The sequence below is a fragment of the Podarcis muralis genome, chromosome 16 (genome assembly GCF_964188315.1).
Source record: "Podarcis muralis chromosome 16, rPodMur119.hap1.1, whole genome shotgun sequence".
Classification (NCBI taxonomy): Eukaryota; Metazoa; Chordata; class Lepidosauria; order Squamata; family Lacertidae; genus Podarcis; species Podarcis muralis.
This window is the reverse complement of record NC_135670.1, coordinates 18,000,444-18,102,979: the sequence shown is the minus strand read 5'-3', so window position 1 is coordinate 18,102,979 and position 102,536 is coordinate 18,000,444. Positions and strand designations below refer to the sequence as shown.

The 102,536-nt window shown below is 45.9% G+C and overlaps 6 protein-coding genes and 1 pseudogene across 10 annotated transcripts; 4 read left to right on the top strand and 3 right to left on the bottom strand.

Moving 5' to 3' along the window:
- Positions 1–366: 366 nt before the first annotated feature.
- Positions 367–22,385, bottom strand: LOC114586418 (ras-related protein Rab-11A-like). 2 transcript variants are annotated; one of them, XM_028709845.2, is made up of 6 exons: positions 22,279–22,378; positions 14,080–14,428; positions 6,675–6,870; positions 3,502–3,695; positions 2,357–2,437; positions 367–2,048 (listed from the first exon to the last, which is right to left on the bottom strand). In XM_028709845.2, the coding sequence occupies exons 2-6, from the start codon at positions 14,117–14,119 to the stop codon at positions 1,906–1,908; spliced, it is 654 nt and encodes a 217-aa protein (XP_028565678.1). In that variant the 5' UTR covers positions 14,120–14,428; positions 22,279–22,378; the 3' UTR covers positions 367–1,905. The 2 variants fall into 2 exon arrangements, with proteins under 2 accessions (XP_028565678.1, XP_028565681.1); XM_028709848.2 differs by lacking the exon at positions 14,080–14,428 and having other exon boundaries at positions 22,279–22,385.
- LOC114586420 (uncharacterized) lies at positions 20,698–27,495 on the top strand. 3 transcript variants are annotated; one of them, XM_077920378.1, is made up of 6 exons: positions 20,698–21,907; positions 22,305–22,336; positions 23,143–23,268; positions 24,741–25,082; positions 25,186–25,272; positions 25,510–27,495. In XM_077920378.1, the coding sequence occupies exons 1-6, from the start codon at positions 21,898–21,900 to the stop codon at positions 25,606–25,608; spliced, it is 696 nt and encodes a 231-aa protein (XP_077776504.1). In that variant the 5' UTR covers positions 20,698–21,897; the 3' UTR covers positions 25,609–27,495. The 3 variants fall into 3 exon arrangements, with proteins under 3 accessions (XP_077776504.1, XP_077776506.1, XP_077776505.1); XM_077920380.1 differs by lacking the exon at positions 25,510–27,495 and having other exon boundaries at positions 24,741–24,857; positions 25,004–25,082; positions 25,186–25,243; XM_077920379.1 differs by lacking the exon at positions 23,143–23,268.
- Positions 27,496–29,198: 1,703 nt separating this feature from the next.
- On the bottom strand, positions 29,199–43,228 carry RAB25 (RAB25, member RAS oncogene family). The gene is made up of 5 exons (XM_028710562.2): positions 42,857–43,228; positions 36,352–36,547; positions 33,311–33,504; positions 32,347–32,427; positions 29,199–31,517 (listed from the first exon to the last, which is right to left on the bottom strand). The coding sequence occupies exons 1-5, from the start codon at positions 42,894–42,896 to the stop codon at positions 31,381–31,383; spliced, it is 648 nt and encodes a 215-aa protein (XP_028566395.1). The 5' UTR covers positions 42,897–43,228; the 3' UTR covers positions 29,199–31,380.
- A 5,104-nt stretch (positions 43,229–48,332) lies between these two features.
- LAMTOR2 (late endosomal/lysosomal adaptor, MAPK and MTOR activator 2) lies at positions 48,333–53,107 on the bottom strand. The gene is made up of 4 exons (XM_028709498.2): positions 52,946–53,107; positions 51,657–51,819; positions 49,935–50,024; positions 48,333–48,594 (listed from the first exon to the last, which is right to left on the bottom strand). The coding sequence occupies exons 1-4, from the start codon at positions 53,011–53,013 to the stop codon at positions 48,538–48,540; spliced, it is 378 nt and encodes a 125-aa protein (XP_028565331.1). The 5' UTR covers positions 53,014–53,107; the 3' UTR covers positions 48,333–48,537.
- Positions 53,108–53,560: 453 nt separating this feature from the next.
- UBQLN4 (ubiquilin 4) lies at positions 53,561–65,579 on the top strand. The gene is made up of 11 exons (XM_028709497.2): positions 53,561–53,868; positions 55,360–55,511; positions 56,288–56,529; positions 57,516–57,778; positions 57,945–58,103; positions 58,931–59,153; positions 60,356–60,495; positions 61,203–61,286; positions 63,313–63,428; positions 64,152–64,329; positions 65,050–65,579. Exons 1-11 carry the CDS (start codon positions 53,686–53,688, stop codon positions 65,200–65,202), a joined length of 1,893 nt encoding a protein of 630 aa, XP_028565330.2. The 5' UTR covers positions 53,561–53,685; the 3' UTR covers positions 65,203–65,579.
- Positions 65,580–66,489: 910 nt separating this feature from the next.
- On the top strand, positions 66,490–80,899 carry LOC114587084 (arylacetamide deacetylase-like 4). The gene is made up of 4 exons (XM_077920381.1): positions 66,490–72,957; positions 76,507–76,723; positions 78,270–78,333; positions 79,848–80,899. The coding sequence occupies exons 1-4, from the start codon at positions 72,775–72,777 to the stop codon at positions 80,620–80,622; spliced, it is 1,239 nt and encodes a 412-aa protein (XP_077776507.1). The 5' UTR covers positions 66,490–72,774; the 3' UTR covers positions 80,623–80,899.
- An 8,539-nt stretch (positions 80,900–89,438) lies between these two features.
- On the top strand, positions 89,439–101,522 carry LOC114586866 (arylacetamide deacetylase-like 4; annotated as a pseudogene). Its single transcript, XR_013390985.1, has 3 exons — positions 89,439–90,620; positions 96,780–96,843; positions 98,567–101,522. The product of XR_013390985.1 is annotated as an arylacetamide deacetylase-like 4 (transcript).
- Positions 101,523–102,536: the final 1,014 nt, after the last annotated feature.

Sequence of the window (102,536 nt, the reverse complement as noted above, 5' to 3'; positions counted from 1 at the left end):
TTGCACACCACCCTGGTTTAGAAGTGCTTTAGGTCCATCCAGTTTTCCATGCCTCACTCTGTGTGTGCTATAGTAACGCCAGGAAACTGTTTTGAGCGCAAGTGCTGCAGGTTCAAATACCACTCATACTGCAAAAATGTCATTATTAGAGCCAGTATGATGTCACACTTCAGAGTGCAGGACTAGGACCTGGGAGACCAGAGTTCAATACCCAAATCGGCCATGAATCTCAGCATATCTGAGCCTAGCCCACCTCACAGGGTTGTTGTGAGGGTAAAATGGATGGGTGGAGAGAGAGAGAGAGAACCTCAATCTCCTAGGAGAGAAAAGGGTAGGATAAAAGTGTAGTAAATAAGCACAATACAATAAAACAAATAGCTTTTATTTAAACACGTAGCACACACAGAAGTCAAGACCCCACAAAAAACAAAACACAAGTTCCAAAGCAAATGAAAGGAAGGCAATTTCACACATTAAAATACCCCCCCTCCCAATAGCCTACTATTTACACAAAAGTTGCAGTTGGGAGCAAAACCAAGAGAAAGCCACGAGAATCTAACCATCAGCATACTCTCATCTTTACAGGTTGATCACTCCAGAAAAGGTAGCAAAGTCAAAGCAGGGAGGGGAGGGGGAAAACAACTCCGACCAACTTCTTCTTCCTTCCCCATCCTGAGGGTCAGCCATTTTCTCCAAGCCTGAGAAAGGATGCAAACTCCAGCTCCACTCGTGGTCCCCAAAAGGCTACTTATTGCTGCTTTGGGCTTCCCATTTCCCAAACTTGCTTTGTGAGGCCTCGTGAGACATGAAGCTGATGGGAACCTGGGTCTTTAAAACAGCACAAGGGGCAGCAGGGAAATATACCAATTTGCTGGATTAGAATCTGCAGGAAGCTGTCACCCAATGCGATGAGCCAACATAGGGTGTGATCAAACCAGGCCGGGAGGCTTTTCTGCTGCTATGGTGAAGGTGGAGGTGACAGACGCCCTCACAAATGCAACCTGACTGGCAAGTTGTGCTTTACAGCCATCTGGCATGCCCAGAACAGTCACCACTCAGAAGCAACTCCTATTTGCTTGTTGATACAAAGCCATTTTGCTGCCAAGCCACAGGACGGCTAAAGTTCACTTCTAAGCGAGGCAGGCCTCGGGCCTTGCCTCAATTTCTGGGCTTCTTTACACAGGCTGAGGCTTACTCAACAGCCTGGCTTTTGTACCTCAGCGGAGCCCCCCCAATTTTTTTGGGTGGGGAGGGCATGTCTGTATGACAGAACCAACTTGGGGGGGGGGACCAGGCTTAATTCACCATGGCTTCCCTCAAAGAGGAGTTGTAATTAGGAGGGAGCAAAGGAGTTGTTGTTTTTATTTAACATTCAGCAACTTAAAAACCCCCCGAAAACCACAGTCCATGAAGCCATGATAGTGAGTCCACTCTACCTTTGGTTTAGAAGTGGGCTGCCCAACCAGCTTAACCCCTTTTCATTCCAGACAGTGTTGAATGCCATGACCCCCTATGTTAGCAAAGGGCTCTACTTAAACCATGCTAGTCAGGAAAATAGTTTCGGCAAGAAATTCAAAGGGGTGTGGGAAGCGCCATCCCTGTGACCCACCAATCTCCTCATGCCAGCAGCCACCTCTCAGCGAAGAAGGCTGTGGAATTGGGATGGGGTGTCTCTCAGGTGGTCCGAAAAGCACCCATTGACACCAAGGTTTCCCCACATCTAAAGACGAACACGATCCGTTATGTGTTTCTGACCTACATGAAGCAGAGTAGCACGGTGGATGTTGGGTACCAGAAGAAGAAAAAGAGGAGTTTGCCTGGAGCATCACTTTCCCCCTTGGAGGTACCGGAGACTATTTGGCCTTCCTTGTTTCCCTTTCACTTCCTCGTTGCAGTCTTTGCAGGCTAGATGTTCTGGCAGCAAGGGGCTTGCCGGCCCTCCTGGTGGGTAGGCAGGACCTTGATCGGCTCGATGGTGCTGCTGGCGCTGAACTCCGTCTCCGGCTGCCCACCAGCAATCTGCCTCTGGGACACGATCCGGTAGATTTCTGGAGAGCAAAAAGATGAAGTTGTGGAGACAGATGAAGCTAGCGCAGTGATGGGGGACGGTGTGTTTTGGAGCAGAAGAACAGCTTATTTCTTAGGTAAGAAGCAATAGGTCGCTGTTGTAGGTCCATTTAAAAAAACCAAAAAACACCTGCAAATATCCCCAGCTGGTGTAATACCTTTGCTGGGATCAGCCCAAACGTCACAGAAGTATGTAAAGTTTTCAAGTGCTCCAGAATTCTCCACCAGGCAAGCAGTTGCACGAAGCCAGTTTATCTGTGAGTTCACCCTGCCCCACGTAACGGCTTACCTGTTAGGATGTTGTGAAAGGCCGTCTCCACATTGGTGGAATCCAGAGCTGATGTCTCTATGAATGACAAGCCATTCTTTTCTGTGGGAACATAAGAACATGAGAAAGGCCAGCTGGATCAGGCCAATGGCCTATCTAGTCCAGCATCCTGTACTCACAGTGGCCAACCAGATACCTGTGGGAAGCCCACAAGCAGGATCCGAGCACAAGAGCATTCTCCCCTTCTGTGGTTTATGGCAAATGGCATTTAAAAGCATTGCTGCCTCTGAACATGGAGGCAGAGCATAGCCATTGTGGCTAGTAGCCACCAATAGTCATACTGTCCTCCATGAATTTGTCCAATCCTCTTTTAAAGCCATCCAAGTTGGTGGCCATCACTGCCTCCTGTGGGAGGGCATTCCACAGTCGTGTGAAGGAGGACTTCCTTTTTTTCTGTCCTGAATCTTCCAGGTGCAAAGATGAACAGACCTCTGACTCTGACAGCCTTGTCAGAAGCAGAGGTACCAAGAGCCAAACCAGTTTGAAGCTATGAGTTGGAATTCCTTTCCCACTAGCCAAGGTGCATTGTTGGGGTTGGCCAACTAGGATGGAAATGCATTCTGCACATCCCAACAATAGACATTTTGAGGCTTCACATTAGCAAGCAGGTCCAGGGCTCGGCTCCCCAGAATATCCAGATGTACGAAGACAGAGGGATTGTCACTATAGCAGCTGCCTCTTGAGGAAATCAAGACTGTTGCTCTGTTGACAACGCGTAACCACAACAACCCATATCTACCCTTCATTTCTTTATAATGAGGGCTACTTGGGTTCCACAATGCCACACAGGCACAGCAAAAGTTTGAAATTTAGAATCTGGTTCAGAAGTGGCATCCCAAGAATTAAATGCAAGGTTCTAGTGGGGTTCTACATGGGGAACATGTAGCCCTCCAGATATTTTTGGAAACAACGCTGGGGCTGGTGGGAGCTTGAGTCCAACGATCCCTGGAGGGCACCAGGTTGGTGAAAGCCATTATGCACAAAACAGAAACGAATAAAAACATATACACAGTGCCTTGTGCAGAGTCTAGGGAGATGGCCCTGGAGACCCTCCCTCACCAGGGCAAGTAAAAGGAGGAGGCAGGAGGAATGGGGCAGAGGGGTACCTGCAAAGCTCTTGGCCTCATCAGTGGGCACTGCCCGCAGATGCCGCAGGTCGCTCTTGTTGCCCACCAGCATGATGACGATGTTGGCATCAGCGTGGTCCTGCAGCTCCTTGAGCCAGCGCTCTGCATTCTCATAGGTCAGGTACTTGGCGATGTCGTAAACAAGAAGTGCCCCAACTGCCCCCCGGTAGTAACTGCAGTGGGATCAGAAGGTGGAAGGGGAAGGGGGAGGTAAACACTAAACTTGCTGCACAACACTGAATGCCACCCCACCCCCCGTCGTAAAAAATAACCATCCATTACCAATTTCACTCTCCGAATAACTGCATAGCCCATTAAATACATTTTATTTCTTTATTTCGTAACGTTTATATACCGCTTGACTGTAGGAAAGAAAACCTCCAAGCGGTTTACAAAAAGAACAGGACAGTAAAATTATCAATACGAACAGTTAAAAGCAGCTATTCAAAGAACAATTAAAACCAGTGACGTACTGAAAAGAGATTAAAACGCACGTGTTCTGCATTTCTGGATAGGCCGGCCTAAACAAAAATGTTTTAGCAGGTGCAGAAAAAAGAACAGCAAAGGTGGTTGCAGTGAGTTTCAAAGTGAGATTTCTTACAAATGTGGAATGAGTTTTATGTTTTAGACTACAACTCACATCATCTCCAGCCAGCCAAGTCATGATGGGAGTTGTTCTCAAACATCCAGAGGGAACCACATTGGCAAAGGCTGTTCTAGAAACTTTCACCAAGCCCAAGACTTTTCGTGCTTGATTTAATGTCCACTAACAGCTGGCACCAGAAACTGTGCAGCTGACAGTTGTTTTAAGCTTGGAAGCTTTTGCCTACTTGTAATAAAACACCTTCCTTAAGTAAATGAGGATTGCCTTTTTGTCCCTGCAAAACCTCTGCCCTTCTCACAATCACGGAAGCCAAAGAGAAATCTTTTCAGAACAAGGAAGGTGATCTTGAAAAACCCATTCCAAACTTAGAATTGTCTTGGCAACTGACAATCTCATGATGGTGGGGAAACACTCTGATCTGCTACTGGGATATCATGGGTTGGCAATGAATAAAGTTCATCCATGCTGTCTAATACCCACATGAAACCACTGGGAGGAGTCACAGGACTGAGAATATACTGAGAAAATCTAGCTCTGACTTTCCTTTCTATCAGACCCTGATGGTGGCTTTGGATTACTTGGAACAGGTGTCTGGAGTTTAAAAAGGGCTAATAAATTGAAGTTTTGTCCAGACAAAACTAAGGAGCATTTGCCAAACTGTTGATCAATTGCGGGATGGGGAGTCTTGCATCCAACCTTTACTGCATGGGGTTGGAATCTTTTTTAACCTACTTTTTATCTACCTTAAGAACTAAGTTCACAGCACCTTCAGAGACCTCACACGGTGTGCACAAGGATCCCCACACCCCTCTGTGGAAGTTCACCCTTGATCACAATGCATGTCCGCAACACACGACCCCATTTCCCACTCCCATTCCGATTGGACAACAGTATTGTCTGCACACAGCCCCCACCCCACAATTCCTTTTTGATTGGATGCCAGCTGACTGCCCTTGAAAACAACCAAGAAATTGCAAGTAGTTCCAAACCTGGTGGTGACCAGATTGCCAACTAGAACTGGCTTCCTCAGACATGGGGCAGCTAAGTAAATTTATCCCCTAGATGGAGAGATAGATAGAGATAGATAGAGATAGAGATAGAGATAGAGATAGAGATAGAGATAGAGATAGAGATAGAGATAGAGAGATATCTGGGTGGCCCTTTGGGAATGTCTTCTGGACAGAGATGACTTAGCCACTGTACTCCATGCTCTGGTAACTTTCAGGTTAGACTGTTACAAAGAGGTCTATGTGGGACTGCCCTTGAAGACAGATTGTGGTCCAAAATGCAGCAGCCAGATTAGCGGCTGGGGTTCCATTTAGATCCCAGCTGCTTTAAAACAGCTGCACTGGTTGCCAGTTCATTTCCAGGCCCAATACAAGATGTTCAGGCCCCAAATGACTGAGATAGTCTCCATCCCTACAGACCCTCCAGGGTGCTAAGACCAGTAGACGAGGTCTTCTTGTAGTTCCACTGTAGTTCCACCTCAGAAGTTTGGGATGGTGGAGGCCCGGGACAGGGTCTTCTCTGTGGCAGCTCTTAAGCTGTGGAACTCCCTTCATGCAGGAGAATCGGCCTGGCACCTTCAGCATTTGCCAGAAGCTATGCGGTGAAGATGCAACTCTTCACCCTGGCCCTTGGCACCTGAGATGTGCATTTTAAGGACCGGTCCTATTTCTGTGATTCTAAGTTGTTAAATTTAAACTGTTTCCAACATTATAATTGTCATAACCTGCCCTGGGACCTTAGGGTTAAGGGCAGGTAAACAATAACAGCAGCAACAGCAGCAGCAGCAGCAGCAACAACCTCCTTAGCTGTCTCACTGCTAGTATATTAAGAGCCACACTAACCTACATCCAAGGGCCAGTTTAAGGTCTTTGCCTGGCTGCAGAGGTAACAAAAGGACCCCTTTCTCCCACATGAGCCTGCCTGCTTATTAGGGGATGCTCTGGGTGCCACCCACAGTTTATCAGGGGTCTACTGTCGGAGGGGGGGGGAGTATTTTTTGGAGGGGGAGCTGCACTCAGTGAACTCCTTCCTGCTCACCAGGCATGTTCACTACTGTCTTTTAGGCGCCTGGTGAAATCCACCTTGTTCTCATGAGCTTTTAATGGCACAATTCATTGCTTTTATGACTTCTGATTTCCCTTGCCGAATTAGTTATTTAATCTTCCAAGCCATTTTCAGCTGGGGGGTTTTTTCAAAAGAGAAATTGGGTTTTTCCATTTAGCCACCTTGAGGTGGCAGCATTAAAGCAGGACAGAATTTTAGAAATCAATAAAGTAAGTATAGTTTAGCTTTTCCTGGCCTACTTTCCCCTGCCCATTATCAGAATTCCCCTAGTCCACAACTGTATTTACAAAGCAAAGAACAGCAGCCTTGGAATCTCTTTAACAGTGGTCTGACTAGGACCCCAAAGTTGTAATGTCTGCATTGGTCCAAACTGCATTTCTCTTGAATAGCCTGAGAAGCGTGGCTATGGGATTTGCCAGGAAGACTGCACTTTGGGGTTTCCCACTGCAACATGAGAAGGCAAGGCAGTACTTACGCAGAAGTAATGGCACGGTAACGCTCCTGCCCGGCGGTATCCCAGATCTGGGCCTTCACTGTCTTGTTATCCACTTGGATGCTTCGTGTGGCAAATTCCACCCCAATGGTGCTTTTGCTCTCCAGGTTGAACTCATTCCGGGTGAACCGAGAAAGGAGGTTGCTTTTTCCTACTCCTGAGTCTCCGATGAGGACAACTACAAAGAAGCAACAAGGTAACAAATAGGGAGAAGACAATTAAGCATCAGAATGCTAATGGCAGAGGGAAGGGAAATGGCAAAATGTTGTTCCAAAGGTTCAAGGCTAGAAACGGAAGGATAAGGCAAAAGGTTTGACACTCGGTTCTGCAGAATGTGTAGAAGTCTTTCCTGGACTGTACTATTTTGGGTTACTGGGGAGGGGGTGCGTTACATGCTTGGCTGCTCCCACATCTAATATACTGCTTTGAACATTTGTGGGGTGGAGGAAGCAACCAGCATATTTCGCAGAACTCTTTCTCTCAAACATGCAAAACAGTTATTATCAATTTACGATGGGGTGGAAGGTTCACAGGCTATGAAGGACTTGCTCATAAATTTATTGACAGTTGCACAAATTATGATAGCTAGGAAGTGGAAGGGGCAAGCAGAATATAAAATGGACGCATGGTATAAAGAGGTGTGAGATATAGCTATTAATGATAAACTAACATGTGCCATTAAAGTAAGACGGGGAATATGCAGGAGTAATGATTTTGAGGAGATATGGAGGGTGTTTGTAGAATTTGTGCTGTTAAAACAGAAAGGGGTCAAACCATCGCAAGAGGTGTTGAAATTTTGGGAGGTTGGATAGCTAGAACAGTGGGTGTGGTGCACATTTTTATTCTTAATTATTTGTGATTATTATTTTGTCAACAAACAAACATGCAAAACAGAATCACAAAGTGTAACTCAAAGCCTCTTTTAAGTCCAACCCGCAGGAACCCCAGGATTGTCAGTCAACAGGAAATGGTAGCACACAACCCCAAATCTCCTAACCACAAACTTCTTCCTAATCACCAACATAATTAGGCAGTGATGCACTGGAAAGAGTTTCTGATTAAGGCTTCCTGTCCTCAAAGTTGGCAGCACCTAGGCTTGCTATATGTCCTATTTTTTAAAAATGGTGTAAAAATTGTGTCGGGGATTTTGCTGAATCGGCAAAATGTCAGGAAAAACCTGAATGTATGGCAACGCAATGGAAAAAGCAGTGGAAACAGCTCCAAAAGTTTAAAATCACTATCAACAACTTTGTGGGTGTCAGGATTATTACCTTTTGAAATATGGCAACCCTAGCAGCACTACAACACCACGAAGAAGATAGACTCAAAAGGGTCCTAGTTCTCAGTGAGGTTGCAAACCCAACGGTGGTCACATCCACACCATACATTTGAAGCACTTTAAACACTCACGGCTTTCCCCCAAAGAATTATGGAAGCTGTAGTTTGTTAGGCTGCTGAGGGTTGTTAGGAAACCCCTATCCCCCTCACGGAGCTACAGTTTCCAGAATGATTGTAACAATAATTCCCTCTTCCCACCTAATGTCCACACATCCCCCAGTTTATTTGTTGTTCTGTGATGCTTTCTGAATGATACCGCATTGTTGTTGTCTGGAGAGGCACTCTTGTACTGTAGTGCACAACAGAAGTAGGACCAAAAAAACCCCCAACACTATAGCATTTCTTAAGGAAATCAGCCCTGAGTGCTCACTGGAAGGACAGATCCTGAAGCTGAGGCTCCAATACTTTGGCCACCTCATGAGAAGAGAAGACTCCCTGGAAAAGACCCTGATGTTGGGAAAGATGGAGGGCACAAGGAGAAGGGGACGACAGAGGACGAGATGGTTGGATAGTGTTCTTGAAGCTACCAGCATGAGTTTGATCAAACTGCGGGAGGCAGTGGAAGACAGGAGTGCCTGGCGTGCTCTGGTCCATGGGGTCATGAAGAGTCGGGACACGACTAAACAACAACAACATAGCATTTGTGCTTAGAAAAGTTATGACTCCCTTCTGAAGAAAAGCTGCAAAATTTGGGACTTCTTGGTTTAGGGAAAAGGTGAGTTAAGAGGCGGCCTAACAGAATTATAAACAATTGCTCATTGCATGGAGAAAGTGGATGAAGTTTTTCTCCCTCTCTCATATACATGAAGCCGTATGTTGGAAGATTTAGGGCAGATAAAAGAAAGCTCTTTGTGCACTGACGGAGGAAGGCGGGTGCGGGGGGTGCGGTGCGCACCGGGTGTCAGTCCTGAGGGCAGGTGGCATTGTTGCGCCCCCCTTGCTGTGCAGGCGACACCCCCGGACACTCGCTGCATGGTTGGCGGACCGCTAGGGATGACGCTGCCGCGGTCGGCTAGCGGCGCCCCCCCCACGCTCGTTGCACTGGTGCTGGGGCAGGTAGCTCCGCGCCTGTTTTTATGCAGCATGTTGTTAAACCATGGAACTCCCTCCCACAGGAGGGAGTGGTGGCCACCAACCTGAGATGGCTTTAAAAGACGATTGAGCAAATTCATGGAAGAGAGAGCTCTTGGAAGCCACTAGCCATGATGGCTGTGCTGAGTGTCCCACAGCTGGAGGCAATGATGCTTCTGAATACCAGTTGCTGGAAAGGACAGGAGGGGAGAGGGCTCTGTGCTTGGGTCTTGCTTGCTGGATTCCCACAGGCATCTAGTTGGCCACTGTGAGAACAGGGGGTTGGACTAGATGGGCCATTGGCCTGATCCAGCAGGCTCTTCTTATGATTTCAGCAGGACATGTAGTGACTGGAAATCAAACAGTTCGTGTCTGCCTCAAAACGTTTGCAGGTGCAAACCGTGTTAGTAGTGGGATGGCCTATATAACAACCCCAATGAGCACAAGCAGGATAAAATGGACATCATTCTGGATGGGTTCTTTAGGCCCAGAGAACCAAGGCCTACCTTGGCGGAGAATGAAGCACACCTGCTTTCCCCTGAGCTGAAATGCTGCTTCACAAGCCCATCCAGGTAAAAATGTTACGAAACAGGAATGACTGGATTCCTGTCCCCCCCACCCCACCCGCCCTCCACGCAAAGTGAGCCAACCCAGGGAGAAACCAGGCAGTCAATGCCTCCCCTTCACATACCTGATCTGGAAGCCCTTCCTGTCCCACTGCCAACCACCAGCTACCTATCCCTGTTCCTCAGAATACAAAAGGACTGTTTGTGAACCCATCTCTGGGTGTGGAACATGAGCAAGTGAAGGTGAAAGGGTTTTTTTAATTGTTTTTTTTTTTTTTTTTAAAGAGGTGTGTAGCAACACAAGCCGTCATTCCGGCTTTTTCAAAGAAAAGGAAGCAGAGTCATCAGAAGCGAAATCCAGTGACTTCAGTCCATGAGCAATCGTTGACTCATTTGGATGAAATTCCTCTTCCGACAAGAGCTTCAAGGCTAGCAGCGAGATGTAAGCAGGGAGTGCCTCAGCTGCTCAGCCTACAAGTGGTCTTGGGTCTGGCTTCACCCTCAGAGACCCTCCAGAATTGTGGTACCCCGCTCCCCCTGGGTGCTTACATTCTGCAACATGTCATTGATGCAATACTAGAGTGCTGGTGGTTTATTTATCCTCAATCATCCACACATCATTGTGAACTATTCTGGGAATTGTAGCTCTGGGAGGGGGCAGTGTTAGATATATTAGCTAATTACCAAATGGCACCTTAAACCTAGGTTATGGTCACCCCCCCCCATGTTTCATATTTATTATTTTTCATTTCATTTCATTTCTATACTACTTTATATTTCAGAGAAATATCTCAAAGCGGTTTACAACACATTAAAACATCAAATAAAACAATCCAGAATAAAATAGTGACAAGATCAGCTGGCCGGCGCACAGCAGCGTCTTTTGAAGCTGGGGCGCGCAGGGGTGCGTGCAACTGCAGAAAACATTGCTGCAGAACAGCCAGATGCTGGAGATGTCAGTCACCAAACCTGGTGGCATTGCATCTTCACTTGGTTGCAGTGGAACCCGCGCAGGCTGCAAAACGCGCTAGGCACGTGGGGAATTTCGATCATTGGGAAGAGAATCAGGGGTCCCCTACAACTCTCAGCACCCTTAACAAACTACACCTCCTAGAATTATAGTGCTTTAAATGTATAATACAGATGGGGCCTTAAAAGGTAAAGGGACCCCTGACCATTAGGTCCAGTCGCGGGCGACTCTGGGGTTGCAGTGCTCATCTCGCTTTATTGGCCGAGGGAGCCGGCGTACAGCTTCTGGGTCATGTGGCCAGCATGACTAAGCCGCTTCTGGCGAACCAGAGGAGCGCAAGGAAATGGCCTTAGTCTGCTCCAAAACAGTATTAGAAGCAGAACTGCGTATGAATACACAATAAAATGGATATCTGGATGGGCTATCAGTATTTGGATCTAAAAGCATCCTAACAGGATGACATTGGTTAAGGTAGCCTTACTCATCAACCCCCAACGAGCACCATTTTGAATACAGCATCCACCAGCCCCAGGTCTAATGTGAGTCTGTAGTTCAAAACATTTGGCTGGCGAAGGCTGGTTTTAGAGCACTGCATTTGAGGTGAACATAATCAAGCGACGCAGGAATTTCTCCTGTAAACTTGATGGCTCAGAGTGATATACTGATGTTTTCAAAGAACAAACCAATTTACACACACAGGTCAGAGTGCCAGCCTGTCTTTGGCTAGCCTGCAAAGCTCACTGGCTGACCTTGGGCCAGTCATGCCTTTCAGCTTAACCAACCTCACAGGGTTGTTGTGAGGATGACAAAGAGAGGTGAACAGCAATATCCTGCTTGGGAGAAAGGGAGGATATTAAAAGTGGGAAACTAAGTAAAACCAATGGAAGTCGCTTTAGACTGCAACCATTTGAACCAAATTTAATTTAAAAAACACTAAAAAAACCGAAGTAGGGCTGCTCAAGGGTCCAGGCAACCTCCTTCCCCCATATTCCTTGTGTAGCTCCATTCAGGGCTGGCCCTACCATTAGACAGGGAGGGACAATTGCCTCAGGCGGTAGATCCAGGGGAGGCAGTGGTAGCAAAAACAAACAAAAACAAAACCCATGCCATTCTTCCTGAACCTCTTGCTATTCCCCTTTGTTGGAGATCAAAGCCATAGTGCCACAGCTGCTAAAATAGCTTGCTGACTCCAGGTGAGCTAGATCAGTCATTGCCAATTAGCTAAGTGCTGCAGACCTCCTGTTTTTCAAAAGTCAAGCCATGGACTTTTGGGGAAAAAATGATATCTCTATGATAGTTTGGGTTATGTGAATGGTGCCATGGACCCCCAAATTGGGAACCACTGCTCTAGAAGACTTCAGTGTTGAAGTAAGAACCAAATGAGGGGACACCATATTGTCCTCTGCCTCAGGTAACAAGTCTTGAGTCAGCCCAAACTCCAGGAACATCCCTCACTCTCTGTCCCCCCTTCTTCAGATAACCTCATTTCCAACACCCAAGAGTTACTAAGGAACCTGCCTCTGGAAGAATGGCTCTCATAATACAAAGCAAAGGGACATGTATTGTTATTCAGACATCTGTAAAGTGGCATTTCTGAGCTTCTGGGTTTAATATTGATGATGCTCGGCTTGTGCAGCAGAGGGGGCTGGAAGCATTTCATCATTGGTCCCTCCCTAATCTTTACAACAGCCCTATAAAGTAGGACAGTACAGTTATTCCAAGTTTGCAGATGGAGGAGGATGCAGCAGGGTTGGCCCAGTTTTAAACTGCTTTGAGTGTGTTTTTTCTCACAGTCCACAACATATAAAAATATTTTTATGAAATATTTTTCTGCCTGAAGCAAACTATAGGACCCCCACACCTCCCTGACACACACATATGATGTACAGAATCTGACAGGACTGAGGTTCAATCTTATTTCAGCAATGGTCCTGTGCTACACCTCAGGGCGGCAGGGGCCACAGTGCTTGTTAACTTAGGAGACTCAGGAGGAATGGGAGCAGGGAGTGAGGGGCTTCTGCCAGGCCCCTCCCTGCTCTCTGCATCACTTGCCTGAGACACCTTGCCTCATTTTGCCTAATGGTAGAGCTGGCCCCTCGGAGGAGGAGGGAGAGTTGAAGGTCAAGGCAATGTAAAATTAAACAAACCAGCTTTCAAAGGCGGCTTGCCAGGCAGGGCTATCTAGCAGCAAGGCCAGAGAAACTTTCCAAACTTGTTTCAAAAAATAAGACTTAGACAAACCAATAAAGTACAGTTCTATGGGTCAATTTGGTTTTTCAGTTTCATTAGACACCCCTGCAACCCTCAGTTCAAATTCCTGGCTTTTTAAAACCCAGGGAAGAGAGATCTCAGGTGTTTTGTTGAGACTCATAGACACAGCACAAGCCTTGCCAAACCTGAATTTCACCACGTCCTGCCATTTCCCCAGACGTGTGTCAGGTCCCTTTTGCATCATTCAAAAAAAAAGAACACTTAAGCTACAGTTTTAGCATCAATTTTAAAGGGCGGGGAGCAGAATGCAACTCAGGCCCTTAGTTCCCCCCCAGTGTTACATTTCCTCAATATTTGGCTAAGCTGCCACCCCGGGCTCCTTTAGGAGGAAGGGCAGAATAGGAAGATGAAAAACAAAAAGCAAAGTTCTCCCCAATTTCTTCAAACAAAATGTACCACAAATGATTGCTCAAAACGTCTGGAGGGCCTAAATTATCAGCAGAGAACACCTGGCCCCAAAACAGAGTCCCATTAACACCTTGGGACATTATTCCTAAATTAAGTTAAATAATAAAATTTAGAACAGGGAGCAGCAGAGAGACCCACAGTTGGGGCAAAGAATTGTCAGCTGTTGTATGAATCCTGGTTGCAGGGAGGGGAGGAAAGAAAGTGGGCTGGAATATGGAACAGCCACCTTTGTTTCTTCCCCACAGCCGTGCAGGGTAGACCCACAAAAGCCCAATCTTTTCCCATTTTTACTGAGGTCCATTTAAACTTGATGTCTCTCAGACACCCAAGTTTAGATGGGTGTAAATAAAAAAATGAGGAAACACTGGATGATTGTGAGGCCACGGCACAGGGCTTATGGGGGGGGGGGGGGGAATCAGAGGTGGCTGGAGTTACCCAACAACTTTTCATGAATGGGGCAGAGTTTTACATAGGTTCTACATGACTGTATGTGAGACATTTCATAGGCAAGTTGTGGGGTCTGCTCTCTCTTAGGGTAAATACATAAAATCTGCCTTTTAAGTACAAAATACAATTTTTAAAAGGAGAAGAGTGGAGCAATGTAAGAATTTTAAAACAGCACACATCAGCAGCTAAGTAATGATGGTGTTTGGACAGAAGCTTTTCTCCTATTAACACCCCCCACGCCCTAAAAAGCAAAAGAATAAGAGTTTGCAACTATTAGGAAGGCCAGGAAATTGAAAAAAAGAGGGGGGAAACTTACTTTTGAAGAGGTAATCATATTCATCATCCTTGGCCCGCATAGTGACTTCAAGCTCCTCAGGAGTTCAGGTACCCCACAAGAAAGCAGGTGAGGACACACCTGTGCCTCTTTCCTCTGGGTCCAAAAGAAGCAGGTGATCTCACTACTCTGCGATTTCCTGGGTTTAACCAGCTTCAGGTACAGCAGTCAGGTAGCACAGCCTTAGGAAGCCATTCCCACTCTGCCATTGGTTGCTCTGCTGCTCTCTCCCTTCGTTCTGATTGGCCCAGTTTGGGGTTTGGATATGTACTCACTATGGACTGGCTGTCAAGGAGTTCACCTGGCCCAGGTAGGTGGGTGGGGCATAGATCTTTAACCAGAAAAAAAATTTAAAGGGCTAGAACACATTTCCAATTTAGAAAAGCCAAAAACCACGGGTGGAGCTTAAAACGTTAATTTCTGCCAATTTGTAACCTGAATGCTCTGCTTCCTGGCTGACCCCACCCAGGCAAGGTGAGCAAGCGAGTGTGTGTTGGTGGTTTTCAACAAACAGGATGATTCATCTTAATTTGAATATATTGCACAGGCATCAGGGGGAAAAGTTTTTTTGTTTTAACCCCAACTATGCTGCCTCAAAACCCAGATTCTATCAACTGGCTGAATCATGCAAATGAAAAGCACTTATTTGCAAACCTACTTCTGTTAAATGGGAGTTGTGAAAGGTGAAGGGAAGGACTTATTTGAAAGGCTAAAGCCATAAATCAGCTTCTCTCCCTGCTTTCCCCTCCACACCCTGCCATAAGAGCAAAAAGAGCTGGCTGGATCACACCATTGGCCACCATGTTCTCCCTGCATGTGCTGAAATTTGCAAGCAGGGAGAGTTGTGTTCAGGTTCTGCTTATGGGCTTCCCAGTAAAGGCATTGGGTTGGCCACTTTGAAGACAGAGTGCTGAACTAGATAGGCCAGTGGTTTTCAACTAGTGTGCTGTGGCACCCTCGGGTGCCTTGAATGATAGGGGTGCTGCGGGCAACACTGGCCTCTGTCCCTCTTTCCTCCCCTCCCTCCTCTGATCCCCTCTTGGGTCTCTGCCTCCCAAAAGCTTGCACAGCTGTTTGTTGCAGCAGGACTGGCTACAAGCTCCGCAGGCGAATGGTGCCTTTGGGGCTGGCCAGGGGGTGCTTCCCAGGCCCCTGTGGGGCAGTGTAAGGAGGCACCTCTCTATGGGGTGGATGGGGCAGTTCAGAGACCAGGGGCTGCGGCTGCCCGAGGATTTGCAAGGAGAGGGGAGGCGGCTGAGGTCAAAAACCTCTGAGATACATTATTTGTTTGATCCTGTAGGGCTTTTCTTACATTCTCCCCCCCCCCATACATTTTTATTAGTTTTCAAGCCATTTAACCAATTCAACTCAATTTTAATACAATGTTCCCTTAATATTTTGACTTTCCATCCTTCCTTCCATGATGCTTCTATTCAAATCCTTCATCTACTGCCATTAATGTAATATTTCATTAAAACACACATTGCTTTATCAATCTCATTCCTTTCAAGTCCTGCCTGCTATTTCATTTGACTATAATATTTTCTCAGATAATCCGAAAAGGATCTCCATTCTTCTACAAGCATTTCTTCATTTTGGTCTCTTATTTTGCTGTTATTTTTCCGTAGTCCAATAGTTTTGGACTCTTTGCCATAGTCCAGTAATTTCAAAGTCCACTCCTCTTTTGTTGGAACTTCTTTTTCCTTCCATTTCTGTGCATACATAATTCTGTCTGCAGTAGTAGCAAACATAAACAGTTTTAACCAACTATTTGGGGGGACACCTGTCCCTTTTATTTCCAAAACAAATGCTTCAGGCTTTTGGGAGAAGACTATTCTAAACATCCTTTCTTACCCATTTATTACAGAGGCCAACCAAATGCCTTTGGGAAGCCCTAAAACTAAGGTTACCTGATGTCCCCGTTTCCCAGGGACAATCCCTGGATTTACAGATCAGTCCCCATACAAAATCCATTGAAGTTGAAAAGTGTCCCCGGATTCATTGAAAAAAATCTGGTAACTTTACCTAAAACAGAACCTGAGTGTGACAGTGCTCTCACTACCTGCACATCCCAGCAGGTGATATTCAGAAGCATTACTGCCTACAGCTGTAGGTCAGCAGCCATTGGTAGCCTTATCTCTGCAGCCATAGAAACTTTAAAATTGGTATTGCTGGATTGGACCAAAGATCCTGCTAACCTTGCACTCTCTCCCCAACCAGCCAGATGTTTTTGGGAAGCCCACTTGACAAGGCTTGGAGGCAGTAGCCATTCTTTGTTGTTTGTCTCCAGCATCTGCTAACCAGGGGTAGACTGCTCCTGAACAGTTAGGTTCTACACGCAGCTCTCATGGCTCATCACAATTGGGAGACCAGTCCTCACAAGATTTGCCTATTCCCCACCAAAGACATACAGTTTAGTGACCCTATTATCTCCTCTCTTGTTTTTATCAAAGGCAGGCCAACATGCTGGATTCCTTCCCCAAGGCAAACTCCACACTTGTGCATTGCAATCTGTGATGCACAAAAATGCACACACACAACCTATTTATTTGCAGAGTGGGGAAAGGGGACTGGAGAATGCCTGTCTTGGGAAGAACTTTGTATGCAGTCTTTTCCAACCTGGTGCCCTCCGGATGTTTTGGACTGTAACTGGCATCATCTCCAGCCAGCACGGCCATTTGAGACTGCAGGTTCCGTCAGCGCAGGCATCATACATGTGGGATATGTATCAGTCACTTTAATAATACAGTGGTACCTTGGCTTACGAACTTAATCCGTTCTGGAAGTCCATTCTTAAACCAAAGCGTTCTTAAACCAAGGTGTGCTTTCCCATAGCAGCAAGGGACTCAATTTACACTCAACAGGAAGTAGAACATGTTATGCTTCCAAGGCAAAGTTCACAAACCAAAACACCTACTTCCGGGTTTGCAGCGTTCTTAATCCAAGTTGTTTTGTTCTTAAACCAAGGGACCACTGTACAGTCTTGCTGGCCGTGGCTGGTGGGAGTTGTAATCCCAACACATCTGAAGGGCACCAGGTTGGGGAGGGCTACTTGTATGGTTTGCTAATTTTGTTGTGGGAGGGGAGTTGATTGTATTGTATTTCACAGTTCTTGTTTATAAGAACACTTGCAGGGAAAGGGAGAATACATCTTTTAAATAAAGTTTAACATATACGCTTTTGGAAGCTCTTGCAGAGAAGATCTGCTTTCAAGATCTCTCTGGCCTGTCCCAAGCCTCTTATCAGGTGGGATCAATGTAACAACACCCTGACCTAGCATATATCTTCTGTCCACTAATTTAAGATGTCCAGGACTAGCTGGACCTGTTTGCTCCATGATCAGCCAAACATTCCTCTTGCCCTGGATTCCAGGTAGTCTCTAGATTCCACTGAGGGAGCTTGAGAAACCTGCACTCTATATCTACAGCCCTCTATGTTATTGATCCACATCTCCCATTATCCCCAACCTTGCTGTTTTCTTTTTTTTTTTTTTTAAATAAATTTTTATTAGTTTTCCATAAGACAAAACAAAAACATAAGCATAAACAAACAAAAACACGACTTCCCCATACCACCCCTTTTCTGCATTCTTGTTTCAAGATTTTTCAGCAACCCTCTGATCATAACTTAAATATATTTCATGTATTTAACTTCAGTTAGTTATTAATACAACTGTAGTTCTTTATCTCTTATAACTCTGAGCCCCTAATTTTCCAAATTACAGCAGTTTTTAAGATAAACTTTAAATTTATTCCAATCTTCATCCACCGCCTCTTTCCCCCGGTCTCGAACTCTGCCAGTCATCTCTGCCAGTCCCATATAGTCGATCACCTTCGTCTGCCATTCTTCCAACGTGGGTAAATCTTGCGTCTTCCAATACTTTGCTAGAAGAATTCTTGCTGCTGTAGTGGCATACATAAAAAATGTCCTATCCTTCTTTGGCACCATTTGGCCCACCATACCCAAGAGAAAGGCCTCTGGTTTTTTAACAAACGTTCTCTTCAGAACTTTTTTTATTTCATTGTAGATCATTTCCCAGAAAGCCTTAATCTTCGGGCAGGTCCACCAAAGGTGATAGAAGGTTCCCTCCGTTTCACTGCACTTCCAACACTTGTTGTTGGGCAAGTGATAGATCTTTGCTAACTTAGCAGGAGTCATGTACCACCTGTAGATCATTTTCATAATGTTTTCTTTTAAGGCATTGCATGCCGTAAATTTAACACCAGTGGTCCATAACTGCTCCCAGTCAGCAAGTTCAATGTCATGCCCAATATCCTGTGCCCATTTAATCATATTAGATTTCACCATTTCATCTTGAGTATTCCATTTCAACAGCAAGTTGTACATTCTTGACAAATTTTTCGTATTGGGTTCTAACAGTTCTATTTCTAATTTTGACTTTTCCACTTGGAAGCCTTTCTTTCTGTCCTGCTTGAATACTTCATTTATCTGTCGATAATGCAACCAATCTCTCACCTTAAACTTCAGTTTCTCAAAACTCTGCAATTTTACATTTTCGCCATCTTGTTCTATAATTTCACAATATTTAGGCCAATTAGAACCCATATTCAATTTTTTCACCTCTTTTGCTTCCATTGGTGACAACCACCTGGGGGTTCTACTTTCAAACAAGTCTTTATACTTAATCCAAACATTATACAGAGCTTTCCTCACGATATGGTTCTTAAAACCTTTGTGCAATTTTACCTTGTCATACCATATATATGCATGCCAACCAAATCTGTTATCAAATCCTTCCAGATCCAAAATGTCTGTATTCTCGAGGAGCAGCCAATCTTTCAACCAGCAAAACGCTGCTGATTCGTAGTAGAGTCTTAAGTCCGGCAGGGCAAAACCCCCTCTATCTTTCGCATCTGTTAATGTCTTAAATTTTATTCTTGGCTTTTTGCCCTGCCAAACAAATTTCGATATGTCTTTCTGCCACCTCTTGAAACAGTCCATCTTGTCTAATATTTGTAATGTCTGAAACAGAAATAACATTCTAGGCAATACATTCATTTTGATAACAGCAATTCTGCCTAACAAGGAAAGTTTCAGCCTTGACCATATGTCTAAATCTTTCTTAACTTCTGTCCAACATTTATCATAATTGTCTTTAAAAAGATTCACATTTTTCGATGTCAAATTTACCCCCAGGTACTTCACTTTTTTTGCTATCTCCAAACCTGTTTCATTCTGGAATGTCTCTTTTTCTTCATTTGTTAAGTTTTTTTCCAAGACTTTAGTTTTTTGTTTGTTCAACTTAAATCCTGCAACTTGACCAAATATCTCGATCAGTTCTAAAACTCTTTTTGTACTAGTGATTGGCTGTTGCAAAGTCAAAACTAGGTCATCTGCAAATGCCCTTAATTTATACTCTCTCACTCCGACCTGAATTCCTTTAACCAACTGGTCCTTTCTGATCATGTTTAGCAAAACCTCCAGAACCAGTATAAAAAGCAGGGGAGAAATAGGGCATCCCTGTCGTGTTCCTTTCTCTATAGCTATCTCTTCCGTTACCACATTATTCACAATTAGCTTTGCCTTCTGCTCAGAATAAATTGCACCTATACCATTTTCAAAACCTTGGCCTACCCCCATCCCTTGGACATTCTTTTTCATAAAACTCCAACTAATATTGTCAAAGGCTTTCTCCGCGTCCACAAAAATCAAAACCGCTTTTCTGTTAATGTTCATCTCCAACAGTTCCACAATGTCTATTATGTTCCTCACATTGTCAGACATGTGTCTTCCCGGGAGAAAGCCAGATTGATCTTTATGAATCTCGCCTGTCAATACTTTCTTCAGTCTTTTTGCTAAAATGTCTGCAAAAATTTTGTAATCCACATTTAATAATGATATCGGGCGGTAGTTCTTAACCTGGTTCTTTTCAGTCTCAGTCTTTGGTATAAGTGAGATAAAGGCCTCTTTCCACGTTTCAGGTGCCTTTTTCCCCTCCAATATTTCATTGCAAACTTCTTTCAGTGGTTGCGCTAAACCTTCTTTCAAAGCTTTATAATATCTAGCCGTCAGTCCATCTGGTCCTGGAGACTTTCCCAGTTGTGCCTTTTGAATGGCCTCCTCTATTTCCTGTTCTGTTATTTTCTCATTCAAAATCAACTTGCCCTGTTCTGGAATTTTCGGTAGTCCATAATTTTTAAGAAATTCTTCTATTTCTTGTTCGTTTACTGGCCCTTGTGTGTATAATTTCCTGAAAAAACTTTGAAAACAGTTACTTATCTCATTTGGCTTATGAACATTCTTTCCCTACCAACCTTGCTGTTTTCAGCTGGTGGGACTTGAGAGTCCAGCAACATCTTGGGGGGGGGGGTGATGGATTAAACCCTGTGGAGGCCCCTTGGCAGTCAAAATCTGGGCGGTGGCAGGCTTTGTGCACACACTGGAATAATATTGAACTAAGGAAGCTTGATTGTTGTTTTCTTTCAAGATCAGATCAATATTATTTTGATCCATTGTTGTGGGACCCCTAAAAAGTGTGGGGCCTATAGGCCAGTGCCTACTCTGCCTATTTGGTAATCCAGCCCGGTCCCTTTGGCTGCAAGAGAGAGAAGAAACAGAAGCTGAGGGACGCCTCCTGATGCGCTGCATCTGTTCCCCACAATGAAATGGAAGGCTCAACATTTGTCAGGAACTTTTGGATGCTCAGCAGCCCTGTGTGGTTACAACAACCCTGTAAAGTAGGCCAGTGCTATGCACTCCCCAAATTGCAGCTGAATCCCTCGCAGATTGGCATCCAACCTCTGCTTCAAAGCCTCCAAGGAAAGAGAGTCCACCACCGCCCAGAGAGTCTTACCATCAGAAAGTTCTTCCTAACGTTTAGTCCGAATCTCCTCTCCTGCCCTCCTCTCTGGAGCAGCAGAAAACAAGCTTGCTCCCTCTTGCAGCCCACAGATATTGAAAGATGGCTCTCCTCTCTCCTCTCAGTCTCCTCTTCTCCAGGCTAAACATACCCAGCTGCCTCAACTGTTCCTCATCAGGCTTGGTTTTCAGCTCCTCCACACTCTTTCCCTGCCTTCCCCTTTTCTCTCCCCTCTCATCATTTACATTTACTGGGACATTCATAGACCACTTTCCTCCCAGGAGCTCAAGGTGGCCTTCATGGTTCTCCCTGCCACCAATTGTTATCTTCACAGCAGCCCTGCAAAGTAGGCTAGGCTGGCCCAAGGTCCACCAGGGAGCTTCATGGCTGAGTGGGGATTCGAACCCTGCTCTCCCAGGTCCTCCTAGTCCAGCCCTCCAACTGCTACACCTCTGCCTGGCTCCATTTTGCCTCTCTCCAACGGCCCTACGACATCGGACTTCTCCCCCTTCCTGGGGGTCTCTCTGGCTCCATGGAAGATTCCAACACCTTCCTCATGTCCTGCTCCTCTTCTGGGACACCTTGATGCTTGGAGGACCCTCCTATGGGTCTCCTCCCTCTCCAGGAAGGGCAGGGCTGTCCTAAGACGAGGCAGAGCAGCCCTTTTAACAGTTGGCAATGCTTGTCTTTCCATTGGGCTGGAGCTCTTGAACCCATAGCACTTGGGGCCTCCTTTGTCTCTCTGCCAGCCCTTCATGCTCTGGGCTGCCTCTTTCCCGCTCTGGCGATGCCCTTTCAGGTCACTAAACTGCAGAGAGATGGAAAGAATTGGGCCAGACGCCCCTCCTCACACACAAACGCCCCCCAAGAATTGGGGCTGCCACCTTCTGAGTTGCTCTCTCTGCTCCTCTCTTCTAAGTTAAGGTGTTCAAGATGCCTGATCAGCCGCAGCAACAGCCCTGCAAGGTCCAGAGCAGCCCATGGTGTCAGGTGAGCAAGTGGTCCTCCTTTTTGGGACAGAGGAGGGCAGGAATGGGCTAGGGGGGCAGCTAGTCAAAAGATGCACAGAGCCAGACGGCTGGATCCAACCCAAGGTCCATCTGAGCCAGTGTCTGGAAACCCAACTCTGCCAGCGACCACCCGTTTTGTGGGGTCCAATGGAGGAAGCAGGGGGGGCTGCGGGGCAAGGCGGGGGGGGCAGTTGTCAGCGGGAGGGGCACCTTCCCTGGGGAGCCATGTTCTGGGGGCAGGAGGCCAGGATTGGCCCCCAAGGCCTGGGGTGTCCCTCCCCTGTAGTAGGACTTGGAATCCAGGAGAAAACTCTTGGAATAGCCTTGCCAGGGGCTCAGGGACGAACTCACCTGTCCCCATGTCCTTCTCTTTGCAGGTGTGCTGGGGTTCCACATCCCTTCTGTAGCGGTGAGTATTGGATAAAACAAGAGCAGGGAGTGGATCCCTCAGACTTCCCCCCCCCCCCCCCGCTCAGTGCTGGATTTATGTATAGGCTAAGTAGTCTGAAGCCTAGGGCCTCTAAATCTAGGGGGCCTCACCAGGCCTTCTTTGTCCTGGCCAGGCCTTCTTCATCCTGACCAGGCCTTCTACGTCCTGGCCTGGCCTTCTTCGTCCTGACCAGGCCTTCTTCGTCCTGACCAGGCCTTCTACGTCCTGGCCTGGCCTTCTTCGTCCTGACCAGGCCTTCAGCATCCAGACCAGGCCTTCTACATCCTGGCCAGGCCTTCTTTGTCCTGACCAGGCTTTCGGTGTCCAGACCAGGCCTTCTTTGTCTTGGCCGGACCATCGGCGTCCTGGCCAGGCCTGCGTCCTTCTCTTATCAACTGCCAGTCCTAAGGGTGGGGGAGTTGGCACTGGGCTATGCTCATCTTGTCTGGCAGTTAACTCTCTTTCTTCCTGGCTACTTCCTTCACTGGGAGCTGCCTGCAAACCTTCCCTGGCGGCTGGCTCATTCATGACACGGGGCAAGTTGATGAACTTGGGTAACCTCACGACTCCCCTCCTTCCTGGTGACATGATGTATCAGTGATGTCTCAATGATGGTTCTGGACATGTATTCTGGTAGGGAGGGAAGGTTTTCAAAGAGCTTGTAACCCATGTTTGGGGTTCTTACTCTGTGTGGGGACCTGTTGCACAACAATAAAGATTGTGGTCTATTGACCCCTGTTTTGCTCCTGTATTTGGCTGGAACTTCCTTCTTCTGCTAACCGCAGAGACCCGCAGGGACTTGCACCCCGACGAGCTGGGCTGTTGAGTGTCCTCGCCCCCCAGAATTTTCCATCTCAGAATCCAGAGCCCGTAGGCCCAGAGTCAGCAACCTTCCCCAGCTCAAGGGTCAGGTCAGTAGTGGTACGTGCTGCACTTTAATCAGTGGGAGAGTACGAGTGGGGGGCCAGCTGAGGCAGATAGACCAGGCAAGCAAGCTCTATCTTTCACACTTCACAGAGCCCTGTTGGTACCTGCAACATGCACTGCAGGTTGCCCACAGGCAGAGAGAGGCCTTGGGGATCAGGGAAGCCAGCAGTGGGAAGGGATCCTCAGAGGGATCCAGAACTACCTGTAGAAGGCAGGAGGCTAGGCTGCAGGTTGGTAACTGGACCTCATCCAGAGGGAAAATAAGTATAGGGTTGGAGGAACTGCGTTTTGTCCTATTTTATTTGTGCCCGGTGGTGTTTTCCTTTTCTATGGTTAATTTAAAGGGCCTTTTGTGTTTAAAATCCTGCTACTTGCAGATAGTCAAGAAAATATTTGTTCTTTGTTTAAAAGCCCAGTCTGGTGCTGTGACCACAGAGTCTCCCCCGCTCTGCCCGCTACCAGTGCCTTAAGAAGGGTCCTGGGAGGGAAAAAGCCCCAAAATGTGCAGGTGCCAACCCTCCAGGAGAAACCCAAAGTTAGGGGTTTTCATCTCCAAACCCCAGGAGTCAGCCAGAGGGGTCTCTCTGCCCCTCAAGAAAGACATAGGGAAGTCAGCAAGTGGTGGCAGCTACTGAAGAGTGACAGAAGCCCAAGTTTATCCAGTTGAAGAGTAATTTTTATTTTTGTTTTTTAGATTCTAATCTAAGCATGAGTAAGAGATTTGAAAGTGGTGCTAGCAAGCACAAGAGACAGAGTCTCAAAAATGCTATGATAATGAAGTTAAGACCAGTCACTGCTTTCATGCATCAACCAGCCGGCAGGTCACTATAAATCTGGTGGGTCGTTCAGCTGTGGATTGCTGCCTTGATGCAGTGAACTGTTTTGGCACTATCAACGAAATTTATTCCTTCTTTTCATCCTCCACAAAGAGATGGGCAGTTCTTAAAATCATTTTTGCCACCACAGTCTAATGTGCCTAAATATTTGTCAGACAGATATTTGTGGGACACACAGCACATTCAAAAGCCACGAAAGCTGTTTTGAAAAGTTATAGTGCTATCACTGATACCCTCAGTCATTTGTACTCTGATGTTAATGGGAAGGGGGAACCAGGCTCCAAGCTAACAATCTTTTGCAGAAAATGGAAGAACTGGAATTTGTGTTTATGCTGCATTTTTTGACCCATCCTCTAGGTCATTTTCACAAGGTCAGCAAAACCCTTCAGAAATCAGAACTTTATTGAGTTCTTGTGCAAGTTGGTACAGTTCACTCTGAATTTTTTCTTTTAGTTGTGAGGGTGGGGGGTTGGCTGGGGCCTCACAAGTGGAGTAGCCTAGGGCCTCTCTTCATCTAAATGTGGCCCTGCCCACGCTGCCTGGGCTCTTTGCCCCCCACTCTGCATTCTCGGATGCAGAGGAGCCCTCAAGGAAGTGACAGCCTGACTTTTGCATTTCAGCTGCTGGAGGAGGATCAGCTATACCTCCTGGAGGTCATCCAGAACTGCCAGGCAGCTTGGCTCAGGGGGCTCCGAACCCTGAAGTGCTCCAAGCAGGAGACGGCCAAAGCCATTATGGTGAGTGAGGGGTGGCGTGAGGGACCCCCATGGGGAGGGAGGGGCAGAGAGGGGCTTTGGGGAGGCAAGAGCAGGCAGAAGGGGGTAAGGGAGGAGGCAGCGTCTAACCCCTCTCCTTTCTCCACCTTCATGAGACCCCATTTCAGCTGCGATATGGTCAGTGCTATCCTGCATAGGACAATGGAGGCTGTTCTTGGGGGCGCAGAAAAGGAGGAGGACAAAGAGGTATGTCCTCTGCTTTGACTTCCCTTTGCACATCTCTGTCTTCTTCTCACACCCTTCCAAGATTTAACCCAGCACTCAACCTCTCTTCTCACTTTTCTCGCAGGAATGGAAGAGGCACTTCCTGAACCTACTGGGGGGGGGTCTCCTTCTGGAGGCCCCCAATGCTGGCACCCTCCTCCAGCTGCTCACTGTAAGTGTCCTGATGGCATCAGGAGTGGGTTTAGGGTTGCCCCCCATCCCTTACCCAACAGAATGTTTCATTTCTGGGGCACAGAGTCCCCTGTCCCGTTTGGCCCCCAATTTGGCCCAAGACCAAAAGGGGCAACCCTCATGGTTCGGGAGTGCCAGGGACATTGTGATGAGGGCAGCGGAGGGCCGCTTTGGCCCAGACTGGCCCCTGAGTCTGAGACGCCCTTTCCTCCCACAGGACCTCCGATTTTACGCCCTTTGGGGAAGTGAGGCGGAAAGGAAACTAGCAGCCAGCAGCATTTCTCTGCTGCTAGCTGTTTCCCCCACCTCAGAGTAAGTATCTTGCCTTCCTGTATTCATTTCTTTGGTTGCTTCCATCCCCCCAAGAGCACATCTCCCAGCGACTTTTAATGCAGAAGATGTGGTGTGTGTCCCTGGGAGCCAGAATGAGGCCAGAGGGTATTTCTGCCCCCTTTCCTGGTGCTGCCCTTCCACCTCTGCCTAGGAGGCTGTGGGGTCCAAGGAGGTCCTCTGGGGCAAGAGATTGGGCCCAAGCCATAGTGAGACCCATCCTTCCTGGCATGGGGCTGCTTCTGTGCTCTTTTGCACCCATCCAGGGTGGGGACCCAGATTTTTCTTTTCTCTGCAAAACATAGTAATTCACCCAGAGCTGGCTTGTTTCTGGCAAAATCTGAAAGAAGATAAGCCCCACACCTTGGGGACAGCAAATTCCCTTGTCCCTTGTTTGCCCAAGACACATCTCCCAGGTCTTCCTGCTGGGAGTCCTGCAGGACCTGCTCCCTGCCTGGCAAGCCTTTCCTATCTTGTCATAGCCTGTGTCAGCTCATTGAAAGTGCATGCCTCTATGTCCCTGGGTGCCACCAGATCTTCCAGTAGAGTGATGGCAGAACTTCCCAGCACCGTCAGTAGCACATCCACCTTGTCTGCCTCCCTAGTGAAGCCTTGTAGTCGGACATAGCTCCTTATTCGGCGGAGCCACTGCGGCCATTCTGCAGGATGGCTCATATCCAAGTCCGGTGGCGGCCGACTATGACTGGCGGCCATCCTTGGACCTGGAGCAGTTGCTTGTGTGATTGTGGGTGGTTGCGAAGATGCAGCAGGCGCAGTCTCGTTTCTGGGACTGTTTGCTAAGTCCAGCGTGGCGGTGAGGTCGCGCTTACTGCGAGGCAGCAGGCGGCGGGAGTTCATCAACCCCATCCTTGTCACCAGTGTTCGGGAAAAGTCAGAAGCCCAAGGCAGTATAAGTTCCTCGACTATGTTTATTCAACATTTGTCAGTGACAACAGCTCACTCATAGGAAAACAAGAACTGAACTGACTGGACAACAGAATAATAATGCCGAGCATGAACTGACAGTTGACAGTTGAAAGTCCATGCGCTTACTTGCCATTAGAACGTTCGTCTACCAGCGCTTATATGATTGGTTAGAACGCACCTTGTGTTAAACCCAATACATAACATCTACCAGCCAAATGATGACATCATCAAAGAGTTATGATTTTCCTCCCTGAAGGAATTGCTGGCTCTATTTGGACATCCCAATTGGCCAAAGATTGGCAGAAGAAGAGGCACCGAGAATCAGGAGGGGGGGTAGATGATTTAACCAGCCATGAAATATGGACTGAGATTGGGCAGAACAAGGAAGGAAGGAAGGAAGGATCCATGACAGATGGTCATCTAATATCTGCTTTAAAACATGCAAGGAAGGAGAGTCCATCACCTTCCAGGGGAGTCCATTCCTCTGTTGAACAATGTTTAGTTGGAATCTCCTTTGTTGTTTCTGAAGCCATTGGTTCGAGTCCTACCATCCAGAGCAGGAGAAAAAAGCTTGCTGCATCTTCCATGTGAGAGCCCTTGAGTTACAGTGGTACCTCTGGTTACGAATTTAATTTGTTTCGGGGTGCTGTGTGCACCCTGAAAAATCCATAACTAGAGGCGCCACTTCTGCACACATGCGCAGCGTGATAGAGTGCTTCTGCGCATGCGTGCGGCGAAACCTGGAAGTATAAACTTCTGGGTTTGCTACAGCCGTAACCTGAAGATTCCATAACCTGAAGGTTATGCAACACGAGGTACCACTGTATTTGAAAATGGCTCTCTCTGGTGTCACTGGCTCAAGCTGGTCGATTTTCTTGCATTACTTAAACTAAATAGTTTTTAATGGATTTTGAATAAACATGCAATAAATTGTTACTGTTTTGAATTTCATTGTGTTATTGTCTTCCATTGATCTGGACACTTTTCTGTTGTTGAAGCCTAAAACAGCATTAGCATTTTTTGCTGCTGCATCACTCTCAGGTTGACTCATGTTAAGCTTGTGGTCCACTAAGACCCCTAGATCCTTTTCCCATGTACTACTAGCAAACCAGGTATCCCTCATGTTATATTGGTGCAGCTGGTTCTTTCTGCCGATCTGCAAAACCTAAGATTAGTCCCTATTGAATTTATTTTATTTTTTTGTCATTTATGATTAAGTTATTAGAAAAAAATGGAATTAGGAGTCATATTCATAAAAGGGATTAAGGCAGTTTATACAGATCAAACTGCAAACCTGATTGTATGCCATTACAGGAATAATGCCATTACAGGAAAAATGTAAGAAAGAGAAGGGGACGAGGCAAGGATGCCCCCTATGTCATGGCTGAAGCTGCATTTGAAGGAGAAACTTCCTTAATATTGTTATTTTAAATCACTTGGCTATACCAGATCGGAAAACAACAGATCTCTGCCTGCAAGGTTCTTACTAAGTAAGTGTGTCAACATTAAGAGATGTGGGGGAGAAATTAGGAAAGCCGTGGTTCAAATCTCGCTCTACCATGAACAGCCCAAGTTGCATGAAGCAAGGAGCTCAAGTGACATATGTAGCTCTCCTCCTCCCCATTTTATCCTCACAACAACCCTGTGCAGAATTCCTGTGCATGGTTGGATATGACTGACTGACTGATTGATTGATTGATTGATTGATTGATTGTGTGCATCGTACCTTTGTGTATTTATTTCATATTCACATGGATTCATGTGGATCACACTTTGAGGGGCTTTGGGTGGTGTATAAATAAAAAAACATGCCATATCATGGTAGAGCAGAGATGTTGCTGTGTGCATAGGATATGTTGCTGTATGCTGCTGTGCATGTTAGCACGGGGTGCTCCTCGGGAGGTTGTGGACTCTTTGGAGGTTTTTAAGCAAAGGTTGGATGGCTGTCAGTCAGTGACTCTAGTTAAGATTCCTGCATTGCAGGGGGTTGAGACTAATGGCCCTTGGGATCCCTTCCAACTCTACAGTTCTGATTCTAAATGATTTAGACCCACTATAGAAACCATCTCTCCTCTCCCGTACTCCATTCAAATCACAGAGATCTGTTGGAGACTCACCAAAGCCCAACCCTGAGCACATTTCTAACAGGAAGAGATTTGTGGTTAAGAGATTTGAGGTTGCGAGCAACTGCTTCCTGTTGACTGAGAATCCAGACTGCTGACCCATCTAATCCAGTACTGTTGACGGTGACTGGCAGTGGCTACCCAGGGTTTGAGATATGGAGTCTTAGTCCAGCCCTAACTAGAGATGCCGGCAGGGATTGAACCTGTGACCTTCTGAATGCAAAGGTGGTGCTCCCCTCCATTGCCCCCCCCCCATGAAAAAGAATTATGCTCTGTGTCAAATCCCCAAATGCAACCAAAGTTTAAGTAGGGCTGCATTCACAACATTAATCCGCTATGATACCACTTTAAACCATCATGGCTTCCCCCAAAGAATTCTGGGAACTGTAGTTTGTTCAGGATGCACAACAGGAATCTTAGGTGTCTCTGAAATAAGCAGTTTGCTTCTTTTATGTATGGAATGTTTCCCAATGTACACACCCCTACTTGTTTCGCTACATTAAGCACAGTAATAAATTTAAAAATGCCCAGTCCATAGCGATTTATTTACAAAATATATTCTTTGTGTCTCTTGCTATATATACACACACAATACATATATGTATAAATGTACACACACAATATACTGACGAATTTCCAATTCCACAAAGGTCTGGCTGTGTCTTTTGGATGGGGTAAATTTTGAAGGATCTCAGCTTGGTGATCCAGACATTCAAGTTTCGGTATGGAGGCTGAACACAAAAGGAGTCACAGCCACAGAAAGAAGTCTAAGCAGGGAGTCCAAGTGCATTGTGAATGTGTAACAAAAGAAATAACAAGAGTGGGGGGGGGGGACCTAAATTCCCTACTAGGGCAGTGCCCTTATTAGGCCAACCAAAATGTCACAAAATAATGTGCAAGTTTTTAAGTTTCACAGAACTCTTCATCGAGCCAGATGAAGAGATAAGGAGAACTCAAAAACTTGCATACTATTCCATGATATTTTGCTTTGTCTAATGAAGGTATTGAGCTGACAGGGACTTTGGAATATAACATAAGAATCTAAAAAGACCCCCATCAGGGATCCTTGCAGCCTCCTTGACACGCTAGCCAAGCTAGAAGCCACCCCACCCCCCAAATCAGGTCTTCCTCCTGCTTCTTCCCCCCAGCAACCTGTATTGACAGGTGGATTGCCTCTGCCTATGGAGGATCAATTTAGCCACTGATAATAGCCACTGATGGAGTTCTCCTCCATGAAGTTGTATAACCCCTTCTTCAAGCCATCACCCATCACCTCCTCCTTTTGGCTTCCAGTTCTGTCAGTTAATCACTTCTGTTGGGGGATTTCTGGTATTAGGAGACTAGGAAGTGTCAGGGGAGTCTTCATAATAACCGAATTCCCTGCCCTGCAAAACGCCCTTCTTCCTACCTACCTAGTCATTCAGCCACATTGGCACCATGCCCAGGGCATTGTGTGGAAATTCTGGCACAGATTTATTGGCCCTACAAGAGCAGCAGCAAGCCTTGTCAATCTGGCACCCTCTGGCTGTTTTGGGCTACAATTCCTGTCAGATCCAGCCAGCATATGAGGAAGGCTGAGCTCTATAGCAGCCTCTCTCAACCTGGCGCCCTCTGGGAGTTTTAGACTACAACTCCCAGTTATGGCCATAGCCCAAAACATCTGGAGGGCACCATGTTGGCAATGGCTGAGACAGAGAGTTGTAGTTTGATGAGGGAAACTCAAGCTCATCCACAAATGAGCACTGACCTTGTCTCCTTAGAGGGAGGTTGTGGGGATAGAAGTGTAATTTTTTTTAAAGTTTGAAGCAGCAGATATCACATGCAGCGAAGCCCTGTTACCATGAAGTAAAAGCCACTGAATTCAACAGGGATTACTCCTGCGTACACATGCTAAGCCTCACAGAAAGCCAACAGGATTTAAGTTAGCACATGTTAACACCATACATTTAAAGTGCAATGGCACCACTTTAAATGGTTGTGACTTTCCCTCCCCAAAGAATTCTGTCAGCTGTAGTTTGTTAAAGGTGCTGAGATTTGTTAGGGTACACCTCTTTCCCCCCCAGAGCTACAATTCCCAAAGTTCCTTGTGAAGGGAATTGTAGCTCTGTGAGGGGAATAGGGGCCTCCTAACAACTGTCAGCAAGCTTAATAAACTACAGCTTCCAGAATCCTTTTGGGGAAGCTGTGACTGTTTAAAGTGCTATCAAATGTATGGTGCGATTGTGGCCTTAGTCACAATAACCTGCAATGGAACTTGCACTGTGATCCTAGGCCTATTTGGATGAAGAAGCCCTACCAGAGTTCAAAGGACTTCACTCCCAGCTAAGAGGGTACAGGACGGCTAGTTGTGATTAACTTTGGCAGGATTGTGGCTACTGTTGCATTCACTATAGATTCGTATCTGTATTGGAAGACAAGGCAGGGAGATTGCAGGGTTACGGGTGGTTCTTTTGTACAAGTACTGACCCACAAACACGGAATTCTTGATTCAAGATGCTTTGTCACCCCCAAACACGCTATTGTGCTCCCTAGATTTAGGTAGGCGAGCCTGATCCAAAAAGTTTCCATAACTACCCCCCAGACCACAGAGGCTACAGTGAGACGGACATCTCGGCCATAAATCATCATCCAGAGTGTGGAATCCTCTCCCACCCACCAAATGTTGGCTTCCTCAACACGGCTGATGTTCCTCATGTGTGACTCTCACTTCAGAGGTTCAAGCAACAAGCTCGCTTCCCTTCCACAGCTTGAGAGGTGGAGGCTGCATCAGTGTGTTCGGCAGAGAGCGAAACGGTGTTGTCCAGGGGGCTTTTCTGCTTCTGTTTCTGCACTTTGTTGAAAATGTCTAGGAGACAGGAAGGAATAAATAAAGATGATTATGCACCACCCGAATCTCCAAGCAGCGAGAGATTCCAGGAGTGCCCCAGGGGCTCACTTTCATTGGAATGAAGGTGTCTTTAGGACAGATGGTTTTATTTGTACAGGTAACTCACAATGTACACACATTTAGCTTGTGCAAATCCAGCTTTACACACTTGGCAATTAAATTAAAAAAATAAAAAGGGGGCAAAAATGGAGAGGATGTCCAGGAAAAAAACCTTTGCCGATCCCACCCACCATTGCACCATAGTGCTAATGTGTGCATTATCAGCACCAATAAGCTACCATCTGGGAAAAACCTGAATTTTATGTTTTTCCAGACTGCATGATTTACCTTTTATCTCCATGCGTAAAAAGGCTAAAGGTTTCTGGGTACACACAAACACGTGTGTGTGTGTGTGTGTGTGTGTGTGTGTGTGTGTATGAGAGAATGGGAAGTGGGGGCTTAAAACAAACCCTTCTCCATAGGCTGCAGCCCCTTACTGGAGTAAAGAACAAGTGACAGCAAGGAAGATCACCCTCCTTCTCAACCCTGGCTAGGCCACTGCAAGTTTGGGCACCACCTGCTGCTGGAGGAAGTGGACTGCTCTTGGCACCATTATTCTGGTAGGGTGCCATCGAGGTGGGCCCCCCTGGACACACGCCACGTGCCAGGTGCCACGCCTCCACAGGCGGCGCATCACGCCCCCGGAATGGGTGCCATGCCCCTGTGGGTGGCGTGCCATGCCCCCAGATGCGCATCATGCCCCCGGAGCATGCAGCTTCGCCACTGGTACCACCAACTGATGACTTACCTCTCAAGATAGTTTCAAAAGCCAATTCAACATTTGTGGAGTCCAGCGCAGAGGTTTCCATAAAGAGCAGGCCGTTGTTTTCTGCAAGAAGAGAGAAGCAGTGAGACCCTATCAGACCTCCATTAATAGATAAGATCGGATCAGGTCCCCAATTTAAAACTGGGATTGGTAGTCATTCTGTCTTTTTTTATTTCATAATTTATAAAATGCATTCAGAGAATACTGAAACAGTGGACAGAAAGAGAATATAACAGTGGTACCTTGGTTCCTGAACGGCTTAGCTGATGAACAAATTGGCTCCCTAATGCTTCAAACCTGGAAGTGCCAGTTTGTGAACGTTTTTCGGAAGCCGAAAGTCCGTTTTGGCTGTCGGCATTGTTTCCGGGGCCAATCAGCCAACCAGAAACCACACCTTGGTTTGCAAACGTTTTGGAAGCTGAACGGACTTCCAGAACGGATTGAGTTTGAGAACCAAGGTACCACTGTACAAACAATAACACTGTTTGTAGCCGATTTAATCCAGTGGATTAATCAATTGTTAAAAGTGTCTGTGATTGATCAGGCTGTAGATTTCATTTTTATATAGTGGCATTGCTCGTTTAGTAATAAAACACATTATAAAAGTGTGCCAGTACAGATGGCAGGAACTATTTTAAAAGAGGCACTCCGTCTTAAAGCTTCTAACTCTTCACACAAGTGCTGAGAAGGTACATGGGATGCTGCCATATACTGAGTCAGACCATTGGCCCATCTAGCTCAGTTACTGTCCGCACAGATTTGCAGAGGCTCTCCAGGGTTTAAGGCAGGAGACACTCCCAGCCCCAGCTGGAGACACTGGGGGGTTGAACCTGGGACATTCTGCATGCAAGGCAGATGCTCTACCATTGAGCCACAGTCCTTCCCTGTGGTGGAGCACAAATCCTTCTCGGAGCCCGATGCGCGAAGCCACAGAGCTGTCCCCTACCTGCATACATCTTGGCTTCCTCCGTTGGGACCTCCCGGGCTTGGGTCAGATCTGTTTTGTTGCCCACCAACATCACAATGATGGTGGCTTCTGCATGGTCATACAGCTCCTTCAGCCAGCGCTCCACCACGTCGTACGTCTGGTGCTTAGTGATGTCAAAAACCAAGAGGGCTCCCACTGCGCCTCTGTAATAACTGAGAGATCAGGACAGGGTTAAGAGAAGGGCATATGAAGAACTAACAGCAGTAACAACAACAACAAGGAAGCATGGGTGTCCCACGATTCCTTCTCTTCTCTTTGGAAGTCTCAACATTATTTCTTAAACGAGGCCTTTGATTAAAACATACATTTAAAGCGGTACAGTGTCACTTTAAACAGCCGTGGCTTCTTCTGCCCCAAAGAATGCTGGGAGCTGCAGTTTGCTAAGGGTACTGAGTGTTGTGACTACAACTCCCAGAGTTCCCTGGGAAGAGGGATCGACTACTGAACCACTTTGAGAATTGTAGGTCTGTGGATGGGGCCTCCTACCAACGTACAGTGCCCTGTGCAAACTACAGCTCCCAGAATTCTTTGGGGGAAGCCATGACTGTTTAAAGGGGTATCACAGTGCTTTAAATAGTGTGAAGGTGGCCTATGTTGGTTCTTCTTTGCGGATCTTCCACCTTCCAGATCTTCCACCTTAGATCTCACTTTTCAAATCACAGTATTAATTAATTTGCACCCAACATAAGGTGACCAGTTATGCATTGCCAAAAAAAAGGAAAAGAAATAAGATGAAAGAAGTCAACAATTTGCATAAAAACTGTATGTGGGCATTTATATCTATGGATGAAAGCTTACAAATAATTGCTATACTTTAAACAGAGATACAGAACACCTCCCTATAGCGGGGAGGACGGAGGGTGAGTGGTGGGTTTGCCTAGTCTGCTAACCACTGAAAAGTAATTCAAAGCTCCTGCCTCCTTTTCTTATGGTCTCTTATTATTTAAGCCAGCCTTGGACTGGACAGCCAGGCAAGAACACGAGGAAGGTGATGAGCCGGGCTGGTGAGGGTCCCAAGGGCCAAACAGAGGTGCCTGGAGGGCCACATAGAAACTCAAAATCACAGAGTTCGAAGGGACCGTGAGGTCCATAGACTCACAGAGCTCAAAGGGACTACAAGGATCATCTAGTCCAACCCCCTGCAATGCAGGAATCATCAGAAAGGCCTTGTTCACAAGTCCTATTGAAATGTCTTTACTTCAGAGCTGCATTGACATGCACACCCTACCCTTCCTCCACAGAGGTAAGAACAGACTCTCATGCAGGCAGGAAGGCTCCTGTTCACTGCTGGCTGCACTCAGATTTTGTTTGCTACCTAGAAGTAGTTTGGACGTCCTCCAAGCATTATTCTCAGTTTACCGCAGCAACAGATTGCTGTTGACAAAGGGAGGCGGACATCCATAGCAGAACAGGAGGAGGCCATAGGGTCTAGAAACTTGAGCGGCCTCACTCAACGCTGCAAAGTCATGAGCTTAGCTTTCTAACCCGATTAGAGAATCTCTGCAGTCTACTAATTAAAAAGAAAAAAAGAAAACATGCAGAGAGTTCAAATAAGTAATAATGCTTAGCAATTATGACTTCCAAGGGTGTAGCCATGTTCATTGTCTTCATTTCAACACACTAATCCTGTATTACCTTGGCATCTTAAGAGGCTGATCACTTTTAAGAGTTGCTCTTCCAGAGCACACTTTCGTCAGCTGCATCTGATGACACAGGGCTGGGTCCGTGACCGCTTGGCTCACATTGATCTTATTATCTTCAGGGTGGCACAAGTCCTTTGTGTGGTTTTTAGCATTTTAATACAGCGGCGTTGCACTGCATTCATATTCATATATTTAAAAAGCTTCTGTGCTTGCCCTTCATCAAAACAGGTTGCAGGGTGGGGTGCAACAATATAGATAATATTTTGGGTGTGTCAGGAGCTGCCCTGTCCTTCTGGTCTGGACATGGTCACCAGCCCCGATCTGGGGAGTGGGTGGAGAGAAGAGCGCTTCCAGTGATAGTAAAAAACACAGAAAATGCCACTGATGTCACATGTAACTTAAGCTTGCTTTTTCCTCCTCCCTCCCAGTCCTTTTTCCTCTTTTTACGTGTGTGTGTGTGTGAGAGAGAGAGAGAGAAAGAGAGAGAGAGAGAGAGAGAGAGAGAGAGAGAGAGAGAGAGAGGTGTGGCAAAACTCACTACAGCCTTGTGGCCCCTGGAGGGTTGGCTCAGAGGACGTGGTGGGGCCTACAATAGCCCAGTGAGAAATGTCTGAGAAGCATTTTGAGGATAAAATCACTTGCATCCACCAGGACCTCAACTCTGCTATTATAGCAGACAAATCTCAAGAGGTTTCCTCTTGGGTGTTTTAATACGGTGCTGTGCTTGTGTGTTTAGGAACTGTTGCTCCTGTGGTACCTGTGTTATGTTCACAAGTATTTTTTACAAATTATATGTATCTCAAGAGGAACATCATTTGGGGATACTTTTATATATTTTTAGATGAGCACTAGGTCTTCTTTCATTGCCGTTTTAATGCTTCTTGTTTCTTAACCTGTTTTTAGCCTGTTGTCGTTTTAACTTTTTGAAGTATTGTTCATTTTTCTTATTGAAAATATTATTGATTAAACTGCTTTGAAGTTTTGTTTTTTATTTTACAATTACACGGTGTATCCACTTAATAAAATTAATAGAATTAATTTATATATTTATTCTGTAAAATATTGGAGATGCTTTGGTGTAAAAAGCAACTAACAACGTCAACCCCTGCTTTAGCTTAAACATGCACAGGATCAGGGGCTGAATGAGCATGCAAAGCACTTCCCTTTACAACGGTCCTGCAAGATGACCCAATGTTAATATCCCAATACTGCAGAGGGGAGAGCTGAGGCTTGTTCAAGGCTGCAGATCAGGTCAGTGTGGATGTGGCGAGATGCTAAGGGAGAAGGGGGTGCTTCCCGGTCCGCAGCCGAATCCCTCCCAATAACTTCTGCCCCACCAGCCCCACCTGTACTTACGCCGAAGTAATGGCCCGGTAGCGCTCCAGGCCAGCCGTGTCCCAGATCTGTGCTTTCACCAAGGCATCTCCCACCAGGATGGTACGAGTGGAGAACTCCACCCCAATTGTGGTGCGGCTGTCGTGGTTGAACTCATTGCGGGTGAACCGGGAGAGCAGGTTGGTCTTCCCGACTCCTGATTCTCCAATCAGGACCACTAAGAGAGATGGAAGGAAGGAGTGAATGCATTAAAAAGTCTAGGTGCAAATGCATTTATTTACTTTATGAATCGCTTCCTATTAAAAACAACAACACACGATCAAATCGATGTAGCAATAAACATCACCAACAAAAAAAATCTGTGAAGCCAGTGCTTTTCTTCTGGTGGTGCTCAAGAGTACGCAGTACCGGCACCTTTTTTTCTAGAAGAAAAGCTATTTCATATATAATAAATTCAAAGCCAGTATGGACACAGAACAGGATTAAAATCTTGACGTAAACAGCTGGCCCAAGGCAGTTTGGCACCAGAGGTAAAACACAAAATGGCACACCGCTCCCCCCCCCCCCACTAGGGAAGAAAGAGTGAGTGAAGATCTATCCCAAACAAGTGGGGAGTAAAGATCTACAGTGCCTCCCCTGCCGTCTGAGGCGACCACCTCACCTTGCCTCATGTGTGGGCCGGTCCATGATCTAGCCCAGCATCCTATTCTCACAGTGGCTAACCAGGTGCCTGAGGGAAAACGGCAAGCAGGATTCAATCGCAAGAGGACTCTTCACTCCTGTGGTTTCCAGCAACCAGTATCCACACCATACATTCAAAGCACTATGCTGTACCACTTTAAACAGCCATAGCTTCTTCCCCCAAAGAATCCCGGGAGCTGTAGTTTGTTAAGGGTGCTGAGAGTAGTTTGGAGACCCCCTGTTCCCCTCACAGAGCTACAATGCCTCTTCACCGGGAACTCTGGGAATTTTAGTTCTGTGAGGTGAATGGAGGAGGGTCTTCAAACAACTCTCAGCACCCAAATGAACTACAGCTCCCATGATTCTTTGGGGGAAGCCATGACTGTTTAAGATGGTACCACAGTGTTTAGATGTATGGTGTGAATGTGACCATAGAGCCGAGCCTTTTGCAATGCATCATGGGATGGAGTGGCTCTGGAACTGGGGCTCTGCAAAGGTGCCCTTCTTTGCCTGAGAGGGTCCCATGCCTTGCCCTTCAGTAGTGATGTGATGCTCTCCTGGCCACTGGCCACTCACCCAATTCACTTGCATTATTTTGAAGGCTGCTGCCAGGAACACCAGTGTGTCTGTTCCTTCCTCCCCCTGCCAAGTGCTCCTGAATCCCTTTATTTATAGCTGTGATTTCATGCCCCGAAGACTTTGCAGCAATTAACACGGCACATTTCCGATCGCTACAGGAAGGGCAAATACAACAGGCCATAATTCACGCAAGGTACAGGGTCCTGCAGCTCCACCAGGAAACCCAAACCTGGTAGGTGTCGCTGCCTTTGAAGGCTGGGGAAAGCTAGCTTCGACAAGTGTAGAATAACTATGTTTGGCTTCTCAGAATGTGATCTGTGGGCTGCCGGTGGCCTGAAACCTCCATTCAGAGGGACGTGGAAAGGTTGCCGGACTACCTGCACTTGTCCCTGTGCTGTTCATTTGTTTGTTAGGATGATGACGGCGATTTGAGATCCTCCCGATCAGGGCCTGATTTATTTATTTCTTCATTACATTTATATTCCGCCTTTCTTCCAAGGAGCTCAAGGTGGCGTACCTAGTTCCTCCTTTTTCCCATTTTATTTTATCCTTACAACAACCCTATGAGGTTGGCTCAGCTGAGAGCCCAAGGTCACCCAAGGCTGAATGGGGATTTGAACCCTGGTCTCCCAGGTCCTAATCCAACCCTCTAACCGCTACACCACACTGCCTCTCAATTTATCAGGCTTATCAGACAGGCTAACATGTACTGTGGCAGCCATAATATGTGCTAGAAAAGCCAGCAGGTATCTTTACTATGGAATTATTTTTCCGTGTTGCTAAACAGCTGGGCCTGAATGACTCTTCTGCCAGTTGCATGGGATGGATCAGAGAGTCTGGCTGTTAACCAGAAGGTTGGTGGCTTGAGCCCTCCGAGGTGCAGCAGTGGGCAGGATTCCTGCATTGCAGGGGGTTGGACCAGATGACCCTTGGGGTCCCTCCAACTCTACAGTTCTATGATTCCCATTTAACACTTTGCTGTCTGTGTCAGCTCTTCGGAAACCTCAAATCACAGCTCCTATGAGCAAGAATCCCAAATGATTCTCCCCAACCGAGGCAATACTACAGAGGTCCCTTTTCTACTTTTGCATGTACTGTATTTTTCTGTCTATAAGACGCCCCCGTGTATAAGATGCCCCCTATTTTGGGGGGCTCAAAATTAAGAAAATGCACTATGTACTATCCGTGTATAAGATGACCCCTTATTTAAAACTTCAAAAATTTAGGAAAAAATATAGTCTTATACACGGAAAAATGCGGTAGTTTTTCACATGGATTCCTCTGCACCTCAGAGCCTATCATGGGCAGGGGACAGGAACTCAGGCCTGAATGTGGCCCCCCAACTCTGTCTGGCCCTCTGAACTCTCCTCCAGACCACACGCCTCACTGGTCTTGCTTCACACCCTCCTAGACTGTTTTCTTCTGGCTGGAATGTGTCCTTGAACTGTGATAATGACTCATTTGCCTGGGTGGAGGACGGAGAAGGGTGGGTGAATGTAAGGAAACTTGCCAGTGCTATTTTTCTAGAAAAAGAGGTGCCAGAAGTCACCATGAAGTTAGCAAAGATCTATCATTTGCCCAACAATAAGTGTTGGAAATGCAATGAAACGGAGGGAACCTTCTACCACCTTTGGTGGACCTGCCCGAAGATTAAGGCTTTCTGGGAAATGATCTATAATGAAATTAAAAAAGTTCTGAAGAGAACCTTTATTAAAAAACCAGAAGCCTTTCTCTTGGGTATGGTGGGCCAAATGGTGCCAAAGAAGGATAGGACATTTTTTATGTATGCCACAACAGCAGCAAGAATTCTTCTAGCAAAGTATTGGAAGACGCAAGATTTACCCACGTTGGAAGAATGGCAGACGAAGGTGATTGATTATATGGGACTGGCAGAGATGACTGGCAGAATTCGAGACCGAGGGAAAGAGGCGGTGGATGAAGATTGGAACAAATTCAAAGATTATCTTAAAAATTGTTGTAATTTGGAAAATTAGGGGCTCAGGGTAATAAGAGATAAAGAGCTACAGTTGTATTAATAATTTATAGAAGTTAAATTTATGAAATATAAATAAGTTTATTATGAAAGGGTTGCTGAAAAATCTTGAAACAAGAATGCAGAAAAGGGGTGGTATGGGGAAGTCGATTTTGTGTTTGCTTATGTTTTTGCTTTGTTTCTTTTTTGCTTATGGAAAACTAATAAAAATTTATTCAAAAAAAACAAAAAAAAAACAGAAGTCACCATGAACGGCGCCCTTGTTCTCTTATAATGGCAATGGCGCCCACCTGAGAGGTGCCCAAACTGAGTTCTGGCGAGTTCTTGCTGAAAAAAAGCCCTGGATCCTCAGAGTTTCCTGGGAAGAGGGATAGTCTGTTAAACAGGCTTCTTTGGAGGGGAAGCCATGACTATTTAAAGTGGTATCGTAACGCTTTAAATGCATGGTGTGAATTGAGCCTTCTGCAGACAGAGATGGGGTCTGAGGCTGGAGAAAAGGGGGCGAGTTATTTATCTGCCAAGTACCACTGAATCTGTGTCCTCCAAGCTGGAATTTGAACGCCACCGTCTCAGGGATCATGTTTGCTCCTTTACTGAGAGGTGCAGGTTTATGAAGGCCAAATATTTGTTTTGGTTTCTGAGAAAACCGCCATCCCTTATGCTGTTGTCTGTTTGTTTTTACTGCCTAGATGGGAGTTGTTAGAGAGCTAGAAACTTGACAGTTGGCTTCACTCTGCTTGCTTTTCCTAATGCATGCAGCTCTGATGCTTCAGAGTCCAGATTAGCACAAACAGTGATCAGATCAGGGCTGGTTTCTGGCTTGTGGATGCCCAGAACACCAAATTGGTGTGTTGTTGTCCCTCAAAAACGCTCCAGGCACTAGGGGAAAATATCTGGCACGAGGAAGCTAGGTAGTTAGCGGGAACTGTTATATCAGGGACAAGGAATACTTTTCAGCCTTGAAGGCAACATTCTCTTCTTGTCAACCTTATGATGACCACATGCCAATGGTGGGCAGGGCCAGAGGCAAAAGTGGGTGTGGCAACAAATGCAAATTCTACCTTTGCAAAGTAGGCTAGTTTCAGGGCTTCTTTTCCCAGCCGGAACTCAGTTCCAGCACATTCGCACATTCATGCATGTTCTTGCTAAATTCCAGCACCTAATTTTCTAGAAAAATAGCACTGCATACAACCTGCAGGTGAACTCTTGCAAAGCTCAGCTTGCAAAGCGGCCGAACTCTTGCAAGATGCTCCTGCCTCACTGAGCAGGCGAGCTATGACAAGGCTTCTATTGAAAGGGGTGCATGGCTTTGCAACTTAGGTAACTCAGCTCTCCTCCTGTGGTTGATGGGGAAAGCAAAGAGTCACATGCTTTGAAGTACCAGGAAACAAGGAAAGAGAAAAGCAAATAATCAAGCTGCAGGGAGGAAACTGATCCTATCACTACCAACAATAGTCACTAGGAACGCAAAGTTTGGCCAGCTGATGAGTTGCATTAAAATGAATACAAACCTCAAGCTGGTGGCCCAACCTCCTAGCAATTTTACATGCTTAAATTATTTAGGGTTAGGGTGTGCAGCGACTGCCATCTTAGAAGACGCATTCCTGCTTCTCTTACACAATGAGGTAGTTGCATACATGCTATACCTTCAAAGCACATTCTTTCCCTCAAAGAATTCTGGGCACTGTAGTTTATCCCTCATGGAGTTACAATTCCCAGCAATGTTTAACAAACTACAGTGTCCAGAATTCTTTGAGGCACTGTATGGTGTGCTTTAGAGCTATATAATGTGCACCATCCTTCGGAACTGCTTTCAAACACAAATATTTTGCAAATCTGTTCAGGATAATCTGTCTGATATGTTAGGATCTCATATACCCTTAGAAGTTAGAACCTAAAATATTTCTACTTGGTAAAGCACCAAGAGATAGTGTTCCATCTTATAACTGCTGCTATGATTGTGACAGCTAAAAAATGGGGGGGGGGGGGAGTACATGCAAATATATTGGAAAAAAATCATAGTAACAGAAGATTAAGTTAACTTCTTATAAAAGAATACATACAAATCAGCCTAACAGATTTCTGGAAAAATTTGTAATTTTTGTAAAGTTTTGGAACATTTACTCTAATGATAATGTTCAACTTTACGCTGCCTTCAACCTGTTGTAACATTATGAGTATCACTTTACAGATGTTGAATTTAAATTTTAAAAAGCAAAAAAGGTAGTGTGTGTACACAACTGCGCATTTTGTCTTTCGGTTTATTAAGCTTTAAATGTGTGCAAAATTTAAACAACTAACGCAGACAGACTTAATCAGCCTTGATTCTTTAAGACAGGCACTCTTCAAGTGCCATATGGGTGCTTGACAAAGGATACTCAGCTGCAGCCCAAAGGTGTGAGCCTATTTGTCCACTATTGTCTGCACTGACTGGGGGAGGGGCTGTGGCTCAGCGGGAGAGGCAGGCACCTGTTTGCATGCAATAAGTCCCAAGTTCAGTCCCTGCTGGGATCCCCAGGTAGGACTGAAAATATCCCGTCTGAAACCCCAGAGAGCTGCTGCCAGCCAGTGTCAGCAGTACTGAGCTGGACCAGTGGTTTCTCACCATCACCCCTGATCCTTTCCTAGCTGCAGGTGGCAAGGCTGGAAGAAGAGAGCAAAGAAAGGGCTTGACCGCAGAGCTACAGCCCCTTCAAGTCATTGCCCCACCTTAGGAATTTAGAGTGGACTTCAAATACCTGAAGGGGTGTCACATGGAAGATGGAGCAAGCGTGTTTTGCTGCTGCTCCAGAGGGTAGGACCCGAATCATAGAAGAGTAGAGTTCGAAAGGACCACGTGGGTCATCTAGCCCAACCCCCCTGCAATGGAGGAATCTTTTGCTCAGTGTGGGACTCGAACCCACAACCCCGAGATTAAGAGCCTCATGCTCTGCCGGCTGAGCTATCCTAGTGTATTAACCGGTAGATTCCATTTAAAAGAAAGCACATTCAGACTCAACATCAGGAAGAACTCTCCGACGGTGAGAGCGGTTGGACGGTAGGACGGACTTCACTGGGATCCCTGCAATTCAGGGGGTTGGACTAGATGACCGTTGGGGTCCCTTCCAGCGTTACACTTGTACAATTCTATAAATCCTCCCATGGCTTTAAAAAAAAGGGGCATCTTGGGTCAACACACAGCTTTCAGGGCAGTCCTGAAAACCCAGCCAACAGCTTTGAAGATAAAGAATTGGGAGGTGGGGAGAGAGAAAGAGGCAAAAACAAGACACTCACCTTTAAAGACGAAGTTATAATCTTCCTCTGAGGTCCCCATGGCTTGCTGCCCTCCTGGGCCCACTTCAGCTGGAGAAAAGGGGTCCCTTCTCTGCCCTTCTCCAACAAACCAGGAAGGAGGGAAAGGCTAGGTTGCTGGGTTTTTTCTTTTGCAGAGAAACCCCAAGTTTAAAGCAGAAAGAGCGTAGGGGAGAGGAGGGAGGGAGGGGCGGAAAGGAGCGAGGTCCACCTGTGCAAAGAGAGGCTCTTGTTTGGAATGAGGGCGGATGGGTGGGGGACCCTTTGAACAAGGGGGTGGCAGGCGGGAGGGGGAGGGAGAAACCGTGCCACCCAGTCAGGGCAGGTTAAAGGTGCAGCTTCGCCTGACTCAGTGGGGCGTGGACTCTCTGCCGCCGCGCAGGTTGAACAGGTAAGGGCTGAGCCCAGCCCCTCCGCGGCACCTCACCTGGGCGGGTGTCACCTGAGCGGAGGGACTCCTCGCCCGCTTCACCTGGGCTCGCGGTAAGGTCAGGGGGAGGGAGAAGGGAAGGGGTTAGGAGGGGCCACTGCCTGTTTCCCCAGACAGGCGCTTGGGCCTTTAGCCGAGGCATCCATCCATAGACCATATTTTCTCTTCCAGTTGAGGAAAGCGATGGCAAGACAGCTTCTAAACTGACACTTATTTACTGGTTTCTGAAATCAAGCGCAGTGATAAACCTGTGTTTGATGCCTGCCAAATAAAAGGGGGGGAAAAGCTTTGCTTAGGCAAATGACCCAGATATGTTTTGTTTTTTGCATGTTTGTTTATCAAACAGTTGGGACTTACTATCACTTGGCAACCCATGCCCGAGAGAGTCGTACAGACCAGGAAATTAACTGCTTTTCTATCGGCCTTTATTACATGCACAATGTGGTTATAGGGCTCTGAGAAAACGTGGCAACTTGTGGAATGAAATGACTCATTAAATAGGCATTTGGTGCTGGGGGGCAGTGACTGTAAAAAAAGTAGTTGTTTATGAATCACTGTTTTTTATTATTAATGTTTTATTAGAAGAGTTTCATTTGTAAAAAGATACGACTGAGAAAAAAAGGGAAAAAGTGAGTGAGAATGAAAAAAAGGAAAAATACGGTTACATTACCATACTGTACATTAATATTCAGGTGTGTGTATTCTTATTATCCTGATACACATATACTTGTCAATAACCTAATATAGTCTGTGTAAACTCATTCCAAATATCGTTGTATTTATCCGAAGAAAGTCTGTGTCTGTAAGCTGTCTGTTCTTATGTTGCCAATGTTGTCAAGCTATTGATTAAGAGGAATTCTTCCAGTTCATCAGTATCAGTCTCTTGGTCACCATTAGAGCATGTGGAATCCATTTTTGCTGTCCTGTTGTCAATTTCCATACAGTGGGTATATAGTTCAAGAGCAGGTTCACCTCTGAAAATCTTAATTTTTTCCTCATAGTTTCTTGTTTATATAGTCCAGCACTTTCTCCCAAAACTTAGTGAGTGTGGGACACAGTAAAAGCATACGTTTCAAAGAAGCATTTATGAATCACTGTTTATGACTGACATATATTGCAAATAAAGGGAGGGGCTCTCATTTGCAGTCAACAGACCATTTAAACATTTTATAACAATTGACAGTAACATTAATGAAAAACGCACACTGATACAACTTGAAAACCACAGAATTATAATGCTTAACAGTGTATGTGTGTCTCTGGCCTACGTGATTTAATACAGATCGCCGTATTCAAAAACTCTGCGACTCTAATGGACTTGCCGCAAGACTTCAATGGCTTACTTCAAGTATGATTAACACTGTACATCACGCTAACACTTAAGAGTTTCATTGAGGGTCAAAATTAACAAAAACTGCTGATGTGCCCTCAGGCATTTCCTCACAATCTTGAGAGCTAGCAACTTGGTTCCTCATTCCAATAATAGGGAAGTAGCAACTGCTGGGGACGAGAAGCCTGCATGTTGTCAGATTCAGGTAGATAGCCGAGTTGGTCTGACGCAGTCGAAATAAAAATAAATAAATAAAATATTGTCCAGTAGCACCTTATAGACCAACTAAGTTTGTTCCGGTATAAGCTTTTGTGTGCATGCACACTTCTTCAGATACACCAGTGTATCTGTTGTTGTCAGCTATGCAGCCGTAGTTGGGCTTCATTCCTAGCCTCCCCATCATAAACCTGAAAAACTAATCCTGTTAGACCAGACCAGAAGGGTGGAATGTTGAAGAGGGAGAAGCCTAAGATATGTAAAGAGTTGGAATTATAACCTGAGGGGAGGTGAGGAGTGGTAAAACTGAGGTCCAGAAGGCTCAATACTTCATGTTTACAGGCTTCTGGGGTGGGGTGGGGCGGGGGGGGGGAGAAGCCTCCACCTCAGAGAATTTACGATTTCAAAAAGTTTCCAGATAACGTTATTTGCAACTGAAAAATAAACCACATCCAAACCAGAAAAACAGAATGGTCACAGGACGAGCAGTTGGCTTTCTTGGTGATGATGAATGTTAAAAGGTCCTGGCAGTAACTTTTCCAGAATCAGAATTCAGAGAAAGTTGCCCATTCCGGACTGAACCAAATGCAAACAAGAGTCAGACCATGGAGCCCAAGCCTGGTCTACAGAGATGAACAGGAACTTCATTAACTCCGAACCCCAAAGTTTGGGATCCTCTCCAAACCTTTGTCAAAGTCTTGCAGCATTTTGCAGTGACAACCCTGCGTTTTGCAGCTCCCCTCCCCCAATCTGAGTAATTGACACATCAAACACAACACTGAACACTGCAAAACTTTGACACAGGTTTGGAGGAGACCCCAAATTTCAGGGTTTGTAGTTAGTGAAGCTATGGGCAGGATCTCTCCAGGCAGCTGTTTCTCCATCCTACCTGGAGAGTGACCCCACACTGCTTTCTAATGCCCCTGCAAAAACCGGTTTTTTCACAGCCTCAGCTGACCCTTGGAGCAGCATGAAAAAGGTTGGGGGCAGAGGGACTCCTTTGCAAAAGCCCACTTTGCCAAATAGTTTTGAGGAAAGCAGGTTCAAACCATGCTTCAGATGTGGCTCCTCTGAATTGTGGATTCAAGAGCCTAAGGATGTCAGTGACATTTAAGTTAAGAACACAAGAAGAACCTGCTAGATCTGGCCAATGGCACATCAAGTCTAGCATCCTGTTCTCACAGGGACCAAACAGATGCCCGTGGGAAACTGGCATGTGGGACCTGTTCACAAGAGCACTCTTCTTCCCTGTGTCTTCCAGCAACTGGGATTCAGAAGCATTAATTGCCTCTGACCGTGGAGGCAGAGCATAGCCATCATGGCTAGTAGCCTTTGACAGCCTTCTCCTCCATGAATATGCCCAATCCTCTTTTAAAGCCACCCAGGTTGGTGGCCATCACCGTCTCCTGTGGCAGAGAGTTCCATAGTTCAACTATGCACTGCATGAAGAAGTGCCGCCTTCTTTTTCTGTCCTGAAAGTTTTATAAAATTATTTTTTGTCACCTCTTATTTAAACTAAAAACTCCCAACCGGTGTGAACGTTCCTCATAAGGGAGTCCCATAAGTTTCTCTTGTTTTAATAGATATATATTTTAACCCCCTAGTCCAGAATCAGGATTTTGAGTGACAAGTTACCAGAAAGGCAATAAAATGTGACAAAGCAACATTTTTAAATCACTGAAGGTTCCAGCTTTGCACATCAAAAATGCATTGCTTTGGTTATTTGTATCACATCAAGCTTAGATCCCCTTTGGCTGGGCCCCTGAACTCTCATCTAGCCATGTAATAGCCACCTCCAGATCTGTTTTAGGTTCGGGCAGCAAGCAGCAGCACGAATGGGGGGGAAAGCAGATTATTCCACATTGTGAAATGAAACAGTGTCGTAAAGCTTAAGTTGATAACCACACGGACAGGAAGGAGACACCAGCTCAGGAATAAATTGTTCCAGAAATTCTCCTGGCGTTTGGGAAGGTAGTCACCCAAATCCCTCTTTCCACGCGGTTAAAAAGATTCATTCTGGATAGGTTGAGAAGATGCAAAATGAAACAGCTAGGAGATTAGCACAAAACCACACACGCAGGCTGCTGCAATCTGCGGGGGAAACACTCAGCAAGGCTGAAAATTGCTCTTGTTCAAAAGTTAACTAAGCTTTGGGGCAAGACACTTGGAGCATACAGCTGCCAGGAACAAGGGCACCTCTTCCCCTTTTGATGGAAGACTGACCAGACCAGTTCATCTCTGATAGTTCCATCTGTAAAAGGAATTCCATAAAGTAGTCTTCACCAACCTGGCCACTAGGATCAGCCCCACAGAGTTCAAGGGGGCTCTTTACCAAGTATGCACCTTTGCAGTCCTGATGTACAAGGTGACAAAATGGAAGAGGGCGCAGAAGCAAGCACGCTGGCCAGCTGTGTTAGGCTGGAAGCATCTTTGGTACACTAAGTATCCGAAAGACAAATCGGCTTCTCCTGGTGCACACGTAAGAGACAGAGTTGACAAAGGACTGGCTCATTTGGGACCCTGCCCAGACAGGCAGGCAGGATGCATGTTCCCAGGAGATCTGCACAGACAAGTATCACTTTAGTGTGCAATTATGACCAAAATGTTGATGTGAAAGGGTGGACAGGAGGAGACAGAAAATATAGTTTTGGGGAGTGTGTGTGAGGTTACTTTTACTCTCTCACACACACACACACAAAGCGCTGTATCCAACTAATATGTCCCATCAGTGCAAGAATTTACGCTTGTGCAATGGACCTGCTTCCCTGGTGCGCCCCTGCATCCACTCTGGAGGGTTGGGGGAAACCCCAGGACAGACTTAGGGGTGTACAGGGTGGGATGGAAAGAGAGAGGAATTTATTTATTTTTTGCAAAGTCATTAGTGCTGCATTGGTTACAACCCCTACTGAATGATTTCCCCCATCTGTCAACTTAGCCCTAAGCAAGAAATGAGTCCACCTTTCTGTTTTAAGAGAACTAACACTTCTAGGAAGAGTTAAAGGAAGGCACGCACCCCACCCAGCTACCAAGTCTTTCAACACCACCTGTCTCCTCTCAAGAGCATTAGCACAGCAAAGGCAGGCTTAGGAAGGTGTCACTGGCCTTGAAGCTAACCCAGCACCAGCTGTGGAAAGGGATTACTGGAATTGGCCAATTAAAAGTAAAATATGAAAGGAATGGAAATGTCTTTTGCTCCTCTGCTGCCACCAGGTGGTTCCCCTTCAGTACTGAATCCCCTTGCTTAACAGCAGGAAAATGCTTCCAGAAAGCCTGGGTCCAGATCAGTTCTTCTCCAAACTTTTCAGGTTCAGAGCCTGGAACACTTGAGCAGCTGTGTGGGTTAATTTGTAAGCGAGCCCCACTGCGTTCTACGGGATTTATTTCCAGGTCAAATATGTTCAGGATGGTAGGCGGATGTTTCTGCCAATGCAGAGGAGGAACTTCCCCCTCTTTCCTCAAAAGAGAGACCGGACTCAAATGGCTAAGAACACGCTTTTTTATTTCCCCCTCCCACTGCCATTTCCCTTTTCCTGAAACACACTCAAGTGCCCGCGCCCAGCGCACATCAAGGCTGCAGAGAAGCAAGAGTCCACAGGGTCACCTTGGTGCAAGAGCTTGTTCTGAAACTCGCTCCCGACAGGAGATGGGTGCAGCAGGTCGGCCTTGCCTTTGGGCTCCATCACCTGCTCAGGAGGCAGCCACCTGGGTGAGCGGGTCTTCGAGGTACTGGACCAGAGCTTGAGCCTGGGAAAACACAAGGACAGGCGGGTTAGGAACTTGGGAGGCTGCCTTATATACAGAGTCAGCCCAATGGTCCACCGAGCTCAGTATTACCTACACTGATTGACAGAGGCTCGGCAGGGTTCTCTCCCAGCACTACCTGCAGATGCCGGGGATCACTGAGCTACAGCCCTCCCCATAGGGTTGAAAGAACTGGTTGGCTGTGTGCCCACCTCCTCTGCAGAATTCAGGTAAAGCAGACTTGGGCACTGGCTCAGGCATCGCCCTCAACAAGAGTACAGTGGTACCTCGAGTTACAAACGCCTCAGGTTACAAACTCCGCTAACCTGGAAGAGTTACCTCGAGTTGAGAACTTTGCCCCAGGATGAGAACGGAAATCGTGTGCCAGCAGTGCAGCAGCAGCAAGAGGCCCCATTAGCAATAGCACACCTCTAGTTAAGAACAGTTTCAGGTTAAGAACGGACATCTGGAACGAATTAAGTTCATAACTAGAGGTACCACTGTAGTTGTTGAATAGCAGAAGCTTCCTAACTCCTTGTAGCCATGTGCTGGCTGGGGAGGGGGCAGAAAGGATCCACACAGCGGCGTAGCGTGGGTCCTCAGCACCCGGGGCAAGGCAAGTAATTTGTGCCCCCTAACCCGTGGATTTGCCCTAACCCCAGATGTTGCGCCCGGTGCGGCCGGCCCCCCCTGCACCCCCCACGCTACGCCACTGGATCCACAAGCCCAAATCTCAACACTTCACATACTCGTAACACTGGTTTGGGGTACTTAAAAACGAGGCCGTTCTCTCTCATGACATCAGCTGCGGAGCTTTTCAACAGGATGAGCTGAGGTGACTCAGTTGCTAATCGTAGCTCAAGTCGGTAGAGCATGAGACTCAATCTCAGGGCTGTGGGTTCAAGCCCCACGTTGGGCAAAAGATTCATGCATTGCAGGGGGCTGGACTAGATGGCTCTCGTGGTCCCTTCCCACTCTACAATTCTACGAACAGTATAGTAACCAAATGTTGTACAGACATGTGTGCACTGTACCTAAGTGTATAGAAATCAAATGTAAAAAAGTCAAATGGTGTATGTGTATGAATTAGACCCCAGAGACCTTAATGCCTGCAATAAAATGCTATGAGTGGGATGGGGGAAGAGAAGAGTCCCCAATAAGCTGCCTTGAGGAAGCACCAAAGGTTCTTGGCTGGATGTGTTGCTGCACCTCTAACAGGGAGACACTCTGGAAGTAGTTATTTGAGTCACCTCCCACAACCTCATTTTACTTGTGTCACCTTCCAAGATGGGCTGCCCCACAAGAATAAAAGTAATAAAACCAGGAACATGTTGACCCCTTACCTTGGCTTTCAGCATGCCAAATCCCACCGTCTCTTTTGCGTACATGCACAGGAGCAGATTGGCAACGCGGGTGATGGCAACACGGCCCTCCTTGGGTCATTTTATGCATTGTGCAGGGCAGGGTAGAGAGAATAGAGAATATGAGTGCACAATATTCACAGACTGCAGGGCATTCAGGTTTCTCACCCTACAGAGGTGTTGCCCTATTCAAATTCAGACAAGCTTTCTGCCACTTTTAATACGGGGACAGCACACCTTTTCCGGGCCAAGGGCCACGTTCATCCTCTGGGGGCCGCGTGGCAAACTGGTCATGGCCAATGTGCAGAAAAATGGGAGTGGCGAAAACCACTCCTCTCAAGGTTGCCTTCCAGAAGGCTTGCCCACCAGCTCTTCTACACTACTGAAATAGTAATAATAATTCATTGCTAATCCTCTAAAATAATAATTAATTTTTAAAAGGCGGACTTGGGGGCACAAAGCCATTTGGGAGTGCTAGATATAGCCTATGGGCAAGCCCCCCCCCCCACAAGAGCTCTGAAGCAAGTGTCCCACAACACAGGGAGATTCTCTACCCCCTACCTTCCTCTACCAGTGAGGTTGTAGTGGACTGGGGCTCTTGTCACCACTCAGCCGTGAAGCTCCTGGGTGACCTTGGACCAGTCACTGCCTCTCAGCCAAATCTACCTCCCTGGTCTGTTGTGAGGATAAAATGGGAAGAGGAAGTATTATGTATGCCGCCTTGAGCTCCTTGCAAGAAAGCTGGGATATCAGTGTAATAAATGAATTCCTTCAAGCAGAAGCCCCGTCCCAGAAGTGTGTGTGTCCCCATCACAGGCCTCCTCTGGTGCCTGCTGGAGCAGCTCCAGGCTGCATGATGCCTACAGGGCTTGCTTCACCATCACGAGATGAATACATCCAACCTATTGTGGCTGTTGGCTGATGCACAGCCCAACTACACGTCGCACTCACCAGGTAGCAATTTGGGCAGCTGAGGACCTCAAGTGGCCCCCTCAGCAGACATGCAGACTCAATTCCCTGTATTGCAGGAGGTTGGACTCCAGGACCATTGGGTCTCTTCCAACTCTACAATTCTATGAATTAAGTCACCATGCAAAACAGTGGCTGGCAAGTTTGCCTCCTGGTTGCCATGACATCCAGAAGGGCAAACCCCACAGGGGCTGATCAGCAACACCTGCAAATCCCTGGGCAAAACTCTGTGCAGAGGGCTTTGCATGTGCCATTAAATCAGCAGATTGCCAGGGCTTCAGTGCACAGCATGGGCCGACTTTCCCACCTCCACCCTCCAAGCTTTTCTCTGTAGGTTGGTGGAAAAGCTGCTGGAAACCTCTCCAGGCAAGTGCTCCCTTGTAGTGGAGCCACTCTTAAGCCAGAAAATGTGGTTATGAAGCCACGTTCTGCCTCCAGCTGTATCTTCTAACCTCTTGCCGATCTCCAGCCCAACGCTAACAGAGGTCGGGCTGTATATAGGGTATCCCACAATCACCATGTTCCATCCTTCCAATATCACTCCTCAAAGATTTCCAGATGTGCCATTTCATCGTGCATGGAAAAACGTGCTGCCACAAAGGTGTGCCTCCAGCCAGACCTGGGGATTTGAGGTTTCGTCCTATCCCTGAAATGGATGTTCCCAGTGCCTGAGGCATCCCAGTGAACCAGCAGCAGCAGAGGTCGCCAGGATATGCAACACCTCATGATACGTACCATACAGTCCATTAGGATGAACTTCAAGTTATCCTCGTTGAACGCTTGGTGCCCATTCTTGTCATAAGCCACCCAGATATTGCTGGCGATGGCAGCTGTGACTCTGGCATCTGTGTCTCCATAACCAGAATATGCAAGGAGAGAGCCCTCATTGTTCAGAAGGCTAGATAGGAACAGCAAAGAGGATTAAATAGTCCTAGAGAATTGTGTCTATGTCTAAAAGTGATTCTGAAAAAGATTAAGAGATACTTTATTTTATTTGTAGCCTGATGGGTGCTCATAGGAGGGTAATGTCCATGCAGCAAACTAAAACAGCATGCGCAATCGACATTTTGCACAGTTGTTTACAGACCTGCACCTAACTATTTGTAACGTACTGCTTTAATTCAGCCTCTGCAGCCTGAAGTGTAGCAGCCCAGTACACACACATAAACACACTGAAAGTATGATTTGCTACCAAAAGGAACTGAAATGCTATATAAAATTATATATGCACAGCTACACACACAGAAAGAGACCAAAAACACACTCTCTTGACCAATTCAAGCCTGAAGTTCTAGAGTAGTGAAACCATGATTTACAACATTTATGCTACTGAAGAAAAGACTACAAGGCTGAAATGAATACGGCAGCTGCAATTGTACTGGTGTTTGCATGGATCAGTCTCAATCTTTGTTTGGCATAAACGATACCCTCAAATGGCATGTTAAAAGCTTCATGCGTTTTAGAGTACTGTATTCTGTTTTTGTAAGGGACGCGGGTGGCACTGTGGGTTAAACCACAGAGCCTAGGACTTGCCAATCAGAAGGTCGGCGGTTCAAATCCCCGCAATGGGGTGAGCTTCCGTTGTTCGGTCCCTAGTAGTTCGAAAGCCCGTCAAAGTGCAAGTAGATAAATAGGTACCGCTCCGGCGGGAAGGTAAATGGCGTTTCCGTGCACTGCTCTAGTTCACCAGAAGCGGCTTAGTCATGCTGGCCACATGACCTGGAAGCTGTACGCTGGCTCCCTCGGCCAATAAAGCGAGATGAGCGCTGCAACCCCAGAGTCGTTCGTGACTAGAACTAATGGTCAGGGGTCCCTTTACCTTTATTCTGCTTTTGCTAGCCTTTTCAAATGCTTCATTATGTGCAGCAATATAAAGCTCCCCTCCTAGATTCCCTCTAAGTGTTTATTATTATTAAAGCTAGCCAAATACACCTTGAGGCAGTGAGTTCCGTAAGTTGCAGTGCAACCCTCTGCACTGCCACTCGCGAGTAAGCCCCACCAACTCTGCTTGCCCAAGTACTCACAGGGTGCTCTGGACTCCTCCCGTGTTCGCCTGGCTCAGCACCTGCGTGAGGGCCTTGGGGCGCAGCATCACAACCTTCCAGCCAGACGCTCCCCTCGCAAAGCAGGGCGAAGCCTCGCATCAGCTGACCCAACAAGGAAATAACTCCGGCGCATGTTGGGAATTGTAGTCTTCCCCATCTCAACATCACTTCCGGTTCCCACCCCCGGTGGAGAGGCTCACCAACTTGTCGCTAGGAGGTACGTTGCGGAGGGCCGCTCTATCCGCCCTCTCTCGTCTCCTCCTGCTGAATTCTCCCTTCGGAGAATAACAGCCAAGGCCAGAGATCCCTTTAAAAACCCAAAAGTGGCCGCCTGTGTGTGACTCTCAACTTTTCCTATCTCTGTTAGCCCACGAACGTGAAGAGCGGTTTCCCTATCGCGCACTTCCGGTGACACTAGGGAGGGCCGTTTCCACCACGAAGATGGCAAATGCGGCGCCGCGTCCGATCGTCCACGACACCTGTGAGAGAGTCGCAGAATGGCGGCGGCGGCCTTTCCCACGGAGGCGCCGAGTTCCTACCCGTATTTTGTACGGCTCTTCAATCCTAATCCTGAGTCGAGTTTGGGGGGGGGGGATTGCTTCGCCGGAAGTGCTCTTCAAAGTAACCGGAAATGATGGCTTCCGCGTCTCTATGGTAGCAGCAGGCAGCGGCGCCTCTCTGGCCCTACCTCCTCGGTGGCAGGTGGGCGGTCGGCCAAGATGGCGGAGCTGAGCGGCGGCGGGCCCGGCTCGGCCGGTGGCGGCGGAGGCGGCGGCGACAGCGGAGAAGGCGGGGGCGGCGGCCCCGAGTCGGGCCCGGGGGGGCTCCTCATCCGCGTGACGGTGAAGACCCCGAAAGACAAGGAGGAGATCCTCACCGGCGAGCGCGTCTCCGTCAAGGAGGTCAGCCGGGGGCGGGGAAGCTCTCGCCGGGACCCCTCAGCCTCTGCGGGCGGAGGTCAGGGGATCTGCGGGAGGCGGCGGGGAGTGTCGTTGTCTGCCCCCCCTTCCCCTTTTCGTTACTGTCCGGCGGCGGCGAGGAACAAAGGGGCGAGGCGGGCTCTGAGGCGCTGGAAGGATTGGGGGGAGGGGACCCCCCACCTCTCAGCCCGCGCGGCACGGAGTCACGTGGTGGAGCGCCCACCCACCCCTCCCGGAGCTGAAGTGAGGGATGGGCTGTTTTGGGGGAGGGTCCGCGGTCGCCCCCCGCAACAGAAAAGGCGCCGATGGGTGGGATTTGGGGAAGGAGCCGCTTGGGGCTGCCTGCATACAAGGATGCTTCGCGCGCGGAACAGCATCCGCAGCTGCACCATCTACAGGGCAGGAGGGTCGCAGGGAAGCTTAGCGCGAGGAGTGGGTTCGGGAGGCCCCCTGGCCTCGCCGGGCAAAGGAAGCCAGAGACTCCCGTTTCCTCCCCGCTTCCTCCGCCAAGACATGCCGGGCTCAGGACAAGGCGGTCGAATGGGTTCCTGAAGAGAAGCAGGTTGAAGAGGAGCAGAGATTTGGGTGGTGGTGAATGGGGTCGATCAGAGTGAAAGGAAATGAGGGTGGGTTGGGCAAGGCAAAGTGTTTGGGCAAGGAAGCAAGCGGACTTTTCTTTCCTGCAACATAGAGGGAGAAATAGTGATGAAGCAGATCAGGCTTGAGGATTTGTCTGAGAGGGGAGAGAATGGGGAAAGGAAGAATGGGTAAAGCCTGGAGAAGAGAATGTGAACAATCTGGAGTGGTTGAGGCGGGATAATGAGAGGAGAAAGAGAAGAAATGAAGATGAGAGTGCCACCTTGTGGGGAAGATAGACAACAGCTGCGTGGATCCAGGAGTTTGTTGCAGATCTCTCTGGGGTGTATGATGCATTGAAAGGGGGGGGAAATTTCAAATGAGTTCCCTTCTCTGGGGCTTGGAGAGGCGGTGGCAGAGAGTAATAAAAACATTCTGGTACCCTAGGGATGTTTTGTACTGCAGACATCTGCAGGATACCTGGTTGGACAATGCTGATTTATGTAATAACTTCGCTGAATGTTTGAAGCTCTTCACATAATCCTGATGGGAAGGGCAGTATTAGTTTCCCCATACTGCAGGGTGGGAGGGGGGCTAAGAGACCGAGTAACTAGAGGAGCTTATGTGTTCATAGCGGGGGTGAGACTTGACCTGTGGAGCTCCTGCATCACAGGAATCTGCCTGGATGTAGGTGGAGGTCAGGTTAGGATGAAAAGGGAAAGGGCGGAGAAAGCAGACAGAGTGTGTGGATGAAGAAACAGTGTTTGGTAAGGTGAAGCCAGGAGGCGGGAAGACTAAATAGACCAGCAAGGGATAAGGGTTGCCGCCGCTTGGCCTTCTTGACCACAGCAAGAATGTCTGTGGAAAGCCTAACCTTCTAAAATGTCTTTTTTCCAGTTTAAAGAAGAGATTTCCCGCCGGTTTAAAGCCAAACAGGATCAGCTGGTTCTGATCTTTGCCGGGAAGATTCTGAAAGACGGGGATACCTTGAATCAGCACGGGATCAAAGATGGACTGACGGTGCATCTGGTGATCAAAACTCCACAGAAGTAAGAGCTTCCCTCTGAAAAGCAGGCCCATTCAGTCAGCTTTAGTTTATATTGCAGATATGCCACTTAGTAAGTAACAGCTTCCCCACACCCCTCAAAAGACTGGTTCAAATCCTTCTGAATAAATAGCTCCTCTTTGTTTATATACACAAACTGAAATATGCAAAACACAGATAAAAACACCATATTGAATTCATAGTAAAAGAGAACAACGTAGTGTGGCTTTAGTAGATGACAAGCAGATTTAAATAACAAACATAAATATCCAGGGGAAAACATGGAATGCTATGGTGGTGTCAGCCAGAAGTACTTTCAAAAGTAAATTACATGTTCTCCTATTTCAGGACCTATGTATCCTGCTGTCTCCCCTGTGAAGCTGCCCACTGAATAAGATCTTCATTCCTCTGGGTGCCCCTGCATTTGGTGGTTAGCTGGGTGGCTACTGGAGTGTGTGTGTGTAGTAGTAGTTCATAGTAGTTAAGAGCCCTTTTATTGGCCTTTGTTGTTTTATCTGTGGGTTCTTCTGTTTTTACCTTACTGGTGGCTTTTTTTAAGGATGAGAAGGAAGAGTAGCCACCCCCACCTGCCATAGACCTAACTGTGTGTGGCTTGGGCTTCCCCATTGCAAAATTCAGGGTTCTAAGAGTTGCTGAGCACACACACTAAATTACTCTAATGTACTTTGTAGGGAGATAGTAGCTTCCTTTTAAATTCAAGGAGAGCTATATGTTCACATAACAGTTGTGTCGTCACCTGTCACTTTCCTTTATTTGCAGGACTCAAGACCCTTCAGTGGCGCCTGCTGCTTCCCCTCCTCCTGCTGCTGCTGCTACTGCTACTTCTGTTGCTGCTGCTACTCCCTCGGCAGCCCCTGCTTCCCCTGCAGCCCCACCTCAGCCTTCAACATCCAGCAACACGCTCTCTGATGTAGGGAGCAGCAGCCGGAGGAGCAGCGGATTGGGAGCCACGCCAGGCCCGGCATCAGATGGGACCCCTGGCGGAGCCACCTCCATCTTGTGTGAGCGTTGTTGAGTTTCTTCTGCTCGGGTTAGCCTTTGGCTTTCCTGTCTTCTTGGGCACCAGTGGGACATTTTGGGTCTTTGCTCCCACTCCAGCAGGCGTGAGAGCAGAGTTCCAGGGTCTGAGGATCTCAAGGCAGGCAGTTCTGCTTTATTGATTTGTTAACAAAACAAACAAAAGTGTGAACATGTCAGAAAGAAAACTGAAGAATAAAAAAATGGGGTGGCTTGTGTGCTCCAGATGGATTAGTGGGTTTATAAGTGGATTCTTGAGTTTTAATAGCTTAAGAGAAATACTGAAGGGAAAACCCTCTTAATCACATGATGCATGTGAAAATTGGCCACTTGCAGGAGCCCCAGCTTTGTCTATTCACACTTGTATCCAGGGGTCAGCAAACTTTTTCAGTAGGGGGCTGGTCCACTGTCCCTCAGTCTTTGTGGGGGGCTGGACTATATTTTCCAGGGGGAAATGAACAAATTCCTATGCCCCACAAATAACCCAGAGATGCATTTTAAATAAAAGGACACATTCTACTCATGTAAAAACACGCTGATTCCCGGATCGTCCTTGGGCCGGATTGCGAAGGCGATTGGGCTGCATCTGGCCCCTGGGCCTTAGTTTGCCTACCCATGCTCTTATCCTTGTGGGTCTTTTGAGCCTGCCCCTAAGAGTTGTTGAGCTGCTGGGTCTGATGCACAGCAAGATCCCAGAGAGCAAGAGCTGGGCTTGTTATATCTCATCCTGCCTTTTCAGTAAGCTCTGTGCATGAGCGTAGCCAGGATTTTTTTTGGGTTTTATTGGGGGGGAGTGAGAACCTCAGATTTTGATTGATTTGGGGGGGCAGCTGCCCCCCCCCCTTGGCTACACTGATGGCTCTGTGTTGATAGTAGAAGGAGCAAGAGGGAGATGGGCCTTAGGTTTTAGCCATTCAGCCCCAGGCAGACCTTTCTCATTTGTGGTTTCTTTCTCTGTGTCTTCTCTCAGCTGGCTTTGGCGGCATTGCAGGGCTCGGCCACCTGGGGATGGGCTCTGCAAACTTCATGGAGCTTCAGCAGCAGATGCAGCGGCAGCTGATGTCCAACCCAGAGATGCTCTCCCAGATCATGGAGAACCCCCTGGTCCAGAACATGATGTCCAACCCAGACTTCATGCGGCAGATGATCATGGCCAACCCCCAGATGCAGCAGCTGATGGAGCGCAACCCAGAGATTAGCCACATGCTGAACAACCCTGAGCTTATGCGCCAGGTGGGCTGTTGTTTCCCTGCTTGTGGCTTGAGGCAGTCTTTGAACTTTGTTTTAGGCAACACACCAAACCAGGGTTTGCACTAACCATAGTTCAGAGCCCAAACCATTATTGTCTGCTTTCGTCATATTTCTGCTCATGGTTTTCTGTTTGCCCTTCTCTTCTCAGACCATGGAGTTGGCACGCAACCCTGCCATGATGCAAGAGATGATGCGCAACCAGGACCGAGCCCTGAGCAATTTGGAGAGCATCCCTGGAGGGTACAATGCCCTGCGGCGGATGTACACAGATATTCAGGAGCCCATGTTCAGTGCTGCCAGGGAACAGGTAGGCTAGGTCTGACTGTATCTTCTAAGCAGAACAAAACACTCATTTAATTAAGATTTCACAAGATTCACCAAGTTTATTGCAAATTCCTCAGACAAGTTGATAAGTGTCTGTGACTGGTTACCTCCCTAGCCTTCATGAGCAGAGCAGTACTTTGATGTTCTGCGGTTTTGATATGAATCCTGCCAAATTGATTAAGAGTTTTATTATGTAATTCACCCTGGGATTTTTGTACAAAGATCAGTGTAGGAGGTGAATGCCAAAAACTGTTTGTACTTTTCAAAGATTAGTATGCAAATCAAGTCCTCAAAATTAAGTTAGTCGCGTCCATAAACTTCAATGAGTCCGCTTTGAGTAGGACTAGGATAAGATACAGCCCTGTGGTTACAAGTGTGCAAGCATCCAAGTTTTAGTGATGGTTGTTTTCCTTTTCTCTCTTTGTTTCTGTGGTGACAGGGCAAAAGCTATAGTTTGTCACTTCCAAAGATCACATCAAGCTGTTGCTGGTCTGCAAACCAGAGTTTGTTTAAACCATGTTGTTTGACGGGTTTAACCATGGTCTGTCAGTTCAGACATCTCACCAAATCATAGGTATGCTCCTTAAGTGTGGTTTGTGTGCTGTCTGAAGAGAGTCAGAGACTCAGGGCTGCTTACAGTAAATAACGTAGCAGATGGTAAACACGTATTTGGTGAAACCTGCAGTTTAAATCAAAGCTCTGTTTTGTAATCCCAGCACACCTTCATTTCATTTTCTTGCTAATCCTGTGAAGCAGAATTCATCTGAGAGTTTGCAGAGTCACTCATTGAGCCAAATCTTCTCTGTCTAGTTTGGCAATAATCCCTTCTCTGCCTTGGCCGGGAGTTCCGACACCTCGAACTCGCAGCCCCTGCGGACGGAAAACCGAGAACCGCTGCCCAACCCTTGGAGCCCCACGCCTGCCTCTCAAGGCCAGGCGCCAAGCGGCGAAGGGAGCACCGGCTCGGTGACAAGCCAAAGCACACCCACTGTCTCCAACCCTTTGGGGATCAACGCAACCAACCTAGGATCTGGTACGTACATAGCTAGCGTGGAGTCCGTGGGGCGGTAGGTGGTCCTGGCAGCTGCGCGTTTGCACTCAGAGCTGGCCTTTCTAGATCACAGAACTGCTCTTCATTTTGAAGTGTGGTAGTTCTGTGGTTGTTTAACCTGAAGATTTTTGACTGTTCTGAAGAGATGAGAATTGGTTGACATTTCCACTCTGCCACAGTGACAGTTTAAGAACCGGGATTATTGCTCAATTGAATGGGAAAACCCTTTTACTTTAGTGTGAGGCTCTCATGGGTGACAAGGAAAAAACATTGTCACCCCCAACCTCAAAATCTGGTTGCTGAGCCAGTGAGAGCCAGTTTGGCATAGTGGTTGGAGTGTTGAATTAGGACCTGAGAGATCAGGGTTCAAATCCCCACTTGGCTATGGGGAGTCAGTGCTGCTCAACCTAACCTACCTCACAAGGCTGTTGTGGGGATGAAATGAGGAGGAGAACCATGTATGCCACATTGAGCGCCTTGGAGACAAAGGTGGGATAAAGAAATAGTAAGTAAATAAGTCTCGTTACTGTTTTCTACCAGCTAATGCAATGGCATACTGGTATTAAGTAACTGACATAGGTTAAGTCAACTCTTTAACATACTTAACCTGTTATGGATGCATTCTGAGCTTGTGGTGGTCCTTTTTTCTGGAAGGATCCAATAGGTGGCTCAACAGGGAGGGGGAAATCAGGTTTTGTTAATCACATTCTGTGTATTTCATGCATGTGCATTAAGTGAAAAAATGTACATTGATTTGGCCCATCATTCCCACAAAACAACTGTTTATCTCTGTCATGACACTTTTTGAATTGTGGGGGTTTTAGTGGTTTGTATCTGTTGGGGAAAGAGCAGGGATCTCATTATATTGTTCATTGCTACAGTAAAAAAAAAGTATACCTTTTTGAAATTAAAGTTTTAAAAAAGACATCCATGTGACTGCAGTAAAAAACCAAAAGCCAACAGGATTCTGCCAAAGGGTTAAAATCAGAAAGGGGGTTGGCTAGGCTTCCAGTGACCTTTTAATTCAATGAACCTAACCCAATTTTTGGACTTTGTTTTGAGATCCCTGGTTTTGTTGCTGGAGTGTGATCAGGAAGCAGCTTCAGGCATCTTGCCCCATCTAGGTTGGCAGAGCTACATGTTTGTCGGCTGTTAAATTTTCAACTCTCTCCCCTTTGTTACAGGAATGTTCAGCAGCCCTGAGATGCAAGGTCTTCTGCAGCAGATCTCAGAGAATCCCCAGCTCATGCAGAACGTGATCTCTGCCCCTTACATGCGTACAATGTTGCAGACGCTAGGCCAGTACCCTGACATTGCAGCACAAGTGAGTACAGCCCAATCTGCATTCATAGGGCCCAATACGTGAAGGGGGGGGGGGTCTGTTAGCCAGGAAGCCTCCTTTTGGTGTGATGTTTAGCAGTGCAGCGCTCTTACCTTAGCAAAAGTGATTTCATATCTGTAGCTGACAAAGCTGCAGCAAAATCTCATGACTCCTGCACTCTCACATTTGCTTTTTGCAAGTCAAGTTGCAGTGTGTGCTGTTTGCAGAATGGGCCCCTTGATGTGAATTGATTACTAGATGTGGAATTAAAAACTACCAGAAGAAGAGCCCTGCAGCTGGATCAGTCCAGTGGCCTGCATCCTGGCCCTCAAAGTGGCCAACTAGATGCCTGTGGGAAAGCAGCAAGCAGGACCTGAGTACAGGAGCCCTCTCCCCTCCTTCGGTTTCCAGCAGCTGGTATCCAGAAGCATTGCTGCCTCCACCTGTGGATCAGTAGCCTCCTATGAATTTGTCTGATCCTCCTTTCAAGCCATGTAAATTGGTGGCAATCGCTGCCTCTTGGGGGAAAGAGTTCCATACATTAACTACGTCCTGCATGTCATCTGTCCCGAATCTTCCGAATCTGAAAAGGTCCTATATCTGTGTGCTTTTGGTGGCATCAGAATATGCTGCTATTGCCTAGCTGCATGGGACATGTGCTAGGAATAGCAACTTCCGCCTTCCTGAGCTGCCTTTGCTCTTCTTTGCAGATGATGGTGAATGTTCCCCTCTTCGCCGGCAACCCCCCGCTTCAGGAGCACCTGCGACTCCAACTACCTGCCTTTCTACAGCAGGTGCGGCATAAACAGTGTTGTCCTTGATTTCGGGAGTAATAGTTTACTCAGGGCTGGACTTCAAAGAAGCTTTGTGTAGAGGCTGAGGAACAAAAATCCATAATGGACTGGCCAGGCCCTTTTAGTAATCATGTCACAATAATAATTTTCAGGTCTGCAGTCTCCCTGCTGTGGGGATTTGGGGAGTCCTTGTTCACCGTATTTATTTGCGGCAGCCCTATGAAGCCGCAGAGATCTATCAGTATTGTCTACTCTGCCTGGGACTGGTTCACCATTGTTTTGGGCTGAGAAAGGTCTTTCTCATTACCTGCTGATGGATCATAATATTTTTTTTTTCTTCTAGGCACCCCTTTGGCCAGTTGGATGTTGGGGTTTGGATGGAATGCTAAACTCAGTATTACGTTCATCCGCATTGGGCTGGTGTGGTCCCCACTCCGACTCTTGACACAGCCACGCGTGTTAGATATTGGAAGCTTTTGCTTCAGTTTTCAACATGCCATACTTAAGGCTAACCACAGTTCAGTTGGGCTCAAGTATAAAAAGAAACTGTGGTTAGTTGAAAAGCAAAGCAAAACTTGTTTGAAGGCAGCCTTTCCATTCCTGACTTTTTGTCTGGTTCCCTTGCTATTATTTAGTTTACATTCTCTGTTAGAGTTTATTGCTGCTGCCATTTTATTTGTAGATTTATTGATTTGTGGTTGTTGTTTTTGATCCTATCGTGAGCCACCTTGGGTACCTCATATTGATAATGATAATAATCTGTTATTAATTTGAGATACCAGAGATTGAATCTGAGACCTTTTGTATTCAAATAGTGTGCTCTACCGCTGTGTGTGGGTCTGCAATAACTGCAGTTGACAGACACAGGGAGTGGCATGCCTTGGTGGCAGTTGAACTGATACTAAAATTCAGTGTATCCAGTGACTGGACAAAAATGAAAAAGGAGGTTGCCCAGTGCCAGTGAAAACCCCCCAAAGGTTGAATATCACTAGATGGCAAAAAATGCAATTGAGTATTTGAATAAAATGCAGGATGGAAACCATCGTATTTAAATAAAATAGTCATATTTTAGGTATAGGATTGTTTAGAATAGCTATGAGACAGAATCACTAAGCTCTCATCTGAAAGCTCAGTTAACATTGAAAAACTTCTTGTTTTGAATTTTACCAAGAGCTACATTATAAGTGAACAATGGTAATCTATAGGATTAGAGGTCGACAACTGACCTTTTTCAGGCTGAGGGCTGCATTTGACCCATGGTGAAGGGGGCATAAAAACCTTTTGGCATAATCAAATCACAGTGGTAGCCGTTAATAAAACTGTTAAAGTAATAATAACAAGACAAAGTGTGTGGAGACGTGTGAAAGAAGGCCAGATTTGGGCTGTGGGTTAAGCACCCCTGCTAGAGAAACACAGTGATGGCCGTTCAGTGACAATCTAGCAGTTTCACAGTTCTGGCAGTAGTATCAAACCCTTCTGGTAGCCAATACAGTACCGTCAAATTTTACACAGGGGTAAAATGCATCTACTCAAGCCCTTGCAACGTCCCCCACACAAGCATCCCTTGCCTTCAGGAGTCAGTGAGCTGAGTAGGCCTTGAGCTGTAAGCAAAAGCATAGAACTTTTGAGCTCTCTGCTTTGCTTACTGAGCAAGGCCTGCTCAGCACGCCGGCTCTGGGATGCAAGATAGCACAGGCCTATCAGAGATCTCATGCGACCATTTCCAGGCTTTCAGAGCTGGTGTGCCAAGAGGACCTTCTTGCCTGGTGCACAAGGCAGAGAGCTTTTTCACACCGGAAAAAAACTGGTGTGCATTTCATTTGTGCAGTTTCAACCAGCTGGCCTTCAACCGTGCAAGGTTGGAATTGCACTAGTTAAATGCGTTAAAGATGTGATTGAATTGTATCCCAAATCTTAAGCTTTCTTTATGACTAAAGGACCAGAGTAGAAGACATCCAAGAGAAGCAATCCACACTTTCCTTGGAACCGGTGGCTCACTTGTGATTTTTGTCGCCCCCACCCCCAGATGCAGAACCCTGATTCTCTCTCGATCCTGACCAACCCTCGTGCCATGCAGGCCCTGCTGCAGATCCAGCAGGGGCTCCAAACGCTGCAAACGGAGGCCCCAGGACTGGTTTCCAGGTAACGCAGCAAAGCAGCAGGAGGTTCTTGCTCCTCCCGCTTTCAACTACTAAGATCAACATAGAAGTCAACATAGATCAACATTGTTTGCGTGAACAATATATGTGGCAAGCCTGTTCCTAGAAATTCTGTGTGTGATGTAATACGGCGGGGTAAAGACAATACTGTTTCTGGCTTTTTGTTACGTTACTTATTAAGACTTTCTATACTGCCTTTCATGTTAACATCACAAGGCTGTGTAGAACAGGGGAAATTGCATTTAAGCTTAGCTTATGGAATGCAAAAGTAACCAGGGTTAAGTCAAAACAGGCATTGTGATAACTCAATTGGTATCAGTGTCCAGCAAAGGCCTGAGAGAATCAATCGATACTTTTTTTAAGCAGAGACTGAAATGCAACCAGTGTTGCAAACTGGAAACAACAATTCCTGCCTTTGTAGATTTCCAAGGTTTCAGTTCTTTTTTGAGTAGACTCTAGAAATTAATAGGCCCAAATTAGTCACACCAGTTAACATTAATGGGTCAACTCTTTAACACTGGCTACAACCAAGAATCTGTGGCCGACTTAACCATATCTCCCCTGTTCCAGTAGCTGCAACACTCTCTGTGATTTTTATTGTGGCCAACCTCTGCACAAGGCTTGCTTCAGGTCCCTAAAGTCGGCCGCCTTCCCTCAGGGATTTGCTGCCTTGCGCTAAGTAGCTTCCCCCTGTCTCATCTTGCAGCCTTGGGACTTTTGGAGCCCCTCGCGTCCCTCCACCCTCTGCCGGAGGAAGCACAATCCCCGAGACCCCCATCTCCTCCGCTTCAACACCTGCTAGTGCCTCTCCAGCTGGGGACAGCAACCCCCACCAGCAGCTCATGCAGCACATGATCCAGCTACTGGCCGGTGCAAATTCTCAAGTAGGTAGTGCTGCATTTCTCTTCTGAGTCTTTGTCCTTTCTTCCATTGACACCTTTTGGTTGGGGTGCAGTGCAGTCTCAGGCAGACATATGCATCTGATGTTTCATCGCACAGCCCAGCACTTTCTATTCTTGTCTGGCACAGCTGCTCTCAACTCTGCTACTGGATGTATAAAAAACAAAGTGCCATCTCAAGGGCCGTGGCCCCAAGCTGTATAGGGACTTGCATGTTAGTACCAGCACCTTGAACTTAGCCAGGTAGCCAATGGGCAGCCAGGGCAAAGCCCACAAGTGAGGTGTTATCTGCTGGTGTTAGTTTGTCCTCACATGCAACCGAGTTGCTGGGTTTACACCAGCTGCAGCCTCTGGATAAACCCCAAGGGTAGCCCCTCCATAAATCATGTTGCAGTAATCCAACCATGAGGTTACCAATGCATGGACCACTGGTCAAGCTATCGCAATCCAGGAATGACCATACTGTCTTAGTCGCAGAAGAGAGTATCTCACAGACTACAGTGATCTTCTGGGTGCGAAAGGGCTGCTGGAAGCCATGGGTGCATGAGGACAGGGGTTGCAGTTGAGGGGTTTGGGTAGGCCGCTTGGTCTGTGCCAGATTACCTGCCTTGAGCCATGCTTGCTGTACAGTTCACCTCTTCTCTCTCTCTCTCTCTCTCTCTCTCTCTCTCTCTCTCTCTCTCTCCCCCCCCCCCCCCATGGCAGGCGCAGAGTCCAGAGGTCCGGTTCCAGCAGCAGCTTGAGCAGCTCAATGCGATGGGCTTCATCAACCGTGAGGCAAACCTTCAGGCGCTCATTGCCACTGGGGGAGACATCAATGCCGCCATCGAGAGACTCTTGGGCTCCCAGCCTTCCTAACATCGTAGGCTCCTCCAATCTGCGACATGATATCAAAACACAGACCTCTCGAGGATTGTCATTGTCAGGCCCTCCGACAGCTGTCCATGAATTTAAAAACTGGAACAACAACTCCCTCCCCCCTTCAGTTCAGTGCATCCTGTTCTATGTTTTCCTCTGAAATGCTTCAAAAACTGCCTTGTGCATGGATGATTCCAGTTCTTGAAAAATGGCCATTTTGAGACATGTTTCTCCCCTGCTTCCCTCTCCACCCACACCCTGTTCCCCCCAAAATGAGGCTCCTACTCTAACTGGTCAAAGTGTAACTACTAGATAACCCAAATAATTGTGTTGGATTAGCTTGCTTTTTAAATCATATAAAAGCTGTATTTCTTTTCTCCCCCGCCCACCTGCCTTCCGACCAAAAGTGAAATATGAAGGGAATATCTGCTCCCACCAACTCAAAAGACTTTTTCTCATCAATGAGAAAGGCACACGATTTGGAAATGCCAGTAGGCAGAAAGAAAGGAGTGGTCCTTTTGCACAGTGACTCCAGCGCCTCAAACCTGGATGGACTTGAGCATCACGCTGCCTTCCTGCTTTTATCTTTAGTGGTTATGGGATGTCAAGATGTGGAGTTGGAGTGGGCGGCTGAGGTTAACTGAAGAGCATTTGCCAGTGGAAAGAGGTGCTGAGCTGTCCTCATAAGGTGTGGTGGCTCTTAGGTTGGAATAATGTTTTGTTATCAGCCTCCCTCCTTTGGAATGTAAACTGCCTCCTTGATGCATCCAAAAACATGACCTGCTATTTTTCTCCACCCTCCTCTCCCCGCCCACAACTCCCAGTACTTGCCATTGGTCCTCTAGTCAAAGGTGCTTTGATGCAGCAGACTTTGGTGGAGTGGTCTCTGTGTTGCATGCTTTTCGAAAGAACAAGGGCAAAGAAGGGAGGTTGGGGAATCCTTCACATCTGTGGGATGCTATTGATAGTTCTCCCCCCCCCCCTTTTTATTCCCTTTCTTCCCCCCCCCCCCCCGGGTTTTAGTTAGTGTTTAAAAATCTGATTGCTAAAGAGGCTCTTGAGGGCAGTGTAATCTGCAACAGAAATTACAAGTTTTTATCCAGGAATAAAATGCACAAAGCATCTGTCTTTTCTCCCCACCCCCCTTCTCTTCATGTATGTGTGGGGAGTTCATTTATTCTCTGTAGGCATGCAGCCTGCCATGGCATTCCCCACTTGGTTGAACAGAGCCAGTTCTCCCTTGTGCTTGGCAGGGAGATCAGTGGATGACATGTGGATAATCTCACTCTGCTTCAAGGCAAGACCTACCTATTGCTTTCCTGCCTTTGTGCTAGTCCAGCATATTGTTTAAAAGATCAGAGTACTGTGCCACAGTGACTTCGTATGGGTTCCCTTTTTTATTTTTAATCCCTTTCCCATTAGCTAATAGCTAATAATAAGGGGACGCGGGTGGCGCTGTGGGTTAAACCACAGAGTCTAGAACTTGCTGATCAGAAGGTCGGCGGTTCGAATCCCCGTGACGGAGTGAGCTCCCGTTGCTCGGTCCCTGCTCCTGCCAACCTAGCAGTTCGAAAGCACATCAAAGTGCAAGTAGATAAATAGGTACCGCTCCGGCGGGAAGGTAAACGGTGTTTCCGTGCGCTGCTCTGGTTCGCCAGAAGCGGCTTAGTCATGCTGGCCACGACCCGGAAGCTGTACACTGGCTCCCTTGGCCAGTATAGCGAGATGAGTGCCGCAACCCCAGAGTTGGTCACGACTGGACCTAATGGTCAGGGGTCCCTTTACCTAATGCTGTTCTAGGCTGCATCAAGAGAATTATAGTGTCCTGGTCAAGGGAAGTATTAGTCCTACTCTATTCTGCTGTGGTCAGACCGCACCTGAAAAACACTGTCCAGTTCTGGGCGCTGCTATTTAAGAAGGATATTTATAAGATGGAATGTGTGCAGAGGAGGGCAGTCACGATGACCAAGGGTCAAGAAGAGGAACGATTGGGGGGGTTGGGTATGTTCAGCGAAGAGGAGACTGTGGGGAGATAATGATAGCCATCCTCAGATACCGAAAGGGATATCACATGGAAGATGGAGCAAGCTTGTTTTCCTCCCGCGCTGGACGGTAGAGTTCAGTCCAATGGATTCAAGTTACAAGAAAGGAGATTCCAGCTGAACATCAGGAAGAACAGTAGAAACTGTTTGACAGTGGAACAGTCTCCCTCGGGAGATTGTGGTCTCCTTCACTGGAGGTTTTTAAGCAGAGCTTGGATGGCCATCTGACATTGATACTTTAGTCCAGGATTTAGGACCCTCGAGGTCCCTTCCAATTCTACACTACAGTGGTACCTCGCAAGACGAATGCCTCGCAAGACAAAAAACTCGCTAGACGAAAGGGTTTTTTCTTTTTTGAGCTGCTTCGCAAGACGATTTTCCCTATGGGCTTGCTTCGCAAGACGGAAACGTCTTGCAAGTTTGTTTCCTTCTTAACACCGTTAATACAGTTGCGACTTGATTTTGAGGAGCAACTCATAGAACGCGGTGTGGTAGCCTTTTTCTAGGTTTTTAAAGACTTTGGTGATTTTTGAAGCTTTTCCAAAACTTTCCCGACACCGTGCTTCGCAAGACGAAAAAAATCGCAAGACGACAAAACTCGCAGAACGAATTAATTTCGTCTTGCGAGGCACCACTGTACTATGATTCTATCATATATGGCAGGCCACATTTGGTGGGGTGTATGGGCAGGATTCTCTTGTGATTTGCACCACAGGCCCCATTTGCTGCATCTACCGTAAGCATTTCTATAGGGGTGATACAATAGAACATGTTGAATTGTAGAGCTGGAAGGGACACTGAGGACCATCTAGTCCAACCCCCTGCAGTGCAGGAATATGCCGCTGTCCCATATGGGGATTGAACCTGCAACCGTGGCATTATCAGCACCACACTAACCAACGAAACTACCAAGTGGCTTTTTAGTTTAGAACAAAAGGTAGCTGAGGACCAAAACGGCAAGAGGTTTTATGGGGATAGAAATACTTCTTTCATCATGCTAAAACAGGTTACTCAATTTAATTGATAGGCAAGGTATTCAGGGCAGGCAAAGGGGATTTGGAGTTTAACAGACCATATTATTTTACAACATTTGTTGCCAAGCCAAAAGGAGAATTGGCTAAGTGTATGGAAATGGAGGAGGAGGATGGTGCTGAACTACTGGACTGTAGCCTCCTCACAGATCCTAAGGTCTGTTTTGTTTCGGGTTGAGTGGGAGTTGCAAAATCACTGGGTGTGCTTCTGCGTGAGGAGTTGGAAAGGGGCAGGTCTCTAGGCTGTAGTGAGGAGGTCTAACTGGAAGTGCCAGAGATTGGAACGTCTTCGCATTTTGCATTCCACCTCCACAGGCACGCAACTGTGAACAGCCATTGTGTGCTGTATTCTTTCAATGGCAACTGGGTGCCAGAAATGCCCATGGTGGCTCTGGAAACAAGGTGAAATGCAGCTGTGAATTCGCTGCAATTCCAAGGCATAGCTTAATTTAATCAACAAGAGAGCTACTTGTGTTAATTTCCCCCCAAAAGAAATCCATTGAAAAAACAGGAAGCTTACTTTTCTCAAATGCAGGGCGGTAGTGTAGTGTGGGATACTGGAAGACTTCATTTTTTGATTATAATATATGGCTAAAGGAGAAAGTTCTTGGCTTATTTTGCCTTGCTTTAATGAGTTGCCTCCTAAGGGGGGGGGAAGCAATTGCAGCTGAAGCCTCTACTCTTGAAGTTCTCAAAGAGATTTTGGCTCAGGTTCAACTTCTAAAGCTGATTCAGAAAATGTCCTCCTTAAAGGCAGTGTTGTTACACTCAAAACTGACATTTCTGTTTTAAGTCCCTCTTATTCTCAAACAAAGATTGAAGCATTTTTTTGACATGAATGAAAATGGATAGGCCTATTTCTTTCTATTTGGACACCTGCAAAATATTTTTAACCGACTTTCTTCTCTTTTTTCTTTTTAGTAATACTATTCTCTGTTTTTATCTTTTTAGAAGTGATTCAAATGGGAGGTAATTTTTTTGCTTTTTCTCTTCCCTTTTTAATTATTTTTCGCCCTCTTCATTTTTTAATGCTATTATTTGGAACTCAAGCTATGTCCTTGTTCTCTGTGTGTGTGGCAATTTTTCATATATATGTGTGTGTGTGTGTGTGTGTGCGTGTGTGTGTGTGTGTATATAATAATATATATTATTTTCAGTACATAAACATAACAAAAGAAAAAATTGACAATAATAAAGAAAAAGCATAAAATAGAAAAAGAAAAAGAGTATAAAACATAAAATACAATAGGTCACCACAACATTGACAAATAGTTAAATAAATAAATTCCATTTTCGTAAACATATTTGTAATGGTTCTAGGGGTTGCTCGTGCGTAAGCCGGTGCCAACACCTGGCTGGGTTGCCTAAGCGAACCTTTCCTGTCCGGAGAGCCACTCACCCGTGGCTGTCTGAATCACTGGCAGAATCCATCTGGGCGTTTCTTAAACTTCTTCCAACAAAGAAGTTCTTTCACGCCCAGTCTCCTACTCTCCCTGCGCGGAAGCCTTCTGCGCAAGGAGGGTGTAGGCAGCGGAGGACCCTTCTCCCCCCCCCCCGCTGGTCCCCGGCAAGGAGTCATGTGACCCCCTCTCAGATTCCCCCATCTGCCCCCCTTATCCACTGGAGCTAAGCTGATTCTCTAATGTTTTTAACATTAGTATCTAACAACTTTGTTTCCAATTTGGTTTTTTCAGTTGCAAAACCTTTTTACTTGTCAATCTTAAATAGTCCATTAATTTGGTAGTATTGAAGCCAGTTTACCTTGTCTTTGATTTGTTCAAATGATTTTAACTTAAATCCCTCCCCATCATCAACCAATAAATCTGAATATCTCAACCACTTATTTTCCATATTAAGCTTTTTTTGTGCCTGCGCTTCCATTGGTGAGATCCTTTTGGGTGTTTTTCTTACCAAAAGGTCCTGATATCTAATCCACACATTGTATAGTGCCTTCCTAATTATATGATTCTTAAAACCGCTATGGGCCTTTATTTTGTCATACCAAAAATATGGATGCCAACCAAACCTATTGTCCAATCCCTCTAAATCCAAAATATCTTCATTTTCTAGATGAATCCAGTCTTTAATCCAGCAGAAGGCCACAGCCTCAAAATATATCTTTAGCTCAGGCAGGGAAAAACCTCTTTCTTTTGAATCCGTAAATAATTTATATTTAATTCTCGGTTTTTTCCCTTGCCAGATAAATTTGGACAGGGCCTTCTGCCATTCTTTAAAACATTTGACATTATCAATAATAGGTAAAGTTTGAAACAAAAACAGCATTTTCGGCAATACATTCATCTTAACCACTGATATTCGACCCATAAGTGAGAATTTTAAATTTGACCAAATCTCTAAATCTCTTTTTATTTCATTCCATACTTTCTCATAATTATCTTTATAGAGATTCAAATTATTTGCTGTTAACACCCAAATATTTAACCTTCTTCGTAAATGCTAGGCCTTTTTTTTATAAGGGTTTTTCTTTCATCTTCATCTAAATTTTTGTCCAATACTTTGGTTTTGCTCTTGTTTAATTTAAAACCAGCCAGCTGCTCATACTCCTGTATCATCTCCAGTGCTTTCACTGCACTCGTCTCTGGATCCTGTAAAGTTAGAACCAAGTCATCAGCAAAGGCTTTTAATTTATATTGCTTAGAGCCCACTACAATACCCTTGACTTCCCCTTCTTTTCTCAAACTATTCAGCAAAACCTCCAGGACCAAAATAAATAATAGAGGGGAAAGCGGGCACCCTTGCCTGGTTCCTTTCTCAATTTTAATTTCTTCCGATACCACATTATTAATAATAATTTTAGCTTTTTGTTCAGAATAGATCGCTTTGATACTGTTTAAAAATTGTTGACCAACCTCAATACTTTCCAAATTTTTTTCCATAAAAAGCCAAGAAATATTATCAAAGGCTTTCTCCGCATCAATAAACATTAATAATGTATTTCTTATTCTTTCTAAATGTATTTAGTATTTCTTTTAGCCTCTAATCTTTCCAAAATATCCACTATATTTCTAATATTATCTTTCATATGTCTTCCAGGCAGAAAGCCTGCCTGGTCTTTATGTATATGTATATCTGATAGAACTTTTTTCAATCTATTAGCCAGAATATTTGCAAATATTTTATAATCCACATTAAGTAGTGAGATTGATCTATAATTCTTTACATCTGATCTCTCTTGCTCAGATTTCGGTATCAGAGTTATAAATGCGTCTCTCCAGGTTTCAGGGGCCCTCTCCACTCTCAATATATTATTACACACCTCTGCCAAAGGCTGTGATGGCTTTGCCTGTTGCTTCCGCCACCCCAGAACAAGATGGCCGCCCAGGAGGGGACAGGTCAGACTTCTTCTCTGACAGGGTCCAGTGTTCTGAGGCAGGGACTTCTCATTCACCCACATGCTACACGTGGATGAGTAATGCTCCTTTCTGTGTCAACTGAGTTGAAGGGCCCAAAGTTCTCCTCCCTGCAAACACTGAAATTGAAGAGTGCTAGTAAAATAATCCCCTCTGATTCAAGCAAGGCCCATCACAAGGGAGCTCTTCTGTGCCCTTTCCCCCACAGCAATCTTGGCTTTCCTTCCTTGACCCCATCACCTCAGCCCTATGGTGTCATGGCATTAGGTGCTGGCCTGCAGCATTATCTTGATCTCAGAATTAACACTGACTACCTTCCATTTGGATTACTGCAATGTGTTATGCAAGGAGTTGAATTTGGAAATGGTCTGGAAACCTGAGTTAGTGATAATAATGACTGCAGGGCCATTGATTGGCTCTTGACAGGGGAGTTTAGGCAAATTCACACCAACGAACTTTCACCCGCACCCTGTGTGAGGAATGTTAGAAGTGGGTGTGAGATCCTCAAAATCTGAACAAAATTGCTGAAGCAGCAGAGAGTTTATCGATTACAAAATAACGTCCTTGCAAGATTGGGTGTCCAAAAGCAGACACACCCAAAAATAGTAAGACTGAAGCTTATACCTGAGGCCGGTTCCCTCCTGTTTCCTCATTGGCTGGGTATGTGCAGGGTATACAGCCTATCACGTCCGCCCAATTAAAATACTAAAATCCCCCCCTTTGTTGACATATCGCATTACTCTGAATTTGATGACCATTCCTCCTAATTTCTTTCCTCCTCCTTTGGTCTGTGTTCCTATGCTTTTACACATTCACGCAAGCAATAAAGCCACATACCCTTAGGCATAAGCAAGGTCTATATTTGCTGAAGTATGCGTCCATTTCAGCTGTCAGCCAACCTGTTTTCGGGCATTATAACCATGAGTCATTCTAAAGATAAGCTGTTAAGCAAGTCTATGGTTAGCCTGCACCTTATTACCACATTCCTAAACCATTTGTTTTCTTCTCAGCTGAGAGATTAAGTGGGTTGGCCGAGGATGTTCTCTTGCAGGTGACACGGACTGTTCTTGTATAAAAGCCACCAGCATTGGCTAAGGCGAAGTCCTTGGCTCTGTGCCTCTGAGTTGAATGGAAATGGCATTTGGTGGAACTCTGTGGATGCAGATATTATATATGACCATCTTCATTCATTTCTTGCTGTTGGTATGGGGAGTTTCTTATGCTCTTGCCAGGACCCACCTGCCTCGAGGAATGAGCCGTCCTACACCATTGATACTTTTAAATCTCTTAGTGGGATATGGATTTGTACTGGTAAGTTTATTTTACATATATTACAGGGATGAAGTGACACCTCTATAAAAAGGGCTGCAACATTTGAAATAGTTTAGTTTAGAGAAAAGGCAAGTAAGAGGCGACATGATAGAAATGCTTAAGATTATGGAGAAAATAGAGAGAGAAAGGTTTTCCTCCATCTCTCACGACACTAGAACTTGTAGACAACCCAATGAAGCTGAATGTTGGAAGATTCAGGACAGATAGAAGAAAGGACTTCTTCACACATAATATATTCAATCCATGGAAGTCACTCTCACAAGAGGCAGTGATGGCTGCCAAGTTGAATAGTTTCCAACAAGAAATAGAGAAATTCATGGAGGCAATAGCTATGGATGCTTATTAACCAGCTCTGGCTCTAGAGATGGAGGCAGCAATGCCTCTGAACACCAGTTGCTGGAAAACACAGGAGGGGAGAGGGCTCCTGTCCTTGGGTCCGGGTTTGTGGGTTTCCCATTGGGGCACCTGGTTGACAACTGCGAGATGCTGGACTAGATGGGCCATTGTCCTAATCCAGCAGGCTCTGCTTTGAGGCGTTCCCAAAGTAAAGGAAGGCTTGAACTCTGATTATGAAAATACACACAGAGGCTTGAACCAGCAAGACTGGTTGCGTATAATAATAATTCCTGTCCACCCTCCGGCCCAGGTCGTTTTATTCACAAAAGAACTTTTGTCACCGTGTTCGTAAGAACCAATCAGATTTCCTCTGAGCATTTCAACAAACCCCACGTGGGGACAAAGTTAACCTACAAAAACTAATTACCGTAAGCATGCATATTTCTGGGGTAAACAAAACAGAACTACAAAGGAGTGCATCCAGCAACCCCGGAAGTCACAAACAAGCAATATACGTGATAAGAAGGAGGCCAGGAGGACAGGGATCATTATCACCTTCATGTGAGATCTGTTTCCTGGCCCTAAGATTAACATCCTAAGATTAACATATCAGAAAAGCTACAACAAAAAAAGCTGCCCACTATCTTTCACAGCCCAGGATGCATGCCTGGCATAGCTGTCAACTTTCAGATTTGAAAATAAGAGATCAGCAGCTGGAATAAGGGATGACAGGTCCCAAAGTAAAGAGCTCAGCTAATCTGTAGGTGGGCTTTTGCCCTTGCAAACAATCGTGGCACCCTCTTTTCATGTTTCAGTCATTTTGCTTCGGTCTCTTGTAATGTGCTGCCACCCAGTGGCCTTCCTGGCAAATTACATCAGGTAATTCAGATGTCTTCAGGTAATTCAGAGTTTGACCAAACTGCGGGAGGTAGTGGAGGACAGAGGTGCCTGGCGTGCTCTGGTCCATGGGGTCACGAAGAGTCGGACACGACTAAACGACTAAACAACAACAACAATTCAGAGGTGGATCCCAACATAACCTTTCCTTGCTTCTCTCTCTCTCTCTCTCTCTCTCTCTCTCTCTGTAAATAATTTTTATTAGCAGGCCAATCAAATCGCATTAATTCCAAATCACATTAGTTCCAAATTATACAGCCAAATTTTTAAAAATTTATTGGGGGTACCCATACTTCGCGCTCTGAAAGGGATCCAAACATCGCTCTTGCTGCTGCTTTAATTTCACAGTTCTATCCAGTTCTGTCCAGATAGTCTCCTTATTATTTTCCTCATCTTCTTATTGTAATCATATATTCCTTTCTTTGTGATCTCTGATAATCTTCACAAGCGGGTTGAAAACAAACATATCCTGTGTGGATTTTACACTCTTCAGGAGCCATATCACATAAAGGACAGCCACCATTTCCACACCTCCATAAAAAACCTTCATACAGTCTGTCCGTGATTTCCACCGGCCTGCGAATCTGTATCTCAGGGGGCTCTGCCGGGTCAAATTCACATTCCGATAACCATACATTCACATTCCGATGACCACGGTCCTCCTCCCCCTGTCCTCCTGTGGGCAGGTCGACTTGACGAAACTGCGTCACAAAACTTTCCTTCCATTCCCAATATTCCTACCAGCCTCTCTTTGATCAATAATTCATTTCCACACAGCTTTTAATCTCCAGCTTGTGATTAGTAATTTGCAACGATTCTTTCTCTCTGGGGGGGGAGGATTATTGGGTACTCACATAAGACCAAAAAAAGAAAAGTTTTTTCCTCCCCCCCTTTCCATTTCAGTCCGACATACCAGTCTCATAATGATGAGTCTTCACTTGATTTATTGTCCAGCCCGTCGCTCCTCACACAGAGATCCCATTAATCAGCAGTCTTTACACCCGATCTTCACTTGAAGTATGTGCATTTGCTTCTTTATCCAATTATATATTTCGAAGTAATGCAAACCAGTGCGTGATCAGAGACAGCGTCCGGGAGAGCGGCCCCACCGGAGGGCTTTGTGCCAAAGTGCCCGGTCACCCCCTTCTTTCGAATCCGGGGGTGAATTATGGGCACAGCTGGCAAGGCAGTCCCCCCCCCATTCCCTTGGGGGGGGCAAGGGAGGCTGCATACTCCCATATCAGCCTCTTAATTGCCTCATGTGGGTCGGAGAGATGTTATTGTCGGCCATCTTCCAATGTGCCCCCTGGTGGCCCCCCACGTTTCTTTGCTTCTCATTCCGCCCCCCGACCGTTGCTTGGTAAGTGCTGCAGTTACTTTCCATAAGCAGATCTTTCTCCTTTCCCCAGACCAGCTCCGCCAGGGCTATTGCTCACTTCCAAGCCTCAATATTACCACACCGTCACCTCTCCGCTGGGAAGCGCTGAGCAATGGCGAGTCCCCAGGCAACGCGGCCGATTTGATCGGCACAAGGCATGCAAGCTCCATCCCCCAGTCATTCTTAGACTCCTTATTGGGTGAGCAACGCAGCCAAGCAACACAGTTGCAGCCTCCCTCCTCCCTGGCTGGCAGGGAGGGAGGGAGAGGAGCTGCTTCTTTGGAAACCTGGGAAATTTACGGGACAACATCAATCCAGGACAGCAGCGGGAAATGGCGCTGGGATAAGGGAGTTTCCCGCCAAATAAGGGACGGTTGACAGCTGTGATGCCTGGCAAAGCAACTGGCAGCTGGGCTGTGTACGCAAGCAGAGAGAATTGGACAGTAGAGGAAATGGCCAGAGATGCAGAGGGTTGTGGGATTTGATCAGAAATTATTGTCAATGAATTAAACCCAATCAACACCATGCTTTCACAGCTGACATAATGGCTTGATGCATATTTTATAATTCCTCGTAGTAATCCCATCTGATCCCCACACTCTGGATATTTGTACTCCTCCACTACTTAGGTTCTTATGCACTCCAGTGGATTTATCCTGAGTAGTACTAGCACTGAATACCCCCAATTTGTGTTGCATCTTAAGGTTTGAAATAACAGGAAGCATACTAGGAAAGGGGAGTGGGCGGGGGCTTCACTTCTGGGCTGCTCAAAGAGAATAATTTTCCATCCCAAGAGGAAGGAAAGGATAAACAGCGCAGTCATCTCCCATGCACGGTTTCTGTTCCATAGGCAATACATATATGCAATACATATATCTAATGCTGATTTAAAATGCTAAATGGTTTGGTTTAAACAGGGAGGAATTCTGGAAAAACTGGGCATCTGCCATAGATATTCCATGCTCAGGATCCTAAACCTATTAATTCCAGAAGTGAAGGACCCAAAAATGATCACAAGGGATCTGGTTTTTGATGGGGTGCTTGTGAGGCTGTACTGGCCCAAGACATCACCTGCTGGGAACAGGAAAGGAATCATCTTTCTTCATGGAGGGGTTGCACTATTTGCAAGCATCCGTAAGTTCTTTGAAATGTTTTTGAAATGTTTCACTTTGTTGTTTGTGGAGAATTTGGGGTGATACTTTAATGTAAAGGTCATGAAATGTTTGCTATGTAGGGGTGGGGGTGGTTTGTGCTGCCTCTGGGTTTTTATTTTTATCTTTATGAATACTGCTACAAAAGTTGGGTACCACCTCCACTCTCTGCCAAACCAGTAGGATGGGATGATGAGAATTGTAGTTTAAGAACAGTTGGAGACCCAAGCTTGGGAATCACTGCTCTAAAGACACTCTTTTCCTGAAAACTCAACCCCCCCCCCCCATTGCCATGAGTCTGACAACCTCTTTCTGCTCAGGCCCAAGAATTCCCTGCATATGTGCCACCAACCCCTTTGTCATGTTAAGGCCTCTATCCAAGTGAGGCACTGACTTGGAAAGTGTTTTTTCCGCTGGCCTCCAATCTTCCCTTCAATACTCCAAATCAGGCATAGGCAAACTCCGGCCCTCCAGATGTTTTGGACTACAATTCCCATATCCCTAGCTAACAGGACCAGTGATCAGGGAGGATGGGAATTGCAGTCCCAAACATCTGGAGGGCCGGAGTTTGCCTATGCCTGCTCCAAATAATAATCAAAATCCTACCACTTATTAATTTCTAAGGTTTAGGGTGGTCTTCCCCCCAAAACTATAACAATATAAAGAATAACAACAAACAATGTCAATAACCTGTGCCTACACACAGTTTAAAAGGCCGTCTATTGTTTAATTAGCCAAAGGCACCTGACGATATGAAACGAAGGCGCCAGGTGAGTCTCCTGGGGGAGAGCATTCCACAAACGGGGAGCCACAAGAGTTCTGGGCTTGGGCCCAGAAACAAATTGGCAGCCAATGCAGTCGCACCAGGATTGGCATTATATGCTCAAACCACGGAGGGCAACCTGGCTGCTGAATTCTGCACCAGTTGAAGTTTCTGAACTGTAGGCAGCTTAACATGGCAGGATGGGATTGTGTGGTAAGAAAACAGGGCTGAGCCTTCCTGTTCCAGAGATGTCTGGTTCTGTATTAATTCCTAATGTCAAGGTCAATGAAAAATGCCAAAGAAGGTATTTGTGCTTCGTACTTCAATGGACTTCTATGAAAGGTCTTCCAGAGATGCTCAGAATTAATTTGAAAGAAGCCCAAAAATGTGGTCTGAGGTTTGTTTGGTCCTGTTCTGACTTATTCACGTATTTACACGTTCATTCTGCATGGAGGGAGTCCATGGTCATCTCAAGCAGGGCTTGTTCCCACAGCTGTGCAGCACTGGAGTCAAAGGCATCTTTCCCAGCCAGCCTTTAGCTAGCCAGTCCAAAATGGATCCCAGTCTTCGTTCTTCCTAGCACACCTTGCTTGAAAAGTATGGATTTTTTGGTTCTATTCTGAGTTTTACCCATTGAAACTGCTGATCAGGAGGGAACAAAATGTACATAATGGTTTTCAACTAGTGATGCCCCATTTATAAAGGGTTCAGTTCAACTTAGTTGTTGCCAAAGGAGACTCATTAAAGGTTATGTGCCTTTTTCCAGGAACTTCTGCAAGGATCTGCCATTCGCTTGCCCATGGAACCGACTCAGTGGTTATGTGTGTTGAGTAAGTATCTTCACGCTTCAGTTTCTAACCCTTCCACATGAGCCCAGAAAACGGCTGATTTTGCCAACATCGTGAATTTGCCAACCTTTAGAATGGGTGTTCACCTTTGTATTATGTTTTTTATGCCTTTGGACCCAATCCCTCTGGCTTTAAGCATAAGAAGCTGGATCAGGCCAAAGGGGGGCCCAACATCCTGTTCTCACGGTGGCCAACCAAATATCCCAATGAAAAGCCCACAAGCTGGACCCAGACACAGGAGCACTACTCCCAGTTGCAATGTACATCATCTGGTATTCAGAAGCATTACTGCCTGTGATAGTGGAGATGGCCCATCCGCCTTGTGACTAGTATTCATGGATAACCTTATCCACCATGAGGGGCTGATATGGCTTCTCAATCTATGCTAGTTCTATCTGTTGCAATTATCTCTATCCTGCCTTTCAGGACAAAACTCCTTCCAAGGCATCATATAAGGAACATTAAACTACTTTTACATAAAACTAGATAAATGTTTTTGTCCCTCTCTCTTAACTCTAGAACATGTGGACATTCAATGAAGCTGAGTGCTAGAAGATTCACCTAAAAGAAAGTACTTCTTTACGCAGTGTGTAGTTAAGCTGTGGAACTCGTTCCCTCAGGAGGCAATGATGGCCTCCAACCTGGGTGGCTTTAAAAGAGGATTAAACAAATGCACACGGTATAAGACTACCAGTGGCTACTAGCCATGATGGCTATAGCCTGCCTTTGCAGTTGGAGACAGTGTCCTTCTGAATGCCAGTTGCTGGAAGCTGAGGGAGGGAAGAGTACCACAGGACTCATGTTCTGATTGTGAGTTTCTCCAATGATTGACCACTGGCCACTGAGAACAGGATGTGAACTAGCATTATATTATCATGGAAAACCTCAGGCACTGGGGCTCAATGCTCCACTCCAGGCCTCTTCAGTTCTCCCTGAAGAGCCAGTGTGGTGTAGTGGTTAAGAGCGGTGGACTCGTAATCTGGTGAGCCGGGTTCGATTCCCTGCTCATCCACATGCAGCTGCTGGGTGACCTTGGGCTAGGCACACTTCTTTGAAGTCTCTCAGCCCCACTCACCTCACAGAGTGTTTGTTGTGGAGGAGGAAGGGAAAGGAGAATGTTAGCCGCTTTGAGGCTCCTTAGGGTAGTGATAAAGCAGGATATTAAATCCAAACTCCTCTTCTTCCCTCTGAAATCACTGCAGACCCCTACCTCTGCACCATTGCCCCTCTTTTGCACCCTCCTTGAGTGGCATCTGCCTGACTGGAATTTTTCTTGCTTGCGTGAAGGCAGGGGTGCCAACCTGAGTAAATATTGCCCCCCCCCCCGCCCGCCGGTAAGTCCCATATTGCATAAATGATCACATGACGCGGAGCACATAACCATTTGAATGGAAATGTCAATCAGCTTAGGGGGACCCAGCCTCCTTGGGGGTGCTGAAGGTGCCTCAGCCCCAAGTATGATGCCAAATGTTGATGATATCTTGTTTTTTCTTTAGATTTCGTTTAGCTCCTAAGCATCCCTATCCAGTCCCTGTACAGGACTGTTTAACTGCTGTAATACATTTTATGAAAAATGCAAAGGAATACGGAGTGGACCCCAGCCGCATTGCCATTGCTGGGGAGAGTAGTGGAGGCACTTTTGCTGCGGCCATTTGCCAAGAACTGGTGACCAGAGAGGACCTCCCAAGAGTGCGAGCTCAGGTCCTCATCTACCCATTCCTCCAAGCAGTGGACTTCAATTTGCCCTCCTATCTGCAAAACCAATCAGTTCCTCCTATGTTCAGGAAACGAGGTATTAAACTCGCTTTGACATATCTCACTGGGAAGACAATGAATGTAGATGGAATTCTGAAAGGCGCCCATGTCCCTCCTGATTTGAGAGAGAAATACAAAAAATGGATCAATGCTGATAACATTCCAGAAGAATTTAAAGCTAGGGCCTATGTTCCTGTAGCACCAGCTCCATTTTCAGAAGAACTTTATGAACAAGTTAAAAGAGGTACTGAGACAATGTTTGCCCCCCTTCACGCAGAGGATGACATAATCCACCAGCTCCCAGAGACTTTCATTCTAACCTGTGAATATGATTTTCTCCGGGACGATGGGCTGTTGTACAAGAAGCGGCTAGAGGACCACGGTGTGCCAGTGACATGGTATCATGTTCAAGATGGATTTCATGGAATAATGACCATGGCGGGTTTGAAGGCAATTGAATATCCGAGCACACAGAAATGTTTGCAGAATGTAATACAGTTCTTAAAAGGTTTATAGAAATGAATGACATTCTTTGTCTTCCTATGGCAGTCTTCTCCTTCTGTGGAGGGAAATATCGTTCCTCATTGTGCCAATCCTGAAGTAAAAAGAAAAACTCTGAAGGGGAGGTGTGGGGAAGTCAGGGAAATATGTTATTGAAAATAAGGATTGCAAACTCTATGTGTTTTTAACTTTTTTGTTTTCTTCTTTTTTTGATTTTTTTAATGTATTGTGGAAAATTTCAATAAATATATTTTTTAAAAAAAGAAAAAGAAAAACTCTGATCAAAAGTTCTACTCTGTTTAATTTATTAAAATCACCATGGGCTCTATAAATACATAAGCAAAGCCCTACTGGATCAAGCCATTGGCTCACTTCATGCAGCATCTTGTTCTCTTTATGTTACATATTTTTTAAATTAATTTTCATACAATTTAACAAATTCAATACAGTTTCAATACAATATTCCCTCAACATTTTCACTCCTCATCCTTACTTCCATGAAGTTTCTGTTCAAATCCTTTGTCTACTAAATGTAATACTCATTTCTATAACAAATATCCAACATTAGATTCCTTTATCATTCTCCTTCCTTTGCTTATATTTCCAGTCCTGCCTGTGTTTTCATTTGACTATAATATTTTCTCAGATATTCTGAAAAGGATCTCCACTCCTCCACAAGCATTTCGTCCTTTGGGTTTCTTATTTTCACCTTCTCCATATAGTCCAATAGTTTTAAAGTCCACTCCTCTTTTGTTGGAACTTCTTCATCACTTTTTTTTATTGATTTTCCAGATTTTAACCCAATTATAAAAATTATAACAAATTAATACAATTCTGTGTAAGTGACTTCCTGCGTGCCGTCCTTGATCCGTCCTTATCTTCCAATGTTACTGTGTTTACATACTCTTATTGAAGTAAATAGTATAACAGACCCTGAGGATTGCCACACCCCTTGTTACTGGTTTGGGAGTCTTCTCTTTCTAGAAGATCTCTCCCCTCCTGACTGGAATGAGACCCATGTAGGCTGTATCCACACAGCTGCTACTTCTCCTGGCTCAAAGTCAGCCCTCCAGCTAGCTCCTGGCGTAAAACTCTCCCAAGACACTCAAACCAGGCCCAATCTAAAAACTCCCTCAGAATCTGCTCCTTTTATTTTTCTCCTCCCACTCTGCTCCCACTCTGCTTAGTACTCATTCAGAGAGGCTCCAGCCCTCTGGTGGAATTCTGAGGGACTGCATCACCAAACTCTGGTCTGGCTTTGCTGTCCATCACAGAGGTACTTAGCAGGGGTCAGCAAACTTTTTCCGCAGGGGGCCAGTCCACTGTCCCTCAGACCATGTGGTGGACCGGACTATATTTTGAAGGGGGGGGGGGGAATGAACGAATTCCTATGCCCCATAAATAACCCAGAGATGCAATTTAAATAAAAGGACACCTTCTACTCATGTAAAAACATGCTGGTTCCCAGACCGTCTGTGGGCCGGATTTAGAAAACTTCAGTGGGGGAGAGGGGAGGGTGGGAAAAAAGCTTTGCGGAGGGATCAAGAGGCGAGAAACTGGAGTCTGGTCCTTCTACAGCTTGGGAAAAGCAGGGTAGGGGGTGGGTAAAAGGTAAAGGTAAAGGGACCCCTGACCATTAGGTCCAGTCGTGGCCAACTCGGGGGTTGTGGCGCTCATCTCACTTTATTGGCCGAGGGAGCCGGAGTACAGCTTCCGGGTCATGTGGCCAGCATGACTAAGCCGCTTCTGGCGAACCAGAGCAGCGCACGGAAATGCTGTTTACCTTCCCGCTGGAGCGGTACCTATTTATCTACTTGCACTTTGGCGTGCTTTCGAACTGCTAGGTTGGCAGGAGCAGGGACCGAGCAATGGGAGCTCACCCCGTCGCGGGGATTTGAACCGCCGACCTTCAGATCGGCAAGTCCTAGGCTCTGTGGTTTAATCCACAGCACCACCTGCGTCCCTTATAGGGGGTGGGAGGCTGGCCCAAATCTGAAAACGTGATGTTACTGTCCCTTAGAGCAGCTTGTTATTGGTCCTGGGGAAGGCTGAGAGGAGGCGGGGAGGGGAAACGGGGAACTTACTTGGGCAAAGCCAGTTTGAAGAAGAGTCCGCCTGCGCCCAGCAGGCAAGGAAAGGGGGTGGGAGTGGAAGCACCCAAACACAGACACGAGGCTTAATTTTTATTATTAGGAGGCATCCGGGGGCGTAGGAAGGGGGGTGCGGTGGCGGCAGCCCGCCCTGGGTGTCATCCCTGAGGTGGGGTGACAAGAAGGCACACTGCAGGGGGCTCGCCCTGCTGGCCCATGTGCAGCAGTTTGAGTTGCCACCACTGCCCACAGCAGATCACAGCGCGCACGCCCCCCCAGCTCACCCTGCCCCCCCCCCCGGTGCACAGCATGGCCGGTGCTCTGGGCGTCTGTGCAGCTAACTCCACCACTGACTGAAATTGTTGCCCCAAAGCAACGGACGATTTTCCAGGTCGGTGTAAAAATGCTCTGAAGTGCTGCTGTTTGATTTATTACCCTCTCTTTCAGAGGCCTCTTTCCCTCTCCCCCCACTCTCTATCTCCAAATCCCTGGGTGGGTTGAATCCTAATAGCGAGTTGTCCTACCCAGTACACTTCCTCCGAAATGTATCCCATTGGTTTTAGAGTTTACTCACAAGCAAGGGTAAAAGGGTCGCAGCTCACATGCACTTAGTTATGCCAGGCAGAGGCAACCTTGGCCCTCCAGCTGTTTTGTGAATACAACTCCCATCATCCCTAGCTAACAGGACCAGTGGTCAGGGATGATGGGAACTCTAGTCTCAAAACATCTGGAGGGCCCCGAGTTTGCCTATGCCTTAGTTATACTTTACCAGCCTTTTGCTACACTACTCCTTGTTGTCCATACAGGGTAATCAAAACAAAAATAACAAGGTAAATTAGCTATCATCCCAGCAATTAATCCGTGTTTTTGTTTTAATTGTGGAGTTATATACAATGGCAAGGGCAATTTTATTCTGGTAAATATACGTTGCTAGAAAGCTAATTACTTTGTACCAGGTTTCCTTTCAACATCTCATTAATTTGACTTTCTGCCTTATTACCTATGCACCTCTAGGAGCCATACAGCTCCGCTGCTCCTGGGACTTGTTAAGTTGTGGGCGAACATATCAGACGACACAGCAATTCTTCCAAAGCAGCTCTTTATTTGTAAGCTGGAACAGAACTGAACTGAGGAGCTCAAGTCAGCCTGCTTATATAGAGCTCCACTAGAATGCAACAGTAACCATTTTCTGTAACTAGCCGATCACTGAACTTCACTTTCGATCCTTCATTTGCATACAAACTATCCAATCACTGAACGTCACTTTCGATCCTTCATTTGCATAACTCTCTACAGTATCCCCCTGCTGGCCCAGGGTGAGAACTTCAGTACATAACAGGACTCCCCTCTCCCTTTGGGCGTACTTGTCTGCAGCGGCGGAGGAAGCCGCTCGGGCACCTGGGGTGGCGTGTTCAGGAGCCTGTTTCCTCCCACTCAACCGCCCTACATCTGGGGGAGAGGCAGCGGGCGGACCGTTTGGGCAGCGCAAAGCCTGTGAGACGCATGACTTGGGTGCACTGCAGGTGCCACGATGAGTGCTGCCTGGTATTTTGTCACCCCCTCAGTGGTGACACCCGGGGCGGCTCCTCGCCTTCCTTATCAGCTCCAGGCATCCTGCTGCCACTGGATAGAAAGATGGAGGGGGACAGAAAGAAGCAGCCTGCTGCAGGTGGAGGGAAGTGCTGAGGAAGCAGGGAGAAAGGAGAGCAAATGGAGAAAGAGGAGCGGGGTGGGATTGGGGGAGGACGAATAAATGCTGGCCTGCAGCTTTATCTTCATCTCAGAATTAACACTGGCAACCTTCCATTTGGATTTCTGCAATGTGTTATGCAAGGAGTTGAATTCTGAAACTTCAGTTAGTACCAATAGTGACTCTTGGGACATAGATTGGCACTTGGGAACAGATCCATATCTCATCTGGGCCTGGGTAGATCCCAGTCTGTTTTCAGGTGTGCACGTCTGATCTGAATAGGCCCACGTGCGGAGTTTCTTCAGGTATCATGGCCCTAATTTGTGAAGGGTATAGATACCCTTGGGACACAGGTGGCGCTGTGGGTTAAACCACAGAGCCAATCAGAAGGTCGGTGTTTCGAATCCCTGCGACAGGGTGAGCTCCCGTTGCGCAGTCCCTGCTCCTGCCAACCTAGCAGTTCGAAAGAACGTCAAAGTGCAAGTAGATAAATAGGTACCACTCCGGTGGGAAGGTAAACTGTCTTTCCGTGCGCTGCTCTGGTTTGCCAGAAGCGGCTTAGTCATGCTGGTCACATGACCCGGTCACACGACCTGTACGCCGGCTCCCTCGACAAGTAAAGCGAGATGAGCGCCGCAACCCCAGAGTCGTCCACAACTAGACCTAATGGTCAGGGGTCCCTTTACCTTTTTTATAGACACCCTTGCCCTTCCTAGCTGGACCTTAGGATGGTGGGTCCTTCTCTGGGAGCCCCCTGCAGATAGGGTGCAGCAGAGTCCTGCCCTGACCACCCACCTCTTAACACCTGATCTGAATATACTGCTTGCACCTGTTTGTTCACTGACTTATTGGCCTGGGTGACATTTCAAGGTTCTCCTTGGCAGCTCAAAGTTTGAATTCAAGTGATCAGAGGATGGTGAGATCCAACGGCATCTTCTTGCTTGTTGGCCTGATATGGAGAGAGCAGCATAATGTCTTGCCTTTTGTGTGTCCGGGTATCTGGGTTTGACTAGAATTCTGTCTAATGTGGGTATAATGAAATGGACCCATTGCACTCCAAAGGACTTGGCTTAGCTTTTTGCACAGATCTTTCTCGTTGCTAAATCTTCAAAGTCAAGCAGATATTATGTAGCAACATCTGCCTGGAGTTATGATGTGACAATTTTGGGACTTCACATTGAGAAAGAGAGAGAGAGAGAGGGAGGAAGGGATATTTATTTCAAATTAACTTAATTTATTCTTCTACTTTAAATATATACTCTTTTGAAACTGCTGGTTTCAACAATCCAGCCAATGTTCTTATCTGTTTACAAGGTATCTGTAAATATTCAATAAACCATTTTCATTCTTTTATAAAAAGTTTGTTATCTGGGTTTTTTTATTTTTCTGGTAAGTTTTGCCATTTCTGCATATTCCTTAAGTTTTCTGTATCCATTCTTCCTTTGCTGGGACTTCTACTTCTTTCCATTTTGGGGCAAGTAGCATTATTGCTGCTGTACACGAACAAGTTTCTATACAGTTTAGGTAGTTCTGTCCCTATAATTCCCAAAAGAAAAGCTTCTGGGCTTTTTACAAACATTATTTTAAACATTCTTTTCTATTCATGATATATCATTTCCCAGTAAGCTTTAACCTTACTACAAGACCACCACATGAGAAAAAGAACCTTCTTTCTCTTTACATTTCCAACACTTATTTGATTTAGATTTATACATTTTTGCCATTTTTGCCAGTGTTTAGATACCATTGATAGATCGTTTTCTCTTAAACCATAAGATGCTATAAATTTTATATCCATATTCCACAATCGTCCCCATGCTTCCATGTCTATATTATGACCAATTTCTATTGCACAATGTATCATTGGGGATTTTACTCCCTCATCCTTTGTCTCCCATTCCAATAATATTTTATACATTATAGACAGCACTTTTACATTCCATTCCAACAGGTCTGTCTCCAGTTGTGATATTTGTTCCCCAGACCCTTGTAGCCTATCTTTCTTAAATACTCCATTCAAATGATGATATTGTATCCATGTTGTTAGTTTTCCTGATAATTCCTTATTTTTTATAAATTTATACTTTCCTCCCACTTGTTTTAATAAATTTTTGTAAGTTGTTCACCATTCTATCATATTGTAATCCTTTTATGTGAACCACCCTGAGACCTCTGGGTATAGGGTGGTATATAAATTCAATTATTATTATTAATAATAATATTCTTTTTCTTTACCTCTATAATTTCCAACATTGAGAGCCAAAGAGGTTCCCCTCTAATAAATGCTTCTATTTATCCCATATTCTATACAATCCCCCCCCCAATTATATGATTTATAAATCCTTTATGTACTTTCACCTTTTCATACCATAATGAAGCGTGCCAACCAAAAATATTATCATGGCCTTCTAAGTCTAGAATATGTGAATTCTCTAATGTTCTCCATTCCTTCAACCAAGAAAGACAGGATGCTTCCATTTTGTATCATTGCAGCAAATGACCAATGGGTCCAACAGCAGAGGAAGCTTTTATAAATAAATGAGTGAACTAAATCCCATTGTATTTCGACTCCCCTCTTTGTATCAGTTCAGCAAGAGGCCATCAATGGGTCCAACAGTAGAGGAAGCAGAGGAAGCTTTTATAAATAAATAAATGGATTTTATAAATGAAAAGTGGAGTTATATGAGCAATAGACTGGATGGGATTGGCTCCCATTCATCAGCCTTTGTTGTTGTTGTTTAGTCGTTTAGTTGTGTCCGACTCTTCGTGACCCAATGGACCGGAGCACACCAGGCACTCCTGTCTTCCACTGCCTCCCGCAGTTTGGTCAGACTCATGTTTGTAGCTTCGAGAACACTGTCCAACCATCTCGTCCTCTGTCGTCCCCTTCTCCTTGTGCCCTCAATCTTTCCCAACATCAGGGTCTTTTCCAGGGAGTCTTCTCTTCTCATGAGGTGGCCAAAGTATTGGAGCCTCAGCTTCACAATCTGTCCTTCCAGTGAGCACTCGGGGCTAATTTCCTTAAGAATGGATGCGTTTGATCTTCTTGCAGTCCATGGGACTCTCAAGAGTCTCCTCCAGCACCATAATTCAAAAGCATCAATTCTCCGGCGATCAGCCTTCTTTATGGTCCAGCTCTCGCTTCCATACATCACTACTGGGAAAACCATGGCTTTAACTATACGGACCTTTGTTGGCAAGGTAATGTCTCTGCTTTTTAAGATGCTGTCTAGGTTTGCCATCACCTTTCTCCCAAGGAGCAGGCTTCTTTTAATTTCGTGACTGCTGTCACCATCTGCAGTGATCATGGAGCCCAAGAAAGTAAAATCTCTCACTGCCTCCATTTCTTCCCCTTCTATTTGCCAGGAGTGGCCATGATCTTCGTTTTTTTTATGTTGAGCTTCAGACCATATTTTGCGCTCTCCTCTTTCACTCTCATTAAAAGGTTCTTTGATTCCTCCTCACTTTCTGCCATCAAGGTTGTGTCATCTGCATATCTGAGGTTGTTGATATTTCTTCCGGCGATCTTAATTCCGGCTTGGGATTCATGCAGCCCAGCCTTTCGCATGATGAATTCTGCATATAAATTAAATAAGCAGGGAGACAATATACAGCCTTGCCGTACTCCTTTCCCAATTTTGAACCAGTCAGTTGTTCCATATCCAGTTCTAACTGTAGCTTTTTGTCCCACATAGAGATTTCTCAGGAGACAGATGAGGTGATCAGGCACTCCCATTTCTTTAAGAACTTGCCATAGTTTGCTGTGCTCGACACAGTCAAAGGCTTTTGCATAGTCAATGAAGCAGAAGTAGATGTCTTTCTGGACTAGTAATTCCCGCCCCCAACTCCAGGAAGCATTACACTGGGTAACAATTTTTTACTTTTTGAATGTTGTCTAGATTTCTACAACTGATTTAGGGTATTTTTGCACTGCTGAATCAGGTAATGGCACCCGTTTCTCTCCATCAGGTCAGGTTTACTGTAAACTGAATGGTGGGCATTGATAAAGGTAAGTACACGTAAATTGCATGTTGCTTCACCATTTTTCAAACTTCAGGGCATGAACTTCCGTTTCTTGGAACTCCTGGAATGCTCAGCGGCAGGGAGGTCTCTTTTTAGAGTCCAACAGTAGTCAGCCATCATGACTATCCCAGCGACCCTGATACCTGGTCTCCATCTCTTTCATGTCCTGATGGAATCTCTCCCCCTGCTCGTCACTCATTGAACCCAGTTGCTCAGGAAACTGGTCCATATGTGAAAATAGGTAGTGCATCTTGACGCTCATGCTGCAGCCCATGTTTCTGAAAGCAGTCAGCATGCTGCTGTCAATGAACAGTCTCCAATCTTTGGGTTGGTACTGTGGCACTCCAAGCTTGAGCAGAAGCTGCGCAATATCTGCACAGTACACCATGTCTTTCTCTTCCGAGAAAAAACGGAGGTACTCTTGATGCCTGTTGCGGAAGAAGCTGATGCAAGCACTGTGAGAGAGGAGGTTTTTTCCCTTCAATCTGGATGCCAACAGTTCGGCAGAGTCCTTTACAAGCTGAGGTTGCAAACTAGATCATTCAACTCCTTTTGGGAAAATGGATGTGGAGCATCATCTTCAAGAACCACTTCTTCTTCTTCATGTCCTTCAACACTGGAGGTATCTTCGTCACTAATGTCAGGAAGATCTCCGAAGATAGGCACTGGAATTTCATCACAATGAGCTACAGGACGATGTGCTGATTGAAGATCAGGATACTTGAGGCTGCTCCAGTTCTTTCTGTTGATCCCAGCCGCACCAATTTATGGAAGATTTCGAGGTTTTATGACTTCAAACTGATCCCTTTTCCAAATAATCACCCAGAACTATCGGACCTGAATACTTATTGTCATTAAAATAATCATTTCCAATCAAAACAATTATTCGACATGGCATTTTACCCCCACCAACTTCTTCTAAAATGCTCCACACAAGCGTACATGTGAACAAAAACATAAAAAAGACATGTGGCCATAGCTCAAAAACTTGACCTGATTGAGCAAAACCAATGTGATTTTTGGATTCAGCGCATAAGATTCGTCCTAAATCAACTAAAAAAACGCAGACAACAAATTTGTTGTTGACCAGTGAATTATCAAATGCTTTCTCTGCATCTAGAAAAACCATGGGTAATTGCTAATCATTTCTTTTTTCAAAATATTCAGTAGCATTTAATGCAATTGCAACATTATCTTTTAACTGCCTCATCGGCAGAAATGCTGTCTGGTCTTCATGTATTAAGTTTCCTAACACTTGTTTGAGTCTTCTTGCTAATATTGCCGCAAACCATTTATAATTACAATTAAGCAAAGTAATAGGTCTATAATTATTGACTTGGGCTGGGTCATGATCTTGTTTTGCTATCAATGTGATATTGGCATACTAATAATAATACTAATTTTATTATTTGTATCCCACCCATCTGGTTGGTTTTACCCAGCCACTCTGGGTGGCTTACAGCATATATAAGCATAATAAAACATCAAACATTAACAAACAGAATATCTTATACAGACTAAAATAAACCTATAAATCAATATAAAATAATAATAATAATAATAATAATAATAATAATAATAATAATAATAATAATAATACCCAAATTAAAATAGCTGCCAATCCCAACAAAACAATTAACCAACCCCAACCCAACAAAAACAAAACAGGGGAACTAAAATTAAAGATTTTAAAACTTTTTAGCCAGTTGCCATATCCCAAGAGTTGTTCCAGCAATGCCCCTCTGGCCTCCCAGCATCCCCTTTTAGCTGTTCAATGTGAGTCTGGGCCCTGCCCCCTAGGCCAAGGGGAAATGGGCCTTTCAGCAGGGAATGGTCTTACAAGTACCAGGTATCTCACCCTGTGTCAAAGTACTGGTCATGATCATTTCTAAAGGCTGGATTAGACGGTCTCAAAATACTTTTTTAAGTATTAAAAAATTGCAAGTGGAAAAACATCTAATGCTAATTATGCATGCTAAATGTTTTGTTTTAAACAGGCAGGAATTCTGGAAAAAATGGGCATCTGCTATAGATATTCCATAATCAGGGCCATGTGCCTATTCATTCCGATAATGAAGGACTCCAAACTGATCATAAAGGACCTGGTTTTTGATGGGGTGCCTGTGAGGCTGTACTGGCCCAAGACATCACCTGCTGGGAACAGGAAAGGAATCATCTTCATGGAGGTGCTGCGGTGGCTGGAAGCATTCGTAAGTTCTGTGAAATGTAGTTGAAATGGTAGAACCTCTATTTACCACCGCCACCACTCGCAGACATTCTAAGTTGCGACCATGGCAAACCCGGAAGTAACTGGCGGGTTTGCTGCCGTTCGTGCCTGCACAGAAGCGGGCAATTGTCGCTCGTGCCTGCCCACAATGGCGTTTCTCCCAGCGACCCGTTTCGCCATAAGAACGGTGTGGCGATCCCACAGGGCCCCCGGACGTTTCACGGTCTATTGACCCTGTGCCACCACTGCGGTTGCTTTCTTCGCTGCCACCACCCCGCTTCTCACGGGGACACAGGGAGTCCAGACAGTTGTTAACATAAACAAATAATCAAGTTTATTTTTAAGAGCAGGAACAAGCATATGCTTGTAGTTTATTTTCCTCTGGTCAGTTTCCTAATCTTAGTTCCTACAACTTCAAACTGAATTATTCCCAACTATCTATCTAACTCCCTAACAATTCCTCTCACTCTCTCACAATACAACTCAACCAACCCACTCCTAATCCACCCTCTTCCTTCTCCCACACCCAAGCCTCAACTCCCAACTGACAAACCTCAACTCCCAACTCCCAAACCTCAACTGTCAACCCCCAAACCTCAACCGTCAACCTCCAGACCTCAACTGACTTTTCAAAACCTCCCACTCTATATTTTACTCCCCCCTCGCATTCTCACTGGCCAATCACCTCACACCCATTTTAACCCTTTCCTTGACACATCCTAGGGGGCAAACGCCACATTCCTCCCCCCTTAAGAAGATTGACTCAGGAGGGATAACTTAACCTAGTTATTCTCCTGATCAATCAGCAGTACATTTTTATGGCAAATAAACATTTCCTAACCTGTCATTTCACCCTTCACATCACATCTAACATTTGCACATCAAATACTGTGTTCTGGTAAAATATACATATATACAAAAACCTGTTACATGTTAGGTATTCAGTTAACTTTCAACTGCAGGTCTTCTGGACAAAGCATCTGTGACGGTATTCAGGGTCCCTTTCACATTTTTAATCGTAAAATTAAAGTCTTGCAGTGATAGGGCCCACCTCAACAACTTACTGTTGGTCTTCATTGTCCTCAACCACAACAAGTGTGAATGGTCAGTACATAAAGTAAAAGTTCGGCCCCAGATGTACGGCTTCAGCTTCTGTAATGCCCATACAATGGCAAGGCATTCCTTCTCGATGGTCGAATATTGTCTTTCCCTTGGTAGTAGTTTCTTGCTTATGAAGGTGGTGGGATGCAGGTCGTCTTTCTCTCCCTGTTGGCACAGCACGGCCCCGATCCCGGCATTAGATGCATCAGTGAAGATGGTGAACTCACGATCATAATCAGGAGCAACAAGGACTGGATTTGATGTCAAGGCGCTTTTTAAGGCATCAAACGCCTGCTGACATGCTGCTGTCCAGTTTCTTAATCTATTCAGGATTTTGTCCACCAATCGCTGAAAAGTTGCTGGCGCATTCTTTAAGGCAAAGGGCATTATTTTAAATTCAAACAACCCTAAAGGACTTCTGAACGTAGTTTTCTCCTGGTCCTTAGGGTCCATTTCTACTTGATAGTACCCTTTTGTTAAGTCTAGGAAGGTGATGTAATGACACTGGCCTATAGCTTCGTTCAGGTCATCTAAACGCGGCATTGGATATGCATCCGCTTTAGTGACATGGTTCAGCTTCCTATAATCTAGGCAAAATCTAATAGCTCCATCAGGTTTGTCTAATAACACTATGGGTGCTGCCCAGGGACTTTCCGAAGTGGTTATAATCCCTGCCTTCAGCATTGCCCTTATCTCATTGCTAACTTTCCCCACATACTCCCCAGTTAATCAAAAGATTGAGGAAATACCCATTGACGGTTATATCAGCCCCGACATGGGAACAATTTCTAAGAAAATATTTCTCCCAGACAGACATCTCTAACATTCAATCTGATACTCTTTCAAGCCACTTGCCCATTTGGCCAGATACTGACCCGGAGGAAATAGTAGATTTAATTGCTAAACTGAAAACTGATAAAGCCCCAGGGCCCGATCTGATCCCGGCGGAAGCTATTAAACAACACCCAACATGGTGGTCTAAAATTCTTGCAAAAATCTTTGATGCAATCAATGCCACGGGCCAGATACCTAGATCATGGAAGGAGTCCATCATAATTCCTATATATAAAAAAGGACCACCAGAGGACCCAGGAAACTATCGTAACATCTCCAGTTATTCTATATGGGTTGACAGCAATTGGCTTAGCATCTCCAGTGTTGATATGATGTACAACTCCCATGTGTGCACCAACAATGCTATTATGGGCTTGTTGCAAAATCTTTTCTCTATAGGTATGAGGGATTACTAACTGTCTTTTCACTTCTTCACCCCCCCCCCCTGCATGGTGGGTCAAGGACTTCTTGATATAAAAGGCCCTTGCTCAAACAAAACCATTCTGGGCACTTAGGAGTTAACGACCTCTCCGACTCAGCTGCCTCAAAGTACTTTTGTAACTCAGTATCTTCTTTTTGCTTTTTGGCAAAACTTGAGGTTTGACTTTTAGTCAAAGGAAATAAAAAGGTGTCTTTTCTTTCCTCACGCTGATCATTCCCTTGCTGTCCTTCAGCATTGTCTGCCTCTGCTACTGTATCCACCCCCTCAGGATTAGGTGACTGTGGACTCCCTTTTGCTCTGGTAACTATGAAAGTACTCTGCACATGTTCTAAAATGTCCCAACCAATGAGCACAGGGGCGGGAATTTCTTCCGACAGGGCTACCTGCCATTTCCCTGCCCAGTTTTTGAATCTGACATCTATTTCCGCCACCTTTAGGATTTCTGCTTGTTTCGAAATTCCTTTTAATTTCATTACTTTTCCTGGAATTATGGCATCATCCCTGATTATATCTGGGTGGACTATGGTGACTTGAGATCCCGTGTCCTTTAACCCGAGATATCTTTTTCCGTCTATCCAGATATACTCTCCAGCGTTCTTTAACAAGAGATTATCTTGTTGAATCACATAACAGTGCAGGACTTTGGCCTCTGCTACCTCAGCAGGCTCAGGCCTAGTTGGCTTTTCTGTTTCCTTGACAACCTGGCTAGTTGGGCTCTGCTCCACAGACTGGATACAATATGTCTGTTTCTGTGTGGTACTATAACTAGATGTTTCTTTTCCTGTTTTACAATCAAAACGTTTATGACCTAATTTCCCACATCTCCAGCATGAAATGTCTTTGGGTCCTGCATAACTTGTTTTATTTACTTTTCCCTCAGTAAACTCTGTATGGGTGTGTGCCTTCTCATGTGGGCTTCCCAATGAGGGGCTGCCTCTCTTATCGGTTTCTGAGGTAAACTTTCCTTTGGTTTGCTGAAAGTTATTCTTGTTTGTTTCCCAATATCTCCCACCAAATTTTGGCCCATCAAATCCATGGTCTCAGATTTCATTTATTTTATCGGCTAAGCCCACTGCTTCCTCTATTGTCTTGGGGTTTCTTTCTTTTATCAGGTACTTCAGTTGGCCATTTATTGTGTCGTAAAATTGCTCCAACGCCATCACTTCTCTAATCTTCGGTACTGTGTCTGCATTCTCTTGCTCTAACCATATTGTGAGGTAAGTTTTTATCTTTGCACCCATCTGCGCATAGGTTTCCTCCCTCACCTTTGTCACACTTCTAAATTTTTTCCTCAGCTGCTCTGAGGTAATCCCAAAGCGTGTATATACTAACTGCTTGTACACCTCAGAATTTCAGGATTGTTCCTCAGTCATTTGAGCCTATAATTCGGCTAGAGGACCGCTTATTCTAGCTCTCAAGATCATCATTTTATCTGCCTCTCTTACTTGAAAATCGTGACAGGCTCTCTTGAAGGCTACTAGAAATGCTTCTGGGCTATCCCTATCTCTAAATTCAGAAAAGTGTTTTAAATCTATCTTCATTTGATTCTGCCCATTGGTGTTATTTTCTATTTTCTAATACCATTAGTTCCAACCGTCTCATCTCTAACTGAAACCGCTGCTGTTCCCTTTCCTGCTCTGCCCTCAATTTTTCTTTTTCCAATTCTTTCTCAAGCCTCAATTGTTCAGTTTCTTGCTCAGCTCTCAATTTTTCTTTTTCCAATTCTTGCTCAAGCCTATTTTTATCAAGCTCTAATTTCAAGTTATATTCTTGTACTAATTTCCACTTTTCAAAATCCTCTGAAAACTGTGGAACTTCTACTTCAGGTGGGGTTTTAGTCATCTCTTCTATTCTGGTTTCTTCCCCCTGGGGATTCCCATTCTCTTCTCCAGAGCTTTCATGTGGGTTTTCTCTCACTGGGTGCTTGGTCTTCTTGGGTGGCATTATGGTTGAGTCAGTATTTTGCACTAATTAAATAAGAGACTTTTACTCTCAGCACTCTTCCTCCCAGCTTGGCTTTCCAAGACCCCGGTCCCCAAAGTATAGCTTTAGGTTTTCCCCTCTAACCTTTCAAGCTTACTTCCTCTGACCCTGAGCCTAAGCCTCCGCCAAAACAGTCTTTTGAGATCTCTTGCTCTTATTGTTATCTCGGCCAAACGGCAATCTGGGGTTTATCCTCAATCACACCCTCAGGCCAGGTAATCCCTTCACCGATTTTACCCTTCCCCTCTCCAGGTGTATTGTTTCCCCTCACAGGCACTTAGACTTATCAAATCCTGCTGCTGTTGCCAATTTTGTGGCAGCAGGTTCGGTTGTTATCCCACCGCTGCACCACCAATTTTGTGGCGATCACACAGGGTCCCCGGACGTTTCACGGTCTATTGACCCTGTGCCTACAACTTCAAACTGAATTATTCCCAACTATCTATCTAACTCCCTAACAATTCCTCTCACTCTCTCACAATACAACTCAACCAACCCACTCCTAATCCACCCTCTTCCTTCTCCAACACCCAAGCCTCAACTCACAACTGACAAACCTCAACTCCCAACTCCCAAACCCCAAACCTCAACCGTCAACCCCTGAAAAGATCCTGAAATGTTTGCCATGGACGGGGGTGGGGTGGGGGTGATTTGTGCAGCCTATACATGGTTGTTGTTGTTGTTTTCTACAATCAAGTAGCATATATATTTTATGAAATAACAATAGTAACAACAACAACAACAACAACAACAACAACAATAATATATTTATACCCCGCCCATCTGGCTGGGTTTCCTTAGCTACTCTGGGTGGCTTCCAATAAAATATTAAAATACAATAGTCCTTCAGATATTAAAAGCTTCCCTAAACAGGGCTGCCTTCAGATGTCTTCTAAAAATCTGGTAGGTGTTTTTTTCCTTTGACATCTGGTGGGAGGGCATTCCACGGGGTGGGCACTACTACAGAGAAGGCCCTCTGCCTGGTTCCCTGTAACTTCGCTTCTTGCAGTGAGGGAACTGCAAGAAGGCCCTCGGCACTGGACCTCAGTGTCCAGGCAGAATTATAGGGGTGGCGATGCTCCTTCAGGTATACTGGATGGAGGCCGTTTAGGGCTTTAAAGGTCAACACCAACACTTTGAATTGTGCTTTGAAACGTACTGGGAGCCAATGTAGGTCTTTCAAGACCGGTGTTATGTGGTCTCGGCGGCTGCTCCCAGTCACCAGTCTAGCGGCCGCATTCTGGTTTAGTTGTAGTTTCCGGGTCACCTTGAAAGGTAGCCCCACGTAGAGCGCATTGCGGTAGTCCAAGCAGGAGATAACTAGAGCATGCACCACTCTGGCGAGACAGTATGCGGGCAGGTAGCGTCTCAGCCTGCATTCCAGATGGAGCTGGTAAACAGTTGCCCTGGACGCAGAATTGACCTGTGCCTCCATGGACATTAAAAACAGACACTTATGACACAGCAATATTAGTCATATCCAGTCCTTTTTTTCTAGAAAAAGAGGTGGTAGTACTCACCATGAAGTTGTTAAGGTAAGTGCCACACATTTATACAACAACAACAACAAAGAGGTGCCGGTACTGCATACCCTTGTGTACCCCCTGGGGGGGAAGCATTGGTCATATCTGTTAATTTCAACAGGTTTACTTTCAGTAGGACTAACTCAAAGTGGATTCAACTCACAGTGATTTCAATGTGAACGACCAAGGAAATTTGTAATGGAGCGTAACAAATAATTACTCACAGCAGGCGGTGTGTGATGTGTCCCGTCCCCCCCAGGAACCTCTGAAATGATCTGCCGTGCCATTGCCCACCAAACTGACTCAGTTGTTATGTGTGCTGAGTAAGTATCTTCATGCTTGTTGTAGCAGAAAAAAGAGTATTCCCCTCAGTTTCTAACCCTTCCACATGAGCCCAGAAAAAACTGGTTTTTGCCAACATAGTGAATTTGCCAACCTTTAGAATGGGTGTTCACCTTTGTATTTTGATTTTTATGCCTTTGGACCCAATTCCTCTGGCTTTAATGATAAGAAGAGCTCTGCTGGATCAGGCCATTAAACTACTTTTACAGAAAACCACCACATCAACCCATAAAAAGCCATTAGGATTCTTCTCCTAAGGCAAAATGGCCCTGTGGTTGAGAGGGAAAGTGCAGCTGGAGTTAAGGTGAACTTCTCTCCGGCAAATAAGCTCAAGCTGTTCCCAACTGTCCCGTCAGCCACACTTACCATCCAATGAGAGCAGTGGTACATTGGGCAATGGGAGACGTGTGCCTTCCTGACAGTAATGGACATCATCTCTCCCAAAGGCTGCCCTCACTGCCTTAATGCACCTTTGGTGCATGATCTGAAGCCTCCTGGCCAAGGTGGGTGAACTGGAGCTCTTGGCTTTAAGGCCATATGGTTTAAAGTGGGCAGAAAGAGTGGGCAGCATTGATCTCAGGAAGGCATGGTGGGACATACTGGAGGTGAGATGGAAAAGGAAATCAAGGAAACATTCAAAATATAGGAGTTCAAAATATTCAAAATATAGAAGTTGGTTATATTAGGCATGTCGTGTGGAAAGTGGCCTAGGGAAATGTGTTTGTCGCTCTCTCTGAACTCTAGAACATGTGGGCATTCAATGAAGCTGAATGCTAGAAGATTCAGATAAAAGAAAGTACTTATCCATACAGTGCAAAGTTAAACTATGGAACTAATTCCCACAGAAAGCAGAGATAGCTTCCAATGTGGATGGCTTTGAAAAGGGATTAAATAATTGGGAAGAGTATAAGGCTACCAGTGGCTCCTAGCTATGCTGGCTATAGTCTGCCTCTACGGTTGGAATCAGATTTGACCAGCGGCCACTGAGAATGGGATGGCGAACTAGCATTATATTTGGGTGCAGAGCATCAGGCACAGGGGCTGAATGCTGCACTCGGGGCCTCTTCATTTCCCCTCTGACCCCAGACCCCACCCCTGCACCATTGCCCCTCTTTTGCACCATCCTTGAGTGGCATCTGACTGCTGTGAATGTGTCTTGCTTGCTTGCTTGGAGGGTAGAGAAAGGTGTGTGCCTGTGTGTAGGAACCAACCTACTTGTCCAGTGGGAAAGTTCGCATTTGCTTTCCATTTTGCTCTCTGGTCCCACCCACAGCTGACATGTGGCCCCCAGGAAGGTTGCATAGAAAGGAATGTGGCCCTAGGGGTGCCACCCTTGCAATATGCCATTGCAGGAAAATGCTGCAAAATGTATGATGTGTTATGTACTGAAGTTCTCACCCTGGGCCAGCAGGGGGATACTGTAGATAGTTATGCAAATGAAGGATCGAAAGTGACATTCAGTGATTGGATAGTTTGTATGCAAATGAAGGATTGAAAGTGACGTTCAGTGATTGGCTAGTTACAGAAAATGGTTACTGTTGCATTCTAGTGGAACTCTATATAAGCAGGCTGACCGAGCTCCTCACTTCAGTTCTGTTCCAGCTTACAAATAAAGAGCTGCTTTGGAAGAATCGCTGTGTCGTCTGATATGTTCGCCCACGACTTAACATGATGAATGCTGATCACATCTTGCCTTCTCTTTAGGTATCGCTTAGTTCCTGAGCATCCGTATCCAGTCCCTGTACTGGACTGTTTAACTGCTGTAATATATTTTATGAAAAATGCAAAGGAATATGGAGTGGACGCCAGCCCCATTGCCATTGCTGGGGAGAGTAGTGGAGGCACTTTTACTGCAGCCATTTGCCAAGAACTGGTGACCAGAGAGGACCTCCCAAGAGTGCGAGCTCAGGTCCTCATTTACCCATTCCTCCAAGGATTGGACTTCAATTTGCCATCCTATCAGCAAAACCATTCAGTTCCTCCTATGTTCCGGAAAAGAACTGTCAAAGTTGGTTTGACATATCTCACTGGGAAGACAATGAATGTAGATGGAGTTCTGAAAGGCGCCCATGTCCCTCCTGATTTGAGAGAGAAATACCAAAAATGGATCAATGCTGATAACATTCCAGAAGAATTTAAAGCTAGGGGCTATGTTCCTGTAGCACCTGCTCCATTTTCAGAAGAACTTTATGAACAAGTTAAAAGAGGTACTGAGACAATGTTTGTCCCCCTTCTAGCAGAGGATGACATAATCCGCCAGCTCCCGGAGACTTTCATTCTAACCTGTGAATATGATGGATTCCGGGACGATGGGCTGTTGTACAAGAAGCGGCTAGAGGACAATGGTGTGCCAGTGACATGGTATCATGTTCAAGATGGATACCACGGAATAATGGCCTTGGCTGGTTGGGGGCCACTTGCATTCCTGAACACACAGAAATGTTTGCAGAGTGTAATACAGTTCTTAAAAGGTTTATAGAAATGGATGACCTTGTAGGAGTGCAAATATCCAGAGTGTGGGGTCAGGTGGGACTACTATGAGGAAATATAAAATATGCATCAAGTCATTGTGTCCATGATGAATGCATTGTGTTGACTGGGTTTAATTCATTGACAATAATTTCTGACCAAATCCCACAACCCTCTGCATCTCTGGCCATTTCCTCTACTGCCCATCTCTCTTGCTTGACAAGTCAATTACACAGCCTGGGTCGAATGTAAATTCCATGCCACCTTCTTTGGTGGACCAATGCCTGCAAGGGGCTCAGACCACAGTGCAAAAATTGACTATTCCAAATATGGCAGAAGGAAGCAGTGAAGAAAAAACAGCTGACACCTTACCATTATTAGCAGTCTGTCCTGTTGTTCAGAATGCACAGGAACAGAGAGCCCATGAATCATTGCCCTTTGCAGTTTTTAAAAAATTGAAGTGAAGTGTGACAGAAAATGGCTTGCATGGTATTCTTGATGGGCTAAGAGCAGCCAGTACTTTAATTCCAAACCTTGACGCCTCTGAAGTTTCAATGAAACAATTGGCTTATGAAAATGAAAATGCTGATTGCAAGACTGCTCTTAAAGCAATGTACCAGAAGCCAGAAACAGATGTTGCTCAAATGAGTAAACCTTGCCAGAATAGTGACACTGAGACTCACAAATCTGCCCTCCTAGCAGCAGCTTTGTCTCCTTCAGTGCATCCTGCTAAAGACAGGCAATGCCACAATGGATGGCCTTCCAGCCTGAGTTTAAATGGGAAAACAAAGACTGTTGTGCCAGCTGATTGCCAGTCTTTTACTGAAGCTAAATTAGCAGAGCCAGCTATTGCTTCTAACACAGTTGCTTTGAACACACAGTCTCCTGTGACAAATCTGCGCCATGCCACTAAGGGCAGTGCTGGTTTGAATCTACTGACAGCAGAACTTGCTACTTTTCAGTTCCAGTTCCCTATGGTGGTGTATACAATTAAGACATAGCACACAGGTCTGATTCCACCTCAGACAGTGAGACTCATTCTTAATCACTTTTTGCAGACTGTTTTTTCTCCTTTCCTCCCTGACTTAAAATTCCTAATGAATTTACTTTACAGCAGTTGCAGAGTTTTGGGGTCGCTTCATACGCGTGATTCTTTTAATACAATGCTTTCACCTACAGGACTACTTTTTCCCCAGACACTGCTGACAGAATAGTGATTTTTAGAGTGGCTACACTCTGAATTGCCTAACACTGGATTTGATATTGCTGCTTGTTATTTGCTTTTTTCTAAACAGGATCACGAGTCCCTAATGAGTTCTTTTCTTTCCTATCTGTTTGCATTTACTGATTAACTTGGGATAGTTTATTTTAACCCTCCTAAAGATTCATGCCTAGTATAATTCAACAGGTACCCTGAAAATTGGTTTCTGTCCAAAAACAGATTCCTAGTCAACACCTCTAGAGTGTTTTAACGTATAAGGATTCTGAAAATAACTAGCATTTTTTTTTGCAGCTAATCAGAAAACTGACAGAGACCAGCCTACACTTCCACTGCATTTTGTGATTTTTGTGTGAAGTGGGATATCTTTTTATCACATTTGGCTAATTCCTATCTTTCTCCTATGCTAGATTTTAATCTACTCTTTGATCTTGACACTGAAATATCTCTTAATGCATAGAACTATGCCTTTCTATGCTGCTCACATTTTGCTCCCATACAGAATTCAAGGATATAATTTCAGAAGGAAATCAACATGCTGATTCTGCTCCGAAATCCTTCTGTCCATTATTTTCTAATCCAATTGACAGCCATGCATTTTTACACCAGGGAGCTAAACAGCTGATTTTAAACTATTTTTTCATTCCTCTGACACAAGCTAAGGATATTGTTGATGGATGTCCTTCCTGCGCTTTAACTTCTGTTAACTTTACCTTAAATTAACTGTTTCCTTTCCTAATAAATTTTCTCCTATGGATCGCCATTGTAGGGAAGAGGCACCTCTGGAATGCCCTCTAGTGATGTACCAGCAGCTCCCCAAAGCGAAGTGAGAGGGACCTGTTCCTTTGCTTACCTAGGGGCAGGGATGCCCTACTGTTCTTACTTTCTCAGGTCCTGTGTGGATTCCAGGTCGCTGTATCCATCCCTATTGGCCAAGACATGAGCTGGCACCAAGGCCTGCAGAATCCCCTTCCAGACCATGACCCCGACTCCGCATCTACAGGCTCAGCAGCCCCGTGCGAAAGTCCATTGCACCCATCCTCATCCTTGAAAGGCTGAGGGATGCCCGGAGGTGACATGGGGAATGCTGAAGACCTTGACCTCTGATGCCAAGACACAATTTCAGCATTATGATGTTCCAACGGAATCAGAGACCTTTTTAGTAGCTCTAATTACTCAGCTACATATGAACCCTATGCTGATTTTAACATGTATATTATTTGTTTTCTTGATACCTACTACTCACTGTATCTATCTTCCTCCTGACACTTCTTCTAGTCATAGCTATAATATGTGGATGCATTTAGCTGAAGTTGCTAATGTCTCTCATTTTTGTCTGAGTGAAACATATGATATGCACACTGCCTTAGGAAATTGTATAATCCCAGTTTGCACACAGCCTTTCATATGGCACATGCCACACACATGGGAAAGTGGTTTTCTAAATGGATTTCTAAAGGTATCATTAGTTATACCAATCTCCATGATTGGGGAAAGGTAACACAAAAGATACCCCTGGATACAATATCATTATACACACCTAGAGTTGCAGCACCGCCAGACACCTCTTGTGCTCAGATTGTGAATTGCAGTTAGGAAGCAACTCGCTGTCTGAACACAGGAAGGCCAACTTGGAATTGTTCACGTGTTCAGCAGATTACTTTTAATTATGCTCATGTGCGCTTACCAGATGGCTGGTTTTTTACATGTAATCAAACTACATGTCTGCCAATTTATCTGATGCTCAATGCTGCCTTAGCCAATTGACGCTAGTTATGCCTAGTCGCTCACTTTTTGGAAAAAAACAGGCAGCAGCACTCAAAGCGCCCTCAACGTCATGCTGAAAGATTAACTGACATGTGTGACTCCAATCTACAGTTTTCCCCCCAAAGCAGAGTATACTTCCTTGGCTTCTTCCTTAGTGGAAGTCTCTGCTTTGGCTATATACAATGCTTGCATGGGTGCTCACCTGGCCTGTTCTTTGAC

Excerpts from the sequence above, each read along its gene's own strand:
- LOC114586418 (XM_028709845.2), bottom strand. The coding sequence starts at position 14,119 with ATGCGGGCCAAGGATGATGAATATGATTACCTCTTCAAAA. Across the intron at positions 6,871-14,079 it reads ATATGATTACCTCTTCAAAA|TTGTCCTCATCGGAGACTCA; the intron begins GTAAGTTTCCCC and ends GCTTCTTTGTAG. Across the intron at positions 3,696-6,674 it reads TACCGTGCCATTACTTCTGC|TTACTACCGGGGGGCAGTTG; the intron begins GTAAGTACTGCC and ends ATCCCACTGCAG.
- LOC114586420 (XM_077920378.1), top strand. Across the intron at positions 23,269-24,740 it reads TTCCCCAGCTCAAGGGTCAG|CTGCTGGAGGAGGATCAGCT; the intron begins GTCAGTAGTGGT and ends TTTGCATTTCAG. Across the intron at positions 25,273-25,509 it reads CCCTCCTCCAGCTGCTCACT|GACCTCCGATTTTACGCCCT; the intron begins GTAAGTGTCCTG and ends TTCCTCCCACAG.
- RAB25 (XM_028710562.2), bottom strand. The coding sequence starts at position 42,896 with ATGGGGACCTCAGAGGAAGATTATAACTTCGTCTTTAAAG. Across the intron at positions 33,505-36,351 it reads TACCGGGCCATTACTTCGGC|TTATTACAGAGGCGCAGTGG; the intron begins GTAAGTACAGGT and ends CTGATCTCTCAG. Across the intron at positions 31,518-32,346 it reads TTTTGAAACTATCTTGAGAG|ACATTTTCAACAAAGTGCAG; the intron begins GTAAGTCATCAG and ends CCTGTCTCCTAG.
- LAMTOR2 (XM_028709498.2), bottom strand. The coding sequence starts at position 53,013 with ATGCTGCGCCCCAAGGCCCTCACGCAGGTGCTGAGCCAGGCGAACACG. Across the intron at positions 51,820-52,945 it reads GGAGGAGTCCAGAGCACCCT|CCTTCTGAACAATGAGGGCT; the intron begins GTGAGTACTTGG and ends GTTCCTATCTAG. Across the intron at positions 48,595-49,934 it reads TTGGCATGCTGAAAGCCAAG|GCTCAAGCTCTGGTCCAGTA; the intron begins GTAAGGGGTCAA and ends GTGTTTTCCCAG.
- UBQLN4 (XM_028709497.2), top strand. The coding sequence starts at position 53,686 with ATGGCGGAGCTGAGCGGCGGCGGGCCCGGCTCGGCCGGTGGCGGCGGA. Across the intron at positions 53,869-55,359 it reads AGCGCGTCTCCGTCAAGGAG|TTTAAAGAAGAGATTTCCCG; the intron begins GTCAGCCGGGGG and ends TCTTTTTTCCAG. Across the intron at positions 61,287-63,312 it reads TACCTGCCTTTCTACAGCAG|ATGCAGAACCCTGATTCTCT; the intron begins GTGCGGCATAAA and ends CCCCACCCCCAG.
- LOC114587084 (XM_077920381.1), top strand. The coding sequence starts at position 72,775 with ATGGAAATGGCATTTGGTGGAACTCTGTGGATGCAGATATTATATATG. Across the intron at positions 76,724-78,269 it reads TGCACTATTTGCAAGCATCC|GAACTTCTGCAAGGATCTGC; the intron begins GTAAGTTCTTTG and ends GCCTTTTTCCAG. Across the intron at positions 78,334-79,847 it reads TCAGTGGTTATGTGTGTTGA|ATTTCGTTTAGCTCCTAAGC; the intron begins GTAAGTATCTTC and ends TTTTTTCTTTAG.